Genomic DNA, 139345 nt, shown 5'->3' with positions numbered 1-139345 from the left:
ATTTCTAAGCACAACACGAAGAGCTTTGGAAGCAGCACAGCAGCCTGATGTTCCCTGTAAGGAAACAGCCTACAGAAAGGGAGGAAACCCCAAACACATTCCAGGAGTGAGCAGTCAGAGATAATACGATGCTCTGATCCTCATAGATCTCATCTTCAAGGATAACATCTTGCCTCGCTGATCCCACACCGAAAGGACAATGGGCTCGAGCTGCTCAGTGCTGCTAAGGCTATCTGCCTCTCAGAGAGATCCCCATCGCCTACCCACCCCACCCACCACAAGAAGAAGCTTGAGCAATCAAATCAAGGTGCTTTCCAATAATCACATTGTCTGGGACGTGGCAGTGCTGCCCCGGAGCATGAGCTCCATAGGTCCTCCCGCGTCCAGGTCCCTGCTCTTGCAGGGACTTGAGACTGGGACTCTCCCAGCTCGGCTCAGGGCTCTCAGCTTCCCAGTTTGAGCTAGGGCTAGGGTCAGAGATGTAATCTAGAGACTCAGGTTGCAGTCAGGAGCCCAGAAAGCGTGAGGACAGCCTGCCCTAGATTCGAGGAGCCGGCTGCTCGGAGCTGAGGCAGATCAGCCTTGGAGCAGCACAGGAGAGCTGTGATCTCCAGGCTTCCCATCTGGCATTCACCTAGAGTTTACACAAGCTGTGCTACGTCAAGAGGAAGAGCTCGGGTCTAAGGAAGTGGCATGTTCAGACGAGATCCTGTTTCACTGAGAGCTTTCACCCAGCTTTCCTTCCCCTTTGCAGATCTGGGGTCAGCCAGGTGTCCCCTGGGGCTGCTCCCGCTGACACCGCCGGCTCAGTGCCCGCCCAGGCTGAAACACAGCGTGCACCCACCGTCCCCTTCTCTCCCTCTTACGTCCTCCATCCTCACCATCTCTCCACTGTTCAGGAACAGGAGATGCCAGGCAGTTATATTACAATAGGGCATAACTGCATTGAGTCAACAAGGGAAGAGTAGATGCATCGGAGACCTCCAGGACAACAAGGTCTTGGTTTTTTTGCTGATGTTCATCTCCCCCTGACACAGAGCAGTGGAGGCAGTGAGTATAAAGCAAGAATAAAAACGAATGGCCTCAGCCTTGGGCTCCATGGCTTTGGTCAAGCTGCTTGGCACAAAATCTAGCGAGCTGGGTGCCAAGCTCAGATACCTGAGATTTGCAGAGGGGCTCAGCTCCCTGAGCTCTGCTGGAGCGGCAAGGGCTGCTTCACCCCTGCAAAACCGGAGCTCTAAGGAGATGCCATGAACTGAGCAAGCCAAGAAGGGTGCCCTGCTGAACAGTGTGGGGGTCTTGGTGCGAACAGCCATCCATGGCACGGCCTTCGGTCTCTGCATGGCACCTCAGGCAGTTTCTGAAGTAGTGCCGCAGAGACAGAGCGAATTGTAACTGGGGGAGTCATTGGCAAAACACAGGTCAAGGTTCCCAAATAAATAGTCCTTGACTTTTGAAGGTGAAGAGAAAAGGATTTCCAGGGTCCTGATTTTCAATAGGTATCAACCTATTTCACATCCATTCCAAAAAAAGTCAAATCATGTCCATCCCCTCCCCGAAATGCTGAAACATCCATAATGTTTAGTTACTTTTGCAAATGAGCTGCTGTTAATGAGCATCTTTAAAAATCTTTCTTCTCTTATTTCAAGGGTGCTGTACTCAGTGCTGCCTTTCTCCTTATCATCAAGTTGCTTGCTTACCTTTTACCCGCTGCACAGGTCCTTCCTTTAAATCACCTGTACAAAAGAGGATGGAGGAAAGCGACGCCTTTGTCTCAATTCCACCAGTTTGGCTTTTATGGGCCATGCTGAAGGTCCCTCTCCTTGAGGGACTCTATGTCGTCAGAAATTCAGCGCTTCGCCTTATCTTTCACTGTTGAGAAACACGGACTCAGCCCCAAGGCAGCCGGCTCGCTCTCCTTGTCGGGGACCAGATTGTGAAACCTTCATTCACACTCCCACTGATGACTTCCTCGAGATCTCGCTTTCCATGAGAAAGGAGGCGTTTTCTAGCCCTGAAAAGAGAAAAGAAAATCTCACATCTTGCAGAGACAGCAAATAGAGGGTAACAGCACAGACCGCTTGCGTGTACTCTGCTTTTTGGACCCCGCTCCCTGCGGATGTTGTCACCAGGTAGGTGTTAGCCGGCCACGAGTGGAGTACGCACAGGCTCGCCTTGTGCTGCAGTTACTTTTTTCTTTTTTTTAAATAGGTGGAAAATTTATCCTTAAATATTCTTTAAATTATCCTGACAGCCTTAAATATTTATATTTTGTAAACAATTAGTCAAGGAATAGGCAGACTTTCTCCTCGCGAAGCCAACAGGCTTTTCGCTATTGCTTTCAGCGGGCACTTTCAGAAGAAAGCGAAGCCGGTGTAAACGCCTTCCCTGGAAGCGATGCACCCCGCTCACTGACACGGTGGATAATTCCCCACCAGACGAAGGAACCAGTGCAGAGAAGGAAGCACAACGCATCCAGCTCCCGCCCAGCCGCAGCAAAGCCTCTGAGGGTCTCTCTCTCCTCTCCCCTCTGCGGCGGGCAGTGCCGGCAGTGCACGGGCACATCCCCGCAGCAGGCACCGTGCCCACGGGTTTTCCAGGCGAACGCTGCTGACGTAGGTCTCTCACCTACTGCCAGGGCCTGTGGGTGGTTATTAACGCAAATGCTTGGAAGACTCTGAAGTTTACTTTTCAATTATCTTCCGCTCGCGCGGCTCGGTTGCATCCGCACTGGCTCTCCAAAACTATCACTCCCTTTTTAACCTCCGCTCCGTCTTACTTTCGCACCAGGAGCCTGTTGCTGCCTCTTGGTGTAAGGGTCCCTCGCAAAGCTCATCCGCTCTCCTTCCAAAGAGGATTGCTTTGGTGTTGACTGATGGCTGCTGCTGCAACTGCCCCTTTGCACACAGCCGGGACAGCCGCCAGTTGAAGGACTGTCAGAAAGGAAACCGAGGCAAGAGAAAGAACTTGAAAAGTTCTTCTGATTGCAGAAAAAAACGGCAGAGGGCTGGAAACTCAAAGGAATCAAACCACGCTACACGTTGCACAAGAGGCGTGCGGCGTGGGGGGGGTGCGGGATGGCCACAGCACCCACTCGTCACCAGCGCCGGCACGGAGCGCGGCTGCCGTGTGTCAAGCGCGGCTCCTCCGGGCAGAGCACGTGTTACAGAGCACATCCCCCAGCACCTAAAGGTGGATTCAGAGAGCGAATTTTTCTCACTCCTTTCCCCCTTTTGCCTTCAATCCCTTCAGGTTAGCATCGAACAGGAGGGAAAATGAAAAACAAGACAGAAGAGCCTGCACAAAGCAGCAGCAAAGCAAAGCGTGAAGAAAACAGAGGAAACAAAAGGAAAACCTAATTAAAACCTACAACCCTGTTGTTGCTGCTGTCACGTTAAGTTAGAGATGAAGCAAGGCTCTCTGGCTTAGCTGGCATTTGGAGTCCCCGGAGGACAGTCCCCAGGAGACAGCAGAGAACGGTGCAGCGGGGCGAGGGCAGCTCAGCCTTCCCCAGCCCCTCGGGGAGCTGCAGGGGGGAAACAGCCTTCCCGAACCGGGACGAGCTCAGAGGCGAAAGCAGCTTTGCTTTTACCTCTTCGTGCAGCATAGACCTCGTTTGGCTCCGTTGCCTTTTACTGCAGAACAGCTGCCTGGTTTTGGAGATGGGCACCCCCCAAATCTTCCTCTGCTGCCTCCTGTGCTAACGCGAGGGGCATCCTCTCGTCTCCCGCACTCCCCAGACTCTGTGTCTCTCTTCTTATTCTTTATGCAATGCCAACGTCTCCTCCTTCGGGCTACAGACCCTCTTTTTAGGACACCTCTGAGCCCCAGCTGAACAGCAGAGGAACATTCGGCAAGTCCTTCTGCTTCACCTCCAGGGCGGCCGGCAGAGGCTTACCTGCCCCGGCTCACCTCCGCGCCCCAGGGAGCTGGCTCAGCCCCCTCCGCCTCCTCCTCGCTGTCCTTTATCAGCCGCCGTCCCGCTCCGCGCTGCCCAGGCACCGTGCTGTCCCACCACCGGGCAGGGAGGTCTGCAGTGCCGCAGCCCCAGCCTGTGCCAGGGAAGGTCGCTCCCTTCCCTGCGTCTGCCGGGGACCACGGACCAGCCAGGCAGAGCTCACCCAAGGGAAGAAGCCGGCGCCCACACGCTCCCGCTCATCACCCCGAGCTGCAAGCACCAACTTGCAAAATTTCCCGTCTGCATGTGACTTTTCCTCCAGGCTGGTTTCAGAAACGTGGTTTTAACCCTCTAGAGTTCCTCAAAAGTGCTTCCCCGCCGAAAGCGCCGCCATGGGAGGAGACCCTGCCGCAGGAGTCAGCCTCACCTTTCGCAGGGCCGGGGTCCAGAGCTGGGGCCGGACCCTAACGGCTGTGAACGCTGAAGAGTGGCACAGGCAGAAAGCTCTCCTCCTTCTCCTCCTCGATCAGCCAGGCAGGGCTCACGAAGTACAGATCCCAAAGTTGCATCAGATTAGTTGCCGTGAATATATTAGCCAAAGCCAAGCATCGATGACAGGGCTGGAGAAATCAGAAGAGGTGAACGCAGATCTCAAGGCTGAGAACAGGTCACTGTACGTTTAGCACAAGGACATGTTAAAGCACAGAGAAACAGGGACAGCACGCGGCGTGGGGACTGTAGCCCTCCTCAAAACAGGAGGCTGCGCTGATACGGAGGGCGGGTGCGACTTTCCTCTCCAGCTGCTGGACCTGGAAGAAAAGCAGAAGGCTCGGACACATGCTCAGACAGACCCCTCAGAGCAGCTTCACGTGCTGGAGGAGCCATTCGCTTTCATGCACGGGGACAACGCCGAGACACCACAGGAGAGAAGACTCATTAGCTTGGGAATCATGGTTTCATGGCTCACCAAAAGCTAGAGGATCCATGGAGGCTAGGAACAGAGCAAATCAGGTATCTTAGTGACTGATAGTGAATAGTTTAAATAAAAAACAAAGAAGATAGCTTCATTGTGGTGCCTGTGTACGCTTCCTGGAGAAAATGCTGTTCTTCTCTCGAAGGGATGAATTTCTGCAACCCTGCTTGCTCCAGACATTGCTGAGCAATGTTTTCATTACATCACGTGGACTGCATGGGGAACAGCACTGCCTTCAGAACTGCTTGCCCACATGGGATCTTGTTACACCAGCGCCTGGCAGCTCACACAGCAACATCATCCAGGTATTGAGAAAAATCAGATAAACCTTCTTGCTGTTGTCACTAGCTCAAGGCCCAGCTCACATCCCCACCCAAGATAGGGCCGTGCAAAGCTTTAGGTTCTTTTGCAAACGCGCCTCATCAAAAGCTTTGGCTTTGTTTCCACCTCTTCTTGCCCACGCAAGGATCCTGACAGAAGGAGAATATGCCGACCAAAGTGCTTAGAAAGAGCACTGTCAGCTCACTGCAAAAAAAGTGCCCGAGGCAAAACTCTGTGGGGGCAATAAACTTGAAAGCAAGACTCATAATTACCTGCAGTGCGTACACCGTACACCTCTTGTTTTGCAAGACGTGCGTGTATAGGCTGATCTTGGCATCAACACCTCATCCCATCAGCACAAGCAGAAAAATCCTGCTCATTTGGGAGGAGTGTTGCAAGAAAAAGCAAAAAAAACCCAACAAACCCACAACCAAAACCCACAACCCCAAAGGAAAAAAAGAAATTCCAAGTTTAAAGCAATTCCAATGTTGCTGCTCTCTTAGACTGACAGACTTTCCCTCTGAAGGTTTTCAAAGCATCTGTTTCACACCTAAGGAACAGAGGAGGAAGCTCCACAGCAGCTTAAACCAACTAAAATTGAAGGCAAGGTTATCTAGTCGTTTTTCTGAAAGAGTTTTCCACCCAACCACCTCCCTGAACTTGCAGCTCTGGCCCAAAGGAGATGATGGATCTGCAGGTTGGGTTGTAAGGAGACAAGGTCTCCTAGCCCAACTTCAAAAGCCATCATCAAATCACCTGCCCAGAAACCTTTGGCAGGTGTTAGTTTTCTGACCATCTTGTTTAGGGCATAATTCTGATGATTTTGGTACGCAGGTGAGATCCTACCAGGTATCTTCTCAATCCAAGCAGGTATCTATAGCCGCAGGTCCCACAGAACAGTCTAGAAAATATTCAGTGATTAATATATTCCAATAAACACATTTTAGATTCTAGCTGGACAATAAGCTGCTACTGTATTTGCATGTATGCCTTTATACCTGGGCTTCTGAAATGCAAAGATGTGTCTATAATATTCCTATCCTGCCTATTAATGGCCCTACCAAAACCTGAGCATTAGAAATTTAACCCTCTCAAAGCCAACAGGGACAATTGTAATTAACAGCAAACACAAAATCCATCAGTAAACTAGAAAGACACTTGGAGAGAGGCAAAGGCTCGTGAGAAATGGGGAACTATTTGACTGTAAAACAGAAAGAGGACACTGGCAGGATCCCAGCGCAGACCGAAGGTGCTTCTGTTTCGCAGAGCCCAGCTGACACCCTCTGAAACTGGCCCTACTTAAAAATTAAGGTCTTCCAAAAATTGAAATGAGAATGAATGAATTGAAAGTGAGCGAAAAGGCCGACTTCGCTCCAGGAAGCGTCGTGTCAGCTTGTGCCGGCTGGCCGGGGATTTGTTTTATACAAATCAGAGCTAAGGCAGCTTGAGGTTTTCCTCAAGCTTTATTTGCTGGTATCTATGAAGAAGCAAGTCCTGACTTAACTTAAACCCACGGCAAAGCTGTTTGAAAGTCTCCCCCTCTCACTTCACTTCTTTTTGCCTATTTTCTGCTTCCCGCTCTTACCTCTCTGATAATGAAGTGATGAGCTCCCACTGCAGCCTTCTCAGGAAGGGACACTTCCACCCCACTGCCAAAGGAGACCTCACCCTTCCTTCACACGACTTCCCCGTTCTGTGATGGAGCCTCGTAGACTAAATACCCCCTTACCTCCATCACCAGGGCTCCGAGCCGCGTCTGCCAAACCTCCCCAGGCCCTTCGATGGGCTGTTCAAAGAGGAATTCGGTTTCCTCTCTCTCAAAGCTCAGCGTCCAGACGGGACACAGAGACCTCACCACATTCACGAGTCTATCAACTCTGTCTCTCACCTCCATCCTGCGTAGGACACCTTATCGACGTGCTGTACAACGGCCACTTCATTTCAGAAACAGAACATCTGCCGAGTCTGGGGGAGCTCACCCTCATTTTCACAGTTGCTGCGGTGCTGTACAGCTGGTTATTGATTTTCGTTTCAAAATTTCACCTTTCTTAGTTCAGCTTTGCACTTTTCTTCAGGGAGTTTCATGCCATCGGTTTCAGATCATTTCTTCCATTTATCAAGATCATTTTGAATTGTAATTCAGTCCCCTGTACTGTTTGTAGCTCTTCCCAGCTTGGTGCCCTCGACATGTATTATAACCGTACTCCCTATCCCATCACGCTGCATTAATGAATATATTACAGGGAACACCATTCCAGGAAAAAAAAAATTTAAAATCTGCCATTTGCAGTGCTTTCCCAGACTGACAGCAACCACCGATAGCTCCTGTCCTCCGGGATAACCTCATCCTTTATCGTGTTCTCAACACCATTTCTTAGATCACTCTTCACTGCTTCAAGTCCCGCTGCTTTAAACACCGAGACATACTCTCACCAGCCTGCTTTTTCCTATTTTAACTCCCAAGACCATATTTTCTCTGTATATTTATTGCATGATTTGATACACTCGTCTGCAATGTTTGAAGGGCTGGTAAGCCACCGCTGTTACTCCTGCTTGATTTGCAGGGGTCCCTCCCCACGGAGATGGCCATGCACACTGCAGCGGTGAGCAGCAGCCAGCACAGGCAGATCTCATTTTCTTTTGATGAAGCTGCATTTTCGGTAGGTAACTCTTCCATCTTTTTTTGTTGTTGTTGTTCTCCCAGTGAGCCTTAATTAGGAGAACAAAGTTGTTGAAAGCCTCGTCTTGCTCTTCCCTGCTCTTCCTGCACACAAAGTCTTCTTTCACGGACTCCAGGTTTGGTGTTTGTTTGGGGTTTTTTTGTCAAACAGCTCAGCAAAGCTGACAGATTGACAATCATTAAATATAAAAACTTTGTTTCACAATATCCCTAAATTACATCTTTCAAATGAAAAATGACACTTGCTTAAGGCATAAAGCGCCGTGCTTGTTTATTTCCCTATTTCTGCCTTTTTCCTGTGAAGACTTAAAGTATTATTCTTTTTATTATGGTAATGCAAAAACCTCTGTCTTGCATCTCAAATTAAAAAAAGGCAGGCTTGCCATGTGCCTCGGCTAATGATTCAGCTATTGATCCAGCAGATGCTTTATTAGATTATTTTGAGACAGCCAAACGTAATTTAATACCTATTTATTTTCTATTCCTGTGCCAGTCCAAGATACAATCTTTTCTGCATGAAATTAGTACTTTGTCCCTTCAACCTCAAAGAAAGATTACACTATGCTCCTTTTTTTGGATTATTTTGGGGAACTTTTTCAACAAAACATTAATCTTGAGTGTTCTTGATAGTCTGGTCTTTTAACACTTTGAAGCCAAACCCTCAGTTGGGATCAGGGGGTTTCTAGGCTTGTCTTTCTTACTATGTGTTAATGCAAGAGCTACTGATGTCAGGTAAAAGAGATTCCAGCTGAGGAAAACAGACACAAAAAAGAAAAACGAGTAGGTTTCATACAGGCAGAGAGAAGGAAGTGGGATGGCATTCTTTTTACATAGTTATCTGTAACTGATGGTACAGCAGAACAGCCAGAGAGCACAAGAGTAATTAGGTCAGTCAAAATTAGGCTGTGCTTTTATAGGACTGAGCCCAGCTGCTCTACGTGCAGCCTGTTGCTGGGACACACCGTCTTGCTGTCCACATCTCCCACGAGCTGCCTCGCAGGCCAGGAGCTGCTGGCCTTTCTGCAGGGTTGCTTATCGCCAGCTTACCCCATTGCTCTGGGGCGGGTGGGGAAAAGAGCAGGAGCCCAAAGCTGTGGACGGGAGGGAGCACCAGCAGCTTGATGGGCTTATATCAAGCACGCAAAAAAAAAAGCCCCAGCTTTATTAAAGATCAGCAAGAATCATGTAGGGATGTCGCAAAAGCAGAAGAATGAGGAATTCAAGGTTGCCAAATTTGGACTTCGACGCTGGGATACCTTGAACGATGGGTGCGAGGCACTTTGACGTGACCACCTAGCAGCAGCCCATCACCGCAGGGCAGAGCGAGGGACGGCTCATGCGTCTTCAGCAGCAGCCACAGCGTTGGGAAAATTTAGGGACCTCTCTTGTGGTTCTGAAACTGTCCAAATCAACCTGCCGGGGGAGTATGTGATGAGGCTCTGGCAGCCAAAATTGCTCCCCTCGTAATTTCCTCAAACTCCTGGACTCCAGATATGGGGCTGGGGGTGATTTCCCTCCTGTATTTCTGTGTTTGGACCCTGAAAAGGGAGGAAGGGAAAACAGCGGGGGGGAACTTTAGAGGGGGAAAAATTACTTTCTCTGCAACAAGCAAACAAAATCACAAGTTAAATATGGCACAGAATGGTCCTATAAAGGTAATTAAATGATTGTTCTTGTGCCACAGGAAGCACCAGGAACCGAACGCTGAAAGAAGCACGTTCCCTGCCATTCCACGCTGGCCGAACGAGTCTCCCAGCAGCGGCGCTGCCTTGCCCGTCGCCTGCTCTCTGCAGCGCCGCGGGGAGTCACCCAGGCTGCGAGCGGCTGCGGAGGGACCTCCCGGCCATCGCTGCGCACACCGCATCTCATCATCTCGTCCCTCCCGGCCATCGCTACGCCCTTCCCTCGTGGTTTGGGATGTAACTGCAACAAAGACACAGGGGATCAAACCCGTACCAGCTCTGAACTGACCAAAAAAACCCCAGTAATTATCAAGCCCCATTAGACAGAGCAGAGCAGGCAGACCCAACCGGGTTCGGGGGTTTGATTTCCCCTCTACCTCCCCTCCCGGAGGGGTGCTGAGCTCTCTAACTGTTCCTTAACTCCTTGCTTGAACAGGCAGCAGCGAGGAGGAGACGCCGACCTTCAGACCCAACAGCGCGAGCTGAGCAGGGAGCAAGCTCTGTCAACACAGACACAGCTTAAAAATTGAACTCTGGGTTCAAGTAGCACAAATGCGTGTCCCAACTGTACCCCGAACCGCACGTTAAGCCATCCAGATGACACTCTCATCCTGGTGTTTAATAAAGCCATTTGTCCATCTGGTGCTTGTACAGACGACTCGCCTCCTCAATGGCATTTTAAAAGTGAAATGTATCAACTCTATGAATAGAGAGTGGCTGAAAAGAAATTCCACAAAAATCAAATCCAAACGATTGTTGATGAACACGGACGTGCCTGGCACCGAACCGCACCGTGTAAATCCCAACGCGCCTGTGTTGACCCCCGGCAAGTGGTTATTTGCAAACAGTTTTAACTGGGAGAAATCAACAGCCGTAGCCACTCGCTTGACATCGCGCAAGACACGAGCGCTGACCGCTTCTTACCTCCACGCAGCGCCAGGACCCCGACTGGGCTGGCGCTCGGCCCGTTTCCAGGGGCCAGAGCTCCAGGCAAAGGACTCCGACAGCGGCACATGGGCCCAACCAGCTCCTGGCCCTTCCTGCGGTGCAAGGGCAAGCTATGGCTCATATACACGGGGCCACAGCTGCAAGGGATGATGGAGGCAGAGCAGCAGCAGGGAGACTTCGGAGGCAGATTTGTACCAGCAGCTGGGGTAGGTTTTACTCCAATTAATCAGATTTGCAGCAGAAATTCTAGAAAAATCAGATTTCAGAGGCAGGGAGCCAACTGTACAACTGCATACCTCTATCAGTAGAAGACTGTTTCTTGCAAAGTATTTTTCTGGCACAGCTTGGCTTAAACACAAAGATAGTAGCAGGGTTGCCCAGAGCATCACACAGTAAGATGAGAGAATCTCAATTTAAAATAAAATATCCACACTGCAAACAAGGCCAGCCTTCCTGGACAGCAGTAATTAGAAATACTTTCTTCTGTGCAAAGTTAGAAAGTCAGGTAATTCTCAACAGTTAGGTTTCAGGGAAATATTACAGAAAATTGATATTCTTGCAACACACCGTTCTAAAGGGACTGTCTTCGCATCACCTTTTGCCAAGAGGAAATAAGCAGGGAATGTTTTTCTCCTTGTCTCCTGCCTCTTACTATTCTAGAGAGCAAGGATACAAAGTCCTCATTAACGAAGGGAGACTTCTGAACCAACATGAGAAAGTGGGGCACCCACTAGTAGCAGTCTTCTACTGATAAACAAACAGAATCAAATTGCTAATTAGAGCCTGGAGGGCTTTTATTAGGAGTATCATGCTGGAGCCTGAGCACCTGTTCTCAACAGGAAGAAATGTTTCATCTCCAAAGGACAGAGATGGCTGCAACCTTTTATGAGGCCATAGCACTTCTCCAGTCACTAAAACCACTCTGATCCTGTTCTCCTTGTACCGACCTGGCTTTTTTCCCGGCCTGACACATTTGACTTTGCAGGAGGCTTTTGTTTCAATTTTACAACCTGTTTAATAGCTTGAATTCCTGGAGAGATCCTTTCAGAACTAGAGTATGCTACCATAGAATACTACAACAGGAGACACCACAGCAGCCTACTCTTTCACTGCCCTGTGTGACTGCAGGCAGATACTTGTTCCTTTGTTATGACTTTCATCCCTCCTGCTTTCCTCCCTCCCAAGCACAATCAAACTCCACAGGTCCAAGAGGCTTTTCAATGCTACACTGAGGGTCTGTGGAAATACAGGACATTCTGCCTGAGGAACCGCATCACTAAGGGTTCTTACTTAGACCCCCAAGTGCACAATTCTTGGGCATGATCAAGTATGCCCTCATTGAGGTCTCTCTTCTGCAAAAAGCCTTAAATTGAACTCAACAGAAAAAGCAAGCCTACATTTAATATTCTGCTGGTGAGAGAGGAAGAAACTGCTGGAACATGAAGCCTTGTGATATGTTGTGTGTGTATTTTTGATTAAAGAGCTAGAAAGTGATGCACAGACAAGCCCAACAGACTTATTTCACACTGTCCCTGGGTATAGCAGGATGCTGCAGTATGACCTTGGTATAAACAAGCAACGACTAAAGGAAGGATAATTACTGCACAGCTCCTGGGTATCAAACTATTCTAGTGAACTGGCAGCATTTTATTTCCCCTAATGGTCACAACATTTGTTCCTGAAGGTTTTCAGAATGATCTGGCAGGTAAAGCATCAGACTGGAGCCAAGAGGAGGAGCTCTGTAATGGGTTTTTAACTTACCTGCTGAGACCTTCAGACATTTGCTGTATCTCTTATACTTTCTTTTATCAATACTTGATATTCATTCTTCAGAGTCCAGACTCCCATGCTACACAGCGAGACCTGTCAGTACTCTCAGAACAAGTCAGCAGGAACAAGACTGACTAGAGGCTTTGGAGTTAAATAAGTGTTTTTACTTTCAAGTGCCAGACTTGTAACTCAAGCTAACAGCAGAATATACAGAGGATATTCAATACAGAGAAACTCAAGCACCTGAAAATTATCAGCCAGCACTGTACAGCCAGAGAATTCTTCTTACAAGGTTTAACCCCTGCACAAATGTGAACACCACACTGAAAAAATGCATTTTGGTCATCAAGAATACAGTTACACAGGTCTAACAATTACTGACACAGGCTCTCCATTTAAACCTGGCCAGCATCTCTCTCTCCCTTCTACTTCTCAGAGGAAGGCCTCTCACTGAATACAATCCAGATAAAAAGGGAGCATTAATGGGCCAACTGGAATATATATTTAATAACTTGCACTGATTTGAGACGTTTAATGTTTGAATAAGTTCTGAATCCATGTCAAGAAAGAAACTAAGAACTCCAACAAGATATTGATGACCTACAATTCACTGAAATAATTTTAACACATTTACAAGAACAGTTAAGGTATGGCTAAGAGCTGTACATTCCACCTGAAGCTCAGACGTTACTACTAGCATTTCCAGTATGCTTATTCCTTCTTCCACTACTACCCATTGATGCGGTAATTCACATGGATTTCAGGTTTGATGTCACACACTAGTGACAACAGCTGGGAGAGGACCATCTCACGGTTCTTCTGGAAGTTCTGCTGGATCACGCTCATCTTTTCCTGGGTCTCTTTCTCAACTTCAGTGGTGCAGCTGCCATGAGATCCAAGTGCCTACAAATAGAAAAGGAAAGAGAAAGCTCACATGCGAGTAGTTTGACAAAGAAAACGCAATGCCCAGCTCTGTATTTTGTTATTCTGGACTGCCTCACTCCATTAATCTTTGGAGAGAACTGCACCTAAATATTTCTCTGGATTCCCTGCTCAATTTCCCAGTAAACTTGCCCAAGTTTGTATTTCTTCCACAGCCCCTGCCTTTTACCCTCTCTTTTTCATTAGTTTAAAGCATGAGCGTCTAAAGAGTGCCTGAAATAAAGGTCCTGCTGTACTGGCAACTAGAACTGAGAACCCCTGGGCACTACCGTACTGAATAGTGTGAGAAAAGTAACACCCACGATTTAGTTTAAGCACAGGGTTCCCATCATCCCTTTGCTTCTATCCTTGGAGAATCTTTATTAAAAAAATCGCTGCCTTCCTAACAGGACTGCAAGGAATCTCTCACAGCTTACAATGTCCTTCTTCCTGCATAAGCAAGGGCAGAGAGAGCAAACTCCCATTGAAGCGGGATGGGGAAAAGGCACAGAAAAAGTATGCTGAAGGAGAGTAGCACCCTGGGACTTAAATTCAAATTGTTTCTCTCTCTGGAGGACAAATAAAACAGAACCAACTGGCTGGCAGTGAAGTCCACTTTATAAGCCTGGAATTATATGCCTAGTGAACGAAGCTAACATGAGATTGTAAAAATTTAATCTTGACCTACTGACATGAAAGCTATTATGCAGAACAGAGGAGGTGGTATTGTGCTAACCAGGAGACAGACAGCTACAGCCCTCAGCTGGTAAAGGGCCACGGTTCTGTGCCTTTTGGGAATACCTCTTCTTGCTCAGAAGGAAAGGGAAAACACACCCCTTGGGACACAGCAGGCAAGACTGCTAAGCAGAATACAAGCCTTAAAATTGCTTCAGCAAGACAGCAGCGGTTTCTACCACATTAACATCATAGAAAGCAGCTTGTCACAGGAGGAATGAGGTTGGTCTTCTTTTGACACTGCTACATACAGCTGGTTTTGGGAGGTTGCCACCCAGCAGGGCACCAGCCAACACATGAACTTATGAAGCTAATTCACTGCCAGGCAGTAGCTCTGGCTGTTGAGATGCAATACACCATGTTCTGATTCACTTCCACTGGTTTTTCCGTGGCACGTGGCTGTGCATCAGAGGAAGCCAACTGGGGAAGTACTCCTCTGGCGACACGTTCCACCCCGAGGGCTGCTCTCAGGACAAGTAACCCCAAACATAAGGCTAAGGGGTAATACTGGATGGGTAGGTAACAGCGAATGGTCTAGAAAACAAACCGCTGCTTCCTTGGCTTTGAACTCCTTCTCCCTCTGCAGGCGGTACTGCTCAATCTCTGCCTGGGCTTCTTCTTTCGCCTGCTTCAGCCTCCGATTCTTTCCTGTTTCCAAACAACATAACATATGAACTAAAGAAGAGAAAGCATTGAGGCGATATTTCCCCACACCTCTCCAGCTACCCAATGCACAACTATCGCTATTGCAGCAGCTCCTTCTGTAGGAGGCATCAGCAGGGCACCGCACACCCCCACAGCCCTCCAGCTTTGCAGCGTTAGCCAGCCCCAGGAGCACGGGGTGCCCTCTGTGCCACCAAACCCTTGCCAAGCTCACCACGTGATGAGCATCCACCAGCGAGAAATGGAGAGGTTCTCCGTTTCTCCTCATCTCCAGGGGATACATTAGACAACCTGCAGGTCTGGCCTTGCTCATGTGAGCGTGCAACATCTCTGAGTGATCCCAAAGAGCACAGCAGAAACGACATAAAGTCTTAGTTTTGCCTCAGGCCAACCATACAACCGATAGGAAAACTGGCCACTGCATCAACTTCCCCTCCTGGACTTTCCACCACATCCTCTCGTCCAAGGTTATCATCATTGGAGTGAACTGCAACAGTCTACTTCTCACAACACTGTCACGGGGTAGAACCGCAAAACAGGGCAGGCTCATTACAAAAAAAAAGTTAAAAATAAAAATATATATGTATGCTTGAAGCAGGAAAGATTTGTAAAGGTGAGGATCTTTGTAAGCAGAGTTTCTCTCACTTAACAAGAAAAGCTAACTCGGATCCCCAGGGAGTAGCGCTCTCAGCTCTGTAAAACGTCTGATCACTGACTGGGATCTACGCTGTTTTCATCAAGAAATTAAAAAAAAATCCACGGACAGGAAAGATGCCGATAGGCACAAGCATCCCCCAACGGAAGACGCTGCTGCCCCGAAGGACGGGGTCTGACGGTGCCCGGTCTCCCCTGGGCCCCGTGCAGGCCTCTCCGGCTGCCGCTGCCAGGCTCACCACTGCTGCCGGGGCGGCAGACCCACGCCGCGCTCCCACGGAGCCCCACGCTCGCGGTCCCCGGCCAGGCGGCCCGTCGGCCTCCTCCCACCGACTGGGCTCCCGCACCCGGCGGGGCCGCCGCAGCAGCCTCCCCGCCCCCGAAGCGGCCGGGCCCGAGAGGCCTGAGGCGGCCGCGCCGGGCTAGGCACCCCCACCACCTCAGGCCGCCGCCGCGGCGGGGCCGGGCCGAGCCGGGCCGGGCCGGGCCGGGCCGTACTCACGCTTGCGGGCCTCGGCCACCTTCTCGGCGGCGCGTTTCTCAGCCTGCAGCAGCTGCTGGATGCCCTGCGACTGGCTCGCCATGGCGGCGCGCTCCCTCACCCCGCCACCACCGCCGGCGCTGCGTCAGGCCAGGCCCCGCCTGCGCCGCCCGGACCCCGCCCCCTCCGCCAGGGGCGGGGCCGCTGCGGGCCGCCGGGACTGCCCTGGTGAGGGGGGAGGCCGCCTGCCCTCGCTGAGGGTCGCGAGCACTTCTTTTTTGCCCCCGGCCAGAAAATCGGTTGAAAATCCGAAAGGAGCCTCCCTTAAAGCCCTTCAGGAAGGCAACGGCTGGAATTTCTTTTTATTTATTTCATGTCTTTTAATCATTGCCCTCAGCGCCAGATCCACCCCCCTCCCGGGAAGCTGTGGTCCCCTCCGGGCTGCAGCACCGCCCCCCGGCTGCGCAGGAGGCGGGGTCTCCCCCGAGCTCGGGGGCCGAGGGGGCTTTCCCTCAGCCGGGACTCTCCACTCCGAACGCCCCCGCTTCACCCAAACCCCGGGCCGTCGCGTCCCAGCGGTGATTTACAACCCTGAACGCGGTTCCCCCCACGCTTTCGGAGTGTAAATTACAATTATTGCCACAGACGAGGCGTCAGGGCCGGGACAGTGACTGACCTCACCGCAGGGAGGAACGGGGGGCTGCTGGTACGCCTCTTCTGTCCCCGGTGATGGAAGGGGCAGGCAACGATGAATCAAGCCTGTATTTATAGTGCAAGTAGGACCGATGAGTGTTTGGCAGGGTGACCTTCATCTGGGCCCAGCGATTAACTAATCGGGCTTAGCGGGTCTGTCCGTCAAACGTTACACTCGCTGCCGTAAAAGCAAGCTGAAAGGAAGGACGGGGAGAAGAGCTCGGACCGTAACTTTGGGGCTTGAAGCAAACCTGGGACCTGGTGCATGCGGCCAGAAGGGGCGAGCAGGCGTCTGCCGCAGCACCGGCGGCTCCCGGCGGGCAGAAAGGAAACCCAGCAAATCTGGTCCAAAGTCGTCTGTCACGACCGGGGCAGGTTGAGGTGAGGGAGTGCAGCTCAGGCGCTGCCCCGGTTATCGGTGAGCGCAGGAAGGACAGAAAATGCAGCTCCGGTTCAAAATATGCCAAAAATCCTGGTGGGGTTCAGCTGGGTCAGATCCAGGCTGTTCTACAACAGTAATCGCCCAGAAATGGAAATCATCTTATCTGGCTCCGAATCTGAGGACCCCCCTGCCCGCCTCTCACCTCAGACCTCTGCAAAAGCCGCAAAATCATTAAACTCTCCCGCTGACTCCCACAGCCCTCGGGTGATGCCTCTTGATCCCATTCCCATCTACAAATTCACCAACCTCATTAGCTGCTGCAGTTTTTTCAGGGATATTCATCTGCTGCTAATTACAGCAGTTGACCTGAACCCGCCAGTCATCCCCAGCAGGATGCTCTGGAGGGGATGCAACGCATCGAGCAGGGTTTGCAGCAATGGGGCCAAAAGTGGCCCAGCTCTCCCCTAAGTCACAGCGGACGCCGGCGTGTTCTTTTCCTCTGGGGTGACTGCATTTTGCAATCTTTCTTACAGACAATCTTCTGTCTGTAAGATAACGATGATAAAGATACTTGTTTTGCTGCCCCCAGAACTATCCTGGCTATGATCACTCAAAGCTTTCAGACGAAAATCCCTCCCAAAGTACAGCTTTGGGTTGACTTAAAAACATTCGACGAGTTTCTGCGATTTCATTTTCATAGTTAACAAATGAGGCGATAATAGTTATTTAAATAGTGTTTAAAACAGCCTTTTGTTTGGCTGTGTTGCTTTCTGGTTTAAGCTTGCTCAAAAGCTAATTGAAACCTGATGGTGTGCATCACATGAAACACATGTGAATCTGCAAGCTGTTTGATCAACTTCTCAATTCATTTAAATTTTGAAGAATGGCTTCTCACTGCAAAAAATGTTTCCAATTCTTAAGCCTGCGTTTGCATGAATAAGAGTTGCTTGTACAGCTTTAATTCTATCAGCAATGGATTTATAATTAATTAGCATCACAAGTACTTCTGAACTTGGCTTTTATTCCCCCCAGATTCATTGTACATGAGCTTGTCGCTTGCTATTACCGAGGAAGGGGCTATTGCTGAACCGATATTAGCATCCCATTATTTGTCCAGCGCCGATTTCTTAATACCGTAAATTTGACTAATCCTGAATTTCATGTACCTCACATTCAACAGAAGACTGGAAGACAAACATCTTCAGGAGGCTAAGGCTAGTCCCGCTCTCTGCCACGGGAAATAAATTGCTAAGATCTTTCTGGCACAAAGCTACTTCCCCTTGCTCCTTCCCCCTCTGCCTGGGCTGGCGGATAACTGGAAGCACGTGAATCCTGCCTCCTCTCTGCCTTCCCCCTCCTGCTCGCCACGACTCCAGCCTCTCTTTTCTCTTTTAGAAATATCATCTCCATATCTGGATACTGTCGGGATCTGAATGGTCCTGATGCCCAAGGAGCAAGAAGAAGTGCTGGGCGAGGCGGGGGACTCGGGGCTCACGTGCCATCTCTTGCCAGACAGGGAGGACCATCCTGCAGAGCTTGAAGGAAATAAAAGCATTTTATTTTTCTTTGGCTGTTTCCACAGATCACATTAATGAACATGAAATTAAACACTTTTTTTTTTTTTTTTTTTTGGTTTGCAAGCATTGAAGACTGATTCTCCTTTTGGAGTGGTGTCTTTCTTCTTTCTGCTTTTGTTCTCTACTGGGTCATAACTCCATGCATGTGTTACACTGGTTTCTGAAATATCAGAAGATGTTTCTAGAACCAGGAAGGAAAACAAAAATATACAGATTTTCTGTGCTTAGAAACTAAAAGACAGACAAAGGAAATGTGTGCCATGTCTCATGATCCTGCAGTCGTTAAGGATTCCAAGACACATTTTGTAAGAATGAGATTTTAAACATTGTGTCTGGCTTCTTTCCAGATCAGGTAATTACATTTTTCCCTCTCTAAATTCCCCTGCATTTTCAATTGGCTACATTATTATTTCCATTCCCAGACTTAAACTGTTATGCTGTGCAATTGTCTACTCTTTTAAAAAGGTTTTCTGTTGAATGCCTGGAGGCTGAGCTGGCTTCTCTCTTCTGAGGTTTAATTCATTAACACAAATCACTTCGAGGCATTGAGATGATGCAGCCATTGGTTGATGACAAATGATCATTGCTTGATCGTTAAAAGACTACCAATGAATAATTATTAATTAAAATTCATTGTTTGGAGGGACATTTTAAATCGATAAACTGTGTGTTAAAAATCTACACGGAACACAGCAGTAAAATTTACATGGAAAAATCAAGCAAACCTTCTAGCGCACAAGTCAATACCGCTTGACTTTGTACACCAAGACTTTGGCCTGAATATCCCAAAATAAGAAAGTGCCTTTCATTTTTCATTTGAAATTTCTTTGTGATCAAGGCAATTTCTAGCCTGGAGTAACTTGATTGCAGTGATGGAACTACAACAGGAGAATGGACTGACATTTATATTGTAAGAATTGATATTTTTTTTAAAGCAGTTCAAGAAGCCATACTTCTGGTGCCAGTTCTTGTTATCTTTCTTTGGGAAAAGCTGCTTTGGAATGCTGCTGGCCTTGTTTCAATGGTTTGCCAGGCAGCCTGGAGGCTCCCCGAGCTTCACCCACCAATACTCCCCCGGGTTACTCTCTCCCACGGTCACAGCTTTATGGCAGCAAACTGTGCTGCAGCCCCTTCTGCTGGGGTCCCACGTACGCCCCAGCTGCTGGACGTGTTCCCCCAGCACTAACCGGCTGCATTTGGAGCACTGTACCAAGGACCAGGTCATGGTGGTGCTACTGGGCTGGAGCACAGCCCTGCTGCAAGGCACCTTCTCCTGTAGGGCCCCATCCCTGGTACCCATCACAAACCCAGCCTTGCCTTACCGCCTATAGCACCAAACTGAGGCCTCAGTTTCATATAAATCAGGGTCTTTTCATAAGAGTCAGGGAAGCTGGCAACTCTATGTATTCTTCTGTTGTGAAGAAATGTCAGTAGACCTTATTAATTCCTCATGTACCAAAAGAAATCTCCATATTTCCTTGGCATCTACTGGTCTCTGTTCTTACTCAGAGGTCAAGTGTCCTTTGCAAGGGATGTACCCAGAAAGTTTAATCTGTAGTTTGATGAGTGACTGAACGCTCCCCATGGGGCTGTTGCCTCCGAGCTACCAGCCGCCGTCGTGTCTGGGGTCTGTGGAGGCACTGGGGGTCCTGGCACCAGGGAGCACAGCTGTGTTGGCTGTCATGGACTCAGCCACGTCCATACAGCGTACAGGCTGTCTGGACCAGAACTGTTAGATAAAGCAGCAAAAACAAAGTGAGTCCTGTTATACGCTAATAAGTAGTTTCTCCTGTTAATGGTTAACACCAAAGCTTTGACTGATGAAGACAACTACCAGTTGTTCTTCATCAGCTTCCATAAGAACAAGAGCATTACCTTGGCTCCACTGGGAAGAAACGTGGAGTCCAATATTGTTTTCCCTACCATAAAAGATCTGTCTTGGCTTTTCAGTTCAGCTTTCTCTGCCCCAAACCACTGACTAATGTCCTTGTGTACCACCGTACAGCTACTGCTTTCAGGTGACTGAATTTCAGTGATGGATGAAATAATCCCTGCATATATAAGTTGTTCAGTGCTTCGAGATGTTTGAATAAGTGACACACTGCAGTATAAGACTCATTATCAATATTGCTTGGAAATATCAAAAATATCTGAGGCCTCAGTTTAATTTGGCTCCTTATCATAGGCTCTAGAGAAATGGAAAAATGTGACAACAAAACACTGCAGCAGTGATGCCAACCAGCTTCAAGCAGTGGTGGAGAGCTGATGTATTTCCAGGCCACGAGAGAAGATGTGGGTGCTGGGGGATCCTTCTCAAACACTTGACATTCAAACAAAAGCGATGCTGGAAAGCCTCCAAGTGACAGCATCTGGGGCTTAGCAAATATCCTGCCTGCCTCTAGGGCTTGATGAGATGTATAACAAGAGTTGCTGATTCCTCACAGGACTGCTCACATCAGTCAGCTACAGGACTCCTGCCTGCTAAATGAAGCAGATTTTCTCCATAAAGAGTTAGTAGAGTAATAGACTCGTCACTACAGAAGTTCAACCAAATGCTCTGAATTGTCCCAGAAAGGGGAAACCTTCCTCACTCCCAGCCCAGCAAAGTTTGGAGCCTGAGGTCAGACAACAAATAGCTCCTCAAGGAAGGTTTTTCCAGAGGTATATAAGCACTTATGCATGCAGATAGCTACCTAGTGGAACTAATTTGTTTACAACATTCATGGAATAATCTTAATAACCTTTTTCTATATTTAGTGTAAGTGCCTTTGAAAATCTGAGCTCTATATCCCTGTGCTTACTGGCCCCATCCACTCATGTGGGGCTACAGGAAAAGGCCAGAAATAAACTCACAGTCAGCACGACCCTCCTGTGGTCCTGATGTTTCGCGCTGAACAAGACCCAAAGGCTGCTGATCTGCTTTGGCGATGCAGGATACCCATCTTTGACTCTTAATTATCAAAGGCACAGTTCATTGCAGAATCAAGTCTACCCACTTTACCTGAATTACCCCCTTGTTCTCTTACTGCTCTTCCCTCCCCACATCAAAACCTTACTCCATCCTGCTTGTTTCCATTGCAATTGGCCAGACAGCTTTTAGCTGCAGGGAAAAATAAAATCAATCTATTTTTCCACCACCTCATCCATCAGCTTCATGCTTCGCCCAGCATCAAGCCTTCTGTTGCCAAGATGAGTCCTCCAGCAGCTGGCCACCGCTGAACAAGCCCAAGGCCATTTGGTTTGCTCTATTAGAGAGCTGCTAGTGCAGAGGCTGCAATCACTGCCCTACTGTGTTATGGGCAGGGGCATGGGAACAGAGCTCGGGCTCCGTGTAATGAAGTTGCAGTTCAGTAGGTTTCAGGATATTAATAGCGTGATTAACCTGAAACAACCGCAGTAACAAATTGATTATCAAGAACAATAAATCATCTTCTTACACATACCGATAGCCTGGTGTTTTCTTGCCTTGGAAAGCCATGAGTCTGTCTACAGGACCATAGCAGCCTCCAGCATAGAGCGATACCCAGGAAAAGACCAAACAGCACTTGATTAAACAATTTTGGGAATGCAGAAGGCAGAGGAGGAGAAGGCTGCTGGCTTTTACATCTTTAAGATTTGGACACAAGTAATGTGACAGCTTTCATCCTAATTTTCTGCCCCTCCCCACCTCATCTACTGACCAGTCCTTTTCAGAAGGCTCTGGAACTGGCTTCACAGGGCCTGGAGCCAGGATGAGATGTGGCTGCTCTGGGCATGAGAGACATGGGCAGGGGTGTGGCTACTCCAGCACTGAGCCATCCAGAGCCTGCAAGTGTGATGGGCTGGGGCCTTCCTGCATCCCAGAGCCCTGAGCTCCCTGGATTTGCTCATGCAGTTTTCCATACACAACCCTCTGAATGCAGACTCTGGGCTATTGCTAAAGGCTCAGCCCAGCTGGATCCAGCTGCCTTCCCACCAGCAGTAACAGGGGCCCAACAAGGCTCACTGTGCTGCAATGTTTGAAGAGCCTTAAAGCATCGGATACTCAAATCTCACTCAAAGCCACAGCTGGAAACTGAACTTCCATTTCCTTTCAGGCACAAGTGAATAACTCCTGCACATGGAATATAAGTCATCTGCTCACAACTCCTGATCCAGGACGGAAACATTGAGTGAGCCCCGAGAAGAGCCCTGCTCGCACACAGGGAGGGTGAGTTACTGTCTTGCCTTGGCGATTGCACCTTTTGTCCGGAGAGGTTCATTAACCATCTGCTGTTGCACTGCAGTGCACATAACCACATCCAAGGAGCTGGAGATGAGCGTGGCTAAGAGTGAACAAGTATGTACCTCTCGGCCTCTGCTGCAGGCTATTTATAACACCAAGGAACTTTTCAGGTGATAATTTGCAAATGCTATCCACAGGCACAGAGAGAACAGCAGAGAAATAGCCATTTAGCTTGCGGTTAGCACCCCGAGTCCTCGGCTGTGCCCAGTCGCCATCCGCGTGCAGGGAGGCATCAGCAGGGCTTACATTACACCAGTCCCAGGGCAGACCAGGGCTTATTTTGCTTCCAGGTATCTCCTGCCTGCTCTGAAGTGCACTTCAGCTGTAGCACCTCTGTTGGAGGGTGCTGAGGTGTTGCTGTAGCTCAGGAGCCCCCATCCACATCCCTTCCCTCAATTCTGATCTGCACTGGGAAACAGCAGATAACAGAGCCCTTCGCAGACCTTCTGCCCTGTCAGGCTCTCCGGTGCATGAGGATTTATGCAGCCGCTCTGTGCTCCTTGTACCAAGGCTGAGTTGAGCAGAAGTCTTCATATAGACAGATGGGACAAGGAGTCCCAACTGCTGCTGTTAATAAGTCAAAGCAAGTCCAGTCATCCAATTCAAATTGCTGGGCAGCAGCTCACTGCTTTAATTTGAGAATAATTTACAGCTGGTGACAAAAATTAGATCCAAGCCAAGGAGATCACCAAGTCATACAGGGGCTGAGCCAGGGTAAGTTGGTACCATGATGTCTGTTGACCTGTATTAATATTTGCATCAAAGACAGCCTGTGACCCCTTTGGGCTTTGACACCCCTTGGAAACTACAGCAAGGCTCCCATGCACCCCATTCACTACCTCCTTCCCAGGAGGCTTTTGTAGACACATTTCTGGGCCAGGAGGAATCCAGAAAGAAAATGGGTATATCAAACCTGTTGCACACTGCAGTGGTGGTGGAGTCAAGATATGGAAAGACTGAGATGGCAGGTAGGAGAACTTGTCCTCTTCCAACCTTGGCAGCAGTGTTCCAGAGGTGAGGCTCAGTTCTGGAAGATGGACCAATCACTCCTTCCCATAGCATCTTCTAGCAGAATAGCTTCCAGTTCCTTAACAGTTCAGCTCTGCTGCCATCCCCAGAGCCACCGAGTCACTGCACCACTTCTCCCATTGAGGAACTTGCAGGTTAAATGGACAAAAATATCTTGCTGCTTCTTGGACATCTGTGATGTAAAGGCCATAGACTTGGATCCAGTTTCCCCAGTCCTGTCCTGGGAGCCCTCCCCAACAGATAGGGCTCCCTGCAGCCACGATTTGCTGCCAGGAACTGAGGATGGACGTGGAGGGAAGAGTCATCCGTTATTTTAGTCTGCCAGTGATAAGACACAGGATCCCGAGAGAAACGTTATAAATTCATCTTGCAGATACCAGCATGATATATGAACACAGGCAATTACTTAGAGAAGGATGCAATCTGTAACGGCAACACTGGGTCATTGGCACAACAAGCAGAATCCTTACAGCTGTGATGTAACTCTGTATTCACCCTCAACCTGATCCACGCCCCAACAGCATGGATCAACAAAAACTATCGATTTCAGGGGGATTTCATGGCAATCCTAATGCCTGAGGCAGACCAACGCTCCTGTAAAGACTTCTTTGCTTACTCAGGGCTTTTTAAGCATCACTTGGGTTTTGCTGGTATGCATGAGCTTGCTCTTTCCCTATTTAAGGCTTTCTGTTGGATTGATCTTTTCACTCCTTTTGCAATCACTAAGTCTAGTCATCGAAAGCAGATAGTTATGGAGTTCGGGGGCTAGCTATGATGGCAGTGCTGGAGTACTGCTGTTGGTTTGTATACACCTCCACTTGTGAATGAGCAGACCCCAAGGGTTTGCATGAGTGGGATTTTCAATTGCTTTAAGACTCCCACTTAGCCAAAGCGATTCAACAGTATCAGATGCCTTTGATAATCCCACATTATCTTCACAAACAGATGCTGATATAGTCAAACAATGCAAGACCAGGCTTTTAAAGCTATTTGTGCATCTACAGCTGGAAGTAGATGCACAAATGGGGGTTTTTTTAGGCCTTCACTAAGGGCCACTTAGTGAGAATCCAACTTGCGGGACTCTCAGAATAGAGTTCCTACTTCCTAGTCACATACAAGGAGGTGAGAGCCTAAACCCCTTAGGCCTTGCCTGTACACCAGAGCTGCACAGACTTCACTATGCCTAAATCAACACCCACTCTTACTAGTACAAATACAGCTGAGATTGTTCATTCTGCTCTAGATACTGCCTAAATACATGGCAGGGAATCTCTAACAGTGGAGGCATCTTTATACAAGTAAAACTGCATTCACTCAAGAATGGTACCTTATATCAGCATCACAAAATAAACAATCAGGAAAAGCCTCAAGTGATGGACACATGAAATAAACCCCAAGATGCAGAACTGGAGCAATGTGCATCTCAGCTGCTGACTACAAATGAGGAGGTTGTGCCTGGGCATCCAGAGACTGGCATTAGAGGGGGGAAAAAAAATGAGGAAAGTGGAATTGATTCATCCAGGGATAAATCTGCCACTCCTGGTGTACAGATCCATCATTTTTAGACTTGCACTACACCTGCCTACATATCTGCAGCATTTTTAAATGGTGACAGCTTAGTTTGCCACATGCTAATCCATGGTCTGAGTGACATCTGTATACAAGCAAAGTCTGAAACACCTACACTTTGTACCTTGCCAAAAAGCAGCCTTTTACTTCTGTGCTTAGTAACCTTTATGGCCCAGGCATAACATTGGTGAGTCTCCAGTGTGACAAGACAGAAGTCTTAGCATGGTGAGACTGCACCGATACTTGTATTATCAGGCAAGGATAGATGGTTGAGTTATCCACATCTGTTTTAGTGAGAGCTTCTGGTTGATTTATGTAGCAAAATAGCACAATCAAGTGGAGTTCAAACATACATAGAAATAAAAATCCTTCCCAGGTTCTTCATACCTTTATTGTACACATGAAGCATTAAATAAGGACCGATGCCCCACTAGGACCCTTTTAACAGGCAAAGTTCTTTTCTTTGGTACTTGGCTGCAACTTCTACATGTTAATTCTCATAAGACTTCCATGGATCCATTTTTGCATAGGCAAATGCTCATTAGCACCTGGCACTGCTAGAATTGACATCCTTCTAGATCTAACTCTGTGCAAAGCGCACACAGAGCTTCCCTTCCGATTCCTGCAGTGCAGTAAGTGTTCATCTGATCCACACGGCTGCCATTCTTCAATCCCCACACTCCCCAAGTTTCTGGGGAGCAGCAGACATTGGATAACAGTGGACAAACCCCTGCTTTCTCAGGCCACACACTTTGTAATTCAGCCATTCAGCCTGGGCAGTAGATGAGCTCCACGCTGCCAGTTCTTCACTGCAGAACCATACCCCAGAGCAAGGTCTAACTGAGCCTTGAGTGGTGTAGGAGCCTTGAACTCCTTCCTAGTGATAAACAGAGGCAGAGGTCATCAATATCCTGTGCTATACAGCCTCTGTCTATTTATATCCAAATCATACTGATTTCATGACCTACCTCTTGACATAACCTAAAGTAGTCCCTTTGGAGCAGTATATATCAAGCCGACCTGGTGCCAGCAGCACAGCTCCTGCTGTGCTACTTGCTAGGTTGGTTTTTCTGCCCAACATAAAATACAAAGTGAATTTTCAATAAAAAGAAAAAAAAACACACATGAGAAGTTTCTCTTTGCAATCTCATTCCCCTCCTGGGTAGGACTCTGGCAAAGTCCAAACCGCAGCCCAGCAAGGGGGATTAAATCAAAGTTTTGCTTGTTCCTACCACAGACACTCTGGCCATCAGTCTAAGAAACCTGGTCTTGCTACTGTTAGTGGTACTGAAAAATACCTCTGATGGGTAAAACCAATCCTTCAGTTCTGGCCTGAGTTTACTGGTGTAGGAAAGCCTAAGCCCTGGCATATTTCCCAAGAGGAGTGTGGTTTGTCTGTGGACAATGCTCCAGCAGATAGGTCACTTATCTGCTACATCCACACCTAGAATTTTGTTTAATAATGGACAGCTTAACCTCCTGGTGGTCCTTATTTCAGGTGGAGGCAATGTGCTGGCATAGAAGAGGGATCAGTTGCCAATAGTGTTCATTTTCTGTATGATTTCCACCATTTTAATAAAGATGATTGTTATCAAATCCAAAACAGATACCTTCCTCCTCTCCCTCTATTTTAGTGAGCATGTGTAATTTATGGCTGACACCCTGAATGAATTGCATCTAGCTAAGTGAAATACCTTATGCAGTCAGCTACATATTTCATTATAAAATACTCAGATGTTCCTGTTTAAATCCCTTTCCCATGAATGATGACCAGTATTTAAACAAGCACATAGCATTTACTGAAGCATTTTATCCACTTTAATTAAAAACTAGTATTTATAGAGCAAGGCAGATATGCTCTACACCAAAAGAAAATAAGTCCCCATTTCTGGATTGCTAGTGACTTTTCTGCAGTAACTAGCACATAATCACTGTTAAACCGGAGTAAGTTCTATCGATTGTTGTTGCTAGTAGAGGATATGATTTTAAAGGACTTCCAGCACTGGACTGTTCAAGCTCATTGTATCTATTGATTAAGACTATGAAGACTGTAATCACATGTGAAAACACAAGGTTATTCATCATACATTGGCTATTCAAAAGGAGCATCCAATACTGTCTAAATGAAATAAAACAAGTGCAACCGCTGCTGTGGAAGGACTTTGTCACCTTCCCATGACTACAAACTGGAGTGGTGGAGAGTCCATATGCTGCTTGGGGCCTTAGCCACCAGACAGAGCTAGCTTCTAACCTCTTCTGGGAAAACAGATCAGCAAAAGTGAAACCCCACGCCTCACCCAAAACACCTCACCCCTAGGGAGAAGAGGGGAGACAGCACCCGTCTGCTGGTGCCTGTATAGACGTGCAGCAAAGCAACAGCCTCAGCTAACGGGCTGCTGGGGGGGCAATTCATCCAACACCAAAGGCTCAGAGTTTGTCCTTCCAAACTGAATCTGGCTGTAGGCAAACACTCGGAATATGGACTTCACATAAGGGAGCCATACATTCAGCATTAAGATAAGAAGGAAGCTTGTGGAACACCACCTCATTCTTTCAATGCACTCTTTAGCTTGCCTCTTCTCATCTAGTAACTACTACTATTACTCTGTCCAGCCTCCAGAGACAACACAGCTTACTGGTAATTACTTGTTACCTTTTTTGCCATATCATACTGCATACACAGCCATAGAAACTGGCCACAGCATCACAGCTGCTCAGAGCATGAGGCTGCTGCTAAAGCTTTGGCAGCAGCTGCCAGGGAACAGCAAAAGCAGGCTGTCATTTCTGCAAGGGAAGGGAAACGTGGAGCGAAGGGCAGCATCCTCACCAAGGCACCCACACAAGAAGGGGAGAGGAGCTCTAGGTTAGCTAGCAATCCACTGCTCTCCAGACAAATCCATAGGCAAATGGTAAAGAGCCCAAGACACAAACCCACACACATCATGCTTACAACACAACTTGAGTGAAAGGCTGAGCTTAAATACATCTCCTGAGCCCACAGGTGAAAGCTGGTGGGTGCAGACCCCAGATGGGGCTGCCCAGGGCAACCAGAGCTGGGTGGAATGCAGTGAGAAAGAGTACCAAAGCAAGGGAGGACACTTCATCCGCACAGTCCTACCCTTTTGCCAGAGTAATTAAGGTGTTATTAAGCAAAATCTGTCCTTAAAGGAACTCCATCCCTGTGCTCCTTGCAATCAGGAGCGTCTGCGACCCCTTCTCAGTGATCATTGCCATCTCTTCTTTCACCAAATCCTCTCTGTTTTTTTCCTTGTCTCTGTTTTCTTCAACTTCACTAAAAATTTCCCACCACAGCCTCATTACAGATGCTTTTACCAAAGAGCACCTATATGATTTAATGCCTTTCTGGTGCCTATTAAATCAAGCATCCTACTTAAAGAAGTACTAAAGTAGCCTTGCAAGTTCCTTGTCAGATCATTAGCCATGTTGACTTTTATGCTATTTTCCACTTAAATCTGGGCTTTAAGTGTTTTCTCTCTCAAATTTGTTCTAAAGCATTGTATGCTATATATCAAATAAAAGGCCCTCTTTTTGCTGTTTGTGTGCCACAAGACCATAGTGCTAGGGATTTCTTTCCGCCCTGTCCTGAAGTGACAACTTAGAGCTGAGCTCGCATCTGCTGTGGATTGCTGTTTGGAGCAACAGCAAGCACTCAGCCTATTGCAACGTTGGGCTTCCTATCTGTGCCTTCAGGAGAAAGAGGTGATAAGAGTCTGGTGCTTGGGGAAAACAGAATTCTACAGTGCAGGAGGCTGGTAGTTCAGTGCACAACACTACAGACAATCCTTGTTTTGGAGGATATGTCCCTGATCCATACAGCCCGAATCAAGGAAATGATTTGGTTCTTGGAAGGCCAAAGGAAGTTCAACGGTGTTTGCAATGATGGCTTTGACAGAAATAGTCCTCTACAACTTGCTGCTGGCTTGGAAGGGCATAGTCATCCATGTTAGAACAAGACACAGACAGCTCTGCGAGTGTGAAAGATTTCTTGATGCCTTTCTATTTCTAGCATTTCTTGTTATAAGCCTTGCAAAGTCCCCTGTCTGCAGCAAAATAAATGGTAGTTCAGAACTTCCAAGGTTAACAATGCCAACAGCCTCCTGGCCTATCTGTCTGCATTTTTATATATATCCCAAATGGATCTAATTTGCCACTTAAATGCTCTGGTTTGTACTAGGAAAAAAAAATGCTGCCTAGATCAAACACTAGGAAATATCTCCTAACACACAGGGCTAAAATGCTGTGGAACAGGGCTCGCTCTTCAGGGAGTGCAGCTCCTGGAGTTGCAGGACGCTGCGTTACCCAGCCTGCATGGTGCTACTGAAGCTGCAGCCTCAGCTACAGCACTGATCACTCCCCGAGACAAATTAATTTAAATGGTAACTACTTATGCCAAAACTCAGCAAACTTGCTGTCACTGGGAAGCTTCTTGTTGGAAACCAGTGCAGGGAAGTATGCAGCCTGCCTTCCCTGGGGAAGGCAGGGCATGTCCTGAGCTATGGAAGGCTATGGAAGGGTGGGAAGCCAAGGTGGTATTGGGCACTCCACACTTCTGTGTCCCTAATAACATAGAAAGGGTCTTAAGCAGCAGATGGGACCACTCTATCTGAGATGCCTCTGCAGCTCTGCGAGCTGCTTCTGAGCTCAATGAGCAAAGGGAGGAGGAACCATTTCCACATCTAGCAGAGGCCACGCAGCAGTGGAGCAGTGGCTATCCAACTGCCCAACGGCTCATTTACAGGGACTATGTTGTTCAAAGAGTTGACAGCTCTCATGACACAGCACTTTCTCCCACAGAAACCCTATGAGGGAAAGCAAGAAGGAGATCAGGTGGCAGAAGGCTTCAAACCCTGATGAGTGTTGATGGGTAGAAGGAGGGCACCTGGCCATGATGGACTGGAGGTTGTAAGAGGGGAGAGCAGTAGCCAGCCACTCCTGGCAGAACTTGGGTGGGAGAGTGGTGGTTGCAGCTGCCTTGGCTTTTGTGAGCTGGAAGTGTTGGAGTTTTGTAGGGAGCTCTGGTTTAAGAGTAGTATCTTTTGAAGGGAGTGAGGAAATGCAGCTAGTGAAAATGCAGTTATGTTCTTAACTTTGCTGTTCTCTTGTCTGTACTGGCATGTGCTCCAGGTGTTGGAGTTGGGAAAGAGGAAGCTCCCGAGTGACTGCAGAGCCTGAGGAGGTGAGCTGGGACTTGGGGCAGGCACACCAAAGGGAGGCTGGAGAGAGTAGGGGCCAAGTGTTAACGCAGACCCTCCTTAGGCTGTGGGAAGCTTAAGGGGATGTGAATTCAGTTCATGAGGCTGCTGGAGCCCCAGTGCAACTGCGGCTGCCTCTACAGCCCTCGGGCTTGTGCCCAAGGGAAAGGAGGGTGTCAGGCACTGCCTGTCTCTCTCCCTGCATGTCAGTTGGCAGCTCTTCTCCTTTATCATCCTTGTGAGTTTTATTGCCAAGTTTTTATGCAAAGTAGAAAAGCCTCATTAAGCGATGCTGAAAGTACTCCTCTGTTGATGTTAAAATGTGACAACTGTATAAGTGAGCAAAATGTTCTGGTTGGGTTAATGCTTTGTACAGGTACAAAATGAATCTGTGAGGTGCAGAGCGGGGAGAAATCAGGCTGGAAAGGAAGGTGAACTGACTGAGTTTTCAAACTGTGTCAGTCTCAAAGTTGGGAAACAAGCCCAGACATCCTCATTGTAAGTTTAATATCCAGCTGCACATGCCAAATGTCCTCTGACATCTCTTGCAGAGCTCCAGAGAGCACATCCAGGACACTTATGTCCCCTCTGGTATGCCAGCATTTCTTGCAGGCCATGGATGCACAGAGCTTGGTTTCACGATGCCTTTGGAGATGTGCTGTTGCAATCCTTTGGAGTCTGGCCCTCAGGCCAGATCATCAGCCGGTGTAAATCTGGCAGCTCTGTTGCAGCCAATGGTGCGATTATACTGGGTGAGGTTTTCCTGTTTGTCCTCACTGCTGGAAGTCCCTCTGTCCATCACCTTCAGGAACACCCAACCCGTAAAGCGTCAGCTCAGAGCAAATCCCTGTGGAAGAGAACTAGGAGTTATGTTCAGACATGTTTAGCACTTGGAGCAGCACTACCCATGAGCTGGGTACCCAGATGGTCTAAAGACACCAAGACACTTCTGGAAGAGATCTAAAGGATCAGGGTGCTGAGGGGCTTTGGCTTAGAGATGCTAAAACGTTAAATGGAGACCACTCTTTCTGTCCAAACTCCTGCCTTTACGTGGACTTCAGCACAGAACTGGGATCCAGAGCAGGGTTCTTTTTAAAGATCAGGTGCTTTGAGTTCTTCTCTGGAAGAAGCTAGCACTGCTGTGCTGGTGGTGTGGTGGGAGTAGAGAGCCGGGGCAGCACGTCTGCATCTCCAGGGGAGCCCTCTCTAGCTGGGCAGTTACAGAGAGCAAGAGCATCTTGAGCCGTTAGCAGCCTCCATGGAGGGGGAATTTCTAAATTCTGAATCTTCAGCCCCAGATATTGGGGGGAAAAAAAAGGCACTGAGATGGGGAATCACAAATTAAAGCCCCGTAAGGCTGTGGGCCTTGCTATGGTGCTTTCCTGGGAGGACGGGGTTGTAATACTGTTGTGCGCAGAGAGCTCTGGGTCCTGCTGCTTAAAGTCAGGACCCCTTCAGCTGCATTGTGTGGGAGGAGATTCTCCTGGGCTGGTGCCTGTATGAATGCCCAACACCTCAGAGCAGCTGTTGCCCCAAAAATGGGGTTGAGCATGGATTATATCTTCATTTTTTTGTTATTGCTTTATTATGTCGGTCTCTGATGGGTGCACTCGACCCCTTGACCAGGCTGGCGGTGGTTTGGCGTGGGCTGCAGAGGCGGCGACGGACCGAGCCGTGGCCGGGCTGTGAAGTCCTCTAGTTTCAATCTGTTCTCTGAAAACCCACATGGGAACAGAGTGACTCAGTGAGCATCGATGCATATGAGCTTGGAACACTGATCATGCGACTGACACATGAATAACGGGTGGCTTTTCCAAGACTCATTTATCAAGGAATAAATTGTGGGTAGAAGGAACCTCATGCATGCCTTTTCCATCGCATGTAATTTGACCACGAGTCAACCTCTTTATCCCATAAATGACAGCCGAAGTGAGCCTTCTCTGAGCTCTCCCTGCTAGGCAGCGTGGCTGCACGGCGGTGATCTCCCCTTGAGCTGGGGTGCCCTTCAAGGTTGCTCCTCGAGGCAGAGACCATTTACCAATGGCAGATCTTCGGTAAGCAACTGATATCGTGCATAACCCTGTAGTATGAGAACTGTGATTTCTGCCTTGGTAACTTTGATTGCATGCTGAATTGATGCTAATGAGACATGCATATATGATCCTTTAGACATAAGCCATTGACCAAGTCTGGGGCTAAGTCTGGATCCAGTCACACCTAGACTCTTCTCGAAGGAGTTTAGAAATCAAGGGGGTCCATTCTGAACCTTGTGACTCAATGGGAGGGTCGCCTTTACCCTTTTATCTCTAGTCTCTCTGTGAATCATTCTAACTGAAGTGTAATTTTCCTTTGTGTATTTTCCCATGCAGTAATTAATACAGTGAACCTTGTCATCAAACTTTGTCGCGCTTTACAACATCACATTAAAACCGTCTTTGCTAACGCCTTTGACAGTGGTTCTTTAAGCGATTCAAATCGCCTGTTTGCAACAAATTGGTGTAGGATCCTAGGAAGTTGGCAAGATCCTAAATCAGGATCCAAAGGTTACAGAAATGGCACCTCTGCAGTTAAGTCTTGCACTAGGAGCAAGGATTTGATTGCTTCTCTTCTGCCTATGCCATGTAAAACTTGTTTTCATCTGTCTGCTGATGGGCTGTCGTGGAAAGGAGAGCACAGGATGTATAACTGCAGAGTTTGTCAGATAAACCAGTGCTTAAAATATCCCTCCTCACTGCATCCCATTACATCTCTTCTCCCTGTTGCTTGTCTCATTCAGGATACTATTAACTCAGTCGCTTTTGTTGTAGCTCTGCTTACGGCACAGCATTAAGTGAAAATAAAGCAACAGCTGCTTGAGATGCAGCAAAATTCATCTCTGCTTTCTATTAGCTGGAGGCCGTGGGCCCACACTGGGAAGAATGTAAAAAGCAATCCATATAGGAAAGCTGGAAAATTAAATCTGTTGTACCAAAGAGGAAGATTTAGGCCATTTACTCCAGTAGTCCCTGCTGTCATTCCTGATTTCCAGCAAGGACGTGATGTCAGGGAGATGTTGGCTTGGAGGAGGCAATCTTCATTCAACTGCCCAGGTGAGTAGCTATTCAAAATTCCCTATGAATCTGGCTATTTTAATATAGCTTAGGCTGAATGAAGATATTTTTATTCCAGGCTAAACGAGATGCTTTTAATGTCAGCTACTAAATTATCTCATGTAATCTAGTTGCTGCCTCCTGCTGAAGCAATGACTATCTGTGCTTGGGAGAGACAGAATAATTTCCCTATGAACGCCTTCAGAGCAGCATGACAGTGACCTTACACTGAGACCTGTTTGCAAAGGTGCTGCCTAGCTGCCAGGAGCAGAAATCTCTTCCCCAGCCCAGAGTAGACTCCAAGAGGCAAAATAGTCCAGGTGAGGGACTGGGATGTTGGGCTGAGACCTGTTGCTGGCTCAACTACTGATCTGTGGAGGGATCGTTTCCTCACTCAGCTTTTATTTAGCTCTTAACAGCTTTTATTTAGATGGAAATCTCATTAATAGCATTTAGGGGCAGAAACTGGACAGAGTGGGCAGCTCTAGCTCAGGTTCAGGCTGGTAATTCAGGAAATGGTCACTAACAGTGCCCATGGACTGAGGCCAGCTCCCACCTTCAGTGGAAGCTCTTGATGATGGAGGGAGAGGGGATGCTGTATTAAGAGCAAGCCTGAGGGTGAGCCTTCTTTTCTCCCCTTCCCAGATGGCAGCATTTCCCTCTGCTCTCAGAGCAAGTCATGAATCGTTCCACGTGCAGCGCGGAGCAGTGATTCCTGCAAGCCCTTCATCCACACGTGCCTCTGGGCAGGTCCTCGGGCTGCTCCTGCACCAACGCAGCCTGGGGCCACTTTTTTGTGTGTGTGTGTCTTCAGCTGTTATCACAGCACTGTCCATGTCCTCGCATGAAGCGGCTGGGATAAGGGGCTTGAGCTTGCAGTTGGGTTTGGCATATCTGTGCCACATTTTGGGCTCTGCAGCAGAGCCGGAGTGTCCTTGCACACCTGAGTAGCTGTTGCCATGCTCAGGGTGGGTGGTTTGTATAAGCTGGATTAACCACGTTATGGCCCTGTAGCAGGTTTGCTGCCTCAACACCAGATTAAATCAGGGAGGGACGGAGCCCTTCTCCACAGAGTGAGGTTGTTCTTCAGGCTTGACAAAGCCTGGCTGGCAAGTTGCTTGAAAAAAGACTGGGCACCCTTTAGCCTTTGGAAGTGGCTGTTGGAAAGCGGCTTGGGCCGAGCAAACGCGGGTGCTCCAGCACCTCCAAAGAGATTCAGAGCGGGGTTATGCAAGGGGTGTTTAACATTCAGAGCAGCACACGGGCTGCTGGGCTCCCTGCACTTCCTGCATTACTGCTGCTGGGAGCTCAGGGAGGGCTACAAAGCCAGCTCCTAGTAAGAGAACAGCATCGTTCGGTGTAATAATCCTGGTAGCTCTACTCTTTGCATCTGAAATTATGAGATCAGGTGCCATCTAGTGTAAACCCATTCTCTTAATGCAGATGTGACTCCATCCAGGTTTCTGCTATTTCTTCCTTTCCCTGCTTTGATATGCAAGATCTAAAATCTACAACTGCTGTAACAAAAGCAGTTCAGCCCTTCCTCTGGGAGATCCTGCAGTAAAAGCTTCACCAAGTGCTTGCTGGCGCTGTCTGCAGTGCTAAAGAGGACAGAAGTGCAGGGGTCTCAGACCTACAACAACATCTATTTTACAGCCCAGCTGAGGAAACAAAGCAGGAGTAGGGTAGGATGGATGCGCCGTGGGGTTCAGTCCGTGGCTGGGGGCTAGCGAGGGTGCTCCGGGCTGTCCCTCGTGCTCCTGGGCAGGTCTCCTCCCTCTGTAGCTTCTGCAAAATGATCATGGAAATAGCTAACTCCCAGGAAGAGTGAGTGGGCCTGATCCAGCCTGCACTGAACTCAGCAGGAGACATTCCGTCCCCTCAGATAGGAGTGGGCGTGCTTGTGACTGGCGCGGCCGTGTAGCGCTCAGCCCCAGGGGTCCAGAGCGTAGGGGCTTATTTCACATCCCTCCCTGCTCCTCTCCAAGGACACTGGGTACCGGCTGGCCAGCGTCCCTGGGCAGTTATAACCCCACCAACCACCCCATCACCGTCAGGTCACTAGGCAATGAGGGCAGGAAAGGCTCAGGAGGGCAGAAGGCTGAAAGCACCCTCTGGTGATAAGGAGGGTTGGTATAAGTACAGCTGGTACTGACCAGTGAAGGATGTGTCCATAAATATTTATTCTTGTCACTCCTGCTAGTTGACTTACCAGAAAAATTGGCTGCGTCTGCCTGCAAAAATGTTTTATGCTTATTTAACCGGAGTATGACTGTTGATGCACAGCCACATACTCATATGTCTACTGGTGCGGTTCTCCCGCCTGATGCAAAGATGACTAGGAAATAGTTTAACTCTAGTCTGAGATGTGAAGTCATGTTGAAAATTAGGGAAGGATGAGCTGATGCCTTCCATGCTTGTACCAGGGGAATTCCACTTTCCTTAGAGCACGGGGAAGGGGCACTGGGGATCAGTTCACTGCTGCTGTGTGTGGGAGCTTTGCTTGGAGCAAATATCTGCTGAGTTCAGAGCTTCCAGGGCGAGCCGATCCTGCCTCAGGAGAAGAGAATAAATATTTTAAAATGTAATCTGAGTCATTGGGGAAATGTGACAGGATTTAAATGATGACATAACATGCTTGTCTTGTCTCTGCTGCCTGTGCTAATAAGCACGAATTGAGAGCATTAGAGATCTATCCACAGGCATTAGTGTGTGTGAGGCAGGGGATCACAGCCTTAATTAGTCTCATCCTCCGCTGGCAGCTGAGCACTCGCCTGTCCAGTGCAGTCAGAAACGCCCTGGAGTGGATGCTCTGGAGTTACCCAGGCTTCAGCATAACACCGTGCTGCCGTCCACCACGTCCTCAGGCTGGACCTACACCTGGTTGTAGGGTGTTTCTTCTGTCTTTGACTCCCTGAGAGAAATCTGAGCACTTTTCCCCCTCTTCTGGGGAGTTTCAGAAATGTTATGACAACTCAGAGACTTTTTTTGTTTTCTGTTGAGTATTTCTGACTTTAGGAGAACTTTCAGCATTCAGAACAGCTTTTTTGTTAAAACCAATATTTGTTCCACTAAATGCTTAATTTCTACAAGAAAATGAGTTGTGGGCTAGAGGCAAACAAGTAAAAGCCTAAGGAGAAAGGATCCCAGGATTCAAGCTTGTTGTGGCGCTTCTTCCTATCCTTCCGTGCTCCCAATTCCCCAGCATGGCCTTTTTAGGGAAACCTCACAAAGCCCTGTCAGCAAGGCTTGGCCTGGCAGTGCTGTGGCTACTGATCTGTGGCAGGCGCTGGGAGGGATTTGAGGCTGTAGCTGCTCAGCCAGCCATGTTCCTCCGGCCAGAGATCGGGCCTCTGGCACCTCTCGGCATTGCCCCGATGCTATGAAATTAATTTTGAAAAAGAAAATCACATGGCTGTTGTGATTGATTAGATGCCCTTGCCCTGCTACATTTAATCGATGGCAGTGGGTATTTATTGCATTATATACTACAAATCAATAGTGATTAGTACCTCATTAACCTTTTCTGTTCTTTTGATTGTCTTCTTGCAGTTGTTGTAATAACAGAGCGCAGAGCATCCCTCTCCAGCCTGGCAGAGAGGGGTTTGTAGGCTGGAGAAGATGAGTGCTGATGCTTTTGATGAGGAGTGTGACCCTGCAGCCCTATTGCTTCTCTGAGTAAGTGGAGTAAACAGGTTGTAAATCATCACCACTGGGAGAGAGATGCTCATGGGAAGGTTCGCGCACCTCCAGGCTCCCATGGCATAAGCAACTCAACGCGGTAACTCTGTGGCAGCAGTTGAATTGGGAGCAGAACTCTCAGCAGTGCAAAACCTCTGGTGTGGGGAGAACTGCTGGGTGCCTGGCAGTGTATCAAGGTTGTCACAGCAGGAGTCAGCTGCTCCCCGGTGACATTTTTGTGTTGCACTTGCCCCTAGGACATGGGACAGCCTCTGCTGTGATAGATGGACAGAAAAGCGGAGAGCCTCAGTGAGCAGCTGTAAGGAGTAACATCCCTTTTTCCCCGGATGTGTTTGCTCCCCCACATCTGTGCAATCTCACCTTGAAGCCGAGTTATGCGGCTTGCTGGGCCGAGCTGTGCTCCTGGCGAAAGCCTGCAGGGATAGCGCGTGGCACTGTGGGCAGGCAGCTGGATTTCCACCGCTGCAGAAAATGTGGTCAGGAGGTCGGCCCATAAGTCCTGCTAGACTGACAGGCTTCCACAAGTAGTAGCCTTAGATAAATTTATTTGAATTAGATAAATGTCTTCAAGTTAGATAAATATCTTCAAATTAGTTTAGCCCTGTGTGAGTTTGTCAATTCTCAGTGTGAGTGAAGCCCTTGAATTTCTGATCTGCTGGGAGGCTGAACTTGTGCAAATGAGCTCTGCAATGCTCAGGCCTCTTCTGAAATTGCTGGATATATTAAGAGAGCCCCTCAGAAAGGGCCTGTACTTCCCTCAAATTCATTCAGTACACTCCAGCCACAGTGACTGCTGTAAGTAAGCATCACAGCTCATGTGTGATGTGCTGCACTGGCTTGGGTGCCTCAGCTGAAGCTCCTAGAGAAGCTCTGGTGTGCAGACACCCAGTATGAGGCACCTTGCCTAAAGAGTGGAGACTAATTAGGCCACTGGGCTGGAGACATACCCAGCAGGAGGAGAATTCAGGGCCGGAGGCATGAATTTGAACCGTGGCACCCCCCGTGCACAAGGCAGACCCCCATGAACGCATAAAGGCAACATGGAGGATGGAGTCTGTGCTCTCCCCTCTGTCAAAGCATCCTGTAACATCAATGCAAATCGAGCTCGTCCTCCTCTGCCAGCCAGCTCATCTGTGTGAGAATATTGGACTTGACAATTTCCACGGTTAATGTAAATAAGCCCACTCCTGCGGAGCGAGTTACTTGCACCCCTAAGGCTGGCTCCTCCTGCACGTGCTGCCTACGCCGCCGCTCCAGAGACTTCACCTTTCCCACCCACGGACAGTCAACCCTCATGAACAGGCTCCGTGTCCCTTCTACACTGAGAATTCTAACAGTCAAGGTGCCCAAATCAGAGACCAGGCAATGATAAAGTCTGATCCTCAGCAAGACTCTACTTTGCCTGTCGGTAACATCCAGGCCCACATCGTGACGTACAGATGATTTGTGCTGGGCATTTAAAAAAAAAAAACAAAAAAACCCCAAAAAAACAAAAAACAAAAAACAGTGACGCAAGTGGCTTTTTCTTTCAGGCATTTCAAAAGGGACTAGAGAGAGCGTAAGCGCAAGAAATTGCCGGAGAGGGGAGGAGGATTGCAGCTTTTAAATCGCCTGGCGCTGTGATGCACGGTCACACTCAGTGGTGTTGGCACAGTGGAGAGATCACTGCAGGCAAATCTGGGTGAAACTTCTTCCAGTTGGAAGGGTTTTTTTTTGCCAGAAAACATAGCTTTATCTAAAGCAAATGCTTTCCCAAAATGTGGTTTTGTTTTAATTTGAATTGCTTTGACTTTGGGTTTTAGTAAGTGTCAAAGCATTCCAATGGCATTAAAGCAAAATATTTCTGGTAATATAGGTGAAACTATTGCTCTGTTTGATTTTACTATCTTTTTAATCCAGGCAGTATCTAAATGACTGATACTTGTAATCATGTGGTGTCCACCCTATGGAAACAATATGTCTCAGTGGTTTGCAGCTAAAATTGTCTCTGATCTTTTCTTGCACAATGGAAAACAACAAATTGCCACCCCATGGAACCTGTTTCAGGCTGGCTTTGCCCAGTAACAGTCAGTGCAGCACTGAGCAATATGAGCATAAAGATTTGTAGATATGCAGATACAGAAAGATTTAAGAAGTGTCTGAGTTCCCTACCTCCTCCGCCTGCCTGAACCTTGCTCTTAAGCATCTACCTCTGGCTGTTGGCTGGGACGGTTGAGTTGAACTCGGTCTGATTAAGCACGGCAGCGCCCATAGATTGGAAACATTCCTGTGGCGAGTGGATTACATTTATGCTCATAACTCCGAGTTTAGAAAAATCCCCCTTGAAATTATGATTTCTCACTGCTCCTAGGACTATTCGTTCAATCTGACTTGTGCCTGTTATACCTGGAGCTGAAGAGATGGAGCATGCGTCTCCGCTATTTGTGCAGTGGGGAACTCGTGTCTGAATTGTGCTGATTCAGCTTTATTGCAAGACAAGTGGTGAGGGGGTGCTGGAACCCGCGGCACCCAGGACTTCTGCTGGAAAACCCTCATCATGCTTTTTCCTCTGCATTGGCTATTTCTGTAGACCACTGATCTGCAGCACTCAGCTGATTCTTGCCCGTGCTGAGGGAAGCGCATGTTCGAGCTGCACAAACCAGTCCAGCCGGCCAGGGATGGAGGACTGGGAGCCAATCTGCTAAGCAGGGATTTAGCCAAGAGGCAGCCCCGAGTGCCAGCCATCTCCTAATACTCTCTTAAGGAGCCTAGCAGCACGGGCAGCTGCTGCTTCCTCCTGGCAGTTCAGCTCAGTTCTCCAACCCTGCAGCAAGGCATTTCCAACCAGAATTACGTTTCGTTGTCTTCTTGCTACAGTGCCTTTTAATTAGGAGCACAGCTGCGCTGGAAACATGGAGCTAACTTTTCAAAGAGCGCTCTGGAAAGTGATTACAATGGTTTAAAGCGGAAAGGTTAGGCAATTTATTCATCTGGCACTTAGCAAATGCATGGGATTATTTTGTGCTGCAAGGGTGATTTAAAAAAGAAAATGAATTAACACCTTTTCAGCTCTTGCTAGCCTTGAGGCATGCTGTTGTGCAAGCTAGGTGTTGGATCTGAAATGCTGTTTGAGAGTTGAGCCTACGCAGGGTCCAACTGCTCCAGCAGCTCTTGGCTGTGTCTGAGGGTGTCGGGGTTTCCTTGCCGGTGGCTGTGTAGCCACCCTGGCTAACAGAGGTCCAGTTCAGCCAGGAGTTGCCCCAGGAATGGATGTGGGCTCTCAGCGTTCACTATCTCTGCTCCAAAGGACCGGTCACCTGGATGTTTGCAGAGTAATGCCATTTGTACCTGGCATTGACCATCCTGAGCACTTGCTGCCAACACCCCAGCTGGCAGAGCTCCCTTTCTGAAAGGACTATTTTGATTTACAGTGGTGAGAACCCGTCCCGTTGGGCCACACAGCCCTACATAGGTATTGCTGTGAGGCATTTGTTCAGCAGCATTATTTGTGCTGAGAAAGCTTTGAGAGGTTTTACTCAGGTGTGGGAACACTCCTGCGTCCAAGAGCTGGACAAACCCTCTCTGGCCCAAGGCCCTGTGCTGCAGTCTCTCAGCTGCATGGCTTAAGCACTTAAAGCAGTGGAAAGGATAAAGTCCCTAGTAATTAATCAGCTTCACTTCAAAGTTAAGGTTTTATGAGATCTCACTCTCTTTCTTCTCCAAAGGAAAAGCAATGGGGGTCCCTGGCTGGACAGTGCATGATGGAGATCCAGCTTGCACAATGTGTGAACCATCTAAATCTGTAAAACGTCTGGGGCTTAAAACTTTGTATGTGATCGGTGAGCAGAAACTAGAACAGGCATCACATCCAGCCCTATTCCAGAGGGGTGCCATGGGGTTGTCCTATGGCAAGTAGCAGCTGGATGGGGCATCTCAAGGATGAACACCCTCCGCTGGCAGGGCTGTAGTAGCAGCAGCAAGAAAACAGAATTATTTCCAAATGCAATGGCTTTGTGATAGTTTCTGGAGTGGTGGTCAAAATACCAGGGACCAAATGCCACCGCTGGGCAGCTTTGGTCATTGGATACCCACGGCAGTTGTGGTCTGGGCATTGCTGTGCTCTGCTGCAGTGGGAAGAACTGGGAAGCCCGGAGCCAGCACAACGCAGGGGCAGCTCTAGCGGCGTCTGCTTGTCTTAACACACTTGGTGTCTTCTTGTAGGGTAAAAAAAGGTCGGAGATCCTCAGATATTGCACTTGCAGGAATAGTAGTACTTTAAATAGAGGAGTCTTCCGGCAGGGTACTAAGCATTAAAATTGTGTTGAGTGCACATGAAAGACATACAATACCTTGTTTGCCCTTCTCTTAGTTTGGCTGATGTAGGCGTATTTTTGTTTTTACTCACTTTTCTGTCTTATATTGTCCCTTTTTTCCACTAATGTTAACTGTTCCATCTGCTTATTTATCACCCACAGTTAGAACCCAAATTTCAATTAGCAATCTGCTTTGTTTAGTTTTGTTTTAAACAAGGCATTGAAAGCTCCAACACAGCTTTAATACATAAAAGTGCTTGTAATGGCAGCTGTTAAAGCTCTTCCATCATATTCATGAACAAAATGAATTCTGTTGCTATCAGGATGTATCTGATAAATTGGGTTTAATCCTCCTCTACTGCAGCAGATAGAAGGCACTTCAGCGAGGACAGAAAGATTTCAAATGACTGAGATGGAAAATGGTCTTTTCTCAGTGCTCCAGAGATGTAAAAGAAACTAAAGCCTCATGTAGTAAGAAATAATTCATCCAGCAACTGGAAAAGCAGTCCGTGGATTCCTGCGCTGACTTCTAATCTTGATGCTTCACTTCTGGATCTGAAGACACAATCTGGATCTGGAGCCACACACGACAGGGCTGTGGAAGCAGAAGAGGGGGCGGCTGGCCGTGCGGCAGCGTCTCGGGCAAGAACGCACTGACCTGCATCCCGCCCATCCGCGTGTTGTTTGCGGTTCCGGGTGCCTGCAGCCCTGCCGGCTTCTTGATCGCTGGATCTGGATCACCAGGATTCCTCGCAGGAAGCGCTTCTCTGGGGCGGCTGAATGAAGGGGGGTTAACTGCTGTGAGTTTGGGTTTGACTCCAAGCCCAACATCATAAATTGCTTCAAGGCCCTGTCGGTAATGCGCCCTCCTAAATCCCCTTGACTTGTGACTGAAATGAAGCCCGTGCTGAAGTTCTCTGCTGAATCACGGCTGAACGGGTGAATTACCGACGCACTAACCTACCAGGTACAGTTACCAGCACTCTAACCTAGCCACAGGCCACTGCTTGGCACGCGGGGCAATGGGAAGAGCTCCAGGCCGGTCTCGCAGCGGGTGCCGCATGCCCGGGCAGGCTGTTCTCCCAGACTGTAAGCCCAATCCCCTGCCTGCCAGCGTGGCTTTCCTGCATGTCCCCGTCCAGCATGCTGTGCCAAGTGGGGCGGTGGAGCCCCGGGTGGGTGTGGAAGGCCTCCTGCGGTCTAGCTCCGCGGTCTGAGGAAGAGCGGGAGGATTTAAGTCGCCGCTGTCCGCCCTGACCTGCCGTTCCTCCGGAGAAGCAGCTCTCGCCCTGCACCGCCTCACCGCCGGCTCACGCCTGCGATGAGCTGTGCGCAGGCCTCAGCCCGGGCGGGACCGGGGCGGGGCCGATGCCGCCCCGGCGGTGAGGCGCGGTAACGAGCGGCCGCGCTAATTGCCGCTCCCGCGGGGGCGGGGCGCTGGGGCGGGGCGGGGCGCGGTCCCGCCGCCGGGGCCGCTCTGTATAACCCGTCTCCCGGCAACGGCGGACACGTCACTTCCTGGGGAGCCGCCGTGAGGCGCCGGCGAGCGCGCGGCCAGGTGGAGTGGCGCGTGCGGCGCCGGCCGGGGCCCGTCGGGGCCGGTACGGGCCGGCCGGAGCCAGTCCGGCCCGGCCCGGCGCGATGAGCGCGGAGCTGGACGGCGTATCGCTGCACTCCTCCTCCTCCTCCTCAGGCTCGCTGGGCTCGGCGGCGGGGCCGGCGCCGCGGCCGCTGTCGGCCAACGTGCGGCGGCTGCACCAGGCGCTGACGGCGCTGCTGAGCGAGGCGGAGCGGGAGCGCTTCATCCTCTGCCTCAACGCCTACCACGGCCGCCGCAACGTCTGCGACCTGGTGCGCTCCCTCCGCGCCCTCCTCGACGGGCCGCGCCGCCGGCAGCTCCTGCCATTGCTCCGCCTCGTCCTGCCGCGCTCCGACCAGCTCCTCTTCGACCAGTACACGGCCGAGGGGCCCTACCTGCCGCCGCCTGGCCGCGCCCCGCCGGCCCCTGCTCCGCCGCCGGCGGTCCCCGGCGAGCTGCGGCAGGTGACCCTGCGGCGGAGCAAGGCCCACGAGGGCCTGGGCTTCAGCATCCGCGGCGGGGCCGAGCACGGCGTCGGTATCTACGTGTCCCTGGTGGAACCGGGCTCCCTGGCCGAGCGGGAGGGGCTGCGCGTCGGCGACCAGATCCTGGGTGTCAACGGCAAGTCCCTGGATAGGGTGACCCACGCCGAGGCTGTCAAGGTAAGGCGGCTCCGGGCCGGGCTCCGACTGCTGTGTGCGCACCCCGTCCCGCCGTTCGGCTGCCGTGCGCCCCGTCTCCGCCGCCCCCGAGCCCTCCCGGGCTCCTCTTCGCCGCCGTCTGGCCGCGGGGCTCCCCGTTCCGCTCTGCCCCTCCGGAGCCGGTGGCTGGGCGTGTGTCCCCGCTCCCGCCCCGCCCCGGCTGCTGTCGCTGTGCGCTCCGTCCAGCTTCACCCCCTCTCCGGCTTTGGCCGCCGTTCCATCGCGCTGCGGCCGGCGGGACAGGAGTCCCCGGGTCCGCCCCCGCCCGGAGGCGGTGGCGGCGGGAATCCGCAGCCCCTTCGCGGAGGGGAGCGGCTCCGGTTCGCGTCGAGCCGGTCCCCGGGCTCGTCCCGCCGGCGTGCGGGCAGGCAACGGCGCCTGAAGCCGAGCCGGCGAGTTCCCGGTGGAAGTCACGGTGCCTGCTGACAGTACGGGCAGTAACGCGCTGCCGGGGCTCAGCCTGGCGTGGCCGCAGTTCTTGACGCGGCAGGTTCGTCCCCGCAGGGACAAGCGGTACTTCTTCCGTCACGGCATCTCTGAAACGAAGCACTGCTGCTGGTGCCCTCCTCTCAGTCTGGGAGGCTCGTGGAAGTTGGAAATCTGCTTGAGCTGGGTTTTAAGGCATTTACTCTAGCTGCTAAACCCTGTTTTCTCCTCCCAAAGGTGGAGAAACTGAGGCACGGAGAAGCAAAACAACTCCCCCGGGCTGCAGAGTGCCGAAAGCAGGAGCAGATCCCGCTCCCTTTCCTTCTGTGGTGCGGGGAGAAGGAGAACGGTTACGCAGCTGAGGTGCCCCCGGGTCTTCCTGTAGCGCAACACGGTTTCCATGTGTTCTGGGGACCTGTGGTAGCACATAACGGCAGGGGTGCTATCGATGAGAGCTTTCACGTAAGGCTGGGTGCAGGAGCTCGGTAAACTGGGGTTTTCACCTGAAGCTCACTGCTTTGAGGCAAAGTCCATGTTGGAGTGACCCATACCATTCACAGAGGTGTTCTTGTGGCTGTTGGGCTCATTTTGGAGCGTTCTCATGGCACAGCAATGCCAGGCACAGACTGAGCTAAAGAATTGACTTTTAGGGCAGCAATTTGTAGGCAGTGTGTGGAGAGCAGGGATCCGAGGTGACAAGCTGTTTTGCAGTGCTTTAATTCTTCCGTAGCAAGTCAAAGCACTCCTGTTCACAGCCTGCTTCGTGTGGTGCATTCCTTCGATACTGCATTCATCTTGCACAGCTTTGAAGAGAGTCTTCGCAGCCAACCTGTGGGCTCCCTGCCCCGTCTTTAAATCTGTGCCCCAGGCACAGGCATGTCTTCCTGGCTGGAAATGAGTCCCTGGTAGTCTTGAGACCAGAGAAAATATTTGTAGGAATTATTTTTTTTTTTTTTTCTTTGTTACCTAATGATAGGGCAACAATGGCATAAGGTTTCAGAAGTTAGCCTGCAATTTTGTGCCCTGAAGACTGCAAAAATGCCGTATTTTGGCTATGGCGTTGGGATGGGTAGAAACCAGGTGTCAGGGATTCTGTAGTCTGTTAAATGACTTCATCACTAATTCAACCCACTCTGCTGGGTAATTCATATCACTTTCTGTTTGTTCTCTAATAGAATGTATGTGATGTCTTTTAGACGCTATTAGTATTGAGTGAAACTAAGTGCTTCCTGCACAGAAATAACTCCTGTAGGATGCAGTTTGACAAGGGGTTGCTCTGTGATAAGCTATATTCTGTTAACGTGCTCTTGATATGAAAGAGAATCTTGGAAATTGTCTGCTTGTGAGCTGAACTTCTTCAAGCGGTTTCACCATGCACCTGGGCTGTGCTGGCACCTTCTAGAGCTCCTGGACTTGTGTTACATCTGGGAAGGGTTTTGTGACCCACATAGTGCTGGTAGAAACACTTTCCTTGGAAGAGTCGCGGAGTGATTTACAGTACACTTGTAATAGTTCCTTTAGAGATTTTTTTTTTTTTTTTAATTAAGCAGATGCCACTTTGTCTGTGCATGCTGCATTTGGGGGTGGGGGGAATGAAGAGTAGATTGCATTCAGTGATGCCAAAGGGCAATCTTTGGAGGATTTCCCTCGGGGTAAGATACAAACACCTCAGCCTAATGTTCTGGACATTGTGCAGGGTGTCAGAGATGCAGGGACAAGAGGGGGTGATGCACAGGGTGGCTTGACCCTGTGTTCTCTCCTTCCCCTCAAAACCTGGGATCTCGGGCTCAGTCTTGATGTGTTAACAGCTCTACAAAGGCCGCTGGCTGTGGTCTGATCTTGGGCAGAGCAAGCCTCGCTGTGTCCTGACATCCTCACTGATGTCTCTTGGTCTGCTCTGTGGTGGAGAGAGAAACGTTGGATAAACAGACTTGTACCAGGGCTAGGTTTGGTCCTGAAATTGATGTGTACACTGTACTTGGGATCAAATACAGAGAGGGGGAAAAACACGAGCAGAGAGAGTCTTTCTTAATACAAAACCATGCTGCATAGCTCAGTCTCCCAAATGCTGTCTGCCTGCTTTAAACGAGTAGAAGTGGTGAGCTCTCTCTGGCAGAAGCTGCCTGATTAAAGCACAACCCCCATTCCTGTGTGTGGTGATGGTCTGGCTCTCCATCTATCTGAGAAGGAACATGTTCCTGTGCTGCACTTCCATCTTGACTGACCTGCAGCAAGAAACTGTCTAGGACAGCGTTGTTATTCATAATATGCAGAACATGTTGTTGTGAGAGAAGTTGTCAAAGCTTGTTCTTCGGGGCATAAGATGATTGCAGAGATCAGGAAGGCTCTTCCACTGCTGGCCCAGCTTGCTCCAGGCATATCGCTCTCTCCAGGGTGAGCCTGACAAATTTACTGAACCAGAAGTCAACTTTCTGTCTGTCGGGGTGCTCAGAGATGCCTAGCTGCGAATACGGGCAGTGAGACAGCTGTTCAGATGGAGCAATGAATAAATACGTAGTCTTAACTTGTTTGCGCAGTCTTGCAAGAGCTTTCACGCAGTAGTTACTGCATTCATTTTACAAATCGTGATAGCTTGGTTGCTACCTTTTCGGGCATGTCTGGCCATGCAGGAGTACCCCAGCCATTTCCAGCACTCTTCTCAGAGGAGAGAGGCACTGACTGTGGGGTAGGAGCAATTTCTGTCTTCTGCCTTGTATTTTTGGGCATTGCTCAGAGCCATGATGTACCAGAAGTGGAATCATGGCACCAAATGAAAACTGCCACAACACTGGGCAAAGAAGACAAAAGTAATGAGCTGTGTGTTGTCCCAGCTGAAAATGGACTGGTGGCCTGCAACAAGTGCAATGGGGTTTGTAGGTATTTTAGTGTAAATTAGATAGAAAGTGGAATTCTGACTTAAATGACAAGATTACCTAAACACTCCAATTGATAATTCACATAATGACCGGCTTCTTAACCTTTATGTGAGTAGTGGAGTTTTATGCCTTGTCTGCCTTGTGCTCTCTGTTTCATCCAAATCAAAATTAAATGACTCCATTACAATTATAGCTCTATCATTCCAGCATTTAAGAGTGCACTTTAGTGAAAGATCCCTGTAATTTGAATTACAGTGTAAGTGAAGAAGTTTGTATTGTCTGTCATATTTTTAGAGCTTGCTTGGCTTTCATCAGCCTTGCCATTTATTACGCTGTTGATACCGTAGCAGTTGTGCTGAAAGTTTGTATTGATAAGCTGTAATAGTTTGTCCAGAGTAGTTAAAATTGAGGTGCTTGTGGGTTTAGACCATCAAAACGTTACACAGGGAGGTATTTCTCATCTACTCTGGGGTTTGCATTAAACTCACACTCCTTTTCTCGGCCACCCCTTACCTCTGTTGCTTTGCAGTAGGTTTTTATGCCTAATAATTTTAAATAATTTAGGGAGGAAGGGGAGAAGAGAAAGTGTGAAGTATCAGGACTCTGATGGCTCATTCCCGACTGAGGATTTGGCTTAGTGAGCTACACCAGTCTCAGAAGAGCTGCACTGATTCCACCATTTGCCCTACTGTGTCTTTTTGTTCATACTGACAGCTGGGCAAATCTGGATGAGCTTGCTCAAAATCGCCAAAACTAGACTAATTTGTATGCATTGGTCTGAGGGAGCACGATTCTTGCATCTTGGTGTAAAGCTGTGGTAGCTTTGCCAGTCAATGGACTTGCATTGGGTTTATTCTGAAGGAACCGAGGTAGTTCAAGTCCACTGTCTTGGGTTCTTCAGAGCGGCTTTGGAGAGAAGCTGTGTGGTTTGGGGCAGGCGTGGTGCGGCCGGGGGAAGGCTTCTGGTGAGGCAGATCTGTTACGGACAAGGCAAAGGTCTCCAGAACGCAGCGCAGGGCTCTGTCGCTCCCCGCTGCAGCCCTGCCTGGGAAGGCTGGGCTGCGATGGAGGGGCGTCGCGTCCCAGCTGCCACGGGCTCTCTGCTCCAGCGGGGGTTTTCACTCCTTCCAAACCAGCCTGGCCATCACCTGCTCTTATAGTGTCAAGTGAGCATTTAAAAATAATTAAAAGGAGATTAAAATTCTTTCTATGTTCTGTTCTTGTCATTTGGACTTTCATGATTGCAAACAAGGTGATCTCTTCAGAGACCGTAATGTTTTGTACAAGGTAGAAAGGGCTCCAGCTGCTTGTGCGCTGGGCACTTGCGGTATTGCTAAAAGACCGCTGAGAAATGACCCAAGAGACATGCAGCCCTGAGCCTTGGAAGCATATTTAGAGCAATTTTACCTTCCAGGCATCTTACAAGAAAGCAAATCTCATTTCATTGTTTCTTGTGATGCCCAATTAATTGATTATCATTGCCTGAGACTGCTTATTTGCTGTAGTCAGTAATCACCACTGTACTGTGCAGGTGTTGTAACAGCTAGTAGGAATGAAAGCAACTTGGTTTCTTTGGTTGGTTTTTAACCCTTCCAAGTACTTGGAGTTGTGGACCATCACACACAGTTATAGTTGGGAATCAATGAGGAGCGAGAGCAATGCATTGATGTCCAGATTCTGTAAAGGTATCAGGCTTGTTCCGTTAAATGCCTGCTTGCTTTTGTCTCTGTGTTTCTGTATTTTTAGAAGTCACTGGCTGATCCAGAGGCTAGAAATTTCTCGCCTTCCCAAGGGATCTCGGGTAGATGGAGCATGGAAAAGAAGGATGTGACTAGCATTTACCCCAGTAGTTAGAGCGGTAACCTATTCCTTGGTCTCTGAGTCTGCTTTGAAACAAAAAACCCTCAACAGCTGCATACAAAAAAGCACTTACAGCTTAAAGCATGGGTGCTGTGCACTGCCACAGGCTTCTGCTCTGCTTTTCTGTCCTGCAGACAGTTTCCATTTTAACCTCTGTAGGCAGCTGAGCTCAGAGGGAGAGGGTGGGAAGTGTAAAGTCACCAAGATCCCCCTCTAGGAAAAAGGGGGAGAGAAAAAGGTCACTCTTGCACTTGGAAGCATCTGTACTTTAAATTAGTTTTAATGCCCTTTAAGGGGAATGGCTCATGGCAGTGACAGGGCGTAGATCTGGCAGGTGATGTTCTTGTTTTCGCAAGCAGATCCGATGGCGTGCGGTGGAGCCGGCTCGAGTGCTGGACTAGTACTGCGGGGCCAAGAGGCAATGCTCCATTGTCACTGCAAGCTGAGCTGATCAAATTAATACCACATGTGACTTGGAGGGGGTGAACTTGCACGTACAGAGAGCATCTGTGGGAATGCGGGTTTAGCTGTTGTACTGGAGTAAGGAATAGGTTATATTTGCTGTTCTGCCACTAATTTCCCTCAGTGGGCAAGTTACTTAGTCATCTGTTTCCCTTCATTACACCAGCAAATCACAGTCAGCCCTAATCAAATCAAATGACATTATACTGATGCAAAAGATTAGATTGAAGGCCTTAATCTCTCCTCATAACGCAAGGATGATAGTACTTGGTTATGGGTATTGGCTTGTTCATCAGGGTTAGTATTGTTAGGGCATCCTTGAGTTTCTGTAGAATAAATGTTATTTAGTGAGCTCCTTGTAAATAAACAGTTTTGCCTTAGTAGAGAAATTGAGAAGATAACCCAAAGGATAAAAGCCTGTTTTTCCTTCCAGTGTCCATTAGAAGAAAACAAAAGCGTTCGTGTGCAGCATAGCTGGTGAGTTAAAATATCTTTTACTCAGTTCCTCTGTCCTCGGGGAAGATGATGGATTTTCTTGACACCTTCCCAATGCCATGTCTGCTCGGAGAATTATTCGGCTCTAAATCCCCTTGCTTAAACCGACAGTGTGTCTGCTGAAATGATTTGGCTTTGTTTCTTTTGACTGGATGACTCTGTGCATTCTCTCTGTCACAGACCACCAAGTGTTTAGTTAAGTACAGGTGAGCAGGGACTGGGCCAGCCTGGAGGAGCTTTGCTCCTGCCAGCTGCTTGTTGCTGGACTCAGAAACTGCGTCTGAGGCTCCTGGGGTGGGATGTGCTGGCCGGGAAGGCTGGAAGGGCCTCTGCGTTGTGCAGGCACTGACTGGGTATCCTTGGCACTTAGCCAAGGCTCTGGCTCATCTCTCCCCATTGATTCCTTCAAAGCCAGTTTTTCCACCAAGTAACCAACCACTTTGAGACAATATGGGTTTGGTGGTTCACATGGTATTTTTCAGCATTGTTTGGTGTGGAGTGGAAAGAGAAGACAAAAGGGGACGGAGAGTGCTTTGATCTAGATTCCCCTCATGCATCCCCCCTACCCCCAGAAAGCACCTAAACAGCTCTCCAGGCTTGCATTGAAATAAAGCTTTGTGGAATTTTCTGCTGTTTTTAAAATTGTCCTGGGCTTGCCTGAGGGATACGCTGGGCAGTGACCAGCTTTGAGGGGGTGGGAGGTGACAGGGCTGTTGTCCTGAGGCGAGGATGGGGGGGCTCAGCCCTGGAGGGGTTAGGGAGAAGGCCCAGGAGCTAAGATTTCATTTGACCTTTCAGGTGGAAGGGACGCGGGCTTCCTCATGCCTTGGGGCTTAATGTGTGCAATCACCATAATTATGCATCAATTAGCATTTATTTGCATAAGTGCCACTATTTGAAAGCCAAACTGCTGTCACCTTTGCCTTGGGAGAGGGGGAGAGGTTGGGCTGTGCCTCCTGTAGTAATTCCCATTTATTTTTCCTGGCGGGGAGGCCATTTAACACCCTGCATTCCCTGTGCTGCATCACCCGCTGCTTTGCTCTCGGGTTCCTCTCACCCAGCACTCCACCTGGAGTGCCTCAGCTCCCCATCAGCCCTCCTTCTAGCTCACACTCTACCTGCCGCAGCGTCACCTCTTTCTCGTACCCCGTTTTCTTCGTTCCCGTCCGCCCCAGCCGCACACCCTCGCCGCATGGGGACGAGCTGTTTGCGTGCGGCAGCGTAGGCGAGTCTCCTGGTTCCTCTTCCTCCGCACCAAAGCAGTTCCCTGGTCTTTCTCGGGCAAGACGGGGAGGGGATACACTTGATCCAAAGCATCTTATTTACGGCTGCGGTCTGGGGCAGGGGCCAATCTCTCCCTCTGTGTTTGTACGGCACCTGGCAAAATTGCCTTAACCAAGGTGTCTAGTGGGAGCTGTAATAGTCTTATACTTGTCCTGCCTGCAGAGGATTCCTGGGGCAAGCCTTTGGGGGCACGCAGGCAGTGCCTTTGCCTGCTGCCTCCTGCTCCGTCCTTTCCGCTGGTGGAGGAACCATTTAGCTGCCATGGCTCAGTCAATCTCCCAGGTCTCGCAGTCCTGCCCCTGCAGCCCCCTCCCATCCGTAGCAGACACGGGGACCCTCATCGTTCCCACTGGAGCTGAGATGGCTTTGCTCAGTCTGGCTGAGACCCCAAGCTTAAAACTACCCGAGTCCACCTGGGTCCAGCAAGAAGACCCCAGGACAGGGCAGGAACTAGCGGTTAGACAAACTTCTCCAAATTGTTCCCTCCACCGTTCTGGAGCATGCTGTAAAAGCTCCCTCTGCCTCCCCCCTGTGGTCTCTCTGCATTTCTTTTCCCTTTGCAGCTTTTTTCCAAGTCTGTGCCTTACTTTTTTGGGGGGCTTGGTGCAAAATTGCATGGTACTTCAATGATTGGTAACCTGCGCGCTGACCTTTGTGGCTTGCAAATGTGGTGAGTGCTTGGGCACCCATTATCTGAGCAGCCCCAGAAGCCGAGCAGCTCTGGCGAGTCTATTATTGCCGGAAGAAAGCAGCTTGCAAGGGGGAGGATGGCTCATAGTTAATGCTTCTTGTATCAAACTGTGATCTACCCACTAACGGAATGAATTGAAATAGATTGCTCATTTCATTAGCGGCGAAGGTGAGTGGGCTGTATCCGTACGAGACGCATTTTATTCAGGCTGCCAGAAGAATGCTGGTGATTAATTGCCATTGATTTCTGACATCTGTGTTCCTACCAGGGTAATTTTTGAAGGCCTGGAAGATGCTTTTATACAACCTTCAACCTTTCGGCACCCTCGAGAAGTGGAAGGAACATGGGGAAAATGCTGAAGGCAGGGGAGGAAGGCCTCCAGTAATGTGAGACGTGCTGGGCAAGAACGGCCTGTCACCGGTGGGATTCAGGAAGGGTGGCAGCTGTCAGTCTTGTTCTTAGCAAAGAACATGCTGTGTTGTGTGTTGTTGTTTTTTGTTTTTTTTTGTTTGTTTGTTTTTGTTTTTGTTTTTTTAAGTTAATAACTGTGGGTACATGAGATTTTTTTTTCCCTTTTTTATTATTTTAAGCAATCTACTTCACTCTCAAAGGACTTCATAGATAATTAAATAGTGTGTTGTCAGGGGATCACTGGCCTTATGGAATCAATCTGCTCTTCTCTCTGGCGCTTTCTTCTTCTAATATTATTTCTAGGCAATTGGTGACTGTTCCCCTGCTAAATGTTTTGGCAGTGATCCCCATATTCAACTAAATTATTTCCGTAAGCTTGTCTTCTAGCAGGTGTGCTTGCACACTGTGGTGCCAGTGTTAAACCTTTCATACCACGGTCTTCCAACGCATTATACGTGGGGCAAAGCCAAATTTTATCTGAGTCTGGAGTGAAACGCAGCAGCACTGAACAACATGTAGCAAGTCCCTGAAATGGCTTGAGGAAGGAAATAAAGATGCAGTCTGCACTGCCTAATTCTGCAGAGGGGATTAAGGAGGTGGAGTTATTTTATTTAATGGTCCACTGCAAATGGGTTAGGTTCAGTATGCCTGTCAAGTAACACGCTTTCCCAAAGCTGCTGTTGCTTTTGTGGTGGCATCTCTGCAGCCACTGGACACAAGACAACCTGTGTGTCAGTCAGGGAGAAGTTCTCCCTTGTAGTATTCCCATCCAGAGCCTATCCTTTCTCTCCATGGACCCCACGCTTTTTATGTTAGATGAAAACTCTGGCCTGAAAAGCTTTTCCTTTTGTTCCAGGGAGTTGGAGTGACGTGCTTGATGGGAAGTGTATTGTTCGTGTGGGCAGGTGCTGGCCCTCTTGCTGTTGCTGCTTTATAAATAGGCCTGATGGCAAAATCCAGGTCGGTAGACTCATGCCGGCTTGCTGGCACTGTGGCAGCTCGCAGGGAGTGGGGAAAGGCAAAGTGCTCAATGTTTGAGCAGCAGCCTGAAGGCTTACAAGGGAGGAGGGTACAGTGGTGGAAACATTTCGTAAACCCCCCTTGCACCAAGGGGCCAGTGCATCTGGGCCAAAACCTTGCGTTCAGGTGGGTTTTGGGACCCTCTGCAAACACATTCCAGGAGGCACAGTTTGGGAGAAGCTGATGAGATAGGGCTGGAAAATAACTCCTGCTGATCGCTTGATGTTCAGGGAGACCAGCTGGAAAATGGGTCCTGCCCTCTGCTGTAGAGATGGTCCCTGTTGGACAAAGCTGTGCAATGGCAGGGAAAAATATGTTGAAGAGGTGCCTGTGTGGGTCCCAGGTCCATCAGTGATTAGCACCTCTGATCCCCAGATTGTCAGTTAGCCCCTTCTCACCATCCGTGAGAAACTAAATTAAAATGAAATAGAGGAGAGAATAACGCTGCTTGCTGGGATGGCTGGACAAAGATGAGGAGCCTTGAGGCTGGATCTGCCCTTGGATACTGCTCTGAATCGCCAGGCCTGGCTGTGCCCATGGCCCGGGGCTCCCAGCTGGCTTAGCAGAGCCAGCACCAGCTGCCCCTGCTGGGAGGGCGCAGTGAAGGCCAATGGTCCCAGCACCACAGAACTGCAGCCAGCGGCTGTATCTGGGTCTGTCTGTCAGCACAAAGTCTGCTCAGGCTGCTGGCTGCTCCCAAGGGATGCCAGGACTCCTGTCTGCACCGTGTCCCTGGAGAACGAGGCGCTCTGCTCTTGCTGAGGAGGGGGCTAAGGCGAGTGGAGCTGGCTCTGGTGAGCAGCAGTGGCTGTTGTGTCCTCTGATGCCTGGGTACTGAGCACCTCCTCCCCCTGTGGTGAACAGCTTTCTTGCTGCATCCTTGGCTTGAAAACCTTCCACCCTGCCCAAGCTGCTGAGTCACCTGTTTTTAACACAATTGTCATTGTCCCCAGCACTGGTGTGTCCCTAAGGGCCTGCAGAGACACCCGTTGCCTCTCCAGCCCAGCCCATTAGCCTTTGCTCTTGCCTCCTCAGATGGCTGTTAACAATTTCCATTTTTGCAGCACCTCTACACTCAAAGCACTCTCTTTTATTAGAGGCAAGACTTCTACCTCGATTCTCATTCTGAACTTGTTTCCTTGGGTACTCTAGCACCCAGCCACAGCTGCATACTGAATTGGAGAGGAGTGGTGCTGCGTGAAGCACTCCGCAGCCCTCTGGTTCACCCAGACCTATTGCTTCGATTTTAAAGCGGGCGGTGAGATCCTGGTGCAGTGGTGGTGCAGCAGCAGGCTGCACCTCATTACCTTAGTAGCAGGCATAAATAGCCTCATTAAATCTACTCTGTCTCCCAGTGCTGTAGCAGTAAAATTTGTCAGAACCGAGATGGTGTTAAGAAATTTGTGGCAACTGCTCTGCTATGGTGGTCACTTGGATTCCTCATAGGAGCCGGTGTCAGGGCTAGAGCATCCGTTAGAGGGAGGCTTCTCCCAAAGCACTTCATAGCAACCTAAAGAGCAGCTCGCAGGAGAGAGTTGTTACCGTGTGCTGCTAACTTTCCAAAGGTGCTGGATAATCATGCTCAGTGGATGAAAAAATTACCCGCAAACTTCTCTGGGATGTCAAATCAACCTTGTTTCCTCCAGACTCTGAAAGCTGCTGAGAGCCTGATGGAAATGTGTGTTCGCAGAACTGAAGGGATGAAATATGGTGGAACAGCGGAGGAGCTGCTTGAGGGCACCTGTCTCATGTGCTCCAAGCTTGGTGAGAAAGCCTTCCCGGGTCTGTCTTCTGTGCCTGGGTGGAAAATCCAGAAGAACCAGCTTGGAGGGGACTTGCTGTTGGGGTTGCCTCAGCGTTCTTTCCAAAAGCAGGCGATTTGTCGCCTCAATACAGGGAAGCTGAGGCACTGAAAAATGAGACGCTCCTTACTATGGCAGGAGTCAGTGGCAGGATCTGTAGCAGCTGGAGATTTTCGGCTCCTGTTCTAAAGGCTACACCCTGTCAAAGCATGGGGGTGGTAAATAGAAAAGGCCAGTGGAGGTTGTTGGCTCTGCTGGCATGGCAGCTGAGCTGGGGCTTCTTCTGGCTGACCTGTAGGCTTCTGGGTGCTGGGTGGGGACAGAGGTTAAGCCCCACACGTCTGTGTGGGGTTGGTTTTGGATGCAGGATGGGAACAGGCCTCAGTGGAACAGGTGAGTCACGGGCTGCGCAGCACAGGGACAGTCCCTTCCCATGGGCTTCCCCACAAGGCCACTGCACCACTTCCAGGGAACGGCCTTCTCCCAGCAGGTCCTGTTCCAGACATCTCTTCTAATAACCACTGGGACCATTGTTTTTCCTCTCTTTCCCCCAAGGGTAGCAGACTTCATCTCCCCAGATGCCAGGAGGGGCACTCTTACAAACCAGAACATGAACAGATGCATCAGCAGATGCACCAGCCTTGGTAAAGCCAGAAAAAAACCCCACAGAGCGGGAAGTGCAGCATTTCTTCCCGTGCAGGAAAATGGATAGTAGTAGCTCTGCTCACTTAAAGCTCCCCAAAGCAGCTGATAGTGGTTTCTGTCTCTGGATGTGCAATGGAAGCTTCTCCCATTTGGTTCACCTGATGCCTCATCACTTTGCAGCTCTGCATGCCAAGTGCTTTGTTAAAGTCTAGTTCAGTGAGTGGATGTACAAAGGTTTTATAGGGCTGTGCCAGATTTCATTCCTGTGCCTGCTGTGCTTCATTATGGAGCGTGTGTGGTGCTGTTATCTGAGGGAAAACACCGCTTCTCTTCTCGTCTCCTCTCCTAGCTGTGTCAGCTTTAATTTAAATAACTGGTTGCTGCCTAATGAACAAAGGAAGCTCAAATATTTGAACAAAACTGACTTTAATGGTCACTGGGTTGGGGAAGTGGTTTGTGCTGACCGTCCTGTGATTTTTGGCAAGACTGTGGTGGCCAGTGGGAGGAGACAGGTGGTGTTGAGCAAGCCTTGTGCTCCTCGACCTCTGGCTCTTACACTAGGTCCCTTACTCAGGCAGGAGCTTTGGCTTACCAGCGCAGATGTGCTTCCAGTGGAAGTGAAACGCAGAGATTCCTCAGCCTATTTGTGCTCTCAGTTGAAGAAGGATTTACCCCCTGAGCTGATACAAACCTAGGCTTCTCCTAAAATTAATAAAAAGTCTAATCAAATTCATAGAATCATAGAATAGGTTGGGTTGGAAGGGACCTTTAAAAATCATCTCATGCAAGCTCATGAGTCAAAATTCTTATTATTCTTATAAATAGACTCAGATTACAGATAGATTCAGCTTACAAATGGGCTTCACCAGCTGAATTCCAGACCTATGCTTAAGCATGTTCTAGGCAGAGGCTTAAATGCTTGCTCATTTAAGCATATGGCTGAAGGCCATGTTGAAATAAGGCTGTGGGAAACCATCTTCTAGAAGGAACAAATGAGCTGTTTAACTCTTAAATGATTCTGTAGTATTGCTGTGTCCTTTTAAACAGCTACTGCTTTTTACCTATGTGTGTGTGTCTCAGTGGTGCCTGCAATGGCATGTTACACATCTACGGACAGTGTATACATCTGCATGCAAGTACGTACATGTGTGTTCTGTGTGGTTTGGGGGTGCTCAATGGCCTATAGCTCTTCCACCAGCTTGTAGCTGGGTGAAGGGTTTGCTTGGGTCATGGCCCTTTGCTGTGTCATGGGTTATAAAGCTGATGAAGAGTCAGTTTAACCGGAGAGGCCGGCGGCTGTAGCGAAGCTGTGTGTGATGGCAGGGGCCGTCTGCTGCAGGCTGTGAATCAGGTGGGGCAGGGTGGGAGCAGACGGGGGCTGGGGTGTAGCCTGGCTTGTAAAAGCAGGTCAGGTTGCGGTAGGAGGCACGGAGACTCGGCCACGCGCAGGCGCAGTGTCACCGAGTAGACGTGACACCATGCCAAGAGAGAGGGGCTCTCACCAGCTCTCTCGGGTTTGTGGGGTCACCCTGGACGAGGTGTTTCCTGCCTCGCTTCTCCCCTTTCTCCTTGCTCTTTTTCACTTGCGGTTCTTGAGGCAAGCACCATCCCTCTGAGCGTGTTTAGTACCTCGCGCAAGGGCAGGTAACTGGAATCCCCAGCTACTGAGGTCAGTATCAGTGGCTTACCATCATTGAGCCGCCTGGATGGTCCTACTCTGCCTTGCGATGGTCAGGTAAGTCCTTTGTGGGTGTTACTGTCCTCCCCCACCTGTGATCACCCAAAAGGTGCAGGTCACCTGCAGTGTCCTGAGGCCCTGTGTGTAGGGAAGACCCCTGGTGGGTATTGCTGCAGTCCTGCACTAGCTCTTCAATAGGCATTAGCAGTGGGGATGTATTGGGCAGGAAACTACTTCACTTGCCAAGTCCTTGAGAAGCCTCAGTAAATGTATAAAGGACTACACAGAGTGCCACCAGCCTGCCCGCTGCCTTCTGCTGGGAGAGGCAACATCCCAATGGGCACCCCCAGCTTCTGTTCACTCCCCCCTCTTGTCTCCTCTTGTACCAAGGCTGCCAGGGAGCCCTGGCCCAGCCTGCTGCCTTGAGCCAGACAGCTGCTTTCCTCGCCTCCTGGCTCTCTGCTGTCACCTTCATGCATAAAACATCTCCCTGTTGACTGAGATCCCATCTCCTGGTGGCCTTGTCAAGGGAGCTGCAGGGGGACATAAAAAGTCCCTTGTAAATCTCTGGCCTCTCATCCCTGGAAACTTTACTGTGCCTCCAGAGAGCAGCTCTGCTGCTGTTCCGGCGCTTTCAGGGGATGACATTTAGCTGAGGCAGGACAGGAGCAGCCAGCACTCTGCCTGCTGCCAGCCTTCAGGCTGGGAACGCTCCCGGTGCCTGGTGCAGAGCTGGGGGCTCTGTCTGCGCGTGGTCGCTTCTCCTGCGCCTGGCATCTCCTGTGTGGTAGAAACCCTGGAGGGTTAACTTCAGTCCCCGCTCCCCTGCTGGGATGGGTGCTCCGAGGGAGGAAGGAAAAGGGATGTGTCCATCCCAAAGAGACCTGCTTGGGACCTGGGTGGCGGTGAATGTGATCAGGTGGGGAGAGGGCAGCTTGGGCTCTTGACCTGGCCTCAGGGGTGAGGTTTTTTTCTTTGCTCCTTCCTTAAATTACAGTGACATTCAGTAGCTGGCTTTGAGGCATTGTATGAACGTATACAGGTGGGGGGCGGCCAGGATCAGTGCAAACGGAGAGCCTGCGCTTCCACAGAAAGGGGAAAAAGTGTGGGAGTGCAAGCGTCGGTTAGGATCACATGGCATTTTGGTGGCGGAGGGAGGACTGTAACCCTGTGCAGTTGGACACATCACTGATTATCGTCATCACTTGCCTCTGCTTGATGAGAGGTTGCAGCCTCGTTCAGAGATGAGACTTTGCTCGTGGGGCTGTTAGTGCTGTTTACTGTCTAGATACCTAGGTCAGTAAATGACAATATGCAGGCTTAAAAGAGGTTTTCTTACAGATGGCTCTCATTTGAATGAATGGAGAATGTTGGGGGGGAGGCCTGTACCCCATCTCATAGAGGTCACTCTGCACTGGTAGCTCCAGGGTAGGTGAGAAGACTCTCTGCCCCCCAACTCATTGCTGTGGAGCTCCGATCATCCTGAGCCTGTCTGGCAGCTTACGAAGGGGCTTTGAGTCGGGAAGCTGAACTGTGCCCTGAAGCATGGGTGGGCCCTGTACACCGTGGTACCCTGGGGTGGACAGTGGGCTCACAAATAGCTCCATCGTCCCAGTGAGACCTGGCCTGATGCCAGCAGGAGTGGAATGCGGTGAGCACCTCTGCCCGTCTGCCAGCCAGGCTGGGCTCCGCATGCTCGCAGGGAGGGGGAGACGGCAGCAGGCGATGTGTTTGAGGGACCGGCGGAGCTCGGGGACCAGGGGCTGGAGGTAGTGAGCAACCCAGCATGTGGAAGTGCTCTGCAGTTGTTCTGATGGGGCTGTTGGTTTCGCAGTCCTTGCTTAAGCTCTCCAGACACGTGATGACCTTGGCAGCACGTGACAAACTTGCAGCCAAATTGCTATATGTGATGGAGATGCTGAACTGGGAATTGGCGAGCTGGATTCTCTCTAGCTCTGGCAGGGAGGGACAGGAGTTTTGCCAGGTCAGAGCTGGGATCCAGCCAGCCCAGTATTACTGATGATATTACTCTTTTACCAAAGAGCTGCTGGTGTAAGTTCTTCCCAGTCAGAAGCTTTGCTTGGTGGCTTCTCTGCTCAGTGGGAAGAGGAGACCTTGCAGGAGCAGCTCATCAAAAGGACATATATATGCAGGGCAGGGAACTCGCCTCCAAAGCATCTCCTTTCTGAGAGCAGATCCAGAGCACTGATGTTCCTGAGGCCTTGGAAGGGATCAGCACTTACAGCTGTGCCCAGGGACTATGTGTTAAGTTTACTGTAAAGCCCATGTCAGCTCCTCACAGTGGAAGCTGGAGGAGCAGAGGAGCAATTGTGAGTGGTCTTATCTGAATCTCAAGGTCATCTTGGTGTGTGCTGTTTTAAATATATGTATCTATTTACTAATTACTGTACTCATTAATTGGCTGTTTGTGCTGGGCAGGCAGCTGGTAATGAAATGGCAAGAGAGGCTGAATTTCTGGGAGTGTTGTCGATGTCCGCTGAAGGCATCAAGAGCCTTTCCAATGGCAGAGCTTGGGGCTGAGCTGAGCGGACCAACAGTGCTGCTCTGCTCCGGCATTGATCCCTGTCCTGCTGTGACTCCTCTCCAAAGCCGCAGAAGCAGCTCGGTCTCGGGTTCAGCCTATACTGGGGTTCCTCCTGGCATACCCACCTTGCCTTCTGTGCTCTGCTTCTCCCTGCTCCTTCTCTGGCTGATGGAGAGTGTATTTTCTCTGGCGGCAGCAGCAGCAGCTGTGCCATAACACTGTTACTGTTGAGGAAAGAATAGAAAAATCCCAGCTCTTTAACTAGCTTTTTATGTAGCTCAGTCATTCAGCTGATGGTTGCAGAGTAGCTTGAGATCTTTCAACACAAAGGAAGAGCAAAGCCGTGTCACCCCAGAGTCCTAGGGCAGATTGTCCTTCCCCCTCCATAGGCATTAACTCCTTCCTCTCCTTGGCTTGTCTTCCAGGTACTGAAAGGCTGCAAGAAGCTGAACCTCTCTGTGCATTCGGTGGGACGCATCCCCGGGGGCTATGTCACCAACCACATCTACACCTGGGTGGACCCGCAGGGCCGGAGCGTGTCCCCACCGGTGGGCCTGCCGCACCACCAGAACAGCTCCCTCCGCAAGGACAGCGAGAAGAGGAGCCACCTGCAGCTCTTGCAAGAGGGAGATGAGAAAAAGGTGAGCAAGGGGGATCAGCCACAGCCCTGGGGGCCTGTCTGTGGTTACCCGTTACCACGTAGGTGCCAACCCTCTTTGTTCCCTTTATGCTTTTCATTTGTGTGATTCTGACTTCCATTGGGATAGCCTGTCTCTCTTTTAGGATACACCAAATCCTGGTTTTCTCCCTTGGTCTGTAGCTTTCCCTCTGCCACCCTGAGGAGTCATGTAGGACAGGGTGGATTGTCGTCTTTCCCGTGTGACACAGTAGAACCGGAGCTGGAGACAAGACGTCGTCCAGATGCAGACTCGTCTGGCAGTGAGGGTCCTGCCAGGAGCAACAGCCAAACCAGAGGCTGCTTTTAAGGCTTTTCCTTAACAGATCTGGAGGTCACAGAGAAGCTGACATAAATGTTATGTTCAGGAGGGCTCATGGATTTGGAGGGCTAGATCTCAGAGTGCATTACTGCCCTTCTTCCTGCACTTCATATCTTTCCTCAGGTGTTTTTGTGAGGCTTTCTTGGGTCTCCTGGAACTTTTGTTTAAGTTAAACAAAACAAAAGCTGATTTTTTTTTTTCTCTTCCAAAAGTGCTATAAAATACAAAGGATGATTTTCCATTTGGAGGGAGGCAGGCTGAGCTGGGGAGAGCCTGAGCAGTGCCCTTTTAAAAAGCCCTGGCAAGTGAAAAAGGAGCAAGGAAGGGAATGGCTTTCGTAATGGTACCCAGGGGAGCTGGTGGTGTCTGGCCAGTGCTGGCCACCCCAGCAGGGCCTGGATCTTGGGCCTTTGATAGAAAGGAAAGCATATCAGCATATCTAATTCCCAATTCTCTTCCTGTGAGCTTGGTCTCCGTTGAAATAGGCCTTACAGTAAGTAAAACCAGCAGAGGATACGTTCAAGCAATATCTGCTCTTGGGGATTTAGTGTTTCTTCTCCCTCACACTTCCATGCCCAAACAGACCTAGAGACTTGTAGATGTAGAGGAACGGTGCTTAGATGCCCTTGCAGTGAGGTATAGGCTGGAGGGGCAGAGTCTGCTTGCTGTCTTGGTGGTGATGGATAGGAAACCTGTTCATCCTGTACAAGTAGGACACGGTATTGCCTCACTTGTGTTTGTGGGATATCAAAGTACAGTCATACAAGTGAGCAGGGTACTTGCTTCCCAAAGGCAGAGCTGCTTGGAGCCCTGACATATTTCCATCCTGTTATCCTGAGATTGCTGTGGCTGCCCCAGTGCTTTGTATGCCCCAGATGTCTTCAGCTCCTCCTGGAAGGGCTGTGGAGGCATCTGTAAGCTAGAGCCTCCCACCTCAGCCAGAGAGGGGAAAAAAAATCTAATACAGGATGAGGCAGTTTGAAATATTCATGTGAGTCACAATGGAGAAGGATCCATTATTTTTACTTAAGGAGAAGAAAAAAGCAGATGCTGATGGCTTACTGGTGTCCCCACCCCCTACTACTCGGTGACACCTTGATACAGCGGGCAGGGACTCTCTGAAGCTGTAGGTAGGAGGTGTTTCTCTGCACATTGTTCCTTTACTCCTTGCCGTGTATTGACAGGAAATGCTTAGAAGCCTGCAAATGTACGCATCCCTGCCCAGTGCCTGAGCCTCGTGTGGCCCCAGACAGCCCCTTGCCGTCAGTCCCTAGGGAGATGCGATTACAGGTGCCCTAGTTGTCTCTGGGCAGCTTGGCTGCTGCGTGGGCCGGTCATCAGACCAAAGCGCCCTCCTCTATGCTGCTCCTGGTCCCAGGCTCGTCAGGGCTGGCTCCCAGGGCGTGCACAGGAACATGAATCCAACTGAACTTTGAGGGTTGAAAGATCTTGTAATACCGTTGCTTAATCTGCTTTGGAAGGGAATGAAGCCAAGTTGAATGAAGGCCACATTGAACTTCGAAGAGCATCCATGCTGGGCTTGGTGGCCGTTAGATACACGCACTCCCAAGGTGTGAGGGGCCCCAGCTCCGTTGCCCACTGTGGCACCATTCTAGCTGAGCTGGGCTCTAGGACCTTGGCACAGAGAAGTGGCTGCCCTTGCTCTGAGCTGTGGTTCTCTGGTGCTATTGCTGTGATGCCTCTTTGTGGCTGTGCTGCACTGACAGGGCACTGGGAAGATTTGCCAGCCTTGGGTGGTGTGCCCAGTCTTCATGGTGCTACCACCTTGTGGCTTATTGGCTTCAGGACCTTTTGCCCAGGTGTGAGGAGTAGTGAAGAGCCTTGCACTCCATCTGGCTGTTGAAAAATCTGAGCTTTTTCTTCCGTTCCTTGGTGCTGCTTCACACAGACAGCCCTTTGACTTCTTGTAGCGGAGGATCGTGCTTTGACCCCAGGGGAGGGCAGTGAAGGCCCCTGTATTAACCTGGTTAGAGCCAGCTACAGTTGCGGGAAATACTTGAATCTTGCAGAAACGAGTGCGCAAAGATCCAATGCAGAGAGCAGCGCTGGCATCGTGAGAACAGGCAGTATTCAACCTTCTCCTGGCACCACTCCTCCATGGCACGTCAGCAGTGACATCGGTCACTCTGCTGTTCCCACCCTGTCTCTCTGTGCCACGCTGGCCATGTACTGCCCTTCTAACAGCAGCTGTCAGCTGTGTGTTGTTTCAGACCTGGGATCCGCAGGTGGCTCTGGTGGCCCTCGGTTCCCTCTGCTACTCCAGACTTGACTTCTTGCGTCAGGCTCCAGCGTGCTTCCCGCTCTGCTGTAGCACAGCTCTCGGCGCTGCCTGGAGCCTTCTCCTTGCCCTGTTAATGGGCCTTCCTCCTTGCTGACCACAAGCGTGATGCACCTTTCTCCATAGCCCGCTGGCTTAGTGGTTCAGAAGTGCTTTCAGCGGTGGGTGTTAGCACTGGTGGGACCCGAGGTCACTCAGAACAGTGCCCTGACCCATCCGCTCCTTGCACTGCCCCGAGCCTGCCTCCAAACCCAGCTCCTCCTCGCTGCCCTGCTCATTGGTGTTGGTGTGCAAGGCTTGCTGTGCATGTTGTGATAACCTCCGCTCCTGAACTCCCATCTGTAAGACTGGCAAAAGGAAATAACTGGATGCTACAACTTTTAAATGACCAAGGCTACCTGGACGCTTCTGTATCCAGAGGTGCCTTGCTTTGCCAGCTGATGGTGAAAGAAAGCCCCGCCGTGATCAAAGACTGGCTGGCAGTGTGGAGAGCCTGACCGGCTGGTGGATTTGAGAGGGGTTATTTGGTGTGATTGCCTGTATCGTTTGTTGGAACACATGCTTCAGGGCATGAATTAGCTGAGTCGCTTTGTCCTGACTTAGTGCGCACCATCGAGAGAGAGGAAAACGTGTTTCGGAACACGGGAACAGCCTGCCTCTATTATTTTTTCCGCTTTGTATGTGTAGGTATATATTTAACTGTTAAAAGTGGGGTTATTCTGTTCACAAATATCATGCAAATAAATGCAACATATCCCTGGTTAATTTAGCCCAGTCAACCGGAATTGACAGGTACCCGCGAGGGCTATTTGATTTCTGGATGGTTTTACATTCCGAGGGCAGGGCTGGGGATTAGTTGGTTATTTCCCTCCCCACCTCCTATTTCTAATCAATCTGAATGTCCTGGAATACATTTGCAAAAGCTTTCAAACAAGGCACCGTTTGGGAAAGTACAGCAGAGATCAGACTTCAGCCCTACAGCAGGAGGCTGAAGTAAACCAGCAAGTTTGTTAATGCTTTGCTACAGTTCAGTAAGCCGGCAGTGCTACTAGAGCTAAGGTGATACTTCCAGCTTTTGCAAGGTTAAATTCAAGGTTGGTGGAGGCATCCTACATTCATCAGGCAATAGAGATATCCCTGTCTGGCTACCTTTTCCTTCAGCACATCTCTTCTGTATGCCTGAAAGGATGGGTTTTGTAGCATAGTTTAACAAGTTTGCTTATCTGTAGGCAGAAGCATTCATTATCAACAGGCTTGAAATGGAAACCGCTGCTGTTGGCGTGTGTGTGATAGCGTAACCGATCTGTCTGGTGGAGGGGGGATCTGGCACGTGGCTGCATACCTTCCCAGAGCGGGCACCGGGATGGTGGGATGGGGGTGTGGAGCAGATGGACTGGTATGCAGCCACGGTCGCTGGGCTTTCAGCTGACAAGTCAGCCTGATCTCCTTGGATAGCTTTGCTGTAGCACAGGTTCAGTGCACAGGCAGCCAGTGTTGCTGGCCTAGGGCTGACACATTCCTTGTCTTTGGCTTTCTATTGTATTTTTGTGTGGACACCGGGATTCCTTCGCTGTCACCTGTGGAAGAAGCCATTATGGGGCTTTGGGAAGTTACTGGTGGACTCTCAGCTGTCCACTGGCTTTGCTTTCACCATCCTGTTCCAGTTAGTGGTTCTGGGCCAAAATCCAGCTTGTACCAAGCTTGGGTCAGAGGCTATTCTGTGTGGAGGAGCAGGATAATCTGGGACAATAATTCAGTGTAGACCTGACCTAACACAAATGATACCTCATGAGAAGGGGTTGCGAGAATTGAGGGGAATGAAGGGAAGAAGGAGGTGCTGGCATGTATGCCCTTGTGATTGTGCAAGTTATTGCAAATCTTTACCCTTCCCCTATCTGCGCTGTCTGTGGCAGGATGAAGAGATGGCTGTATCTCCCAGGTTTTGCCATTGTTAGTCTCCTGCGGTAAGGGCAGCCTTCCCTGTAGTCGTCATCAGTTGATCCAGCGTTTCATCAGAGCCCTATGCCCATCTTCCCCGTAGGTGAAGTAGCCAAAGATGGTGGTCAGTAATACGTGTGAAACGAAGGGCTTGCACTAGTGCAAAACTGGTGAAACATTCTTGGAGCCACCCGTCTCCAGGACAGACACAGCAGCAGGTCACAGTCCCCCACTGCCCTCCCAAGAGAGGAGGTAGCCTTCTTGTTGGAAGGATGGGACCTGCTTCCTGTGGTCACCTTGTGCTTCAGAGCAGTTTGATTTTTATGATCTGTCCAGGCTTAAGTCCTCTAGATTTTTCACAATAGCAAGGGCCATTTGTGCTGTGAATTGTCGTTGATGTACTTCTGGCATCAACAGCTTATTTCATTAAAAGTGCTTTGGAAACCATCAGCCAGCAAAAATTCGTAGGTGCTGCTGAGCTGGGAGGAAGACGAGCTGTGCAAAATGCTCTGCGAGTGTCGGACTGCTAATTCTCTGAGAAATGCCATTTCATCAGCTGAATCGTTGCTCTAATGTGCTTATTGCCAGGGGAGCCGCTTATTCCTTTAAGCGTTTGGTGCAGCAGAAGAAAGAAAATATATGTAAAAAAGAGTGTGAACGTCTCCTTGCCTTCAGGCAGTTCTGTATTCAAAAGTAGCTATAATTATATTAAAAAAGAAAAGAAAAATATATCTGTGATAGCATTGCCTGGCTTGAATGTTTGAGACACTAATGGTGCCTACTTGAGCATGAAGGATAAGAGATGCAGGAGAGATAAGGAAGGATTTCTTTCTATTAGATTGTAATGACATTTTCAGTGTGAAGTGATACAGCTCCCTGTGTCTCAGTGTTTGCTCGCTCTGACCTTGCTGAGGTTTGCTTTGGCTTACGACTAGAAGCCTCTCCAGGATACTTGGGGGTATGTGGTCAGCTCCCCACTTGCCTGCAGGTTTCCTGTGGTGACTGGAGTATGTGATGTGAGCTGCTGGTCCCCCAGTTCCCTGGGAATAACAGAATCACAGAATTACAGAATCACTAGGTTGGAAAGGACCTTGAAGATCATCAAGTCCAACCATTAATCCAGTGCCACCATGTCCCCTAAACCATGTCCTGAAGTGCCACATCCACATGTTTTTTGAACACTTCCAGAGATGGCGACTCCACCACCTCCCTGGGCAGCCTGTTCCAATGCCTGACCACCCTCTCAGTGAAGAAATTTTTCCTAATATCCAATCTAAACCTCCCCTGGCGCAACTTGAGGCCATTTCCTCTTGTCCTATCACTAGTTACTTGGGAGAAGAGACCAACACCCTCGACGCCACAACCCCCTTTCAGGTAGTTGTAGAGAGCGATAAGGTCTCCCCTCAGCCTCCTCTTCTCCAGACTAAACAACCTCAGTTCCCTCAGCCGCTCCTCATAAGACTTGTGCTCCAGACCCCTCACCATCTTCGTTGCCCTTCTCTGGACACACCCCAGCACCTCAACATCCTTCTTGTAGTGAGGGGCCCAAAACTGAACACAGGTATCCTTCTGCCTTGGTCTGTAGCACTGTCCCAGCAGACCTACCCCAGAATGTCCGTTGGGTCAGGCCTCGGCTCACCTCACCCCATGCTGGCAGGCAGCAGTGCCATCTCTTCATTATTTCAGGCACTTTAAGCAGAAAGAGCACCCAAAAGTGGTAAATGTGTTGCGTGAGCCGAGGACTGCCCAGTGGGGAGTGAGGCAGCCGACGGGCTCAACAGCAGCGTGGCCAAGAGCTGGGCAGCACTGCTGGGATCAGGCCCTGTGGCAGAGCTCTTGGTTTCGAGACTCCTGTGCTGCTTCCCTAGCTGCCTGCCTCTCCCTCTGCTCTAAGTGTCCCCTCTGGGCCGTGGGAGATGCTCCCTGCCCCATCACGCAGCTGCTACGAGTGCCCCCCGTGTGCCTGGTGAGTAGCCACAGGCAGCGCTGTAGCTGTGCTAGTGCTAACCACGCTCGGAGGTGACCGGCATTGCAGTGCGACAGCCAGGTCCTCGGCACGGCCTCGCAACGCCTGCCCTGGAAACGGGGTTGATGTCGAGGCAGTTCGCAGGGATCTGGCTCCTCCAGGAGCTGGGACTGCTGCTCCCAGTACCTCAGTTAATGGGTCGTGAGCTGGCTCTGCGTTCCTCTGAGCTGTGCTCGTACGTTTGCAGGATATCTAGCCATAAGCCAGTGAGGCTTCCTTGGTCAGCAGGAGGATGAGCCCTGCAAGCCTCCTTAAGTGGTGTTTTTGTTGTATGGTAGCAGTAATCGCATGGAAATAGTTGTTGGCATGGGTGAAACCTTCTCAGCCACTCATGCAGCTGTGTGCTGAACTGTACTGATGCAGAGTAATTCCTGTTTGATGGTGCTTTTTCCTAATGCTAAAATTGAATCTGTCAACAGGTAATTTCGTAAACCTGTAGGAAAGAAATCCCATTCAAGAATCAAGTCTGAGCAAATGCCTTCTGATGATGGCATTTTTTTCCTTCATTTCCTGCTACAGAAGGCAGCAGATGTTTCAGTGTTGAAATTGCAATTAAAATTGTGACCCTGATCTTCCAAATGCTTCTGTGTCGTAGATGCGGGAGTAGCTTGGGGCTGGATGCAGCCTCGGTGCGGCGTAGAGGAGGAGGTGGGGACTGCGCAGCGTCTGTGCTACCGTGAACCTGGGAATACCTGGCCCTTCTCAGCAAGGTGTGGGGGGGTTACCTTGCCTGGATGTCCTCAGTTTCCCCCCACAGAATAGCTGCACTCCTGCACAGCCTTGCTTGCTGCCTCTGTTTTAGGATGGTGTTAGGACAGCTTGGAGGGATCCCAGCCCTTCCTGATATTGCGGGTATGTTACAGCTTGTCCTGAGCCTCAGCCTGGCAGCAGAACAGGGGGAGAATTGAGAGGGAGGAAACATAAAGTGGAAATGTAACCAAAATGCCGCCTTCTGGGACAAGACTTGCACAGAAGTGTTAATTGTACGTGTACAATCCCGCTTACCTAAGCGGGAAAAGCCCAAGCAGAAGGACTTGATCCTGGAAACGGTGTGTTGGGGCTGTGTTCCTAGTGGGGCCCAGGATCAGCACTTTCCCACAGTGGTGGGAACCATTGGAAACAACAGCCTGGTCCCGGTGGATGTGTTTAGCTCCCTCCTTGGACAGCCCAGCTTGGCTTGTGCTTCACTGACACCGTGCAGTCTCCCTCCCACCCCATGGCCATGTCTGGAGCCTCTCGGAGGCAGGAGGCCCTTGGGAAATACTGTGCAAAATCCATCTCCCCTCTTATCCCTAAGCCCTTAACATGGAGTGACTCAGCCTTTGCTTCATCCTGGCAATCAGCTTATCTCTCGGTTTGGCTCCTGAATGCTTCCTCTCCGCTCCTGCCTTCCTCATCGCTCTCCGGTCCGATCAGACCAAGCCCCCTGCCTGTGAGCACTCGCTTTATTTCTCAGTTATTCCCTAAATCTGCAGTTTATCAATAAGCCAAATGCTCCGACAGTGGTTATTTCTCTGGCCCCTGCTGCTGCTGCCATGCTTTTTGCGGCAGCCTGAGTTTCTATTGCAATTTCCGCAGGGTTTATTTGAAGAGGCGTAGGTATTAGTTAATTAGGAAATGCAATTAAGCCCTCAGCAACCCAACTTTCTGGGATTGCCAGTAGCGATATGTTTTTAAGTAGAGCTTAGGTTTTTTTCATGCAGCTAGGGTTTGCGGGAAGGTCTTTCAGACCTTTATTGCTCAGGGCTGTATTCATTTCTTTCTGCTTCTTGAAGACTAGGTTTGTCTGGTACGTGTCTAAACAAACCAGCTCCCACAGCAGCACATCAGGTTTATAGGAAGAGGGAGTATCTCTTACTCGATCTGATGATATCGGGGTGGGGAGAGCAGCTTCTCAGCTTACCAGCCCGTCAGGATAGTGTTAAAGGGAAATGTAAATGTCTTGATGTGGAGTTACCCCCTCGCGTTGTTAACTCTAGTGAAGGACTGGCACACACATTTGTTGTATCGGGACTCATAGAGCGGGAGTGCTGCCATTGCCAGTCTGTATTTCTGCTACTTGTATTTTTCCCAAAGTTGGGGAATTTTGGCCACGGCGTGGTGAAGAAGTAACGGTAGAAGGGAAACCTGAATGTCATTAGGTAAATGAGGAGAAAAGGGAAGGACTCTGGAGAAGTTTAATATTTTTCTGGTTTTGATAAAACCCAGTGAAATGTTCTATACAGTAATCATTCATTGTCCAGAGCGATCTTTTCAATAAAGAGGAAGTTAAACTGCCCTTGATTTTGACAGGCAAACGCTCTATTGGGTGAGTACAATGCTTACTCTCCCCTCCAGCCTGAAGCGTGAAGGTCTCTTTATGGTTCCTTTGCAATGCTTCAATCCTAGAATTGTTGCCAGCACTTTGTGCACTTTAAAGCAGGGGAATGTCAGTTTTGTGCAGCCCTAGACAAGGGTGCCGATACAGGTAGTTAACCTGCCTGCGTTGGTAACTCGTTCGTGGGATCAACCCTGCTTTAGCTCACAGCTCCATGAAATATGCAGCTGCTGAGGCATTAATGCAGTTGCCAGCCAGCTGTGATACCGGTATAGAAAAGTAGGAGCTGTTTTGGCATCCATTTCTTAAAGTACAAAATTTTACTTAGGTAGATTTATGTCCTGCTGCTGATTTCTATCCTGTTTCTGTACCACCACCAAGATAGAAAATGGGTTTTCAGTACCAGCATCTCTTAAGACTGGGCTGAATCCCCTGTGTGATGCTGCATCCTCCAGAAAGGCAGGTTAATTAGTGACTTGAAGCTGGAGATGACTTTTCCATCCAGGTAGATGAGCAAGCTTTTGATTTGACTGCGATGAAGACTTTTAAATATAAAAGCCATTCACAAATAGTCTGTTCCTATCTATGTGAAACACATTTTGACTTTTCTCATTTGTTTTTATTCCTGCTGTCTGCTTTTCTCCAGAACTGACTTAAAACTTGGGACAAAAGCAAAAAAACACCCCAGAGTTCTTCATTTAGAAAACGTCGCACAGCAACATTGAACAAAGCCCATTTTAAATTGAAAGTCCTCAAGGGAGCTAAACAGAGTCTTGTTAATTCACTCTAAATTCTCACCTGAACTTCCATATATCATCAGGCCCTCTGAGTAGGAGAGGTTGGAAGAAGGCAGATGGGAAACGGGCTAATAGCTTTGGCGTAACTTGCAAAATCAGCCGTGCGGCCAGCATTTGGTGGGGAAAACAGCTGTCCAGGTGCTGCGTGGTACTTCAGCCTGTCAGAGCTTTGTGGGAAATACTAAATGTCTGTTGCAGCCTGGCTGTTCTGGGCAGAATAGATGGAAAATCTGGCCTAGCATTATTAATTAGAGATAACAAGGCACATGGCTGTGTGGAGGAGCCCTGAGTGCCTCCTGCACCTCAGACAGGCAGGGTGGGCGTCCTGCGAAGCCGCTGGCTGCACAGACTAGTGACCACTGCAGGGGTGGCGGCCGGGCCAGTGGAGGTGGGTGAGGACCAGCCTTTCCGTGCTTTCCCTTCTGAACGTGACCTGCCCTCTCACTCCACTTGACCCTCTAAATTATTGAAAAACAGGAAAAAACAAAACAAACCCAAATTGTGGATGTTGCATGTTCTCCACTCTTCACTGGAAAATGCCCCCCTGTGTTTGTGGGTAGCCATGCTGCTTGCTGGGCTGCATGGGGCATTGCCCACCCTGCAGCCCATGTGTCTCTAAAGCATCCTTTGAGCCACAGCCAGCCCTGACCCTTTCTCCAGGCACGGGGAGACGGAGGAGCCTAGGGAGCCACAGGAACAGCTAGACCTGCTCTCCCTCCGCTCTGCGTTGCTACAGGACCCAGCTGAAGGGAGGGGATGTCGCTAGTTTAAAGCTCTGCCTGGGGCTGCAGTTGTCTGGAGGCATCTACAGAAGTGTCTCTGTCCCAGGCTGTGTCACCAGGGCAGGGGTGGGAGAGGTGGTGGCAGCAGGGGGACGTGGCTGTTGTCAGAAGCATGGAGCTGAGACTGCTTTTGTGCAGCACTTGGGCACTGTGTAAATGACTGTTCCTCCTCTGCAGGTGAATCTGGTCCTGAATGAAGGGAAGTCCCTGGGCCTCATGATCCGAGGAGGGGCAGAATATTCCCTGGGCATCTACATCACTGGTGTGGATACAGGCTCCGAAGCAGAGAGTACTGGCTTAAAGGTAAGAGTGAGCCCAGAGTGGGCTGGGGCAGGAGGTAGAGCTTCACACGCTGTAGCTGCAGGGCCATGGTGGCACGTAACTGCTGCTGTTCCGACTCCTCTGCCCCCGGCTAAGCAGGGCTCTCAATGAAGAGGTGAGTGTTTCTGGAGATGCTTTTCAGGGCAAGTTCTTTGGACATTTGGATACTAAGCCTAGAGGGAGCAAGGTTAGTGTGCAGAGGGAAATGCAGCCTTACAACTTTTAGAGTAGGTTGTACTTGACTTCTGCCTTAGCACAGTCCTACACCTGATTTCTCCCCCTTGAGGTAGCCTGAGGATATTTTTGGTGTAGGTATCTGAGAGCACAGCCCCAGGCCTGGCAGGTAAAGAAAGTCACTCTCACCTCCCTGAGCTGGCAGGGAAGAGTTTTCCATTAAAGCTCCTGGTCCTGTGCCCTCTTCCTGCATCTCTCATCCAAACCCGTTATGTTTCAAGCTAGTGTTCTGCACAAGGTGCTCATAGCCTGCCTGCAGGGAATGCGTTTAGCTGCCGCGATGCGATGCGAGGAGGCCAAGCGTGCTGCAGTGGGAGCAGGTGCGTGCTACTTTCTTCCTGCAGCACTGGCATTCGCAAAGATCGTCTCTTGAGAAGCAGAAACAGCAGGATCGCCCTCGGGGCTAGAGCAGAGTGGATCTATCAGCAGCCTAACTTGGTGTGACCTTCAGCTATGTCAGGTTCCCTCCATAGTCAAACAGATACCTGAAGGATGCTCTGTGGGTTGACTGAGCTCTTCTGAGGCTGGACTGGTCCAGAGTCCTACTGTTTTGCTGCAGACCTCTTGGAAAGCGAGATCCTACATCTCTTTCATCCCACCATGTACACATGCACAGACATCACCTCTGAGCTCCTCCATCCTTCTTGCTGTACCAGATCTCAGAACAGGATGGTACATCCTGGGACCTCAGCTGTTCCTGGAAGGGGCATTTGAGGTTAAAATTTTATATGTTCTAGGACGTTCACCAGTAAAATAAGTTGAAAAGGGAACTATTGGACTTTGAGTGCAGCATCTCTGTGCTGCTGATAGATGGGATATGTTTGAGACTCAAACTTCCCAGGCTGTAGTGTTTTACTTCAACACTCGGGGTTTCCTTTTTGGTGGTTTTTTTCCCCCTCACTGCAATCGCATTGTGTCCTTTTTGCTTCCTCCAATGCAATCCCATGGGCTCTGAGGGACAGTTCTTTCTCTGCTCCTTGTGTCAGTCAAGATTCAATGGATGTTAAGCTCCCTAATGTTCTCTCAATGCCCTGAAATGGTGCTGGACTGCTGAGGATCGAGGGGTAATCTGCTCTGAATTCCTCTCTGTGTATTGTGAAGTCATACGTTTCTCTCTTAATCAACCCCAGAGAGTTTAGGGCTAAGCCTTTAGCTTTGCTCCAGTGGCCCCATAAAGTCACTTAAATCTGTAAAGGCTCATAGCGTGAAGTGGATGGGCAGTCTGGTGGAGAGGGCTGGCATTTGGGCTGGGACAGATACGATCCTGTCCCTCAAGTTGCTGTGGCACGAGACGTTGCATCTAACTTGGGCACTGAGGTCACCAGGGTTCCTTTTATAGACAAGGAGACATTTGCAGGGGTAATACAACCCCTTCTGAACTTAATTATCCGCTGCAGGCTTCTGCTGACTCTTTTTGGCACAGAATGAAAATGCTGAACTTGGAGGTTTGGATCAATCCAAGCCTTAATCTCTCTCTCAGGCCCTTAGCAGGGAAATGGGGTTTTGGATCCTGCCGTATGAGAGGGTCACTTGGGCACTAGGGACGAGAGCTGTGGGGGCATTCTCAGGAGATGGCTGAGTGTTTCTCAGGGCAGTAAGAAGTGAGAGCTGCTGCTGGGAACTCCCTGCAGACCATCCTGCTCTCCCAGAAAGTTACCCTCCCAGTTACTCCTCTGGGCTGGCCACCTCGCAGCCGCTCTGCCTGCACACCCAACCAGGGTACACAGCCGTCTCCCCGGGACGTCAACGCACGCATGTTCACTAGCGCAAGGTTGTGGTGAGAGGCAGGAGGGACAGTGCTGTGGGACACGAGGATTTCAAGACAGAGATGGTATGAGGCACAGAACAATTTGTTTCTGCCTAATAGAGCTGGAAAGAGAGGGACTGGCTTGAGCAACCCCGGGTGTCACACAGGTGACTGCTGAGTCAGAGGACACGCCATCTGAAGGAAGCCTGTTTGTCCCCAGCGCCTGCTGACCCTGTGCCAGAGTGTCACACTCCATCTCCTAAACACCAGAAGCCTTGAGGGGTTAAAGGCAGGAAAAGAAAAAGAAGTTGCATTGTTTTCCTAAGGTTCTTTCCGTTTGTTTCATGTTTAGTGCTTCTCTACTGCTCTAAATCCCTCTCTTGGCTGCATGGGGAAAATTGCCGATTTCTTGGTTCAGTCCACCCGCCGGTGAGCTCAACACAGCTGGCGTCGCACTGCAAACCCACACACAGGAAAAGTGACAGCAGCGTAACACACAGCTTTATCCCTCCACCTCTCATTTCATGACTGCTAGGAAGGCAAGAAAATAATCACACGCACGCCATAGTCGAAGCACACAGAGCGGTGTGTGCTTATCCCCTCCCTCCCTGCCATGCAAGGTCCCTGCGCCGTGGCAATTGTTTGCACACTAGAGCCTCTGCTTATTGATTCTTTATATCTCTCTCCTTGCTGTTCTGTTTTCTAGTAAATGATTTGTGCGTGCCAGCAGGCCGATGCTTTTCTGAATGTCAGCCTTTATGTGGTCTCAGATACGCACAGACGCTTCCCACCCTGATTTGTGTATGCTGCAGGCCATAAATTTAGAACTGCTTGGAGGTTTGGAGATAAAGAAAGGCCTTTTATGTTCTGCTGTTAGACACAGTTGGGTGTAGACTGCATCCACACGCTCCCTGCGCTGCTCCAGGTGGTGATGGAAGGGATGTGATACCATGGGGAGGGAAGGACTGATGGGTAAATGTGATTTCCAGGTAGTTCGTTGCTCTCTAACATAGTAAAATCGAGGGTTTGTTCAATGTAGACTCAACCCAACCTTGCTGGGTTGATGGGAAGGTTCTTCTGCCTTCCCAGGCAGTGAATATTTCTGTGGGTTTTGCTGTTTTCACTGAATTTTTTACTAGAATCGTTTGAGTCAATTCTGCCAGACTCTTGATTTTAAGGAAAACCTTCTTGCCCCTATGGCAATGATTTGAATGTTTTAATAACATGGTTTACGTTTCCCTTAAATTTTGATTAAAGGGTGAGCAACATGGTATTGAAAACCAGTCAAAACCAAGGACGTTTCTCTCGGGCCCGAAAGCTAAGCTGGCTTTTGTATGTTACAGGAACAGAGGCTGTGGTCCTGAGAAGTGGGTCCCAGAGGAGATCCTAGCCTTGCTGCTGCCAGTTTGGGTTCCGCTGCTCTGCTCCCTCTGGCTTCGTGGCCAGGAGGCAGAGCGCTCTGCAGGAGCCAACAGAAAACAGGCTGAATTGCTGCAGTCAGTCAATAACTAAATATTCATACTTTTGGCCTTGGCCGTCTTTATGTTTATTCATTCATGAAACTTCTGACAATGTGTTCTTTGGGCATGTTTTAAAATATGCTGCCTCTGTGTAAGTTCTCGGACTGAAAAAGTGCAGGTCAGCAGAGGACTGCAAAGGAGGAACGTGAGCCAGTCTTGTTTGCTTTCAGCTTCTGTCCTTCCTGCCTCCTTTGTGACGTTTGTGGCAATGCTGTACAGGAGCTGAGCTTGTTCTGCTGGCGTTCGTGGCTCTGCTTATCCCAATTTCTTCCTTGTTCATTTTTTCTGGTGATGTATTTTGTCAGGATTTTTTAAGCCAATTTTTTTTTTCTCTCCTTGACCTTTACATCAAAAATAGCAGATTTCAGGTAGCTTTCTTTGAACAAACAACTCAATATTGAGTTCCCAGCACAAAGGCTGTGGTAAAAAGAGGCTACCACGATCCATGTATATCTGTATACAAGAGGAGGAGGGGAAAAAAAGAGACTATAAATAGGAAGAGGTGAATGATTTTACATCATCGGTGGCAGTCATGAAGCTGCCTCTTGAAAACTGTCTTGTATTTTGAGGTCTGCACATAGAGATACTGCAAAAGAGAAGATTAAAAAAGAGCCTTGTGGCTGCCTCAGCGTCTGGGGAATAAACCGTATAGTGAGACATTCAACGAGGGGGTACATGGTTGTGGTACACAAGATGTAACCTTTCCAGCGGAGTGGTCCTTCAAACAATGTCACCTTTATGGGGACAGACGTTGCTGAAATTGCTCCTTTTCTGGGAGGCTACCAGAAACCTCCCCACAGCAGTGCCAAAACCACCACCTACCCCAAGAGACAACCTTCTCTCCTTGTATGCTTTCATTTCCACTCTGTATCTGCTTTGTTCCTCATATTTGTCTTGCAAGGTGTTTGGGCAAAAGAACGTGTTTTCAGACAGCACCTGGAACCTGCTGTTCCCTTGCCTTGCTCCCAGATCTGTCTCTGATCGTTCCAACAAGCTGTGTTGGCCTCATTTGACGTGGATCATCTGCCCTGACCTGTTTTCCTCTTGGGGAAGCTGAGTACCTCCTTACTTTTCTGCAAGTCTTAATTTGTTCGTTTCCAAATCAATTAATACTTTTCCCTGCCCATATATTTAATTTCTTAAGGTCTGCTTTTGGTAATTATTTGTGCTAGAGAGAGACTCCTTCTGCTTTAGTGGTATCCACAAGTATAATTTAACCTCTCTTCTAGCACATTAGTGGCATTAAATAAGACTAGTGCTAGTGCCAAACCATTTGGCATCATATTAGCCCTATTACTGCCAGCCCAATTTGGTGTCATTTAACATAACTCATGTTTAAAATCTCTCACCTGTTTTTCTGTTTGTGTGACTGAATTTCTCCCAGAGCCAATTTTGATTATTTTTAAGAGACTTTAGGTGCTCAGAACCCTTGTCTTAAGCCCATTAAGTTTCTCTTGACTGCACCTCCCTTTCCCATGTTATTCTCTCTGTCTCCAGAAAGCGAAGGAGCCAAGCCTGTCATCCAGGTGTGTTATTTCGGAACTCTGCTTCTTGCCTGCTGTCTGTCACCTTTTGCACGTCATGTTCAGCCCCTGAATTTCAGGGTAGATTTTTCCCTAGGAAATGAGAATAAGCCCATTTTCAGAAGTGGTCAGGCACTCAGCAGGTCCTGCTGTGTCTACCCACCATTAGCTGAACACAACTGAAAACATCTTCCTGAAATAGCCAGGGAAATAATTTTTCTGTGTTTCGTTATAACTTTTTTGTCTTATTATTACTTCTTTTATTCTGTGCTGGTTTGGAGCTGTGCATACAGCAAATAATTTGCTAGGGTCAGCGTTAGTTTTAGTAGATGGTTCTTTTGCATTTCTGCAGTCTTTTGTTACCACCCCAATTGCCCTTGACTTTGGGGAGGGGCAGGAAATAAATATTATTATCCATTTTAATTAGCACAAAATCCTTTCCAGCTCTAATAGGGTCTGTCATCAAGATAGGCTGATTTGCAGGCATTTGGGCTGACCAACGATTCCCTTATCTGCCCTTCACCAGCAATTGTTTTTGCAAGGTCTTTTTTTTCCCCCTGCATGAGGTGCCCAAACTTATCCAAGTATTTTGTGGCTGGTTGTTCTCACCTGGTGTTAATATTCTGGCAGCACCAGATAGAGGTGGTCTTGTGCTGGGCACTATACAAATGCAGCACAAGAGACCAGAGAGCCATGAAAGACTTTGAATAAATGTTGAGGCAGCGATGAAGGACAGACACAGACAGATGAAGTAGCTTGTCCAGGGCCCCTTTGGTCTCCCCTATACGGCAGGGGCTTGCCGGGTTCCTTTGGGAGCACTCTTGAAAGGAGAAACTAAAGAAAGGTTATTAAATCTGTATAGCTGTCTTGAAGAAAAAATCGTGGCAGTTTAATCCCTGATTCGGAAAACTATTAAAGATTCATAATTGCAATAAGGCTACCTAATCAAATTTGGATTTTCATTGTTTCAGTGCTGCAGTGAGCCTGATGCTCCTTATATTAGCAGCAAAAGCCACTCCAGTGCATTGCCCAGTGAATTAGAAAGACCTGAGAGGTGATACTCATTACACCTGAATGTCTGTTTCTCTGGGCAGTTTAGGCACTGGCATCATTTTTCCTCCCTGTTATGTTGGTGGTTAGCAATTTTTTGGTTGTTGGTTTAAAGCTGACAGAGCTTGAAGGGAACCTGAGATATTTGTGGAGTCTGATGGTTGGGAAAGGGGTCATTTGTGTTATTTGCCTTCCCTTGGGCTCCCTCCCCCTTTCTTGCTCTCCATGGATCAGCTCTGGTAGAGCTGGGTGCCTCTGGTTCTCTTTTCTGCAGCTGGTTCACAGAGGTGAGGTTGGCCCCAGGCTGTCTGTCTTTCAAACCAGGGAAGCTTTGCATCCCTACCATATGATTTTGGCAACAGATCTGTGCTCTGCGGTCTGCTGGGGTAGGTGTGAGTATCCCACCCTGACACAGCTCTGCTCTGTGCACTCTTGCCTCCAGCCAGCTGGGGCAAGGGGCCGCCGTCCCCTGGTAATGGCCTGCCAAGTCCAACCCGTGCCCGGTGCTGTCTCTCGTCCTTCCACAGGGAAAGTCAGAGAAGGGGAAGGCCAGCCAAGAGCAGGCTGCTCTGTCTGCAGGACCTGCTGCTTTGAGCATCTTACTGGAGCCAGAGCAAAAGATGGTGCAGCAGGACCTGGCCTGTGCCAGCACCAGGACCTTCCAGTGGCTGTTGCAATGCATCTCTCATGTGCTCCCACTTCCCTTCGAGCTGCAGGCTTGCATCAGCCCAGCTTGAAGGCATTGGCTCCCTTCTTGGCTGGCCATAGGACTGTGGGTTTATCTCTTACCTACGTCATCTCTTCGCCTTATTAGCTGTGCAGCTGCCCCGTTAACGGCAGTTATAAAGCCAGCAAGCAGAGAGCACCGGCTCACCCATGCAAGGACAAAACTCGGGGCCCCTGACAGTGGTGTCGGTAGGGACTGGGCTCTCCAGTTCTGCCACAGCCCTTGCTATCCACCAGCTGCTCTGTGTGTCACAGAGCAAGGAACTGTCCCTAGAGGAATGAGGCAAATCTGCTCGAGGTCACTGGATGGAGCTGAATGCAGAACTGAGCTCTGCCGCATCCAAGCTGCGTCTGGGCTCTGTGATCTTAAAGGTCTTTTCCATCTCAAACAATTCTGTGATTCTATGCTGCTCTTGCTCCAGGTCCTTTTCTCCTATCAGTGCCACTCACAGCATCCTTCTAGCCTCACTGAGCATCCTCTGCCCTTCCATCAGAGAGAAGGGTAAACAGGAGCCCTTCTCTGGCTTCTCTTTATTGCCAGCACTATTTTGTATAGCTCCATCCAGCTCCCCATACAGTCTCTTCTCTAATCTTTTCAATCTGTCCTTTCACAGGCACTTTCCTTCATCTGCCATTAATTATTTTTGTTTCCCTTCTCGAGAACTTTTCTCTCTGAGTCTTCTTGCTGGGCAGGCAGAGATGTAACCAGGGAATGCACTCACAGCAAGGCCACACATTCACTGGGATATTGCTGTTGCACTAGTTTTAAAGCTATTCTTGATATGTTTCTTACCATGGTTTCCCATCACATATTTTTGTTGCAGGCTTATGTGATCATTCTCACAGCTGCATGCTGAGTAAAGTGGACCATGTTGGTTGTAGTATTAGCGTAGTGTATATATATATAGTATAGTGTATATATAGCATCCGTGTTGGTTGTAGTATTTTGCCTGTGTCCTCCGTGGTCATTCAAGAGGCATCAGTCACATCTCAGCCAGTGGCAAAGTCCTGCCTGGTTCTTCAAAGCACCTTTACCAACTCCTTCTGACACCTCTAGTCTGAACTAACCCAAATAGTTGAGCGTTGCTGGTAGATCTGGGCTCACTCTCACACTGCTGCTGCAGGCATCTCAGGGTTTTCTTCCCCACCTTCTGGACGTTCAGTTCTCCCATTCCTTTGCATGTCTTTATGGCTTCTCAGGGAGATCCTGAGCCTTGTCCCCCTCTGCATCTACCTTTGCAAGGCCAGAGGACCACAAAGGTCTCCGTGTATGACCCTCCATGGCCCTGTAGTGGGCAGGGAGGGAAGCTGCTGTGCCTCCTTGGCACTTGGGAACTCTGCCTCTGTAATCCCTTAAATAGCCCCAGCAATACCTATTTGCAAAAGTGCCATGCAGTGGATTTGGGGGCTTTCTTTTGCCCTCCTCTGGAAAGCAGGCTGGAGCAAATGTAGTGCTCCTGGAGCTTTGTGCTGTTCTGAGAGCCACCTCTCTGCTGTCGCGGAGGCCACAGTCTTGGGGCTTCCTGCCACCCCACAGCAGCTTGCCTGATCCCGTAGCCATGTGGGGAGTTGGATGAGACTCCACCACATGGGAGAGCAGGCCCAGGGCCCCTGTAAAAGGCATCTGGAATTTTCTTTAAGACCTATTTCAAAACAAAACAAAATGTAATAATAATTAAACTGTTGCAGTCTCCCCTTGAGGGCTGCTGGGAAGAGTGTAATTTGAGGTAATAGTGTTTTTCGTTGCTATTGAGCCAACTTTGCTCTACAGCAGTCTGCCCAGGAGGTGCCCTGGTGCCACAGGAACGTGAAAAACCTGGCAGAAATGGGATGCTGAGACCACAGTACTGCAGAATACGAGAGGGGACTGTGGCGCTGGACCGTGGCCTCTGCTTTGATGGCAGCTCCCAGTCTAAAACCCTCTGTCTGAAATGGTCAGTCATGCTGCTGTTGAGACTCTGGTTTATGCTCGTGGTTGCACATTGCACCTCTGGCTGGTTACGCTGCAGCTGGGACAGCCTCTCACCACTGGGTAACTGTCCCTGAATGTGGCTGCTGGCAGGGTCAGGCCTTGCTCACAAAACACCCTTACCCCAGCAGGACTCTCAGGACTGGGATTTGCATCGGTCTCAGGCAGCCCGAGGTGGGTCAGTGGCTCTGGAGGTAAGCACAGAGCCAAGGTCCTGCTGCTCTGTCACTCCTGACAGAGTCCTGCCAAGCCGTGTTCACTTCTGCCACCCAGGGACTCCACCAGCCACTCTTTTCCCTCCCTCTACTTAATTTCTCTTAAAGATCACCTCTCATGTGGTCTGAATGGTGTCTGTCACACCACAGACCTCAAGACAGCCAGGGGTGTGATCAGGGTTTCTTCTGGCCCAAGCAGCAGGATTTCTCTGTCTTTTCTTCCCCATTCTTGTGTTCTCTTTGCTGAGGATGTCCTCATGGGGATGCCTGGAGAAGCCACAGTTGGGTTTTATCAGCACTGTATCTGACACTGTGGCATGGCCACTCTGCCCTTGCTTCCCATCAGCCCTTCACTGGATGCAGTAGTGGAAGGGAAACGTCCCAGGATGACAAAGTGAGAGCAGTGGATGCCTTGACAGGGGTCCTGTTAGCCTTGAAGCCTCGATGGTTGGTAGATCGACCCTCTGGATGCCACGGGCATAGCAGCGCAGGCTGGCAGAAATCGAGTGGGAGCGAGTGTGCGAATTGCCCATATGTGTTTCAGTCCTACTGCCACAGCCCCGGCCTTCCTCCATCTCAGCTGGCAATGTTGTGCCTGGAGAGTAGCCGATGCAAGCTCTGGCCCGGTGCTCTTGTGACATTCAGCACGGCTGTTGTGTAAAAGAGAGGTGATGTCCAAGTGCCGGGGCTGTACTGCGGTTTCTGGATCAGCTCTGCCTCCTCGGACCAGCAATCAGCTGCCCTTCCTTGCTGGAGCAGTTGAGGGATCTCTCATGCTTTATGCTGAGCTGAGCTTTGCTGGTGGTATTCCTGACATCCATGTTCACCCCAGCAAAGTTCTGGGTAGCACTGGGGGAAATTTGGGTGACAGCAAAGTCACAGCCCACCACATAGACTTGGCAGGGGTTAATCACGGCTTCTCACTGGAGTAGAAGTCTGGAGAATTAATCCCAGTCCCCTGAGGCTTCCTTAACCTGGTGACAGAATGAGATGGACTGAACTGAAAGGATCATATTGACTCTTGGTGTTATTATCTTAAACTCAGAAATTCTACCCCCTCTTTTCTTCTCTTCTCAAGATGGAGGTGACATTTAAAGGAGTGTCTCATTCTGCTTGCATTGCAGCATAAAGACAATAAGACTGTGTTTTGACAGAGCTCAACAGAGGCCTGTGGTTAAGCCTTCTAAAGATATGAAAGAGCAGTTTCAAAGTGGTGGCTTATCAGAAACAGGGTGAATTGCGATACGGGAGTGAGGAGGAGTGGTACTGATGAATGCCCTGGAAACAAAGAGAAAGAGGACCTGGGATGAAAGGGGAAATGCCAGATGAGTGCTGTGTCTTGAACACAGCCAGGCTGTCAGGGAAGCTCCTGATTACAGCAAAGGCTCTGGCCACAAAATGGAAGTGCTCAGGAGCAGCTGGGGAGGAAATGGGAGGAGAGGGGAGATGAAATCCAGCTGCCCCAGGTCCCACAGTTCAGAGTGTTGGAGACTGTGGTGAGACACTCAAGCTGAACTCTGCCTGCTGCACAGAGAGACCCAGAGGTTTGGGGCTTCCACAGGTGGTTTCTGGCCTCTCAGATCAGCAGGAGGGATTGGGGCTGGAAGTCTTGATATTCTTTGGGGGTTGTTTCTAACCACGCTGGTCTGCAGATCTCATTAATGGAGGGCACTGGGCAGGTTGGTCTTACTCGGGATCCTAAACAGGCTCCTCCAGGCTTCACAGCCTTGTCCTTCACTGGCTGTTGGCTTGAATGCTTGGTCTCCAGCCGTCAGCACTGGGCCCTTGCCTGTCTTGATGCCTCCAATTGCTGTGGTCCTAGCTTGGCGGTGGGGTAGGCTGAGTAGCTCCTCCCTGGTGGGAGAGGAAGGTATATTCCTAACGGGAAAGCCCCCAGGGCCTGCCAGGCTCACACCATCCTGACTCTGCAGGTAGGAGACCAGATCCTGGAAGTGAACGGCAGGAGCTTCCTCAGCATCCCCCACGACGAGGCGGTGAAGCTGCTCAAGTCTTCCCGCCACCTCATCATGACAGTGAAGGACGTCGGCAGGCTACCCCACGCCCGCACCACTGTGGACGAGACCAGGTGGATAGCAAGCTCCCAAATCGGAGAGACCCTCGTCAACTCAGCAGGGTATGTGCTCGGTACACGCCGCGCAAGCTTACTGTGTAGGTCTGTCAACTCTGAGCTCCTGTAGGGTGTACACAGTCACCCAGGGTGGGTGTGGAGCCCCAGCACGCGTAATGGTGGCAGCCCATCGATGGTAGCACCCCTGGTGCTTAGAAGACAGCATCTCTGGCCTGTAAGGTGGATCGGGTCTGGCCAACATGCTTCTTACGGCCACAGAGAGGAGAGTATATAACATAGCAGAGTATATACATAACAGATCTCGTGCCAGGCCTCGGGTGATGGGTGCTGAGCACACAGCACGCAGTGATAACTGATCTTCTCCCTCCTTGCAGGGCAGTGGGCGACCATGCTGCGGAGGCGGCAGCCAGGGTAAGAGATATCAGGCTTTCCCTGATTCCTTGAGTAAAAATCACCATCGTTGTCCCTTATTTTCCATGGGAGGGAGGGCTTTGTGCTCCTCGTTATAAAAGGGATGCTGGTTTTATGAGGACCGGTGGGTTTTAACTGGCTCTAGCCTTTCTCCTCCCCACCTCATGTTGCCAGCTGTGTTTCTACAAACAGTGGCATAATGGGTACCCCCTCTCGTGCCACTGGTGGGTCAGTTCTGCAGCACATCTGGTGCCTCCCAGCCTGGGAATGATGACGTTAATGGGCAAGGGGCAATGATCACACACGGGCAAGGACCATGGGGACTCTCTCCACCTTGCAGAGATGACCGTGATGCCTTCCACATGGTGGCTGTCTCTGGGCCCTGACCGTTCCTGGGATCTTTCCAGCACGGTGGCAGGGCTGCAGCAGCAGCAGGGACTTGCCCAGTGCAGTGGCAGCAGCTCTCTGCCAGTGCGTCTTCTCTGAACACCTCTTTGCAAAACGCATTTCTTTTAAATGGAAATGAAGCAGCAAGGTTTCACAGGTGGCTCTTGCTGATAAGGGCCTCGTGCTGTTTACTGGCAAAACATGCTCCCCAGCCTCAATTCCTCTCCATGTCTCGGGGATAGTCAGGGGTTTGTCTGTCTCTGTATCCCTGTGCTGACTGCCCACACTGCCAGGGAGGGGAACAGCAAGGACCTCCTCTTAGCAATCCCTCTCAAAGAAAAAAGCCTTTCATCTACAGCCAGACATGTCTCTCCCTGGGACTCCTTTGGTTGCCAGTGGCTCTTTCTTCACCAGAGTCTGCTTGAAGCCTGCAGTGGGGGCAAAAGTGCCTTCTACATAAGACGGGAAGCTTGCCTCTCTCTTGTGGCCCCAGCTGTGCTGGGAAGGAGCACAGGCTGCTATTAAATCAATGGCCAGTCAAGGGCCAGCATCCATGCTTGCTGAGCAGAGCTGGGAAGCAGCTTTGTTTATTCGACTGGTGCTCATAATCTTGTGGCTCCAGAGTTACCCAGACAAGTAGTGACACTGGGTGGCCATGCTGATGAATTGAGGGTAGCTGCCTCCAGTCCTTCTCAGCATCCCCCTTCCAGTACCCAGTTTGGGACTGGAAAGTCAAAGTCCAGCTTTGCTACAGGTAGTTGGGTGAGAGCAGTGGTCTGAAGCACAGGCAGCTTGGGCTGGTGGGCAGAGCCCAGAGTGAGGGGGCTGTTCCCGGTCCTGCCTGTGCTGCCCAGCTGACTCAGCAGAGACACAGCTGCCGTCCTTTCAGCAGCTGATTCCTTGGCATCCCAGGCCAAAGCCCATCTCCTGTCTTCTTCTGCAGCCTGTGTTTTACCGGGGCCTGGCCGGCTCCCAGGTAACACTGAGCAGCATGGTGAACCAGACCCGAGTCATGCTGGAGGAACAGGCACGGCACCTGCTGAATGAACAGGAGCGGGCAACCATGGGCTACTACCTTGATGAGTATAAGGAAGGCCACATCTCCGTGGATGCTCTTGTCATGGCGCTCTTCGAGCTACTCAACACACATGCTAAGGTGAGGCCTACACCAAGGTCAGGGACAGTTTCTTGTAGCTGGTGGACTGAGCAGAGCCATTGTCGCAGTGTGGCTTAGTGCCTCCAAGGTCATCTGCTCAGGGTCAAGGGTGAGGGTATGAAAGCAAAATCCAGATATAGGACATTATGGGGAATACAGGCTGGTGTTCAGTGCCAGAGGAGCTTCTGGTAAGGTTTAGGACCAAACCTCCTCACATGTTACCTGCCAGTACATCTCATTACCACTGTTGAACAGTGTGGGAGGATGGGTCTTGACCTCCCCAGCAATATGGTCATGCTTCAACCTCTCTTTGGTTGTCTGTCTGCCTGGCCCAGTTCTCACTGCTTTCAGAGGTGCGGGGTGTGATCTCCCCGCAAGACCTTGACCGCTTTGACAACTTGGTGCTGAAGAGAGAGATCGAGTCCATGAAGGCTCGACAGCCCTCGGGGCCCAGCATCGGCACCGACTCCTACTCTATGATGTCCTACAGCGACACTGTCTCTTCCTCGAGCAGCCACTTCACTGCCACAACCATCAGCTCAGCCCGTGTAAGTCCCTCCTGGTTGTTCCTTTTTCTTTCAACTCCTGCTCCTGGCAGCCCTACAACAAACTCATTTCCCTGCAGTGCTATAAAGGCATTTCACCCCACAGGAAACCCTGTTCAGTCTGCTTCCCCAGTGGATTCCCCCAAATCTGTTTTTTTGGGTTTTGTTTGTTTTTTTTTTTTTCTTGTGGGCTGGGTGCAGTAGTGGGATTTGTAGGTGTAATAAGGTGATGCTGTGCTTCATGCTTGGTATCTCTGTACCCCTGAGACCGAGATGCCACTGTCTTCTGCATGGGGGCTGAGCCTGGTGCTAAATGTCACTTTGTCCCCGGTGAGGGAGGAAGTCTGCCTCCCTCCCAGGACCTCCACTGTGCAGAGCGAGCTGCATCCACACAGAAATCTCAGTGACTTGTCACTGCCACACCATGCGTGCCGCCATTCACCAGCTCCAGCTGTCACCTTTAAATCGCCTCCTTAAAGACGCCGGCCAGCGGGGACCACAGCGGCCAGGCCATCTGCATCCCGTCCCAGCCTCTGCCCACTCGCCAGCATTAAGCGGCAACGTTCCCACGTCTCTGCCAGACCTTCGTTGCACACACAGTCTAATTAAGTTATTGTAATCACCTCAGAGTGTGCAGGCACACAGCCCCAAAATTAATTTCCTAGCCATAAAATGCCTTTCATCATAAATCCATTAGCAACTTCGGAAATTAAAACCTTCAGGAAAAGAACAGATGACAATGAGCTTTCTGCTAGTTCGACAGCAATCAAGCCAGCGCCTGCCGGGGTGCGTGGGGCTGTGCTGCGGAGGGCCCAGGCAGCACAGCTGGCGGGGGCCTTTCCCGGGACTGTGTCTGCCTACGCAGTTTGGTCCAGCCCCCCCAGAGGCCTCGGCAAGTTTCAGAGCATCAGAGTTGTGCTTTTGTCCCATTGACTCCGCAAACACCCGCAGGAAAGCCATCTGCTCTGTTAAGGATGGATTACGGTGAGATCCTTTCTGGATCAGGATAAGCAAAGCGAGTTTCGCACTGCTCTCCGAAGGCCAGCCGGGGAAGTATTGCTGAAGTATCAGAGAGCTAACGCGGGTCTGCCAGAACTTGTGTGACTCCCTGCTCCCACATTACCCCCATGCCTGGGGCTGTACCACCTGCTTCCAGTGCGCCGTGCTCTCCCTCCTGCCCTGTGACACCAGGTGCCGAGTGTGGCTGCTTGGCCTGGTGTGCGAGCGATGGCCCAGCCCCAGCTGGCACGCCGGCCCAGGGTGCTGTTCTGGCATAGAGACGAGAGCGGGCACCATCTGGTGGGCCCTGTTTTAAGAGCTTCCTTCAAGAACACGTGTCCCTCGGTCACACTGCAGGTCCTCCCCACCAGTGTGACACCTCTTTCCATGTGTGTGAGAACATGCACCCCTCTGAGCTCTGCCTTGCGTGGTAGGAACACTAACACTTCAGATGGTTGCCACCGCTGCTTGCTGAAGCAACTGCCAGGCAAAAAACACCGGCTTTTGGTGGATGGGTGCTTATCTCAGCTAGCAGGAGAGAGAGAAGAGGGGCAGATCCCCCCAACTGTTTCCTCTTGAGTCCCTGCTGCTGTTGCCCTCCCCAGCACCTCTCGCAGCAGTGGCTCATTTCAGCCTTCGCATTCAGCGCTGGAAGCAGCTGGATGTGGATTCTGCAGGGTGGGTTTTGGGGGAGGAGGGATGCGTTGTGCTGGGATTTGCTTGTCTCACTCATTTGTTCTGCATCTTCCCTGATGTTATGTTTTCGCTTTTATGCTTGTTTTAATCTGCTTTTTCCCCTCGCACGTCCCCAGGAGCGGCTCTTGTGGCTAATAGACCTGATGGAGGTAGGGGCTGTCAGCGAGACGGGGAGCTCGAGTACTGCGGTTGCCATAGTAGACGGGTTGACTGTGTGCGAATGTGCGTTGGGTGGGAGGCGAGGTACAGGCTGTCCAGGGGCCAGCATGCGACTTGGCCACGTGAACAGCATCTCACAATCTCGTGCCTTTTCTTCCTGTGGCTCTGCTGAGCCATTCCAGAGTCCCTTTTCCCAGCTTGGCAGCACAGCAGTGGGCCTTGGTGCCGCAGTGCAGACAAGACTCAGCCTTGAACCAAGCCCAGCTGGTACCACTGTCCTGCTTGCACTAAAGCCCTGAGTGTCTCTGACAGCTCAGGACTGGGGCTTTAGGGGGACCAGCAGCGTTGATGCCTGATGGATCCCAGACTGCCCTTCCTGCTGCATTGCCTGCTCTACCTGCTGCTGTGTTGTCTCGCTGTAGGGGCACCCTGGCTAAATACCAGTAGGCTGGTCACATCCCATCATGCATCCTCAGGGATGGGGGAGAATTTTCCTTACAGGCCTTAGGTCTGCAAAAATCTGTGCTCCAGTGCAGGAGTGGTCACTGTAATCGAATTGTGCACGTTCATCCTTGGAGAAATCCTCACACGGACTTTAGAGAGGCTGGACATGGATGTGGGGAGAGCCTCAGAAATCCCTCTGTCATTACAAATCTCTGGGTTGGGAGGAGGCTGAGAAGAGCTGCATGGTTGTGCCCTGCAGCGCAGCTCAGTGGTGCAGAGTCCATTCCCTTCTCCTTGTCTGGGAGGAAATCGCAGGGGTCAGCGGGTTGAGCACACATGACGAGTGGTGGAGCTGAGAGCTGCTAGTACTGCTTTGGGAGAGGACCTCTGATGGCTGTGAACCTGGCCCAAAAGCCACATCCCTCTGGGAATGGCACTTAATCTAGAAGAGGAAAGCGGTAGCATTCCCGGGTTGAGGTTATCCCAGGCACCCTGAGCCGTGGGACACAGATTTCTTTGGCTTCATGGCAAAAGGCAGTGATGCTAGACCAGGCCTTCTGTCCCATCAGCTCTCTATGAGTCAGTGGGTGAACATGCACCAAAAATAACCAGTATGAGGCCGATCAGGACCTGCCATGCAAAAAGTGATTCCATTACGGGATGCTTGAAGGGTACTCGGAGAGGAGAGTAAGCCTTGTTTGATTGTGTCACCTACGGATGATCTGTGTCTGCCTCTATCTAAGAGTCACCATCACCTTTTGTAAATCTTGGATCTCAAGATGAGTCCTGCAAAGCAGAGGTTAATTTTAGACTGCAATAATCGGAGGCAGCTTGTCTGTTCAGAGCAGTATGAATTTCTAATTGCTTACAAGTAAGGCAGTCTGGCATTTCCTTTGTCCCTGCCTCCTGCCCCAACCCTCATTGTTAGGATTAAGGAATTGAAATCCCTGTTGATTTTGTTTTTCTTCTCCACTGCCTCTTAGCAAAGACACTGCCATCCAAAGGTGCCTTCTTTTCCCAGGGCCTGATTCCACATGTGCTGACTTGCTCCCAGCTCCCTGAAGCTGCAGGATTGGGCCCAGTGCAGTAACCCACTTGAGTTGCTAGCCTGTCTGTCCTTGGTCTCTGTTTGACAAGGAGTATGAGTAAGGAGAGGGTGGCACTGTGGAGTCCTGAGCTGTTCCTCTCTCTGGAAAGTGAATCTCAAGCACAAGAGTCTGCAGCCTCCTTGGCAGCTGATCTCTGTGTCCCCAGAGAGAGAGTAGAACAAGAGCAGAGAAATGCGGGACCTCTTCCAGCTCCCTGCCTCACAGTGTCAGGGCCAGCAGCACCTGCAGGAGACTACCACTGCTCCCCGTGCCAGCAGGGACCTCTGTGTTTTGTCCCAGAAGAGCATTGCAGCTGTGTGACAGACAGGGAAACTGAGGCACGGAGCAGGCAGTGGCTGCCAGGAGTCGCCAAGCCAGGGGCACAGGCACCCGCAGTCAGAGGCTCTGGCCTGAGCATGGGAGCCATGAGCCACGTCGCTCTGGCTCTGTGGCACCGCTCGTGCTTGCAATGGTGCTGTTGGGACCGAGCCGGCCAGGCGTGGGTCCGGCACCATCCTGCCTCTGTCCTCCCATCACAGAGCTGCTGCAGCTCCCCGCGGTCCTCTGCCCCAGGACAGGCACAGACACCCCATGTAGAGGGCTCCCATGTGCTTGGCACCGTCCTTTCAGGCAATGAGGACAGAGTGAAGCCACCGTGTGGGTGTCGTTGTGTCACCCATGGAGCCCCCAAAGTCAGAGAGGTCTGTGCTCAGGCTGAGGCAGGGCCTGGGGCTCTGGGGCTCCTCCAGTCCTGTGGATGTGTTCTGGGGTGGGAGAGGGAAGGCGAGAGAGGAGGAAAGCTGGGCTTAGTCTCAGACTGGCACTGTTGTTCAAAATTTAAACCCTGCGGGAGTCAGGCTGAGTAGCTCTGCAAAGCTCTCGTTAGCAGTAACTGGAAAATAAGGGACTCATTTGGAGCTGTGAGGTTAATTAAAGGTTGGGTTGTATTCCCCAGGGAGGTGGCAGTTTCTCCACCACTTAATCTGCGAATGGAAACTGGCTGCTTGTCTGAAAGATGCACTCCAGCTCCATCACTCCTGCCGTGGGCTCCGTGCAAGATAGGAAGGACAAAGGTTTCCTAGCTGCACCCTGCAGAGGGGCTGGAAGGGCCTTGCCTGGCTTCCAGTTTCTATAAGTAACTTGAAAATAGATGGGGTAAAGGAGCAGAGAATTGGTAGGAGGGAGCAGCGTCCTCGATAAATATTCTTTTTCAGAGCAGTGGCATGTGGCTTCGATAGGTCTTTCAAGGGAAATCCAGGAAAGCACAGTCTTAAAATAGCCAATTCCTGAAAGCAAATGTGCTCAGCTTAAAAGCCATTACATTTTATAGCCCAGAGCAATTTCTATTTAATTGCTTTTGCCCCCAAAGTACTAAGCTTGGGGAAAGGCAGATCTCCACGCTTCAGCAGAAAAAAAAAACGCCCTGAAGATGATGAGCAGTGTTAGTGTCCCTGGCTGTTCCGGGTGGGCAGTGGGCTTGGGGCTGTCTCCCTGGGCTGGCAGGGAGGGTGCTGGGTGCAGCTGGCTGTGCCCGCCCTCCCTTTGCCAGGAGGATTCAAGTCTGGGTGCAGACTGGTCCTAGCTAGGAGGGGACCCCACCTTCCCTGGGCTGGGACGTGGGACGTGATGGGCGCGTGTCGTGGTGATGGGCATAGAGTCTGGTGGCAGGACTGGGGGCGATGGCACTGGCGGATTTGAGGGGGGGTATCAGGCAGACTCCAAGTAGCAATATAACCATGGCTGTTTGACAGCAGGCTGCTTCCGGTCACATCAGGGTGGGGAGGGTCTGGTCCTCGTGCGTTTGCCAGCAGCTCAGTGAACTCTCGGAGGCAGGTTGAGACTGGCAGAGGCAGGGCCGGAGAGTGCAGAGGCAGGGACACAGCTGAGATCTTCCCAAACACAGCCAGGCTGATGCTGAAATGCCACCATCTCTGCCTTGGCTGCTTTCCTGGTGCATGCAGCCGTTTGGCTAGATTAAAGGCTCTGGGCAGGCTGGTGCAGGGGGAGGGTGATACTTGGGCATTTTTCTGGAGAACAGCTTTCTCAGAGGAAATGACGGCAAAAGGAGGGAGCTCTGCGGCCAGCGCGCTGGTGCAGGTTGGTGCAGTTTACCCAGCGCTGCGTTTTGTCTGGCTGAGCATCTCTGCTCCTTGGCGTCACGCAGGGACACGATGGCACTCGAGCTTTTAGACTCATTGACACTTCGGTCAAATCTGAAGTCCTGCTGCTAATGTGTGCATAGCCCAGAGCCATTCATGATCATTTTAATCAATATGAAGGCAGGTTGCTTTTGAAATAGCCCTACCTGTCTCTTCCTCCAGCCTCAGGCGTATGGTATCGCCCACCCTTCATGCCAGTGCTTGGATTCGCACAGCCCTGCGGCACGCCAGGGCTGGCTGAAGCCTGATCTTCCTGTTGCTACTGCACTGTATTTCAGCCAAATCTGTCTTCTGCCCTGGCTTGCCGCATGGACGGTAACGCAAGAAGAGGTAATGGAAGTTTCTCTTTCAAAAGCCACCTGCCTTTACCTTGGATTCATTGATGATGAAATCAGCCTTTGTCAGAGGAAGGAGTGGTTTCCCAAGCTAATACTCTACCTGTCTCTCTCTGAACAAGCCATTTCTTTTAGTTTTCATTCTCCAGGGTTCCTTCTGAAGCCACAGAGATAAAAGCATTTTCCATCGATGTTTCTGTTGCTTCTCTAACGCTCTTAATTGTCTTTTGTGTCTATTTTGGGATGCTAACATCTTACAGGCACAGCAGCAGCCTCCACCAGATGGGGGAAATGCAGATGCACCAGCATTTCAACTAATCAGTTGTTTACCCTGCAATAAATAACACGCAGTTAAACACAAACTGTACCCTGCCCATTCCAGCACAAATGAACAAACATCCCTGTGAACGTGACAGAAACAAAGTACACCCTTTCTGAGCAGCAGCAGCAGCTCCCCAGGTCAGGAGTTACTGGCGGGCTGAGTCTGGATTTGCTCTTACAAGGCCTTGCAGGGGAGCCAGGCGGAGCTGGAGCTGTGCACCGCCGGCAGAGCATCCCCCAGGAGAGTACCTGGTGCCCACCTGGGGCAAAGCCAGCAGCAGAGGCATTGCTCTGGGCTAGGCTCAGGACCAGCTGGATTCAGGCTCGTCCAGTGCCGGGCCAGGCATGGCTTGCCAGGGCAGTGCTCTGCACCCCGTCTCCACTGCACGCCCTCAGCTCTGCCGTCCCTGCAGTTACTTAGCCAGGGTGCCTGTTCGCTGTGCTTCACTGTACCTACATCCTCTCCTTGGGTCCGTCGTGACTGACAGCTGCCCCTGCGCAGGCAGACTAGCAGATTCCCGAAGCCCTTCTTGATTTCTGGAGCTGTGAGGTGTTCAGAGCTGTGTTGTGACATTTTCTAATGACATTTTGACTCATAAAGGGAAGGCAGTGGCAGTGGTTTCTGTTTGCATCTGAGACTGACTGCTCTGGTTTGCAAGGGAGGGAAATTTTAAACTTTTTCATTGGCCTTCTCCTGTGAAAGATCCACGTACTGAACCCGCAGCCTTCAGAGCTGGTTCCTTCCCTCTCTCCAGATTAAACATGAGGAGCTGAGATTTGAGTTGAGGAATGTGCTCCTCTGCTACAGAGGGAATTACCCTAGTGGGTCGGGTTCACAGCATGCTTTGAGTATGCTTCTTAGCTTGGGAGAGTTGGTTTCCCAACCGAGTTTATGTGTGAGTCTCTAGGGAACTTCCCAGGAAACCAAAACCTTTGGTTGAAAAATTGGCCTTGTGTGGGGGGTTTGGGCAATGCCCTGCGTCACTCTGCACGTTCCCTGTCATGCTGGCACTGTGGTGGTTGCTTCTTGCTGCTGTGACCTGGTTTTCTCTTCCTTCTTTGCCCTATCAGAACACGTCAGAATTGGAGGGAGGTGGAGATGGCCCCCAGAGTAGCATCAACACCCTGCCAGACATCTCCCTGGTAAGACACTGCACCACACTGCTGCATCTCGGATGGGAGCTGGAGGCAAGTTGATGATACTGAGTTTTGCCTCAGTTTCTGTAGCTCTTCATCACCTGCCCATGGATGTCCCTGCAGTCACTGAAGCAAATTAATCAGACCAGTCAGGAAGAAGGATTTTGGCTGTTTGAATAAGAGCAGCATCTGTGTGAGCCAGAGCAAAAGTTGGGTAGATTGTCCTCTAATCATTCTCATTTGTGAGTCATATTCTTCTTGCCAATAAGGTCAGAAGGGTGTTTCTATGAAAATCAGCTCATTTTGCCATGGTCACTGTGAGAAGGCAGATGCAGGTGTCTCTGAGCCTGGGGAGGTTCTCGCAGCTGAGCATGGCGTCCTAAAGTCTCTGTTCTTGCTCTGGCAGGATGATCTCTCCTCCTTCCCAGATGAACCACCCAACTTCAAGCCTCCACCTCCTCCTGCAGCGCCTCAGATTCTGGACCCCTCTACTGCCCAGCACAGGAACCCAGGGAAAGACAAGCCCAAGCGTCCTTCCTCCGAGTCCTCTCAGTCAGGCCTCTTCTTCATGGCCCCCCGAAACCCCACGCCCCCTCCTAGTCACGCTGATAAGGACACGGTCAGCTTGACTTCCACTGCTACTACATCCACTGAGGAGTCTGCTCCAAGTGCTATCTATGCTACCATTTCCCCAGCCCTGCACAGCTCCAGGAGGCAAATGGATGCCCAGCTGTCCTTGGTCAGCCAACACCCCATTGGTCCCTTCCCCAGGGTCCAGTCCCCAACGAGGTTGAAGAGCCCACTCCCAGATGGCCCTGCAGCCGGTGGGCTTCAGAGCCCCCCTTCCCCGTCCCCTCCTCCTCCCCCGGCCCACCCGGCGCCCCCTCCACCCGACAAGGGCAGCCCCCAGGCCATGGCCAACCAGCATTTCATCATGGTGGAGGTGCATCAACCCAACAGTGAGCCCGACGTCAATGAAGTCAGGCCCTTGCCCCAGGCCAGAGGTGGGTGTCACGTTATCGGCCGCGGGGTGAAGAAACCTTCTCTAGGGTCTTCCTCAAGAGAGAAACGGGAGAAGAGACCAACCTCAAGGGCAGGGACTAGGGGAAGGAGTTGGAAGAGTAAAACCTGCATCAGGTCTCTACCTGAGGGCCAGGTGTGGCTGCAGGGCTTCCCCCTTCCCAGCAGGGATGTGGGCTGGCAGCGCATGACAGGGGGGGCCTCAGAGGCAAATGTTGCAGTTTTGGTTCGAACTCCGCATCAGTAGGGTACGGTAAAAGCCACAGAGCCTGGGTCAGTGAGGCCATGGTTGGTAGCAGTGTGTTGGTTTGCATTTTCCCCACCCCAAGATGAATTTTCAGTTGCAGAAAACAGCTTGACAGCATCATGGCAAAAAAAGTGAAAACCCAGGAAAGACGTAAAGCCTGCCACGGCGCTACCAGCAGTAGTGGTGGTAATCTCTGAGACAAAGCCCTCGGCCCTGGGTTCTGGCAAGGCTGGAAAGGTGGCAAGGCCCAGGGCCAGAGCAGCGTGCAGCACGCCCTGCAAAGCCTCCCTGGGTCTCCAGTGCAATTCGGGCTCTTTACTTGAAGACCCAGCTCTGTTCAGGCGGTTGATGGTGACTTCTCTCTTGTATGGGCTTTGCTGAGTTAGTTCATGAGATCTGCATCCAGTGGAGTTTTAACAGAAAAAAAGAAGCAGTTCTGTGGTTTTATTTTTAGGGGAAGAAAAAAAAAAAGTCTGATTGTGCCCACCCAGAACTTGGGAGTCAGATTTCTCCTGAGCATATCCTGGGAAAAAGAAGTGGAAGTGAGGGGGGGACCGTGCTGGGCTCCACGGGTCCTTCGGCAAATGGCTCTGGTCCAGCGGGCTGGTCTTGGAGCCCTGAGGGTGCCCGGGAGGGTGGGCTTTGCCTTCGGCTGAGACCCACTGGGGCTGGGGGTACCCACCGCATCCCCGAGCCCCTGTCAGCCCCCCGTAGTGCCCCATTTGGGGCCAGGCTCCCCGGGAGCCGATGCGAGTGGCATTGTCGCCCTCCTGCGGCACTGTCGTGGAATCGCAGGACGGTTTGGGTGGGAAGGGACCTTTACAGGCCATCTAGTCCAACCCTCCCGCAGCGAGCAGGGACATCTTCAGCACGATCGGGTTGCTCAGAGCCCCGTCCAACCTGACCTGGGGTGTTTCCAGGGATGGGCCATCTACCACTTCCCTGGGCAACCTGGGCCAAGGTTTCACCACCCTCAGTGTGAAAGATTTCTTCCATATATCTAGTCTAAATCTCCCCTCTTGTAGTTTAAAACTGTTACCCCTTGTTCTGTCACTACAGACCCTGCTAAAAAGTCTGTCCCCATCTTTCTCCTAAGCCCCTTTAAGTCCTGGCAGCTGCACTAAGGTCTCCCCGGAGCCTTCTCTGCTCCAGGCTGAGCCCCCCCAGCTCTCCCAGCCTGTCCTCCCAGCAGAGCTGTTCCAGCCCTCGGAGCATTGCTGGGGCCACCTCTGGCCCCGCTCCAGCAGGTCCATGTCTCTCCTGTGCCGAGGGCTCCAGAGCTGGACGCAGCACTGCAGGGGGGTCTCCCCAGAGCGGAGCAGAGGGGCAGAATCCCCTCCCTCGCCCTGCTGGCCACGCAGCTTTGGGGGCAGCCCAGGACACGGTTGGCTTCTGGGCTGCGAGCACACGTTGCCGGCTCATGTCCAGCTTCTCACCCACCAGGACCCCCAGGTCCTTCTCGACAGGGCTGCTCTCCATCCCTTCATCCCCAGCCTGTGCTGATACCGGGGGTTGCCCCGACCCAGGTGCAGGACCCTGCACTTGGCATTCTTGAACCTCCTGAGGTTCACAGGGGCCCATTCCTTGAGCTTGTCCAGGTCCCTCTGGATGGCATCCCGTCCCTCGAGCGTGTCAGCCGCACCGCTCAGCCTGGTGTCATCTACAAACTTGCTGAGGGTCTTCCATCCTCCCACTGCAGTTAGTTCATGTCAGGTTAATGGGTGAGGGGCTGGAGTGCCTGTGCCTCTGACACTGAATGGAGGCTGGATCCTGCCTGAGGGGTATCAGCAGTGTGACCCCCAACTCTTCAAGTCCCAGAGCCGATTTCCCGGATCTTCAGCCTTCTCTGAAAGTGCTGTCACACCGTTGTTCCAGACACTCGTCTCCAGGGGCAGAGTCTCCATGTGGACCCAGGGTCTTCATCCTTGAAGGGGAGAAAACTCCTTCCTGGCATCTCCTCTTTGCTCGTGTCTGTCCCCATCTCCTCCCAGAGCCTAGTAGTGAGCATGGGCTGGCTCAAGGGGACCTCCAGCAAGATCCCTGAGCTCATCACCCTCTCCCCCCATCCAAGTTCAGGACCTGGGTTGGATCCTGGACCGGGGTTTGAGGCCGCTTGTTTCTTGGTGCTCCCTGTGTGCGGCTCTGCTCTTCAGGAGGGGTTCGCTGGAGAACCCCGCTCCAACTCCAGATCTAAATCCCAGGGAACCTGCCCAGCCCTGGGAGTGGGTGAGATGTCGTCCCTCTGGTGCGTGGCTCTATGGGTGCTCAGCTGGCCGCAGAGGCGTGCTGCCCAGCCTCTTTAACAGCCCTCGTCTCTCCCCAGCCTCCACGCTCTCCCAGCTGTCGGACAGCGGGCAGACCCTCAGCGAGGACAGCGGGGTGGACATCGGGGAGGTGGAGATGAGCGGCAAGGACAAGAGCCGGCAGCTGGTCCCTGGGAAAAGCCGAAGCCTCAAGGAGGCCGCGAGGAGCGAGGGGGCGAGAGAAGGGGCCTCCAAGCCGGTGAGGCTGGGTGCCCAGGGGCCTCGGGGTGCTGCCGTTCATGGGAGGTGGGCACCCGGGGCTGCCGAGGGGCAGTGCTCCTCCTTGCCGCCTGATCCAGCCGTCAGGTTCAGCTCCTTCTGCCTGCAGGCAGCAACCCCGCTTTTGTGCTTTGATGGGTTATTTGTTCTCTTGTTTAATGGCCGAGTCAGCTGGCTGGTGGGCTGAGCTGTGGGGATGGGAGCCAGGAGCAGCTGAGAGGGGCAATGTAAGGTCGATTCACCCCCTCCTGGGTAAATCCAGTTCCCAGCTCCAGCAAGCAGCTACCTGGGACGTGGCAGAGTTCCTGGCTCTGAGGGGACATCCGCAGGGGACAGTGTCCCATCAGCGAAGTCTCCTGTCGCCTGAGAGGGAAGGTGGCATTGAGTATTGGAAGTAAATTGGAGGGTTTCTGGTGGTGACCCGTTGAGGGCGTTTCCAGGCAGTTGGGAGTGCTGCTCTGCTCCTCCCCGAGCCCTTCCAGACCTGCACACAGTCGGGATCATGGCCATGGATGTCAGGAGTTGGAGAGGAACTGCAGGCAGCATGTCTGTCCCTCTCCCATGGAAGCTGGCCGTGGGTGAACCTGCCGACCGAGGGAGTGCGGCAGGCGCACAGTGCCCGGCCTCCCTCGGCAGCGCTGCCGTCTCTCCCCGCAGCCAGGGCTCCTGGAGCCCACATCATGTCTGATCCGAGTGTCCAAGAGCGCACCGACCTTGGGGATCGCCATCGAGGGCGGAGCAAACACTCGGCAGCCGCTGCCCCGCATTGTCACCATCCAGGTAGGGCAGGCTGAGAATGGGAAGAACTCAGTGCATATCCCATCCCTCTCCTCCTTGGGCATCAGGAAAGCCCTTCAGCCACAGCCAGAGCACAGTGGCAGCCCTGCCCCAGGGGGATTTTGGAGGTGTTCTTTTCCCCTGCATCTCCACGGACATCAGAGGCATCGTTTTGCTGGGGGGGGGGGGGGCGGGCGTTGCTGAGGATTGCATTCGTGTCCTGCGGATGTTCCCGTACCACAAAGCCTGTCATGGGAGCCAAGGATTTCCTGCAGACATTTCAGAGGGGATCTGGGCAGCCCCACGAGCTTGGCTGGTGTCTCCAGATGTCTGGAAACTCCCTTTTTCTGCTCAGATAGAGGGTTGGGGAGGGGAGTGGTGGATGATAGCTGGGGAAATGAGCCCTGGGGAGCTCTCTCCCCACACCGTTTCCTCTGCTGTTTACTTGGGGCAAAATTCAAGTTATTCACAGCAAAGGAAAGGCAGCACTGACTGCGCCTCGGTTATTCTTGGCCACTCCAGCTGTGCTCCAGGAGCAAGCAGGATGGAAGCCAAATTCATCCCCTCTTTCCGAAATGTAAAAGATTTCGTTTCCGTCATGTTCACCCTGACCCAGTGTTTGCTGGGTCAGGGTGAACATGACGGAAACGAAATCTTTCACGTTTTCTCAAAACTGCCTGTATTTCATCCCTGGGTTTGAGCCAAGGGGGGTGGTGGAAGCAGGAGCTGACCACCTCTCTCCTGCAGCGTGGAGGCTCGGCACACAACTGCGGGAAGCTGAAGGTGGGCCACGTCATTTTGGAGGTGAACGGCACGGGGCTACGGGGGAAAGAGCATCGGGAAGCCGCTCGTATCATTGCTGAAGCTTTTAAGCTGAAGGAAAAGGACTACATTGATTTCCTGGTTACAGAATTCAACGTCGCCCTTTAGGAACCCAAACGGGGGTTTTGGGAGCGTGGTTTGGGGCAGGGGAGCAACTGAACAGGGATGCGCTGAGGCGTGAAAGTAGCATCCCAGCACGCAGAGCCCTTGCCTGCTGTGCCACCCCACACGCATGGACACCCCCCATCTCGTCCCCAGATATCCCACCCACCCACCCACCGCAGACTCTCACCACCTGGGTTGGGCAGGCTGAGAACGGGCAGAAGTTAGTGCACATCCCTTAAAGTCTTCATCCCTGTCCTCTCGGGGGGGGGAGGGGGCTGCCCTTTGGGAACACCTTCACCCCCTCGGCCAGGCTGAGGAGCGGGGTGGGAGGACGGCAGAGGTCTGGGTGTCCCCACTGCCATTTGAGTGCCACACACAGAGCGAGGTGGGCCCGTGGCTCAAGCTGGAGGGGTTTTCGGGTGGTCGCGGCTCCCGCGGGTGCTGGCCCCCGTGCTCAGACGGGTGGCGTGGGCCACGGGAGGGGGATGCAGAGAGCGCAACCGGAGACCTTGTAAATTGCTGGCAACGTCGTCGTATTTATATGTACAGAGCTTGTGCTTTTAATTTTTCAATAAATCTATCGGGTTAGAAAAAGGCTGCGGCTGGGGGTGGGACGGGGAGATGGGGAGCAGGCGGGGGTGCGCTGGCGGTGGGCGTCACGGCGGGGCACAAGTGCCCCCTCCCCGGCCCCATCGCCGGCCCCGGGAGGAGCAGCGCGCGGCATTGCGCCGCCCCGCCAGGGGGTGCCCGCTCTGCATAAATTATGATAATGAGAACCATCCGCCGCGGATCTGATAGGTCACCAGCCGCGGGCTATGTAAATACGCCGGAAGGTTGGGTTTATGCTAACGACCTTCCGCTCTCCGCGGGGCGGCGGGCGCAGATTGGCGGGGAAGCGGCGGGGGATGCTAATGAGGGTGTAGGCTCCGCCCCCCGCCGCCGGCGGGCCGCGCTATTGTCCGGCGGGGCCGGGCCGGGAGGCGGCGGCCGGGGCTGGGCTGAGCCGGGCCGGGTCGAGCTGAGCCGGGCCGGGCCGGGCCGGGCCGGGCCGGGCCGGGACCGGGGTCGCCGTGCAGAGCCACCCAGCACCGGACGAGGAGGGGCTGGCCGGGCCCTCCCTGCAGGTGGGCAGCCGCGGGGCGCTCGCGGGGCAGCTGTTGCATTCGTGGGGGGGGGCCCTCCAGCGGTTCCCCCCGGCCAGATGTGCCTCTCCCCCAGCTGTGCCCCGGGGGGGGCCGGGGCCGGGGCCGGGGCCGGCTCAGGGCGCGGGGCCAGCGCTGCGCGGCGAGGCTGCTCACTGCAAGCCGCAGGGAAAGAGAGGGCCCCGGGGGCACCGCTGCCTGCACAGCTGGATGCACAGCTGGGGGCCCGCGGGCTGGCCCCGTCCCGGGGGCCGCATCCGGTCCCCCCTGTCTCTGCTGAGCCCGGCTCTGGCAGGGCTGGCTCGCAGCTGGGAGCCAGTCAGCGTCCCCGGGCGGAGAGGGGGAACCCCCGAGCGAAGGGGGGGAACCCCTGCCCCACCGCGTCCCCACAGCCGGGGAGACGCACCGGGGGCTGCGGGACACGCCTCTGCCCCGCTTCTCGCCAACCCCCGTCCTGCCCACGCCGCCCCACGCCGCCCCACGAGCCTTCGTGGCCCTGGGGAAACTTGTCATAACTTTTCTTATTCCGGCGGTTCTTCCCCACCCGCGGCCAAACCTGCCGCCCGGCTTGTGTGCGGCCCGAGAATTTCGGGAGGGTTTCGTCAGGCCGGCGTGGCCGTGGCCATGGCCACGAAGGGCGGCACAAAGCCAAGCCCAGGGCTTGCGCGGAGGTTGTGGGACACGAGGCTGCGCCACTGCCTGCGGCTCCTCCGAGGAAGTTGCGAGGGCTGCCTTCAGCCTCAGTTCCTTGTTTTATTTAAAGGTCAGCTGTGAGCGCACTCGGTCCCTTGCAGCCGGGTCGCGGGTGCTAGCCGGGTGTCACGGGTTTCCCGTGCTCTGCAGCACCCCTTCGAAACGACGCAGGCGGGGCTGCTCTCGGGCTCCCCGAGAGCGCAGCAGGCGATGCACGGCTTCCCCAAACCCAAGCCGTCGCGGGTTATCCCCACCACCCGCTCCCGGCTGCTCGGGGCCCCGGCTGCCCTCCCATGTCCCCTGCTAAGAAGGGATCTCTGTGGCACCGGCCCTGCCGCGCTGGCAGCTCTCTCCAGACGGGATTAAGGCCGCCCTTACAGGCATTACGGCCACCAGCAGCCCCCGGCTCCCTGCGTTCGGCCCCGGCGTGTACGCCCACAGCTTTCCGGGGCAGGCCCTGGGGACGACGCTGTCCCCAGGGAGGACAGGGCCCTGCGTCAGGGACGGGCGGGCTCCTGTGCCGGGGAGGAGGTGGGAAAGTGGCCGCGGGAGCAGCTCCCTGTCCCGCCATGGGGCTTCGCTTCGGTGCAAGGGATGGAGAGATGTTGTTTCCGTGAGGTTTCGGTACCCCAGCGTGGAGGAGCCTGGTGGGGGACGTGGCCCCTCCAGGCAGAAGAACTGGGGGGGACACATGGGCTTTAGAGCGACGGTGTAGTAACGGGCGTGTGTGCTTTCAGAGGATGAGGAGGGTTTCTCAGGCTCTTCCTCGCTACAATGGTTTCTCCCTTGTTTTAATGGGAAATAGCTCAAACTAAGAAAGCAGCGTTTCCGCTCCTCTGCCCTCTTTCATGCTCATAAAACGAGACTCTGTGGGCTTAAAAAAAGGGTTTCTAAACCAGGAATTCCTCCCTCCTGGAGTGCAGACACCCCTTGCCAAGTTTCAGCCCGAGGCTGTTGTTCTGACCTTCTTCAAACCCCCTCAAAAGAGATGCTCAGGACGGCAGCGCCGACGTGCCGCTCCTGCCAGGGGCTCGGGCAAAAGGGCGAGCTGAGGGGGGACGGGGAGCGCGGGGAGGCTGGGAGAGACCCACTCTCCCAAAACCCATCCCTCCCTGTCCCTCCCCATCCCTCCCCTGCAGGTCATGGAGACCAGACATCGGCTCCTTCTTGCTTTTAATCTCTCTTTTTAGACACTCAGGCAGAAAAATATGTATATTTTATACAGTGCATGCACAGGCAGTGCCCCTCTGCAGAACTTTTTAGCCAAAAACCCTGCGATCGGGGGGTTCCCGGCTGCTGGCACTGCCTGTTTGCCCTCTCGAGGTGCTGGGGTGTAGGTCCCTGCAGGGATGCGGGTGCCTGGGAGATGGGGTGCTCTCTGAAGCTGAGTTTGGGTTTGAAGCTGGTGTTTTAGGAAAATAAAATACCCATCCCTTGCCTGGAAGAGGGGTTAAAGCCCCCACAGCGTCCCAGCCAGGCACGGCTTTAACCCCCCTCCTGGGCAAGGGATGGGTATTTTACTTTGGGGCACAGTGATGGTTATTCCCCATCGCGCAGGGGACATCGCCTTTGTGCCGAGGAGACGGAGGTGGGGGGTTAGAGCCCCCCCAGCCCGCCCGCGCTGCCCAGGGTTGACGAGGCAGCGAAGGCAGAGCGACAGCAGCACTGTCCCCCCCGCCGCCATCGCCATGCGACTGAGCGAGCCCTGGGGCGGGGGATGCAGCGTCTCCACCGCTGTCACCACCGATAAACCCAGGAGCGGTGACAGGGCCTCGGCCTTGACTCTGCTGCTGTTCCTCTGCCTCACACGTGCAATGAGTTGGGCGGTCTCAGCCCTGCACCTCCCTATCCCACGGGGCTTTACAGGACAGGGACAGGATCAGTGTGGCGGAGGGTGAAGCTGCCTGCAAAGGGGATGAGAGATAAGGGGCCGAGGACAGAGACAGGCAGAGGCAATCCCTCCTGCCTGCTGGCCAAGCAGAGACCTGGCAGCACTCATCACTGCCCTGAGCATCCCCCACCTCATCTGAGCACCTCCGCCCCCAAGGCACAATTCAGGACGGCCTGGGCCGAGAGGCGGAGGGAGGAGGAAAGGGGCTGAGGGTCTCCGGCAGAGCAGAGTTCAAGGGTAAAAGTAATTTTCTAGCTGAGGCTTTTAAATATCTTTTTAGCTCTTTGTCCGATTGCCCTGTTGCAAAATCCAGGCTTTCAAAGAGCAAGAATAAATATATATATGTACACACACACACACTCGGGACTGTTTGCATTTGCTTTGTGGTTCCTGAGTATGTAGCCACATCATTTTTTCAAGCCTTTCTGTGCTACCATAACTGCGAGCAACTCACTTAAAGGGGAAAAAAAATCCAGGGTTTTTCTCTCTTACCACCATGGCCGTTTGCGGAGGGACTTTCTGGGAATGTGATAAATGTGGCTGGGTTTGCAAGCAGATCTGGCAGACTGTGGCTGCTGTGGGTGGCGCAGCCCGGGGGATGCTGCTCAGAAACGGGGTGACAGCCGATGGGGTGCAGGTCAGGCGTGATCCAGGCACCAGCCTGCCAAAACCCAGAAGGAAACGTTTTAACCCTCTTTGCCCCGAGACAACAGGACCTGCAGGCTCCTTTCACCCACCGCCCACCTGCTGGGACCCCCCCCGGGCTGGTGTTGGGGCTCCTCGTCTCTTGGGGATGCTGTGGGGTTGGAGGCGGGTCGGGGGGCACTTTGGTGGGACGCTTCTCCGGGCCAGGATGCAGGCAAGGGCTCGGGGCTGGAAACATCCCCACTCAGAGAGGGGCTAAAGCCAAAATCGCTCTTCAGCTGCATTGAGAAGCCACAGAGCCTGAAGCATCCCATGGGCAGCTCCATCCTCCCCAGCGGCAGGAGAAACCACGGAGCACCTCCAGGTGCGAGGAATGAAGCTGCCCAGCCGACATTCGGGGGAAAAGCCTCGTGCAAACACCCCAGGAGGTTTGCAAGACCTTAAGAGATGCTTCGGGGTTTGCTCCTTGCCCGGAGAGCCCCACGGATGCAGCAGGGCTGGGAGCACGCTGCTGCTGGTGCAAGGATAAAAGACATTTTCTAGCTGAGGCTTTTCAATTTCTTTTTCACGAAAGATGATGCCTGAGGACCTGGATGCCGGGTGGCACCAGAAAACAACCCCCAAAACCCTGCTTAACAGCAGGATTTAAACCAGGGAATTTGCGGATCTGAGACTTTGGAGTGGGTTAGAGGGCTTTCCCCGGAGCATGTGGGGGCCATATGCTCATCACCGCCATCCCCGAGCCAGCAGGACCCCAAAATCACCGCGGCACCCTCCGGCTAAATGCAGCCACCCCAGGGACCGTGCTGTGGTTTCGTTAGCAGTCAGGACCTTGTGCAAGCTCTCCTCCGTGTGCCTCTAATTACACAGTAACGAGCCGGATTAATTGCCTGCCTGTAAATGTGCCAGGACTCGCTGTGGTGCCTGGTTACAGCCACGGCGTCCGTGGGGCTACGAGCAGCATCTTGGTGTGGAGGCCGGGTGGACCCCCCCCTCCTTGGAAATCCGGGATATGGGCAAAGCCTCCTGGCTGAATTTTGGGGCTGTATGGCTGAGTTTTGGAGCTGCTTGTCCTCGAAGATCCTCATCCTGACGTCTTTTGGAGGCTGCAGCTGCTGATAGTCCCAGGGACTCCCCCTGCCCCCTCCATTTTGCTTCAACCGTTTTACTCCCAATTGGCTGAAAAAACAAAGGTTTTGATGAAAAGCGGCCTGGGAGGAGGGTTCAGCCCCCGCTGCGCAGGGGCTGATGGGGTTAAAAAACTTGCGGCCGCCTGCAAACTTGCAGGAAGTGCCCGAGCATCGTTTCCTACTTCTGCAAAAGCCTGGCTGCCCCACAGGCAGGTTTTGGGGTGCTGGGAGGGACGCTTGCTTGGGGGACCCCCAATGGTGTCGTGGTGATGGGGGTGTCGCGGGGATGTTGGCGCAGGTTAGAGCGCATCCCTCGTGGGGCTCCGTGCTCTGGTGTTGAGTTGGGGATGCCGCTGGGTGGTCGGTGGTGATGCCGGCGCGGTGCTCCGGTACCGGCCACCGGCACGTGGGCAGGTGCCGCCTCCAGCACCCCACGGCCAAAATTAGGTTGTGGGGGGCTCATATCTAGCCGAGGGGACGTTGCCGGGAAAACCCTGTGACCTTTCTTGCTGCCCGCCCCATGGTTGGGTTCTCAGCATCCGGCATCTCTCGAGTTGCCGCTGCGGCTCTGGGAACCCTGGCACACTGAGGAGCGGGGCGAGAGCAAGTCCCTGCTTTTAGGTCATCGGTGGAGTGAGTGTGCCAGGCCTCTGCTGTGATCTGTCTCGCTGTCAGCCCGCAAGAGCTGGGGGGGGCTCGGCGTGCGTCTGCCTCCCGCAGCACTGTCCTGTGCCATGATGGCACCGCTGGTGGTCCCCAGGCTGTGGCTGCCCAAGCAGGGTGATGTCTGGAGGGTGCCAGCATGGGCTGGGCATCCCCCAGTGCCCACCCTGGGGGCAGAAAAACCTTTTGGGGTGGCCCTGGGGGGCTCCTTCCCCACAGGGAGCTCTGGGGACCATCGTGGCCGTGGAAGATGCGGCGACTCTGGCTTCCTAGTGGGATGGAGGGGGGAATGGGCTGAGGGTGTCACCCCCTGTCATGGGGGTTGCTCTTGTCCTCAGGGTCTGGGGGACAGGGGAAGCCCCAGCAGCAGGGGGGTGACAGCTCGATCAGAACCCACTTATCCCACTGAGCATCCCACCCTCTCCCTCGGCCCCTGCCAGGATGCAGCGGCGATGATGTGACCTACATTCGTGGCAAGGAGGTCCCCAGCCTGCCGCCGCCACCGCCACTGGGCCATGAAGCGGCGCAAGTGACGGGACGCCGTGCCCGCGGGCCATGGCCAGCCCGGCACCATGGCTGCGCTGGACACAAACAGAGCTGACGCGCTGGGAGGGAGAGGAGGAGGAGGAGGAAGACGACTTTGAAAGGCGGATGGATGAGGATGGGGTCATCGGCCGGGGGGAAGATGCCAGGAGCCCACCATGGGGTGAGTTGTCCACTCCCCACTGCCCAAAAACCCTCACGGGGGGGTCCCAAGAGCTGCTGAAGCCGAGGGGGGCTGCGAGGGGGCCGGGGGCACGGGCTGGCTGGCAGCAGCCCCACGGCGCTGGTGTTTTACAGGCGACAGCGAGGGCCTGGAGGAGGGGTCCCCGGCGGCGGAGGGTCGCTGGCACCCGCAGCCGGACCTGGCAGAGGAGGACGAGGAGCGGGGCAGCTCCAGGGGGGACGAGGGGCCCTGGGGGGCAGAGAGCGACGGGGAGCCCTACCCCGAACTCTCCTATGAGGGCCGGTGGGGCTCGGGGTCCAGTGGCAGCCCCGAGGCGTTGCAGAGCGGCCGGGCTCTCTCCCAGCCCCGCGGCTGCAGCACGGACGGCGGCGACACCTCAGGGTTGTCGGACGCCAGCCCTGGCCCCGCCACCCCGTCCCGCCAGCACCGGGGCTGGGGCACGGTGGGGGCTGCCGGCGGGGGGCACGGGCAGGGCCGGAGCCCGAGCCAGAGCCTCCTGCTGCGCCTCTCCACCGATGAGCTCTGCGATGTCACTGGCAGCGAGCTCGGCACCGAGCCCCAGCCGGCTGGGACGGGGCTGCCGGCCCCTGGCACCGCTGGCTTGGCAGCCGCTGGGGAGCCCTGGGGCGCTGGGACCCCCCCTGCGCCCCAGCTGCATAATGGCTCCCGGGTGGCCAAGAAAGCGGCGCCCACAGTGCTGCCCCCCAAGCCCGGCCGGCAGTCACGGTCCCCGAGCCCCCGGCAGCGGCACACGGGTGGCAAGGAGGCGAGGGGTCCCACAGGAACGGGCACCAGCACGGCCGATGGCACCCGGCACGGCCGAGGGCGGCTCAACCACCCCCTGCCCGACCTCTCCAAGGTGGAGGCGCGGGTGAAGTTCGACCAGAGCTACCGGCCGCCGCGGGGCCGAGCCCTGCCCCCCCGTCCCAGGGCCCCCGACGGCCCCTTCGGCTTCAAGTCCCCAGCTGAAATCGTCCGGGAGGTGCTGCTGAGCAGCGGGGAGGGGGTGCCCGCGCAGCCCCCCACCACCGCGGGGCTGCCGCAGGAGTTCAGGTCCCCCCGGCAAGCCACCGAGCTGGTGCAGCAGCTCCAGGTAACACCCAGCTCCCCCAGTTCAGCCAGAGGGACCTTACTGGGAGGGTCTCTGGGGTGGGGCCACGTCACCATTCCCGTGAGCCGGCCCTGCACTACTGGGGGGTTTGGGGCTGGTCACCCCTCCCCAGCCCTGCACGGGGGTGGCAAGGAGGGAAGGCCCAGGCAGGGGTGCAGGCAGTGCTGGGGCTGGAGGCAGGGGTGCTCAGGGTGCTCGCGTACCCCCAGGATGCTTGCACACCCCCCGATGCTCGTCGCCCCTGGCCGCTTGTCCCCTGGGGTACCCCCCCAGCCCCGGGGAGGTGAGGGAGGCTCTCCCCCACGGAGAGAAATGGGGGCCACCTCTGCACCAGGCGGGCTGGGTGCTTTGGGGGGTGGGTTTCTGCACCCCAGGTTGTCCCCCACCCATGGGAGAGACTCTCCCTGGCCCCACCATCCCCACGCAGGGATGCCTCCCTCCGTGCCACGTCCCCCTTCGCCACCCACCCCTCAGGCGTGCCCCAAGCCCCCGTCCCCACGCCAGGTGCTGCCACTCGCTGCGCGTCCCCTCTCTGCAGGACGACTACCACAAGCTGCTGACGAAGTACGCCGAGGCCGAGAACACCATTGACCAACTGCGCCTGGGTGCCAGGGTGGGTGCTGGGGCCGAGGCGGCTGCGGGCGGGGGGACTCTGCTCTGCTCCCCCCTCCCCAGGGTTACTTGGGGTGTCTTCCTCCCCTGGCCCAGCTCTTCCTCCTCCCAGGGAGCTGCGGTTGAGCAAGCCCAGCCCGGGGAGGGGCGGCTGAGGCTGCTGCAGCACCCGCAGCAAAGCGGGCAGCTGCCGTGTCCCCCCCGCCGGCGGGCTCCCCTCTGCGCCAGGGAGGTGGCTGAGCCGAATCGGTCCCGAAATGGCGGGGGTGGCTGCAGGGCGCGTTGCCAACATGGCAGGGCAGCAGGCGGAAGCACGTCCCCGTGTCGCCCTCGCCGCATCCCGCCCTGCACCGCTGCATGCGTGGGGAAACTGAGGCAGGGCTGGCGTCTGGCTGTGCCCCCCTGCCCAGGCTGTGCCCCCGGCCTTTACCCACACCTGCCTGCTGTCCCCGTGGGGATGGGTGCTTCGGGGTGGGCAGCGCTGGGGTTGGGATGTGGGGTGGGTGCCTGAAGCCCCCCTCCCTGCCCCCAGGTGAGCCTGTACGCTGACCCGCCGCAGCCCAGCCACAGCCTCGCCGTGGGCACCGTGGGCACCGTGGGCACCGTGGGCACTGTGGGCACCGTGGGCACCAGCAGCCACGTGAGGGCCCTCAGCATCCCGCCGGCCAGGACGGCAGCTTTCAGCACAGCCACGGCCCCGGCACTGCCGTCCTCACCGGCTGGAGGTGGGTAGAACCATGGTTCGCCATCCGGCTCATCGTCCTCCTCTCCAGTTTTGGTCAGGGGGGTTAAGCCCAGACCCCACACCCGTGGCTTCCCCACGGTGGGGGGACCGGTGCTGCGGGGGGGTCCCAGCATCACCTTGTCTTCATGTTTTCTTGCAGCTCCAGCACCGGGGCCATCACAGCGGCGGGGATCACCCCGGCCTCCGTCCCCCTGCCCCGCCTGCCCGGGGCCGTGCCGCTGCGCGGAGTCCCCGCTGACACGGACGCTGGTGGGACAGACGCGCGCGCTGCAGGCGCAGGCAAGCCCCGGCCGGGGGGGCGGGCGGGGGGGCCGCAGCGGCGCGGGGGGGCGCGGGGGGCTCAGATCCTTCCCTCCGGCCAGGTCGAGTCCTTGGAAGGCTGCGTCCAGGCGGGGAGCCCCACGCCCCGGGAGCAGCTCCAGGTGCGTCAGCCCCTTCCCGGCCCCCCACCCCGGGGCTGCGCCGGGGGGCCGGGGGTGGCGGGGCCGGGGCCCGAGCTGGCGGGCTGGGACATCCCCGCTGTGCCGCAGAGGTTTCGGAAGCTGAAGGACGCGCAGGACGCGCTGGAGCGAGCCTACCTGCGCGCCCGGCAGCAGCACCCGGGGGCCTCGGGGGACTTCGATCCCCACCGGTAGGTGCTTGACCCCCACCAGCGAGACCCCAGACCCCGGTGCTGCCGGCCCCACTGCCGCGGGGTTCGGTGTCTCCCCAGCGCTGATGGTCGCTGTCTTGCAGCGCGGTGGAAGGGGAGATTTTCCGCCTGGGGCTGCGCCTGGAGGAGCTGAAGGAGCGGCTGGAGCCGGGGGCCGGGCAGCAGCTCCCCCCACAGCGCCCGGCCCAGCCCATCTGCCCCCCAGCCCCTTCCCCGCCGCCGGCCCCCCGTTCCCCATGCCCCCAGGTGAGCTGGGTGAGGCTGCAGGGGGGATGGATGGGGCTGAGGGGTGCAAAGATGCTGGGGTGGGGCACCCTGCTGCGGCTGGGGTGCGGGTCAGGCTTCTCTGACCCCCTTTGGCTGTGCCCTGCAGACCCCCGTGCTGATGGAGGGTCCCCGAGGGACAGCGGGGGACAGCGAGGTGGTGGGTGAGGGGCTGCCCTGGCCCCTCGGGCACAAGCAGCTCCGAGTGGAGGAGGATTTCGGTGACCTGCTGGCGCAGTGAGTGCCCTCACCGTGGGGCGTGGGGGGACATGGGCAGGGAGCGGCTCCCCAAAATCAACTCCTGCCTGTGGCTTCCCCCCAGGTACAAGCACTTCAAGTCCTTGCCGGAGTCACTGAGCCTGGAGCAGCTGAGCCTGGCAGGGACCGGGTCCCAAGAGGAGGCAGATGGCCCTGCGGCAGGGGACGGTGGCCTCAGCAAGGTCCCCTGCAGAACATGGTCACTAGAGGAGGGGGACGACCTCGAGACCTCCGCCTTGTAAGTGTTGTGGGAGCACAGGTCCCCCAGGCAGGGCGAGTGGGAGGTTTTATGTCAGGTCTCAAGTTTTACATCACTGGTGTTGATAGGCTTCAGAGTTAACAGCCTCCATGGCTGCACCAGGGCATTTCCCCACGTTTGGGGTTTCTCTGCCCCATGGCTCATGCTGCGTCCTCTCCCCACAGGCATCCCCCAGAGAGAAGAGCCACGCCGCTGCCCCTCGGGGAGCCCCCATGGCCAGGGGGGATGGGGGGCCACTTGTCCGTCGCCACTGCTGAAGAGCCTCCATCCGCAGCCAAGCCCCTCCTGGGGCTCCCCGAGCCACCGCGGGCACCCCTGTCCCGCTGCAGCAGTGGGGCGGGCAGTGCTGCCGCCCAGCACCGGCCCCGCAAGGCAAGTACCCTGGGACCGCGGGTCCCCATCTGCCAGCACCCCCAGACCCTGCCGGAGGGTTCCCGGGTGTGCTTGGCACCAATCCTGCTCTCCCCGATGCATCTGCAGGAGCAGCGCATTGTGTCACCGGAGACAGACAGCGGCTTCGTGGGCTCGGAGGCCAGCAGAGTGTCACCCCCCGTGCACACCCCCGAGCACCGGCCCCCCGGCACCGGGTACGGCTCTGGCTCCCTGCCCTCGCCCGGGGAGGTGGGGATTCGGGGACATGGGCTGTCGGCTCTGTCTGAGGGGGACTTGGGCCATCGAAGGGAAACAGGGATGGGGAAAGAGGTGGAGAGGACATGAGGAGCAGGGACAGGCTTCTGGGGGTGTTGGAGATGTGCCGGGTGACCCCCAACCGGGGAATGAGCCGTGGGGGCTGCCTGCATGACCCACCCCGTCCTCAGGACCTCCGGCTTGCTGAGACCCTCCATCCCCATCCCCTCGACCCTCTGTCCTCTGCGGAAGAGAGAGGTGACCCCGCTTCCCTCCGAGACAACACTGATGGGCATCTACCCCACGGGCGGGCAGGGTGGCACGGGGGACCCTCGCCTGCCCCCCAGCACCCCCTCACAGAGCAGCTCACCCCCCCGCTGGGCCGAGAGCGCGGGCAGCGAGGCGGGACCTGATGGCGACGGCGGTGAGTAGGCAGCATTTCGGGGAAGGGCGTCTCCCCGGGGAGAGAGATTTGTGGGGGCCCTGGCCCTGTGGGTGGAAGAGGCTCTGGTTTATGGTATTCCCCCAGCCCCCTTGGGGTGCTGGCCTGGGGGTGCCTCCCACCCGCTGACTCTGCTCTCCTGTGGGGGGACACCCCCACGTCCCACGCCACCAACCTCTGCTCACCGTGTCCCCCCCCAGCTCACACAGACTCGGAGGCAGAAGGCAGGAGCTGTGCCAGCGCCGGCGGCCACCTCTCCGCCATGGTCAGGGGCCCAGCCAGCCCCCCGCCGGCCCCCGACCCACTGTCCCCCATCCCACTGTCCCCCGACCCACCGTCCCTCGGCCCGGCTCACTGTGACCTGCTGGGCTCCCGTCTGGAGCGCGAGTGAGTGGCTATGTAACCCCCCAAACCTGGCTGAACCCCCCCTGGGTGATACAAGGACCCCACCAAGCAAAGTCCCAAAGGCACCAGCATCTTCTGCTGGGCAGCAGCAGGTTTTCTCTTCTCGGAGAGCAAGGACCTAGCTGGCGCTGAGTCCCCCAAGCTCATGACACATGTGGGCTGGCTGAGACTGGACCCCAGCCCAGACAAGCCCCAGGCTTGGTTTTGGGGAGCATCACAGCATGAGCTACTGGGTCCCTGCCAGTGGGGGTGGGGACAGGCGTGAGGTCTGGGGGGGAGAGGGCTGCTCCCCCCCAGGTCCCCCAGCAGCCAGACAGCATTGTTGGGAGCCTCGCTGGCTGCAGGCGCCCCTCACTGTGGCATCTGTCCTGCGGCAGTCAGGCCATCCGGGCGCTGCGGGACGAGGTGTGGCGGCTGCGGCGGCGGCTGGAGGAGAGCCTGCACCGCTCCCGCAGCTATCCAGAGGGAAAAGCCGCCCCGCGTGCCGCCCTGGCCAGGAGGCAGCCGGTGGCCAGCGGGCCATTGTCCCCCAAGGATGCTGCACCCTCGGGGTAGGTGGCAGGAGGGAGCTGGGGGGGGGGGCAGCACTGTGTCCCATGGGTGGGGGGACACCCTCAGCCCCAGCTCGTCCTGTGCTGTGACCGGGAGGTTGAGCCGGGGAGCACCGGCAGCCTGGTTGCGCCGGGGCTGTGGCTCGGGGGTGCCTGAGGGGACGCTGAGGGGTCTGGGTGGTGATGGCAGCTCTGGCCACTCTGCAGGGAGCCAAGTCCCCCGGCGCGGGGCAGGGTGGCCCCCAGGGTCGCACCCGCGAGGAGGGGGAGGTCGGCATCGCTGCCGCGGGACAGGCCGGAGCTGGACCTCAGTAAGTGGGACCCTGCCAGGGCGGGGATGGAGGGGAGAGCGGGACCCGCTCCTGCCCACACGCCACCGTCCCTTCCCCAAATGGAGCAGGGTGCTGGTGGGGCTGCTGGACCTCGTGGCCTGGGCAGGTCCCGGGGGACCCAGCAGCGCTCAGCCAGGGCCAGATCCTGCAGATCTGGGGCACTGACTCACCGGATCCCACCCCACTTTCCTCTCCTCCGCCGCAGCGTCTGAGTCGGACCCCTTGCCCACCAGGCCCTGGGCCACCCCATCCCCACGGAAGAGCCCTGGGAGCCCCCCCAGTGCTGTGATGTTTCGGGGACAGTACACAGGTGGGTGCCAGCAGCGGTCGGTCCCGAGGGCGGCTGCCCCCATGTTGGGGTCCCCAACATGGGTTGGGTTTCGGCAGGGACACGGTATCAGGCGGGGACACTGCACTCTGCCCCGGCACCCCGAGAAGAGCCGGGCACCGTGGGGTGCCCCCGGTGCCACAGGAGTGGGACGCCATCGGGTGAGTGGCCCTGGGAGCAGCCCCCAGCCCCTTCTGCGCTTCCCTAATATGAGCCCACTCCCCACAGCCTGGGGCTCTCCCTGCTGCCCCTTGGGCAGACCCCCACCCTGGGCCACCCGCCCCACTCCCTGCTGCTGGCTGCAGCCGCCGGTGTCGCCGGGAGCCGGGGAACCTGTGCCCAGCCCTGTCCTTCAGCTAAAGAGCCACCCGGTCCCGGGTGACAGCACGGAGCCGGCTCTGCCGTGTCCTGCGGCTGCCTGGAACCGAGCTGAATGCACGCAGAGCACTCCCCAGACCCCCCGCTCCCCAGAGCCCCTTGCAGGGCAAGGCCCTCGCCCTCCGTCCCAGCCTCCCCGCTGCGGCTCCGCTGAGCTCCTTCCCGGCCGCCCGCGCTTGCCCTGCGTGGGGCCGTTCCCGGCCACGCTCGCTCCTCTCTCCGCAGCCGGCTCCTGGGCGGGCGATGCTGCGAGGCAGCCCCGGCACAGCACCCCGAGGAGGACGCGCTGCCCCGCGTGCCAGGCACCCATGGGTGCCCCGGCACCCGGCGGCAGGGACGGTGGGTGATGGGGGCGGCACGTGCTTAGCACGGCTCGTCCCCTCGCAGGGGTTGGGCGGCGGGGGGACAAGGACCGACCCTCGGCCCCGGGCACGGCGCTGGCACGCTGCCTGGGGACAGGAGGGACAGCTGGTGGTGCCGCCGCCCGCCGCCCCCCCGGGGACATCTAACACCCCCGGGGACATCTAACCACCTTCCTCCCCGCTGCAGCGCCTGGCCCCGGTGGCACGTCCCCCCCAGGCTCCCGCGTCGGTCCCCGCGCCGAGAAGCCGGAGCAGCCCGGACTTTGGTACTTGGCGGCCAGCCCCGCTGCCACCGCCGCCATCGGCTGCCTCGCGCCCGTCCCCCTCGTGCCTTGCGCGTCCTCCGTGCTGTAAGGATGCTCTGGGGGGCCCGGGGGGGAGGTCAGCGTCTCCCGGGGGAGGAGGGTGAAGCCGGGAGGGGCTGTGCCCACCCCAGGGACGCGCTGGTCTGCCCCCCGAGCCCAGGTACCCGGGCGGCAGCCAGCTGGGAGCGGGGTCACGCAGCCCCCGGCTCCTTTGGGGGGGTCTGCGTGGGGGTGAGCAGAGGGAGATGGGTGCTGGGGGTTGGAGATGGCCGAGATGGGGGAGAGCGATGAAAAACAGGGCGGAGTGGAGGCAGAGCACCCCCGGGGGTCACAGCCCACGGAGCATCCAGCCCGTGTCCTCTTCTTCCTCCCAGCTACTGCTCCCCAGCGGTACCTACCTCAGCCCCAGCCCCAGCCGGGGTCCCCCCAGCCGGGGTCCCCCTCCGACACGCCGCGGGGCCCCGGCGGGCAGAGCGCCCGCCCCGGCCGCACGCCGCTGCCCACCGCCGCTGCCTGGCGCTGGAGGAGCTGGAGGAGCTGAACCGGTCGCTGAGCCGGGCGGTGGAGGCTGCCCAGAGCGTGAGGCTCACCGCCTCCCGCATGGGCCGGGCACTGGCCGCCGAGCTGGGCCGAGCGCGGGGCCTGCGGGGCTCCTGCCTCTTCTGAGGGCGCCGCGTCCTGCCGGCACCTGCCGGGCAGGAGGAGGGGGACGGTCCCCCCGGCAGCATCCCCGCACTGGATGCTCCCTGCCGGATCTGGGGGCACCGGGGCCGGCGGCGTCTCTGCGGGGTCCTGCACCGGCTCCTGCCCCCGTCCCGCTTGTCCGTCTGTCTGTCCATTTTCCGGACCAGCCAAGCTGCAGGAGCGGGGCAGGACGTGGGCAGAGGTCCCCCCCGAGCCGCACCGTCCCGCGGCACCCCGGGGTGGCCCCGTGTCCCCCAAGGCAGATGCCACCCCACGCTGATTACTTCTGGGGGTGCTCCGACCTTGTGTAGGTCCTACTGCAACACAGGGCGAGCCCCGGTTGGCAGCTGTGTTTACCTCCGTGCCTGTGTGGGCAGAAATCCCTGCGATCCCCTGTTAACCCTTTCCCCCACCTTCAGGCACCCTCCGGGCTCGAGCTCTCTGCTCTGCCCTTGGACTTGAACTCAGCTGGGTCCTCCCTGGGAAAGCTCTTCTTTTTGTGTTTTTATGTGAATTTTGGGTTTTTTTCTCCAAGGTAGCTAGTAAGCAGCTAAATCACTCTTTTAGGGTTGATGGATGACATATAACGTGTGTGCACGTATGTATATGTATCTATATATAGATACATATGTTCTGGGTTTAATTTCCAGCATAAACCTTAGGGCATTTGGGGAGGGGGGGGTGGCCATCCCTGGGTGTGGCTGCCCGCGGTGTCAGCCGGGCAGAAAAAAAAGAAGGATTTGGGGTTTTCCTTGGGATTCCCAGGGGATCTGGGCAGCCCCTGAGACCGAGGCAGGGGCAGGATCTGGCCCCGAGAGGGTCCGCAGAGCCCCTGTCCCCCCAGCCTGGCTTTCTAAGGAGATAATGCCTATTTTTTTGGCAAAATGGCTGTGGTCGGAGCTGCCCTTGGAGAGGGCAAGGTGCCTTGGAGGTGGGTGCTCTGCACCCCACAAACCCCAGGAGGCCCCACTGGCTGCACCCGCCCGCACTGGGGGTCCCACGTGGGACCTGCACCCCATTCCTCCAGGATGGGTCTGACCAAAACCCCCCCCTCCCTCCCTGAGCATCTCTGCCCGCAGTGACCCTGCCCACCCAGCTGTTTATGTGTAGGACCTACCTAAAGTGCCCGTGTCAAAACTTATTTATTTTTGAAATTTCTTTTTTGTACGAAACCCCGCGTTTTGGGGGGGAATCACTGACACCCCCGGTGAGTTACTCAGGTCAGGACCTCCCCCAGCGCTTGCAAAGCCGCTCAGCCGGGATCCCGCAACCAGCCCGAGGAGGGGCTGGGAGTGGGGCTGCCCCTGCCCTTTGGGGGAGAGGGGTGGGCTGGGGGCACGTGGGGGGGGGATTCTAAAGAGGATTTGTGCGTATTTGGTTGCATCTGCTCGTACCCGTGAGCCGCACTGGAAGCTGCGACCCCCCCAGCCCAGCCGGGGCGCGCGGGGAGCGTGCAGCCGTATTTATCCCAAATGCAATAGCCAGGAGCAAAGATGATGGGTTCTTTCTGTATCTCCTATTTTGTAATAACCAGCAGAGCCATTTGGATGCTATTTTGTACGAAGATAATCGCCTATTTTTGAACGAAATAAATGCGGTCGGTTGGCTTGTGGGTTTTTCTTCCTTTTCGAGGCTCTTTCTCGCGCGAGTTTTGGCATCACCGCACGAGGATTCCTCCCTTGGAGGCATCTGGGCTTTGGTGAGAATATTTCCCCAAGCCTCTCCCCCACCTGCCTGGCCCCCGAGCAAGCGGCACGGCACAGCCCCGGTTGCACTAGGGATGGAGATCGCTTTTATTTAGTCACTCGAGTGCTTTAGTACAGAAGAACAGATATACAGAGATGATACATGTTTGTGCTTCAACACTTTCAAACACTTAGATTCCAGTAATTTCAAGGTAAACAAGTTCCAAGACAGACTAGATTTTTTTTTTTTAAGTTTTCCTTTTTGATAAATTATTTTTTATATAAATAACTGTAACAGAAAAAAAAATAATGTCGAACATACAAGATTCTGAAGCGTTTGCATTGCTAAACCAAGAAGGACTCAAAGAGGGTGGGAGGACCAAGGAGGAACCAACAAATATCAGTGCAATGATACAGCCTTTGCCCTAAAAATATATATTTAACTTTATGGGCAAGGAACAGACGGGGAGGGAGGGCAGAGGGGGGGGGCTAACCACCAATGAGGCAAGAAAGAGAGATTTTAGGGAAGCAAAAGGGGGTCACAGCCTTCAGAGGGAGAGAACAAAACGATGGACCCCAAAATATTGCAGTGCATCTAATGGCAAGGGAGGGCGCGGGCAATCCTTGGGTGTAAAAATAAAAAAAACCCGACAACTAAAACCAGAGGTTTGGTTAAATCACTACACACCAAGCTTGTAAGAACGTCACGAGACACAGTCATTAATATACACAGAGCCCGGAGGGGGGGCCGGAGCGGGGGGCCTCGGGGCGACGGCACGCTCGGAAACGCTTCCCCACGGGACGACACGAGCGCAGCCGGGCGCGGGGGCACCGAGCGTCCGTGGGACGGATGGGGAGAGCGAGAGATATATATATATAAATTAAATTTTTATTTTATATATATATGCATTTTAAGGAACACCCGGAGAAGGGGGGGCCGGGCTGCAGCAGGGCGGGGGAGCGGCCGCGCGAGCCAGCGGGCCCCCTCTCCAGGTTTTGACCATTTTGGTCCCTTTTCACACGGGAACTGCCGCAGCGTGAAGCACCCCGGGTGCGCGCCCCCCCCAGCCCCGCACCAGATGTCGGTGTGCACATCTGGCGGCAGCGAAAGACAAGGGACAGGCGAGGGCGGCGGGGACCCCCCGGCCGGGCGCGCGCGGCGACGCCAGAGCCGCGCCCGGCCCGCGGCGCCTGCCTGAGCAGAGGCCGGAGCCACGGCGGTGCGTCCGGCCGCCCGCCCGTCCGGCCGCCCGTCCCTCCAGCCGCACGGGCCCCCAACAAGGAGCGAAACTTTTGGAAAAAGGGTTTTTTTCTGTTGCGATTTTTGTCGCCATCATTCGCTAGCAAGGGGCAGAGGGGTTACTCAGCAGTGAGCTCCTGGGCGCTTCCCACAGCTGCAGATACAAATATAGAGAGGTTTTTTTTTTTCCCTCTTTTAAACACAATGCATCGGTTTTCTCAATATATTTTTTTTCGGCTGTTGTCCCCTCCCTGTGGATAGAATGAGATGGGGGAGGCGGCGGGAGGGGATGGGGAGTCAACGCAAGAACAAGAGAGAAAGCGGGGCCGGGCTGGGGCCGGGTGCAGGATCGCACCCCGGGACGGGCGCCCGGCGGGGAAGGTGAATTCGGCATCGAGTCGGCGTTTCCTTTTAACTGCTGCTTTCTTCCTCTGTTTTATTGAGTTTCTTCAGCGTGTCCAGCAGTTTCTGTGGGGTGAGGATGTGCGTGGACCCTGTGGGGGCAGAAGAAGGGGAGGGGAGGGCATCAGCACCGGCTTCAGGACCCCCCTGTTGCGCCCCGGCCGCTGGCCCCGCTGGCCCCGGTCCCCCCCGGCGAGGCCTTACCTGGCGGCGACGGCCCCGCGCGCCGGTGGAAATGCTTGCGAGAAAATGTACGTCTATGGGGCGCGGATGATGGGAAAGGAGCGGAAAAGGAGGAATGAAGGGGATGTGTGGAGCTGGGCGGGGTGAGGCGGGGGTCGTGGCCGGTGGGGTGGCTCCTGGAGCCGTCGGGGATGCGGGAGGCACTGGCCAAAAAGCCACCGGGGTGCGCGGGCGGGAGGCGCGGGCAGGCAGCGGGCGGGCAAGGAGAGACCTGCGGGTCCCCAGGCTCTTCCCCTGCCTGCACGGAGCACCCTTGGTCAGAGGCGGGGCCGGGAGGGAAGGGGTGGGAGGGGAGGAGGGAAGGGGGTCTCGCCGCCTGCTGCCCCTCACCCTGGCTCCCCGGCTGCCGCGCCGCCCGCAGCCCGGCCCCTGCCCCCCGGCGCCGTGCCACCCCGGCAGCCCCCCGGGCTCTGCGCGCACCAACACACGGCAGCGCTGGCTCGGGGGGAACCACGACGGGTCTCGCCGGCAAAACTGCTGGCGGCTAAACCCCGGCACAGGGGCTGGGGCTCCGCAGTGTCGGGTGCTCGTCCAAGGGCAAACCTGAGCTCTCCCATCGCCTCGGGCTTTCAGCCCCGTCGCACCCCGGAGCTGGGGGGTCACGGCAGCGCCCAGCCTTTGCCGCGGGGGATGAGAGGAGCCAGAGCCGGGCCAAGCGCCGGGGTCCACTGCTGCCCACTCTCCCCCGGGCACCGAATCCCCGGCCCCGCTCCAGCCGCCCGCCACGTGCGGCATCCCGGGGCGCTCCGGGCCCCTGCCCGGCCCCGGGGTGCTTCTGCCGGGCAGGCAGCACCCCGACCCGCCACCCCCGTCCCCTCCGGCCCTGGCCACGGGGAGCTCATGGCATGAAGGAGCCGGCCAGGTCCGGCCAAGAGACATGGCAGAGGGATGATGGAGCGGCGCTGGATGCGTTTCCACCTGGCAGGAGGAACTGCAAGCATTTTCCTATCGGAGAACCAAACGGAAACGAAACCCAAAATAATAATTAAAGAAAGGAGGAACGGAAGAATCAAAGAAAACCCTTCGGGGAGGAAGAGTTTCTTTTTCGTTAGTAAGCTGCCTTTACTTGGTTTCTTTGGCTCACTCCATTGCTGGAGCCTGATCCTCAAATGATACCCTAGTAGAGTCCCTGAAGTCGGGGTGCCTCAGGTCCATGAGAAATTTGGTGGGAGTGAGAATGTGAGTAGAACCTGCGGGAGAACAGAGCGGGGCTGACGGCTGCGCCCAGACCCCCCCCTCCACCACCTCTTTTCGGGGTGAGGAAGGACGCGGTTGCCGCCCGGAGCATCGTAGGCACATGCAGGGGATGGTCCCCGGAGAGACGCGGGATGAGATGGGCGAGAGGCGGGATGGAGCTGGGCGGCGGTGGTGGGTCCGGTCCGGGGAGGGACAGGGCCGGGGGCTGTGGGAGGCGATGGAGAGGGGGCTGCTGCTCCCAGGAGCAGATGTGATGCCGGCAAAAGGCTCTACCAAGTGCCTCAGGCAAGAGTCCAGGGACCAGATGAGACGGTGAGGGGCTCCTGCCCCTGCCCTGCAAGGTGTGTATCCAGCTGTGCTTCCCCAGGGGGAATTTTAGGGGACCTAAAGCTCCTTGCTAACATCTGGCAGGGCTTCCACCACATCCTCCACACCTGACCCATGGCTCCTTCGGGAGCACAGCCAGGGTGCTGGGACTGAGCACGCAACGCAATGCGCAGCGCGCGTGCGATGGGAAAACGCATCTGCTGTTGCACGCAGGGCGCACGCTGCGGCTGGCGCGCCGTGTCGCACGCCTCTTGACTTCGTTTTTTCTCCCTGTAACGACCCCGAGGACGAGCGTGCAACGTGGGTGCGACAGGAGCAACTCAAGCCGCAAAACCCCTTCCCCTTTCACCCAGCTCTGCTTGAACAAAACCAGCCTGGGAAGAGGAAAAACGGGAGCAAAAATGGGGATGGGTGGAGGGATGTACCCTGTCCCTGGGGAGGGGGACACAGGGGTGACAGCGGGCGGCAGGAGAAGACCTTTCTGCAGAGTTCCAGCTTCCGTGGTGATCTGGAGCCGGGAGTTGGTGGGATGGCGGGGGGAGCGTGGGATGAGCAGCCAGCGCGACGGGGCACAGGGTCCGGCCCCGGCTCCCACTCACCTATTAGCACTTCCCACTTGCCGCTGGCTTGTGTCACCTCGTAGGCGCAGCGCATCTCGTTCATGCTGACCCCCCCCAGGATGAAGATGATGAGGCGGGGGCCGCTTCGGTACTCGCCGGGGGCCTTGTTCTTGTGCCAGTGGCCGTAGCGGGCACTACAGGGAGGAAGAGGAGAGGGATGAAGGACGGGCAGGAGGATGCTCCGCAACAAACCGTGCGTCGAGCTTGCATCTTAACTACGTCGCACTTTGATCAGCTCCCAAATCGCTGCTTGAGCAGGTAAAGCCCAGCTTTCCAGCCGCGAGCGCCGCTCACCGGTACAGGCAGGGAAACCGAGGCACAGAACGCCCCAACGGCGGCAGAGCGGCTCGCAGCCCCGCCGAGGGACGCGGCCCCCGCGGGCGCGGGGGGAGGGACGCTAAAGGTGACATACGTGCCGGCGCAGAGGGGGAGGGCGGGGGCGCGGGACCCACCTGACGGCAGTGGTGCTGAAGGAGGCGGAGGAGCGCGTGGAGATGTACGGGTAGTGCTTGGTGTCCAGCTTGTCGTCGATGGCGTCCTGCGGGCAGAGCCCCGGCGGGGCGTTCAGCGGGGAGCCGGGCTCGGCCCCAGCACCCCTCCGCAGGGCCGTGCCCAGGGGGATTGGCCCGGCTGCGTCAGGATTCATTTGCATCTATTTGCATAGCCTTACTTTTCGGAACAATCGGGCTGTGTCCCTCTCACAGGGTGCGCACGGGGGGCGGAGGGTTGGTGCTTGGCTGCTGTGGGGCAGGGGCAGCGCAGGGGGGCTGCAGCACAGCGAGGCTCGCCCTGAGCTCGGGGGTGTCTGTGCAGGGGGGGCCAAGGCAGGGTCCGCACTTGGGAAGGTCAGGGGCATGAGCTGAGCTGGAGGCTTCGTGCCATCAGCAGGGGAGGGCTGACACTGCCAGTGAGGTGACGCTGCCCCGTGCAGTCCCCTCTGGTCCTGGGGATGAGCTTTAGGGGTGCCCTGGGCATAAAGCTGCCCTGGGAGGGTTTGCACAGATGGTGGCAGTGGGCAGTGGAAGGGAAGAGCTGTGTGCTTTGGGAAATCAAGGGAGCTGGGGCTCTGCTTGTTATCAGAGCCACGGAGCAGAGGTGGCACTGAACTGCAGTGATATCCCCCTCCCCAAAACGTGGCTCCAGGGCTGGCCTGTCTGAGCAGAGGGGAAATGTCCATGTTGGGGGGCAGCGTCAGTGCTTGGGGTTCCCCGGCTCTGAGCAAACCCCAGAGGCTGCTCCGACTCGAGGGGTGGCCAGGAGGGAGCGGCTCGGGAGGAAGGCAGCGCCTGGAGAAAATCATTCTCTGACTCTGCCCGGAGCTACCCGAGCGCAGAGCCCATGAGGCGGCTCCGCGGGTACAGGCAGGGCCGTGCCTGTGGCAGGGGTGAATGGTGCCATGCCCGTCCTCTGGCTCAGCCGGGACGCAGGTGACGCTGTGACGAGGCCACGCAGCCGTGCCCGTCGTGGCACACAGCGCAGCACAAGGAACAACCAGTTCGTTACTGCGTTTTGCGTTGCGGGAATGCCGTGCAAGCCCGGCCAGGGCTGTGCAACACACCTGGGGCCAGTGTGCATGTGGGGGCCGAGAAAACCTCCCAAAACATCCCAACCTTGTCGCAGTTGCAGGCAGTGAGCAGCCTGGAGGGCACGTGTTGGGGAGAGGTGCCAGGGTTTGGGCTGGAAGCGCCCAGCTCTCTGCAGGTCCCTTCCCAGGCGATGCTGAGGCCCCTGCTCCGTCCCCTGTCCCTGTCCTTGCTGGCTCACCTCCATGATGTCCTTGATCACGGGAGTCCATCGGGAGAGCTGGTAGGTCTGCTCGCTGATCCGCTCCTTCCGCTCCGGCTTGCTCCGGCGGCGCAGGGTGGACTGGGCAGAAAGAGCGCAGGGACACCCTGAGACACGGGGGCTCCGGCGGTGGGACCAGGGCCACCCCGGAGGGGTGCTGGGGGCATGCAGGGGGTACACGGGGGGTCCCTATAGCAGAGCGGGTGCCATGGTCCTCCCGAGGGGCAAGGAGGGCTGTGGGGAGCGGGAGGTGGACACTCACGTCTGTGATGATGGGCACGCCGAGGTGGGCCATGTTCGTGATGATCTCGCTGTCCTCTGCCGGGATCTGAGCGTGCTGGATCAGCTTGTTCAGGTTCTCCTCGGTGATACCTGGAAATGCAACAGGGAGATGGTGTCGTCCCGAGAAATGCCTCCCGGTGGGGACACAGCCCCTCCACTGCCTCCTTGGGACACCTGGCCTGGTGCTGGTCGGGGGGACGGGGCTGAGCTTTTCCAGCCGAACGCTGAGCTGTTTGCCACCCGGAGCTGCCTGCACGTCTTGCCCACCCCACCCTGCTCTCCTCCTCACCATTCTTCAGAAAGATGTAGAGCAAGATAATGCGGATCTTGTCATAGGTGCTGACGTTCCCATCCAGCAGGATGGGGACGATGGCCCTCATGGGGTCCTTGATCTTCTCGCCTTCAGCATCGGTGCCCATGGCCAGGTCCTGCAGAGAACGCACATGCTCATCACCCCTCAACCCATGGCTCAGTGCTGAGCTGTGGGGCGGGAGCTGCCAGCCCCTGTTGTCCCCATGGGGCTGGGGGAGCTGGTACCTGTTCGACTCGGCAGAGCTTGTCCACCGTGCCCTGGTAGTGCTTCATGCAGTCCTCAGCCAGGTGTAGGTGGGTTGAGTACTGGGGAGACACGAGCGGTGCAGCCACCCTTGCAGTGCTGGCAGCAGCCAAATGTCCCCGTGCCACCACCCCGGCCTCAGCCCCTGCCCACGGCCGGGGACCCTCCAGGGAGAGCTGCCATTGCCCGCTCCCCGGGTGGGCTCAGGGCCGGCGGCTCCGCATGGACATCCCCCCCGCTCCTCCTACCTTGCTGAGCTCCTTCTGGTACTGCGGCATCTTCTTCAGCATCTGGGACAGGTCTCTCATGGTGGTCTGCGAGGGAAGGGGACACTGTCACTCACCCTCAGGGACTTAGGGACCATGAGCAGAGAGGGGATGACCCTGCCAAGGACTTCTGTCCCCACACGAGCCCCTCGCGGGGGTCTTGGTGACGCCTGCCGCGGCACTGACACGTCTCTGCTGCGGCTGGGGGGCAGGGAGGGGGTCCGCAGCTCTGCAAACTGGAGCATCGGTGGGAGAAATCCCCCTCCCCCATGGGCTTGGCTGAGGCTGAGATGGTGCTTTCAGCTTCTGGCAACTTTTACATCCTATTTCCACCGGGGTCCCCTCACTGCCACCAACTCGGGGTCAACGCGAGGGAACCACCTGGGGACGGAGGCAGCTGCCGCAGGAGGTGCGCAGACCCCGTGCCGGGGGCAAACTGACCCCCGTGGTGCAGTGCTCTCCCAAGGCACCCTGTTTCCCCAGCCCCAGGCGTATGGCCAGCACCCCACAGCCTTCTCCCCCCCATCAGGGAACTGAGCACCCTTGGCCCTTTGCAGAGGTCCCCATCGGGTGTCCCCAGGAGGCTCTGTCACATGCCAGCCCACGGCCGAGCCCCCCGGGTGCCTGTCCCCAGCTTGGTGATTGCAGTCAGGTCACCTTATCGCCTGTGTTCATCCTCTTGCTCGAAGAAAATTCCTTCAGGGACCGGGTCACCTCCCTGGGGAGAGGAGGAGGAGGGCAGAGCTGTCAGCGGGGAGAGGACCCGAACAGCAGGGTGGGTGGCAATGCCGAGCCGATGTCCCACCCAGCTGGCAAACCACCCGCAGGGACACTCACTGGGACACCTCGGCGATGTGTTTGTGGCGCAAGGTGACCCACAGGTCGTCATCTTCATCCAAGAGAACCTCCTTAATTCGGGCTTCCCCGATGCCGCTCGTCTCGTACCTGGGAAGAGGGCAGGGAGCGTCACGTGGAGATGGGGCTGAGGGGGCACGCAGTCCCCTCGCTGCCTGGGCTCTAGGGAGGTGAGGGGACATGGGGGGACATGGGGGCTCTTCTTGGCTCTGCCAGCTTTGGGGTGAAGTTATTTCAACTCGGTTTCACATCTCTCCTTCTTGTACCCCTTCAACTGCTAAATCCTGGGGAGGGGCCAAGGGCTGAAGGCTGAAAAAGCCCCTTTTGCATCACTCCTGCCCATCAGGCCTGCCAGACTGCGGGCAGGAATGGCTTCTCCCAACCAGTGACTTGCGATGGCTGGAGGGATGCTGAGGCTCAAACTTCACGGCTGAGTTCCCAGCTCCCGCTTGAGGGCTGGACTCGTGGGGGCTCTGGGGGTCGTGGGGACAGCAGTTGCTGCACTCACTTGTAGACGTCGTTCTCGATGGGCAGCAGGTCGTAGCTCATGGCCTGGAAGGTCAGCTCGTGCAGCACCGGGGAAGCAGGGTCAAAGCCGCGGTCCAGGATGAGGAGCTGGGAGCGAGCCTTGTCCGGACCCTGCAGGGCCGGGGGAAGGCGTCAGCAGCGGGGCCGGGGCCTCCTCCAGCCCCTCAGGCAGTCGGGGGGAAGCGGGGGCTGTTTCGGGGTCCCCGCTCGGGGTCTGCGACTGCCACGTAGCAGAGCTCGAGCGGGACTTTAGGAGTGAAGCGTCACCTGAGCACCCTCCCGCGGAGCTACCGGCACCACCCTGGCTCACCTCGCCCATGGTGGGGTCATCAGCCTTGTAGGCGTCCAGCTTGTCCTGGATGAGCTGCGCCAGCATGGCGTTGTCCTTGTAATCCCTGGAGGAGGCGGGAGGAGAGGTCAGCTCCCCGGGGCGGGTGACCGGCAGAGCTTCTGGTTTCCCTGTGCAGTGTCCTTGGCTCACGGGAGAGGAGGGATCTGAGCAGGTTTTGGCCGCCCTTTCCACCTCCCCTTGGGGTGCTCCACCTTGCCTTGGTGCTGCTTGGATTTTAGGCTCCCACCCCTCCAGAGCGTCACCCGAGTCTGAGGCCGATCTGACACTACGCACGGCGGTCCGTCCGTCCCACCACGTCATCCATCCCCGCGCCCTCGCCAGCACCGGACACGGCCCGATCCGTGCCCCATGCTCAGCACTGCCCCAGCTCCGCCGCGCTGCTGGGGGAGAGGGCAGGTCCCCAGCGGGTACAGACCGCGCTGCCCTTACCCCCTGTACCGCACGGCCGGGTACTCCTTCAGCGTGGCACACAGCGTGGCGATCTGCTCTGCCAGGCGCTCCAGGATCGGGTTCTTCATCTGGGCCTTGTGTGGGCTGTAAAAGCTTTGGAAGGAGTCGGCCGAATCCAGGGAGTAAACCTGGAGGTGCAGCGGGAGGGAGCTTAGAGAAACGCGCTGCGGGGGCCATCGAGAGGGCAGCAGCCCCGCAGGACACGCCGGTGGGTTTGGAAACCAGATTCAAGCCCAGACGAAGGTCCCCAGCCCAGCCTGGGACTGGGCAGGCGGAGCTCAGTGATGCTCGGGGCATCCCTCGGGCTTTCGGCTGACAGCTCTGGACCCCGACGCCTTCCCCAGCCCCGGCCCTGCAGTGCGGACCCCACCCACGGGCAGCCCTCGGGGGTGAGCAGAGGAGGCAGGAGACCCCCTGCCCACAGCAGTCACCTGCTCCCAGGCAGGGAACCAGAGACCCGGGGAGTGGGGTGGGGACACGCTGTTCCCCGGCCATGCCCCCGGTAAAGACCAGAAGCCAACCTGGCCGTGCGCAGGGGTGCCGAGCGGTCACTTCCCCTTGTCCCCCCAGAAATGCTGAGGCTTGAAGGGTGAACGGCACCAAGCGGGTCCGGCACCATCCGCCCCTCGCTGTGCCCCTCGTCCCCGTGTCCCCAGCGGGGCAGACGGCATGGGGTCGGCTCCCCAGTGCGCTCGGCTGGGCCCGTGCCGGGGGAGCGCAGCGCCGGGCAGCGCGGCTGCCGGCACAGGGCCAAGGCTCGGCGCCCGCTGAATCCCCCCCGGCAGATCAGCCCCGAGAAGTAATCGAAGGAGACGGGGAGGAAGAGCGGAGCGCGAGGCGAGGAGCCGGCCGGGGAAGAGGGGTGTGTGGCATCTTCGGGGGCTCCTACACAGACCCCGACGGGCTGGGGAAGGACCCAGAGCGTGCCCTGGCCGCCCAGCCCAGCGGGGACAGTGCCCAGCCCGGCCTCACCTGGGACTCGGAGGGGAGGAAGGCAATGTTGATCTCCGTCAGGGTTTTGATGACCTTGGCAGCGCGGGATTTCACCAGCTCGTTGAAGAGGGCATCAGGGCAGGCTGCAAGAGGAAGACGAGGGTAGCGCTCAGCATCCCAGCATCCTTCCACCCCCGCTCGCTCGCACACGTTTTAGTGCCGGGGACCTTCCCCCCGCTCCGGATACTCACAGTCAGTGAAGAAGACGTGGGCAGCTCTGTACTTGGAGGTGGGGGGATCCTTGAAGTCGTTGATGAGGGAGTGGATGGACTGCAAGAGAGATGGGACCACGGGCTGGGCAGGGCGGCACCGCGGGCGCCCCGGCAGCCTCACCCCGGGGCCTCCCTCGCGGCACGGGGGAAGCTCCGCACCGCAGCCCCGCCGCCCCGGCGGCACCAACGGCTGCGCTGGAGCCAAGGTGCTTCCCGCCAGCGCTGCTGCCCGTCCCGGCGCGGGTGTCCCCCCGCCCCCCCAGCCGAAGGCCGTGCCCCCGTGCCCCGCGCTGCGTGTTCACCTTCTCGGAGGGGGTGATGAGATAGACGGCCTCCAGGCTGGGCAGCGGCTCCCGGCGCTTGTTGATGTCCTCCACAACTGGGGGGAAAACAGGGGCCGTGGCAGGCGCGGGGCGGGCAGGGGCACCCGGCTAGGCAGGGCTGCTGGAGATCCCACGGACCAGCCCTGCCAACCCCTCCGCACCACCCAAAACATCCCCAGCCACTCGCCCCCGCCCAGCCGGGAGCTGGGGCAGGGGCTGTCCCCACCTCGTCCCGGCCCCGGGGGGCCGGTGGATTCGCCCGCCTGCTCCCATGCTGCTGCCGCCCCGGTTTATTGTCACACCCCCCCGCTGGAGGGGACCGCCCGGGGTGATGCTCCGGGGGTAGCCAGGCTGGGGCAAACCCCCGCTGCCCCGAACACCTCCCAGTGCACGGCCTGGGGTTTCCTTCTCCTTTCCGAGTGCTGCAGGGAGCTATTTACAGGGCTGGCATAAAATAAAACCTGGTCTCCTCCTCGCACTGAGATACTGCCAGGAGACACGGTGTTTGGGCTCCTCCGGCCCCAGCAGCCAGGAGGGAGGCTGCGAAACACCAGCCCGGCACCGAGACACCGTCCATGAGCAACGGGAGGCGGCGCGGCACCGTCCCAAGCGGGATGGGGCTGGCTGGGGGCTGTGCCGGGGGCCGTGCCGCTGCCTCAACTGGCTTGTGCCAGCCTGGAGATGCCCTCGCAGGTCCCCTGGTCCAGCGCGGGGTTTGGCCCTTCCTGCAAGGAGGTTTGCGAGAGCCAGCTGGGATGCGGTACTCACTTGTTATGCCCTCCGTCATGATGTCGGTCATCTTGCAGCAGGAGGAGAGCATGCGCATGCTGAGCTGGTCCACCACCAGCACCTGGGGAGAGGGGCTGTGAGCTGGGGGCACAGCGGGCAGCCCGGGACCTGCCCGTGCCCAGCCCTCCACCCACCCTTGGGGGCTCCCTGCCCGTACCTACCCCCTCCCCTGCTTCCTTGTCCCCACCCTCCTCCTCCTCCTCTCCTGCCCACCCCCCCAGCGTTTGGCGCTCACCTTCCACTCGCCCTTCTTCTTCACTTTCCGGATCACATCGTGCATGATCTCTGCAAGAGAGGTGGCGCGGAGGGGGTGAGCACCCCAAGTGCCCCCCTGCAGCACCCGGGGACCCGTCAGCAGCAGCGGGGTCTGCGCCGGGGGCACCGAAACCCCCACCCGTGCGCAGGGCCACGGCCAGCCCCGCTCCCCCGGTGCCTATCCTGGGGACGTGGGCAGGAGGTGGGGGGTGGTTTTGGGGTACACATGGAGGGGCGGTTACCCCCCAGCCCTGCTTTTCTCTCCTGCTTAGCACTAACAGACAGAGCCCACGCCGGTGGGGAGCCGTGGGCTGGCGGAGGGCCGGGGGGTACCTCTGGGGAGCCTTGGGGACACCCCACATGTCTCAGCCCTAATCCGAAGCACAGGGAAAACAACAGCAGCTTAAGAGCTCCTTTTAGAAACAAGAATCAAGCAGCCTGAGCCTGCTCCTTGTAATCCCTCGCAATCGCATTTCACCTTCTGCGGCTGCTGGGCTTACGCAACCAGCCGGGATGGCAGCACCCGCGGGTGCCCCTGCACCCCAGGGACCACCCCATGCCCCTATTCCCGGGCACAGACACCCCGCTTCTGGCCCAGGCCAGCCTGGGGGCTGCTCCCTGTGGGGTGCAGGTTAAGGTCGTGCGAGGAGATGGCCCCGGCAGTGGGACGGAGATGTCACCTTTCGGGGCTGGGTTGGAGGAGGAGCACAAGGTGCCCCCAAAACCCTGAAGGTCCCCTCTTTGTCCTGGTATACGAACCGTCACCCCTCGCAGAGCAGGGACACGCCGGGGAACTGCGCAGCCCAGCCCACGGGAAGGGTCTGCGTCTGCGAGCAGCCGTGCCACGTCCTCCGCGCGGAGCTTGCCCCCTCGCTCCCTCCCGGAGGGTTTTGCTCTGACCCTCCGGTCCCAGGGACAGGGATGGAAATGCCCCATTGAAACCCAATTAAGAAATGTTTCTAAATTAGAGAACACAGAGGTGGGGGGAGCCTGTTGGTGAAGGTGTCACCCTGCCAGCCCTGGGACCCAAGGGTGCTGGTTCCCTGGGTAAAGCTCAACTCGGGTTTATATGGGGCAGGCCCAAATTTGCCTCTTTCCAGGACAAGGCTTGAGAGAGGTATGTGGAGGGAGCATCCAGCCCTAGAAACTTTGGGTGATGCCGAATTTGGGCAAACCACTCCATCTTCCCTGCCCTCCTGCTGGGGATTTGCATGGGTACAAGCAGCTCGGGGCCAGCCGGAGCACCCTCACCGGGAGAGCAGAGGGGCCCTGCCAGGCTCAGCGCAGCCCCGGCCCCCCGGGGTGATGCTCTCCGTGCCTTCTCCACGCTGCTGGGCTCATTCAGCGTGCTACCGTCCAACCAGCCCACAGAGATTTCACGGGCTGAGCGAGGCTGTGAGCCCATGGGGCTCAGAGCCGCGGCACCGGAGCGGGGACTGGTGCCAGCAGGGGCAAACTGGGAGCCTGTGAGCATTGCTGGTCTGTCCGTCCTGTTGTAAAACCTGGAGGCAGCCATTCCTACGACTGCACATCCACCTCCTTCCCAGCAACATCTGCCTCAGGGGAGCCCCAGAAGGATGCTGGCCATGAGCTCAGGATCCTGCCTGCCCTTGGTCACATCCCTTAGCCTCTCCATCAGTAAAGGTGGTGCAGGACACCTCTGGGCATCGTCTGTACCCCTAAGCCCCCGAGCTGGACACTGCTGGGGTGGAAAAACTGCTGCCTGCACCCATGTGCGCTGCCCACCTGAATCCAAGTCCCTCATGCAGCAAAAAAGTGAACTGGGAATTGCCCTCTGCCGTGGGCAGGAGCGGGCAGCGAGGGCTGCCCGTGTGCCCCGGTCCTGCTCTCTGGTCCAGGAGCTGGACCGGGAAGGAGGGACGCCAGCACATCCCTCCTCTTCCCTTCGTCGCTCACACTTGGCTCCTTGCCCCGCGCGCGGAGCCGGGAACAGCAGTGCTGTTCACAAGGCAGCACGCACGCGCCCTCCGTCCCGCGCCAACAGCCTCAGCCGCACACAACGGGGCGCAAAGCGTGGGGGGCCGTGCCGGTGCACCACGTACCGCGCGGTGGTATCGGCCGGGAGGGGGTCGGGGCTTGGCTGTGAGCAGCCAGAAAGAAACCTTGCCCCTGCCACGAAAATACTGCTTCGCTCCGGGGCCAGGAAGGAAGGAAGGAGGCTGGGAACGAGTGTCCTGCGGCCCAGGGGACGGTGCCGGCGGTGCAAAGGTCCCCGTGGCCAGCTGGCACGGTGCTGCCAGCACCCTCCATTTGCTGCGGCACATGGGGGACGGAGACCCGGCGTAGGGGAGCCCAAAAGAGAAAGTCTGGAGAAGAGGAGGCTGAGGGGAGCCCTCATCGCTCTCTACAACCACCTGAAAGGGGTTGTGGTGACGAGGGTGTTGGTCTCTTCTCCCAAGTAACCAGCAATAGGACGAGAGGAAATGGCCTCAAGTTGCGCCAGGGGAGGTTTAGATTGGATATTAGGGAAAATTTCTTCACCAAGAGGGTGGTCAAGCATTGAAACAGGCTGCCCAGAGAGGTGGTGGAGTCACCATCCCTGGAAGTGTTCAAAAAACGTGTGGACGTGGCACTTCAGGACATGGTTTAGGGGACACGGTGGTGCTGGGTTGATGGTTGGACTTGATGATCTTGAAGGTCCTTCCCAACCTTAGTGATTCTGTGAAAAAGGGCTCCCGCAGGAGCTGCCTCCTCACCGGGGCAGCCGCTGCAGGGGACAGTTTGTCCTCAGAGCCTGGCTTTGCGGGGACTCTGTTCCGCAGGGGCGCGGCCGCGCTGGATGTGCGCGATGGAGGGAGCGTCTGCCCGGCTGTGCACCTCCCAAAAAAGTGCTGTCGTGTCCCCCTTTGGCCTGATCCTGGCACAAGATGGGCCTCCCAGAGCAGAAACTGGGCACCTCTGAGGGCGATTGCTCTGAGCTTTGTGGTTTTAGGGTATCTATCCCCTGCTCAGAGATGGGTCCCCACTGGCACCGGGGACCGGCCGGGCTCCCAGCCTGCTGCAGAGCTGCCCCGGGCTGCAGCCAGGCACAGCCCCTCCCTAAACCAACGTCCTCTCCTGCCTTGACCATGGGTCAGATCTGGCTGCAAAGTGAAGTAGCTGCCAGGTCTGCCAGAGCCGGCTCAGAGCCCGGGCAGGGTCGGGAAAGGCAGATCCACAGAGCATCCCCCGAAGAGGCTCCGGGGCCCCGGCAAAGCACGGGAGGGCATGAACCACAAACCCAAGCAAAAGCTTGAAATTACAGCGTCCTGCTTGGAGGAGACGTGGCCATGACCTGCACCTCCTGGGCGCCCCTGCAGCAACCATGAAACCCCCAGGCTAGGGACGAGTGGTCTCTTAGTGCTTGGGTGGACTAAGAGGGCAATGCTAGATGCTGCGGATGGCCAGGGGCTGGCACGGAAAGGGGGAAGATGTGGGAATTTCAAGGTCAAAAGGTACAGCGGCTCGCTGGGGCTGTCCTGGCTAATGTGGTTGCTAGTGGTGGAGCTGGGGCCGCAAGATCACAGGCTTGGCTAAGGCCAGAGCTGAGAAGATACCCGGACCCATCCTCAGAGCAGGGCAATTTCTAAGCGGCCTCTCTGGCAAGGGCACGTCTAACCAGGAGAAGGGATGCCAGCAGATACGAGCTATCCAGGATGAGCAACGCCAGGGAAGGCGTCCTTGAGCCAATTCTGCACTCAACTATAGGATCAGCAAGAGACCCCCGGGGGAAACAGCAGCTCCTCTGTTCCCCGAGGTCCTCAAGTCAAGCCCGGACACCTCCCGGGAAGCAGTGCTCTCACGTCCCCGGGTTAGCAGGTCAGATGTTGCTGCCCATGTCCCCAAATGGTCTGGTCAGCCAGAGCTTTTGGGCACTAACATCAGTTAGTGACACTCACAGTCAAGCTTTTCATCTTGGAGATAAACCAGGTTTCAGGGGAAAAAAATGCATATACATATCTCATCCACTGCCTTCAACACTTGGCTTGTCTGGACCTACCACGTTGCATCTGTTTCCTTCAGGCTGGAAGAATTTTAATTACAGTCTCCACCGAGAACAGGCAATACAGACAGCTCTGGACTTATCCTCCAAGGCAGAGATGACATAGGTGCCCATGGACAAGGAAGCACACCTCACCCACAAACGGGGGACCTCCAGTGCTCTTGAGTAATATGGACCTTAAAAGTGCAACCATGCAGATGACGTGCTTGAGAGCAACCACCTCCCCCAGCCCACCACCTGCAGTTAGGCTTGTTCTCGGGGTGACGCATGGCATGAAAATGACCCACTGCATCATTTTTAAGCAGGGCCAGAAGCTGATGACACGGTGGCCTAGTAGGACTTGAGCCCATACATCACTCCAAGAAGCTTAGCCCACGTTATTTATACCGAGCTGGCCGGGAAGCCTTTCTCCAAGCCTGCCTTGCCTCGCTTGCTCATGGCAAAAGGAACCAGCCCCACGTCTCCACCTGGTTCTGGGGGAAGAGGGGCCAACTCTGCCATCGCTTGTGCCCACACACATGAAGCTGTGACCAAGTGCAGCCTGAGCTGAGACAAACTCCTTTTGGGATGCCCCAAGCTCATTATCCTGCTCCAGAAAGCACCTGAAACCTAATGAGCAGCCCCGACCACCTCCACCGGTCAGTGGAAGCAGTAAAACCTTGTCCTGGCCACCCATCCTGGAGCACCAGGACGGGTGCGCAATGCTGCAGCCGGGTGATACTTCCGCCCTAGCGCTGACCCAAGCCTGGCCTGCGCCAGCAGCGATGGCCAAGCCCATCCCTCCTGGAGCAATGCAGGAGGCCAAACTCCTGCTACTCAGAAACGCTCCTTTGCTGCCACGTCCCAGGACCTCACGGGCTGCACACCTTGGCCTGATGTCGTAAGGGAAGATGGAGTTGCTTTATGGATGGGCAACAGGCTGTAGGAATTGCCCAAGGTCCCACAACAGATGAGTGGTCCTAACTGTGGGCTTTTCCCTGTCACAGGCAGGGCTCAGTCCTTTCACCCTCCTCAAGCATCTCCATTTTGGGATCCAAAATCCCGGAGCAGCTCTGGAGAGCTGGATCACAGAAATCCACGGTGAGGTTTGCTCAAGACCCATTTCTCTTAAAAAGCTGTCATGCTGCATCTCCAGGACGAACATGTTTGGCTATTGGGTTGGCTTGGCAACTGCTTTTTTGCTGGTTCATTAACTAATTGCTTAAGACAGTGTGAATGTTACATAGATACAACCACGTTTGAATGTAGTGGAGCACGCATCGACCTCCAAACATCCTCAGTCAGGGATCTCTAGGTGCCAGGGTACCATCCCCAAGCAGTCCCCAATAAAATATACAGGCTCCATGGACCAGAAGATGGCAGGAAGGCCATCAACCGCATTCAAGACACAGAGAATAACTTCATTTACAGGAGGCAAAGCCTAGCTGATGACCTTCGGTGCGTCTAAGAGCCATCTCAGGGATGATTTGAGCCTGGAGACCACTGTGCCCCTAAACCAAGCAAGTCTCAAACATCTCCCCTTCAGCAGTCCGTGTCCTGAACACCTATATTTCTCACTGGATGACTTCTGGTGCCCACCTGGAAGACCTCAGCCTTTCTGGAAGACATGTTCCTCATCTAGGAACCTGCTGGTTGTGCAGCCCAGGTGCCGTCCAGCTGCAATAAGTCCTACATGGGCAGAACTGCCCTGGCTCAGCTTCATCCTTTCCTCCCCAACCCTGGATAAGGTGAACTTTGACATTTTCACATTGCAGAGCAGCACCGCATGTCTCCCTCACGGCCACTGGTGAAACACGCCACACGTCAGAGCCAGGCCGAGCAGTATTTGTGCTACTGGGGAGCTGCGCAGCGCTGCTTTGCTGCTGGGGCTCTAACTTCAAGGATTAGTCATGGTAATCACAGTAACCTGTGATTAATTCCTCCTTTTCCTATCTGCACTGCTCTCGTGAAGGATGTACGTATTTATACCTCCCGGCCAAAACCATGGGAAACCTGCATAGCCTAGAGAGGAGGACAGAGACCTGGAGATCTTGAACTCCTCAGAAATTTTATAACACACCCAAAAGGAAATAAGGGAAGTGAAACGCACCCATGAATCGCCCTCGTTGGCTGCACTGGAGAAACGGGGTAAAATTCACAAGGATTTTCCCTGTGGGATGGCCCGCAGCACAGTCTCCTCAGGTCTGCACAAGGATCTGAGAGCTGAGCAGCGCTTCTTCATCTGGGTAGAGTCGCGTCAGGTCCCTTTTGAAGGTACGACCCTTCGCTAACACTCACCCTCTTCCACCACACATTTCCGTCCCCAGTGGCGTTGTACCTGGCTGTTGGCAGCTGTAGGTGCTGTTGGCGTAGCCAAGGTTGGTGGGTGCTTCAGTGCCAAGAAGAGCCAAGAGCTTTTCTGCGGCAGGACGGCACGCGCGGGGTGTCACAGTGTCCCGGAGCGGGGGTGACCCTCTCCCAAGCGCAAGTCACTCTCTCCTACACGTGTGGCTGTGACTTTCTGAGCTGGTTCTTCTCTTGGCCTTGAACCAAGAAGGAGCAAAACACCAACAAACTGGGGCTCTTCAGGCTCGGCTCGGTGGGAATCCAGGCTGGGCTGGTTCCCCGTGCCCACGCGGGTGCTGGGGAGGGGGTGGAGGGCAGCTTGGTGTGCAGATGAACTGGTCCAACTCTGAGGGGTCTTTGCTGCTCTCCTAGTGGCACAGCGTCAAACCATCTGATGGACTCCGTAAATGACCCTACAACATGTGTGTCCACGTGTTTCGCGTGTTTGTGTGTGCACCTGGGCAATGTGGAAGCCCACAAATTAACGCACCTTCAGCCTGATCTATTTTTGCACTCTCCAAAACACAAGAGCCAAATTCCTTCCCGCACTGTGAGTTGGTGGACGCAGCATCTGCTTCTCAGCATGCAACTACAAGCCATGTGATGATGATTCTCTTTTTAAACGTGTTGATTTTGTGGGAAGAGGGAGGGAATCTCTCCTGGGACATTTCTCCTGAGAGGTGCAGGGAATTAGACCCAGACCCTACTTTTTTTTTTTTTTTTTTTTTTCCCTTTTTAAGAGGGAAAGAGTCTGTCCTCTATGTCAGTGGCTTTTTCAACCTTCTTGCACATGCAGACAGTGGTGGGTGGATGTAGACATGCCAAAGTGAGGTTTTTCATTCTTGGTAACCTTGGTAACCTTCCACGGTCATGTATGGGCAAGTACGTCTCAGCCCCTGGTGTAGACCAGGGTTTGGAGGCTGAAATTGCTCTGCACTGTGTGGGAAGATGAGCCCTGAATTTTGCATATATTTTTTCAAGCTTTTCCAAGTTAGAGCTGACGCTGGAGGTGGGGCAGACCCTGGTGACAGGATCCCAAGAGGGCAGATGCTAAAGGCCCCAGCAGAGGCTTTGCTCCCGTACCCACGCGTCGGGCAGGCAGCACCGCACCGCCCTCGGGACTCCCCGGAGGGGGGATCGGGAGGGTGGGCTGCCCAGGAGCAACTGGCTCCCACCCATAGGAGACCCCCTCCTCACCCAGCCATTTCACCAGCGCACCAAGATCACGGCGGGGCTGGAGGCTCTGCCCCCGTCGCAGGGAGGAGGATGCAATGCGCATCCCTGCGACGATCCCACCGGTCCTTCGCTGCCTCCTGCTCCTCCTCTGCTTGACCTGGCTGCGGGGCAGCACACAAGCCTCGTACCCTGGGCCCGGAGACGGGCTCGGAGCATCCTCAATAAGCAGCATCTAAACCAGGAGCTGCGAGGTGCCCCATGCAGCTTGCGTGGGTCACGCACAGCAACCCAGCAGCAGGTCCCCGGGGTCCCTGGCGGTGTCCCGAGGCTGGCAGCAGGCCTGGCAGCCCTGCCTGTGCCTCCTGCCTGTGCCCAGAGGTGCAGCTTGGCAGGAGCCCGGGTCCCCGAGTCACCCCATCCCGGCATGGCGCAGGTGAGGCCCCGTTCCCTCGAGAGGGACAAATGGGGACATGGTATGGCAGTGAGTGCTGTTCGTGGGTGCTGAGTGCTGTTCGTGGGTGCTGAGGGCCCACCAGACCTCGTCCAGGCAGGATTTAACCATGGGCTCCTCGGCACGGCTCTGGCAGGCAGGCACCCAGGCGCAGGTCAGCTCCGCAGGAGGCTCTATAGGCAAGGACGCTCCGTGGGAGTATCGGCTGGTGTCCTGCGGGAAAGGTGTTTTCCTGACATCTCTGGAAGGGAGCAGGGCGCTCCCTTATCCCGCGGCTGCTCTGCTGCTCCCATCTGTCCGTGACAGCGACATGAGCAAAAGGAACCCCTCGGGGAGACTCCTCTCCTCTTGCAGGTGAAGGGGTCCAGGGGTTTTCAGATCCAGCACTGGTATCACCTCCATATGCTCCGGCTAGGCGTCTTGCCCTCTGGTGATGGTTCAATGAAGTAAACCCAGCCTCCTCCTCCTCCTCTCCACTGCAGGGTGCTGCAGGAGAGCAGGGACCAGGCTGGGCAGGGGAAGCTTGGCGCAGACTGCCCTGCCAAGATCCAAGGAGTCCCTGGGGCAAGAGAGGATGGGAGGAATGTCCACATAGTGGGGGATTAGATGAAGATTTGGGGTCCTCAGAGGTGGGACCAGCTCCCTTGCTTGGGTGAGATTTTTCTAACCAGCACCAGAGCCAAGTGACTGGTTCTCCAGTGGGGTTCCCTGGGAGGTGGCCACAGAGGGAGCAGAAGACACACCAGGAGGATCTGGTCCTCGGGCATCACCTCTGGGCCGAGCGCACAGCTCCGAGCCCGGCCAGACAAAAGCGAGTCCTGGAGGGATGCAGCCATCGCTGCTGGATACTGCGGGGAGGCGCAGGGACAGCCCCCCCAGCACGCACCCCACGGCTCTGGGGGGCGACAATCTGGTTCTGTCCATCTCCTGCAACACTCACCCACCTCAGCGCCCTGCCCACCTCCTCCCACCTCTCCAGGGGCCTCCAGAACCCATCTTGTTATGGCACCAGCTGGTCAGAAGAATAATCCGGGCCTGGAGGGAAGCCAGGGCAGAATGCAGCTCTGGAGGGGGGCAGCATCCATCCATCCTTCCTCCTTCTTTTCTTCCTCGGAGGGAACCCAGCAGAGATGCCCTGCCCCGGGGTCAGCCCCAGGCTTGGACCTCTTGCTCCTTCTGAGCAAGGATTTTCTCCTGCAGGTAAACCTGAGGGGAATCCCTGCCTGGCGGCAGGCTGGCGCAGTCGGGGGGAGCCGGGGAAATCTTGTGCCAGCCGCAGTGGTGCCCATGGAAGGAGGGGATCGGGGGTCCCTGCAGGCTAGTCCTAACTCTGAGGGAGCAGCTCCAGCTGAAAACAGCACCTCAAGGCAGGAACAGACCCACCAAGACCTTCCCATGGCAGCCTGAGGAGCCCCGGTGCGAGGGGAGGGCTGGACCCCGCAGGGTGCTCCTCCGAGGGCCCGTCCCTCGCTCCTATGCAGCATTTTGCCTGCTTGCTCCTTCCAGACACCCACACTTCCCCGGCAGCCCCGCTAAAGCACCAGTGTCCAGCTACCGGTTACCATCTTCAGCCTGGAACGGTATTTTTCAGGGAAGAACGGAGCCGTTTGTTATTAAACCCTGAAGGGAAGGATTGAGCCAGATTTCCACAACGCTGCCTCGAACCTGTGTGTGTGTGTGTGTGTGTGTGCGCGCTTGTGTGCTCCCTCACAGCCTATTTCAGCGCGGAGACAATGAATGAAAATGAGGGGCACGCAGTGGTGCGGGGCTGTCCCCCCTTTAGCGAGGGTGCTGGATGGGGCCCTGCCTGGGGGTGCGTGGGTGGCTGCTGCAGCCCCCCTGCCCGGCTGGGCTGGGGGCAGCCCCTCTCCCCACCCCGGAGGTGAGGGGACCCAGTCCTGTCCCCCCCCCCCAGCAAAGCACAAGACCAACCTCCCCCCTCCCCAAAGCTGCAGCAGAGCAACAACCGGGCATTTCCCTGCCTTCCCCCTTTCATTTTGCAGCTGCCTGGGCTCTGACGCCCAACACAGCACCCCAGGCTGCCAGGGGAGCAGCCCCCCATCCCCAGGGCAGGTGACGGCTGGGAACAAAGCAGGGACATCAATCCAGGGGGATATATCTTCCCCCCCCCGCAATCACACCAGCGGCCGCCACCCGCAGCCTGCGCGGCAGGGCTGCACTGCAACAGCGCGGCGGATGCCGGAGCCACCCCACCCGCGGGGATTTCACCCACGACCCCCCCCCCCCCCGCCCTAAGATCACACCCCAACCGCCCCCCACACACATCCCAAAACATTAAAAAAAAAAAAAAAAAAATAAAAAAAAGAGGCCCGGCCCCGGCTGGCCACGATGCCACGGAAATAAATCCTGGGAGAGGCGCGGGGAGGGACGAGAAGAGCTTTTCATGGCTGCGGGGAGCGCGGAGGACGCTCCCCCCCGGCTCCTGCTCTTGTTTTAGTTATTTCTCTCTTTTCGTAATGCGGGGTTTTTGGCTTTCATTTTTTGCCACCCCCCACCCCCACCCCGTCCAGCCTCAGGCGTTTCGGAGGGCACCCCCACCTCCACCCCCCCCCCCCGCCACCAGGACGTTGCAAATATCGTCTTGCAGCAGCCGGGGAAGGAGGAAGCAAACGCGGGGCCGCCCCGGCCCCCCCGCCCCGCAGCCCGGCCGCCAAACATGGCACCGGGGGGAGAACTTGGGGACTGCACGGGGGGGCACGGCCACCCCGGCATCAGGGAAGCGAAGTCACGGCCGGGAAAATAATAATAATAATAATAATAACAACAATAAAACAAAACCAGGAACGCGCGGCTCGCTGCAGACAAAGCCGCCGGGAGCCCGGCCTGTCACCGTGGCGGCGGGTCTGCCAGCCCGCTGCCCCCCGGGCTCAGAGTCCCCGACGCGGGGGCGATTGTCTCCTGCGGATTATGCTGCGATGGGGCCATCGCCCCTCGGCCATTTAGGGGCCAGAGGCGGGGGGGATGGGGAGGAGGGCACACCCGAGCGCGTCTCCCTTCCCTCTTTGCCTCCCCCCGCCTTTTTCCACCGCCCCCCCTTCCCCTCCCCTCGGCACTGCAGAAAAATCCCAACAGCCTCAACACACACCCCCCCAACAAAAAAAAATTCAATAAATAAAACCCGGAAGGGGACAGCAAGCCCCGACACCCCCCCCAGCCCACCGGGCCGGCCTGGCCCCACGCCGCGCCGGCTGTCCCACGGGGGGTGTCCCGAGTGTGTCCCCCCCCCGCGCCGGGCGCTGATGCCGCCCCGAGGGCCCGTATTGCGCACCCGCAGCATCCCCCACCCACGGGAAAGAGAAGCCGGAGCCCGACCCCCCGCCGGCCGGTTTGACACCCCCCCCCCCCCCACCGCGGGGTGCGTAAGTAGCGCGGCCGGACGCGGGTCTTACTTTCTCCCACCACAGCCTTGAGTCCGATGGGGGCCATGTCTCCGTGCCGGCGGCCGCCGCGGCTGGGGCAGGCGCTGGGGAGGGCTGTGGGGAGGGGGCGAACGGAGGCTCACGCCGCCGGGCGAGGCTGCGGGCGGCGCAAGGCGGGGGGGGGGGCGGGGGGCCGCGGGCTCCGCGGCCGCGGCGGGGCTCAGCTGACTGCGCGGAGGGGAGGGGCGGGAGGAAGGAGGGAGGGAGGGAGGAAGGGAAGGCCGGCGGGGGGGCGGGACGCGCGTCACTCCGCACCGCCCCCGCGGCGCAGCGCAGCGCCCGCCTGCACCCAGCACCCCCAGTGCACCCAGCACCCCCAGTGTACCCAGCACACCCCACACCTAGCACGCCCAGCGTACCCAGCACCCCCACACCTAGCACCCCCAGTGCACCCAGCGCCCCCAGCACGCCCAGTGTACCCAGCACACCCCACACCTAGCACGCCCAGCGTACCCAGCACCCCCACACCTAGCACCCCCAGTGCACCCAGCGCCCCCAGCACGCCCAGTGTACCCAGCACACCCCACACCTAGCACGCCCAGCGTACCCAGCACCCCCACACCTAGCACCCCCAGTGCACCCAGCGCCCCCAGCACGCCCAGTGTACCCAGCACACCCCACACCTAGCACGCCCAGCGTACCCAGCACCCCCACACCTAGCACCCCCAGTGCACCCAGCGCCCCCAGCACGCCCAGTGTACCCAGCACACCCCACACCTAGCACGCCCAGCGTACCTAGCACCCCACACCCAGCACCCCCAGTGCACCCAGCACGCCCACTACACCCAACACCCCTGCACCCAGCACCCCCACTACACCCAGCACCCCCAGTGCACCCAGCACCCCCTCCATGGGGCTGTAGGAGAGCCCCCGCCTGGAACAGGGGAGAGCGCCATGGGGAGGGGACACATGCCCATGGTGTCTTAGGCTTATTTTGCAGCAAAATATACTGCCCCCCCCAGGGGATGCGGTCAGCCGGGTCTATCCCGTGGCCACCCACGCATGATGGGCACGGCCTGGGCTGCAAATCTTGGGGGGCGGGGGGGCAAAGGCTGCACGTTTGCCCAGCCCCGGGCCCCCCAGCTCCTGGCTCCTGCGGTGTGGGGTGCGTACTGGGGCTGCTGTACTGCGGGCTGCCCCGAGCTGGCTCCCACGGCCGGGCGGAGGGGACCCGAGGGTTCTGGCGCTCCCCCTTCCACGCCTGGGCAGGGTGTGACGGGGTGAAGAGGGAAAAATTGGGAAAGGAGGTGGGAAGTGGCACGCTGCTAGCACAGAGCCTGGGCTCGCGGCAGAGCGCTCTGGCAAGGGGCTGTGCCCGCAGGTATGGTTTTATGTATATGTGTATATATATATATATGTTTTTATATATATGTGTGTATGTGTATGGCCGTGTAAGTGTCCACTCTGTGGCTTAGCAGCGAGGCAGGGTGGGGGGCCTGGGGGGGTGACGAGGGTCCGTGCTCCATCCTGGCTGCGTGTGTTGCCGACAGCC

General features: G+C 54.7%; 5 protein-coding genes across 7 annotated transcripts in view; 2 read left to right on the top strand and 3 right to left on the bottom strand.

The window, feature by feature from the left end:
- The window catches only part of TMEM268 (transmembrane protein 268), a gene marked incomplete at both ends in the record, with an annotated part of 9081 nt that extends 7275 nt beyond the window's left edge, over positions 1-1806 (bottom strand). Inside the window, one exon of the mRNA XM_082009008.1 lies at positions 1701-1806. Within this exon, the coding sequence (XP_081865134.1) occupies positions 1701-1806 (106 nt within the window). The remainder of the gene's footprint in view (positions 1-1700) is intronic.
- Positions 1807-13001: 11195 nt separating this feature from the next.
- ATP6V1G1 (ATPase H+ transporting V1 subunit G1) lies at positions 13002-15829 on the bottom strand (the record flags this gene model as incomplete). Its single annotated transcript, XM_082009179.1, has 3 exons — positions 13002-13175; positions 14476-14576; positions 15748-15829. 3 exons carry the CDS (start codon positions 15827-15829, stop codon positions 13002-13004), a joined length of 357 nt encoding a protein of 118 aa, XP_081865305.1.
- A 27348-nt stretch (positions 15830-43177) lies between these two features.
- Positions 43178-97937, top strand: WHRN (whirlin; the record flags this gene model as incomplete). The annotated part of the gene is made up of 12 exons (XM_082009178.1): positions 43178-43777; positions 60437-60652; positions 71346-71471; positions 82405-82640; positions 84273-84516; positions 84852-85064; positions 86873-86905; positions 92334-92405; positions 92806-93403; positions 95990-96168; positions 96846-96968; positions 97713-97937. The coding sequence occupies 12 exons, from the start codon at positions 43178-43180 to the stop codon at positions 97893-97895; spliced, it is 2823 nt and encodes a 940-aa protein (XP_081865304.1). The 3' UTR covers positions 97896-97937.
- Positions 97938-103763: 5826 nt separating this feature from the next.
- AKNA (AT-hook transcription factor) lies at positions 103764-113080 on the top strand (the record flags this gene model as incomplete). Its single annotated transcript, XM_082009128.1, is given in 24 exon segments — positions 103764-103782; positions 104497-104586; positions 104589-104762; positions 104897-105876; positions 106433-106507; positions 107039-107231; positions 107280-107530; positions 107614-107673; positions 107782-107882; positions 107987-108149; positions 108277-108404; positions 108490-108663; positions 108849-109056; positions 109165-109271; positions 109503-109735; positions 109954-110140; positions 110536-110709; positions 110917-111020; positions 111193-111203; positions 111207-111351; positions 111429-111530; positions 111973-112086; positions 112297-112459; positions 112789-113080. Coding segments are annotated over 24 exon segments (4248 nt in total).
- A 3136-nt stretch (positions 113081-116216) lies between these two features.
- LOC309412284 (syntaxin-binding protein 1) lies at positions 116217-137860 on the bottom strand (the record flags this gene model as incomplete). 3 transcript variants are annotated; one of them, XM_082009157.1, is made up of 19 exons in its annotated part: positions 116217-116517; positions 118792-118946; positions 119265-119350; positions 120577-120678; positions 120860-120969; positions 121169-121307; positions 121417-121497; positions 121684-121749; positions 122359-122419; positions 122539-122646; positions 123065-123195; positions 123395-123479; positions 123866-124014; positions 124859-124962; positions 125071-125149; positions 125394-125470; positions 126183-126264; positions 126439-126488; positions 137824-137860. In XM_082009157.1, the coding sequence occupies 19 exons, from the start codon at positions 137858-137860 to the stop codon at positions 116435-116437; spliced, it is 1785 nt and encodes a 594-aa protein (XP_081865283.1). In that variant the 3' UTR covers positions 116217-116434. The 3 variants fall into 3 exon arrangements, with proteins under 3 accessions (XP_081865283.1, XP_081865282.1, XP_081865284.1); XM_082009156.1 differs by lacking the exon at positions 116217-116517 and adding an exon at positions 117633-117858; XM_082009158.1 differs by lacking the exons at positions 116217-116517; positions 122539-122646 and adding an exon at positions 117633-117858.
- Positions 137861-139345: the final 1485 nt, after the last annotated feature.

Source organism: Phaethon aethereus, assembly GCF_964289735.1.
Source record: "Phaethon aethereus genome assembly, chromosome: 20".
NCBI classification, from domain to species: domain Eukaryota; kingdom Metazoa; phylum Chordata; class Aves; order Phaethontiformes; family Phaethontidae; genus Phaethon; species Phaethon aethereus.
Note: the sequence above shows the minus strand (reverse complement) of the source record. Positions and strands in the feature narration are given on the sequence as shown.